Raw genomic sequence first — 122,179 nt, forward strand, 5'->3', positions numbered from 1 at the left:
TCGTAAAATCGCGATAACTTGTGATGTTTATAAGCAAACCCTTATGTCTATATATCAAAATTTTTGTAATTGTCTGCTCTACAACTTTGCAGAACATTGTTACACTCTAAAAATAACCCTGCAAAGTTAGAAAAACACGAAATTTTAAAATGAAAAATTTTGTTCTAAATGAAAAATGACCCTTCTGGGACAATGTAGATTCGAAAAGTACATTAAATTTCCCATAAAATGACATGTTCCAAAATTTTTTACAGTCGAGTAACGGAAAATGGGAGAATTTTTAAAACTTTTTTATTGTTTTTTTCGATGAAAAATACGTTTTTTCGGAATTCTGAGTACGTCATCAAATCGGGCGTCTAATTTTACATAAAAGTCCCTTTGATGCCAAATTTCTATCTCATCACCGTTTCAGGCTGCAAATTATTGAAAAACACCTCTTTTTTCGCATGTTCAAAAATGGAAGGGGTCGTACCGCCCCTCCGTCACGAGATATCAAAAAACGGACCTCGGATTCGTGATCAGGGACAAAAGTTACCCCTTAGGGCAAAGTTTCACGCAAATCGAAGAGGGGTCGGGGCAACTTTTCCCGATTTCGTGTGAGTTGGTAGAGAATTACCCATGTATATAGCTCAAAATAAAAAAAATATTTCCGAACTTGAAACTGGATGTAATTTTCATGAATTACAACTTAGGCATTTTTGTTAAATAACAATATGTTTTTCTGTCTTCAAATATTTTTAATATTGTTTAGGGACCATCCATAAACCACGTGAACACTTTAGGGGGTGTATGGCGATTGTCCACGCTCCATACAAAAAGATTTTTTTTGTATGGACAATTGTCCACGAGGGGGGGGGGTTCGAGATTACCAAAAAAGTGTCCACGTGGTTTATGGATGGTCCCTTACATAATTTTGATTTACTTATTCTAATCGAAATACACAAACTAATTTTTTTGTATCAAATTGTGTTTGTTTTGTAGTAAAAATTCATAGTTTTTCATAAAATGTGGTCGCAATAACATGAAATTCACTGAGCCAAAATATGAAATTTTTTAAACAGCATTTTTCTTCACATTTGAAACCTGGTTTTTTTCAACCAAAATAGTTATGGTGTTCAGAGAAGTCTGTTGAACCAACCATGTAAGTGTTTGGGTGGATTTAGCAAAGTTATTAAGTTAATTTATAGCATTGGCCGTCTTACCCCACATGGGTGGCCGTCTTACCCCGCGTATTTCATATTATACGATTTCAATTATTTTTTTTAAATTGCTGAAAAGTATTGAAAATTGGTTTTTAGACCAACTAATTTATTTCATTTCTATAATAGACTAGTAGAAGAACAATATGTACGTAATTTGAGATCAAAATAATCTGTTGTGTAAATTTTATTAGACTTCTCCCCTAGGGTGGCCGTCTTACCTCCATCTCCCCTATGTTGTTGTATGACCAATCCGTGCTCAAACTCAACCCAATTCAACGAATCATGTCTCTGCGATACGACTTTACGCAATAGGTCTGGCCGCTTTAGCGCTGATGTTACAATGCATTCTAATGAAAAGAAAAACAAGGCGTAATCTAACCTAAGGCATTCTTCAAGATCCCTTCAAAAGATTGGCTGCGCTATGGTTTGATAAGGTTAGATTATAAAGAGATTATTTGACCAAAATGCGTTTAACTTCTTTTTTATGTTATTCTTGCTCTAAAATTTTTAGTATTAAATTTTTTATGTTTCCAGAACTTCAAGTACAACGCATTCATGTATCATAACATTTTCCCCCACTCGGGACACCTCTGTCAACTGCCAGGTCGGGTCCGCCAACTTCTGGACAAACTCTTGGCACAAGCCCGATGCCTGATCCGATACCGTGCGGCAGTGTGGTGGCTTTACTGGGATGCCTTGGGTTGAACCAATCGTCATTTCCGCCGTAGAACAAACAAATCCATTAGGAACCAACGCCGTATTTTTGCATCTTTTTGCGTTTCTGCTCTTCTTGGAATGCTGCACCGACACTGCCATTCCCATTTCTCGTCATACATCACCCGGGGGGAATAAATTGAACTTTTATATCGGGACTTGTACCAAAGAGGTCGACTTCGCTCGAACCAGATAAAGAATGCACCGGCGAGGAGCGAACGTCGTCTGGAGGCCACGATAAAAGGTTTCATGTTGCAGACTGGTAACAAAGGAGGTGGTTGGCAAGGGGGTGGACAAGGACAATTGCCATTGTGCGACTCATATCACAAAGGCTGTGAGAGATATGAAATGGATTTTAACAATTAATTTTATCATAAATTACGTTTCCGGTAACGGCAAACAAGGTTAAGGTCCAGGAAAGGGGTGGGAATAATAGATCGGATTATTTGGAAGAAAGATTTTTGCTCGTCTGTGTTAAGTCTTGGCACAATGACTGCAGAAGGGTGATAAAAGATTATGATATTATATCGAAGCCTCTGTCCTCCATTGTCTAAGCTGGTTGCTAATTTTCCTATGCAGTTACACCCAAAGTTAAAGAACGAGGGGATAGTCCTCACGAAAAAAAACGTGAGGAAAGTGCCATATTGCGAGAGTATAGTCCTCTCGCGTGTTCATTCGTTCATTGGAACAGTTCATCCTATGAGTGGCTTATATGGACAAACGACAAACGCCACTTAGTCACCGAACCATGGTGGCCCATACGGCAAAGGCACGGTTCAATATGCCGAAGGTCTTGGGTTCGAGTCTCGGTACTGGTACTTTTTTTTTTGATAGATGAACTTTTTTGGAAAATGAACCATGAGTAAAGTACTCTCGGTAATTTCGGGATTTATCCTCTCCGTCCGCACACAGTACCATTTACTACCGAATCGTGCTCTTTATCCTCTCGTATGCCGATGTTCAGTTCTGGGTGTACTAATTTTACTGGTAGAGACAGCTGAAACTCAAAATATTACAAATCTGTCGAAAAGGTTCAACATTCTTCTAACAGTTTATAAGACTACTAAGAAAGGCAATTGATTACACCGACCAACACAATTTCGGCACATACTCAATGTGAGGGAAAGCATGAACACAGGGGTCCTCATAGATTTTCATATTTCATATTTTTAATTTCCGATCACTTTTTTCATTTTAAGGAGTTACATACCTATAAATCTGCAAAAACGTCAGAGGTTGTTCTGAGCACACAATTAAACTTTTCTATTATTATTTTTTCAGAGCATTAAAAAATACATTTTTTTATAGACATGAATTAAGTAGATTCCGTTTTTCAAAAACTTTATTTAAAAAAAAACGACAAAAAAAATTTTTGTTTTTGGAGGTGTCTGGAGAGTTTTCACCTCAAATATCAGCCAATTTGGTCCATCCCATATCGAGATATCGTGGTACCCATAAACCAACTCTGTGTTTAGAGAAAAACGCTCACAAAGTCTGACAGTTCGCTTTGCGCATGGCAAAATTTCAAGCCTAAATCGGCTTCTACTAAGCACAAGCATAAGCGCAGTTGCTACTCCGTTATTGACCAGGACCTCCAGAAGTTACATCCACGAGCCGTGGAAGATAAGTGGGAGCTATCTTTCCTCGCTTCGCAACTTCTCAAAGGCCCCTATCATGCTGATCAATACCGGCGCCGGCCACGACCAGTGGTAGGGTCACGGGGAAGTGGATGGGAATGTTAGTCCGATACTTGAGTGATAGAGACCGCCCAATCGACTGCATCTCCGACAAAGTATCACATGAGTTTTGAGGGGGTTAGTAGATGGGTAAGAGGTCAGGATTCACGAGTGGCAGTGATGTGACCATGAGCATTTCGTTTATCGGTTGAAAATTTTAAATCTTAGGCAGGCTGCAGAAAGATAGATAGTTGATTATTTAAAAAAGTTTTTTTTATCGAACGCGTGTCAGCCGAGCAGTAGTGCTATGGGCTGGACTTATCAGTATATTTTTACTGTTTTTACAATTTAGATAACGCGAGCAAATTTCAAAAATAGTAAATAAATTACGCTTTACTCTTCATAAAATCGATAGTTTGATGAGTATATACTAAAACTGCCAGTTGGAATAAATTTTTACGATCATTTACGACGAAAATTATCGCGAAAAAACAGGACTGCGCGTCCCCAGAAGCACTGCGCTTATGATGTCATTATTCAATTATAATAACCAATCACCCCATGCACACAAACATACAGCGCGTCCCCGTGGGCAGCGCACTAATCACAAGAGTAAATCGGCTTCTACTCAGTTTAATCATGAAATATCTTCATGAAACTTTCAGGAGTGATTGTGATTTTCTTCATGTATGTAACCTCTTAATGCAAAAAAAAATGACAACAATATTTTACAATGGATCAACTATGATCCACTTGGAACGAGCTGTCAAGCAAAATCCAAAATCCATTTTTAAACCTTTGTGTTCTTACAAAGGGTCATTCCACTCAGAAAAATAAGTTTTATCGCTGGGAAAAGATAATATCAGCAATTTAAGCTTAATTTTATAACCCTGGCAGTGCGTGGCCGAATGGTTACGATGTCCGCTTTGCAAGCGGATGATCATGGGTTCGATTCCCATCTGCTTCAACCTTCCATCGGATGAGGAAGATAAACGTCGTTCCCGGCCTTGGATGACGCTTTAAGTACAAACAACACATCAAACCAAGCCTGCTTCGGTGGAATCGCTGGCGGCAGTTGGACTCGCAATCCGAAGGTCGTCAGTTCGAACCCTGGGAAGGAAAAAAGTTTGAGTGCTCTCTCCATTCAAACCTTCGGACACCTACGTTCGAACAGAAATTTGCAATAGAGATCACAAAAGACCTGGGGGTCCGTTAAAGTGGATGGTTTGTTTTTGATTGTAAACAAACAGCCTTTTGCTCCCGCGGCTAGTGGCTATTGTTTTAATTCAGTGAATGCGAAGTAAAACTTTACAGCTTTGTATGACCCTACAAAATACGCAGCACGTGGTAATGTCCCTTATTTAGCCATTACTGCTAGTACCAATGGCCAATAATGCTCCATGTGTTCCATTCACCTTAGCTGACGGTATTTGAACTCGATCCTAAAACTTTGAACATATTCATCTTGTGAGTTCAATGTAGAACTGCTTAGATTTAAAATGATTTTTTTTTCAGTTTTATGCATCATTTGAAAAACAAACACAAAGTTATGTGCAATTTTACTTTGTTGAAAAGATATTGCATGCAATAACGTACTCAACATTGCTTACAATGTTGTACTCAAGATTGCGTACAATATTTTGTACTAAAAATGAAAGAATGGCACAAGATGTCACCACTGTTCTGAATTTGCGCAACAAATGAAATATTTTGTGGTGAAATCTAGATTAAATTTTCAAAAGGTTCTATATGCATAGGAAACAGTTGTTCTGAAAATTCACTCTATAAATATTTAATGATCCACACAATAGAGAAACAAATCAAAGTACTAACGATTCATCTCCCTTTAAGTTCATGATAATGATGTTGTATAACGTTATAAATTCGTAGTTTATGGACACTCCCTACAAACGTCATTCATTCACGCGCGCTTTCTCTTTCTTTCTCATCCAAGTGTATCCAAGTGCCGAGCAGTACAGTCGTGTTAAGTCAAACTTGTTTTGATTGAATACCAATAAAACAACGTCAGCTGTGTGCTATCTTGTGACATAGACCGTTTTGGTCAAAAATGAGTTAATGATGACGTTTTGCTATACTTAAAAAACACTACAAGATGCTTTAACCTGATTTTGGAAACTCGCTTCTGACTCCCGGATATCGCAATACACACTTGTGACATAGACCAATTTATCATCAAAATGATTGTGCACGGGTCATACATGTTTTTGGAAAATGTGGAAAATTTTTCTTGTTTTTCACAAATTTATGTACACACATACTTTCTAAAGGCAAGGCAACCTTTTGTTTTTGAAAATATACTGATTAAGTCGGTTAAACCATTGATTTAAGCCTATTTTAGTTTGAATGGGAATTCTGTGCACACTTGTGACAAGTAGTACAATTTTACTTTCGAAACACACTTGTGACACGTGCTTTTCAGATTGTTGTTTACATTATTTACTGTATCTTTTAACTGGTGTAACCAAATTAGTTGAAACTTGGAGCGTTTGTTACGCGATAGTATAAGAACCGATTGCTTCAAAAAGTTTGGCTCTATCATTCATAATTTTGAAATTATTTACCAACAAACTTTAAAAATCGATTTTCTCGAAAAGTACTAAATGGTCGTTGTCACAAGATAGAACAACTGACGACATGATGTCATTCAAAATTGGTGCAATGACTATGAATGATTGTGCTTGATTTAATGTCCATGAAGGTTAAATGAAATGAAAAATAAATCACGTTTAGTAAAATGCGTCAACAATGAACATGTATAAAACCATTTTTGGATTTCTGCATTCTGAATCAAGATTTTCGAGTTTTTTTTTTTGCTGAAAAAATACAGAACAAACCGAAAAATGGCCTATCGGGAATAATGCCATTTACAGCCATAAATAAATAATTAAAAAATTACTTGAAATTCTGAAATAAAAATATTGCCTTTCAAGCTGATAGGGATAAGATCGTTTAGTAACAGATTGATCAAACATTTTTGTCAAAACAACCTTTTTTAGGCATTTTACATAATCTCAATCACTGCCGTAATTTTTCACATTGAATATGAGTGACCGTGGCCGTGATGTTACGGGTTTCGCCTTGTAAGCGGAAGTTGATGGGTTCGATTCCTGTCTGGCTCGGCAAAGTTAGGTCCCTCCAAAGAGTAAAACTACTCACTGGGAACACTGACCGGTAAGAGATGGGTTTACATTAGCGGCGTGCTGGATTTCCAATCCAGAGGTCGTGAGTTCGATTCTCGTACCGGGAAACAAAAATCTATGGTGGCATAACAGTCTTGTTAACATACAACACATGGTAAAATCGTTGTTGTTCGTAATGTGTCATCACATTCAATATTTTATTCATTCAATATGACTTTCGGAAATAAACATAACTCAAAACTGTGTTTAGGCTTCTTTTATTTCGAATGTTTATCTTATCCAACATAAGCACAGCTATTACATATGTTATGTTTATGATCTCCATGAAGTATTACAAGCATTTTGTTTGGTCAGAATATAGACTGATCCTCGCTGTAGTAGCTGATTCTTTTACAAATATATAATTTGATGGTACTTAGATGCTTGATTTTTAAGGTTGATGTTCAGATAGCATAAGAGGTCAATAACTTTGAAAGTCGAAAAGGTTGGAAATTTTGTAGGAGGAAATCTTTGACACCGCTCAATATCTTCATGCAGTTTCTTATACAATGTTGTTTGTGTGTATATGTATGTGTGTGTGTTTGTTTGTGTGTTCCTTTCTCAAATGGAAAATCGGTTCGTGGCTTAAAACACACGCGCAAGTCTTTTCGTGGTGCGTTCATAACGTCACGTTTTCCCTACAGTTCTATAATTGGTGCTCGGTTCGTTATGTTTTCTTATGGCATCGGCATACTCGTATTCTGGTTCTGGTCATTCTATTTGCGGTTTTCACAAATCGTTGCGCTTCCAACCTGGTCAGACCTATTTGTTACTTGTTTTTTGTTGTTTTTTGTTTGTTGCTGACTTTGTTCAACTTTTAGTTAAATTATTTGGTACTCTCTTTCTACCGTGCTATCGTTATTTTGTCAATTTTATGAGGTAGTAGTATCGACCAGATTTATTTTTTCCAGCATGTGCACTAATCCTAATTTTTAAGATCCCTAAATATCTGTTTTTTTTTTTGTTACACGTTTCTTCTCGCAGGTACCCTTAAAATGATATTCGCACGGTTATTTCAAAATCTGTGTAATTCGTTCAGTCCAAGTAAATAGTTTCTCTTCGTGGCTGCTGTTACTCGTTTTCGCTGTTTTCTGTGCTGTTTTTCGTACGGAAATTATTGATTGATGCGAAAAAGTGGGACTTATCTTTAGTTGTGTATGCAATGGATCAAAATACAGAGAAATGCATGACTTAATTAAAATGAGTCCAGCTCGACGAACGAAACGTGTGTTTAAAAGGAATCTGCTCTCTTCTCGCAATCAAATCAAACCAAACAATTTTAGGAACCTTCTAATATCTCTTTTATCAATTATACTCGTCGTTCTCATCTAGCGCCAATAAATTGATTTTGAATTGAACAATCCTACGCTTAAAACTATGCAATCCCTACGCTCTTTCGTTTAGAAAACTACCTTCCTTCAAAGTAAAAACCGAAAAGACACTCACTAACAAAGATAATCACAGATGTTGTTTTAATAAGAACAAACTAAAATAGAAAATGGAAAACTTGAACAAAACTGAATGCTATAAGCTATATATGTAAACGTGTTATGTTTTGGGCTCTGGAAGTAAGCAAATTGTTTCAACAACGTTGACATTGTAAATGCACTGTTAATCCTCGTTTGAATTGACCCCTCCGGGTAGATCCAATTTGTACATCACACGATGGTTGAAACAATTTACCGTCGGCCACCGGAACCAGTATTTCAAAAAAGTGAAAACTTTCCATCGTCGTCTTCGTTCCTGCTTTCCAAATTGAGAAACAATAAAAGAATTATACACCCTTACACTGGTAGCTCTCTGTAATTTACAGAACAAAACACATCATTTTCACTTTTTCGAAGCAAACCGAAGTAAAAAAGTATCTAACCTATTGCATTTTTTGCTTAGAATCATGCGCGAATGGGACAGCGTTGCGTCCAATACATATATGTAACAGAGAGGGGGGCAATATATGAATAATATAGCTGTTTGTAATATGATTAAAAAATATGTCGGCCCTAAAACTTACAACACTCTGACCGTTCTCGGCTCTGCTTAACTCTACCACTCGTTTCAGGATAAAATAACTCCTGCTTATCTCGATTTAATCAAACTTGATAGTAAGATATAGTTTATAATATGAATATATAAGGTACATACGTTATCATCAGCAGTTTCACATTCGTCACCAGATGCGAACGGATGCCGCACTCAACCCTAAGCTTGAGCGAACCACCCGCCCAGCCATCGTTTCCAAACAATTTCATCTCTTTCTTCGAATCAGTTAAACTTGAATAAAATGTTCGAGCCTTTAATCTCAACAAACCTTATGGAGCACTACATGCTGGCGTATCCATTCTACCTCACTTTTCCTTCTTCTGTTGCAGACAAATATCCTGAGCTCGAAGCTGTATCACTCTCGGTTCAACCGCAATCAGATATCACCACGTCGTTCGATTTCCGGGGGGGTCCAGTTTTACCGGTCCCGCCAAATTCACAAGCAGAAAACTAAAGTTTCCACGTATCTCCCTTAACCGTAGTGTTCCATATGGTGGTTCCACCTTATTGTGCCGCGGATGCACCGTACAAAAATGGCGGTCGTTTTTAAATGATTTTTTCTTGTGCACGAGCCATTTCTCAGCTCTCTCGGATGATTAAAAAAGATAGAATTGATTTTTCCTCTCCATCCGTCTCTCTCGCTGCTTAGCATCCTAGGTATTATCTTACAGTCTCATCAATCAAATCGTTCCGCCGGGTGGGGAGGCACCGATCCGCATTAAAACTCCTCCAGCACCTTGTCGATGTTGACGTGCTGGCCGGCCTTGAGGACCTCCAGGATTTTGTTGACAAACTCTGTCGAGTTTCCGGCGATTTTGATCTCTGCAAATATAAAGGGAACGTTTAATTTTGATTTCGAGGATTGAATCGACTTGTTGGTGTACTCACTGGTTGCAGTTTGGACGAGACCGTCCATCCTTTGCGAGCACTCCTCGACGGATTCGGTTGGGACCTGGCTGCACTTGGTCATAATGATCTGCTTCATTTGGTTGATACCGTTGATTAGGCGCTCTGTAGAAAGGTAGAATGCTAAATATCCACAACTCAAACGGGATAAAATAGTCTAAACTTACTGTGTTCCGTCTCCAGGCCGTAAAGCTTAAGTTTGTTAGCCTCGTGCTGGGCCTTCTTCTTGAGCCGGCAGGCCCGCGACGCGAGCTTGTTCTTCTCCTTGCGCGTCTTTGGCCGCGCGTTGAACGGCAGCTCGCTGACCGGCGTCATGTCGTTGATGACGCGCCCCAGCTTGTCCAGCTCCTTGCCGATGTTGTGCAGCTTTTTCGGATTGGGCGTCAGATCGTTGCCGTCGCCCTTGCGCGCTTTGCCACTGTGCTGTAAACGAAGGTTCTTAAGAAAATTATCAAGAGAAAAAGAGGTACACGTTTTTAATTCTGGTATCTGGTGCCAAGAAGGAGCAGCGTACGAGACGGGTGTTAGACTACAAACCTTGATACCGCGCACGGAACAGTTCGGGCTGAAGACCGGATCGGTGACCTCGTTCAGCACGTGCGGATCCTCGGTTTGGGTTTTGATGACCAGCCGCTGACCCTTGGGACCCTTGGCCTGCACGTTGTACTGCCAGAAGTAACGCTTGGCCTTGGAGCTACCGGACAACGGACCGCTTCTGGCGCCATCCTCGATGTCGGAATCGTCTGCAGGAGGAAATAAAAGGAAGTTTAGACTCAACAAAAGGGTCACCCCCCAATCACAAACTCACCATCACCGCTGGAAAAGTCCTCGTAGTGTTCGCTGTCGTCTGAATATCCCTCATCGTGTGAAAAATCCGGAGCTTCCGGGCTAAGAACGCTGCCGGTGCTCAGCGACGAGGTTGATCCTGCCTCGGCCACACTTCCAGTCGACAGCAGATGCGGACGGGGTTCACGGCGCTGCCACATCAGCATATCCATGCCCACGTGAGTCGGAGCCGACGAGGACAGCCGGGACATGGTACCACCGCTCGTGCCGCCAGCACTGCCAGCGCCACCGATTCCCGAGTTGGTGCTGGAACCGGCTTGCGTTTGCAGATGGTGAAGCATACGGCGATTGCTGAATCCACCCGGGCTAAGCGAAGTTCCGTTCATCAGCACCGACGAGTTTCCGGGCACGGATTGACCCAGCATCATGCCGCTCCGATCGGCTCCGGTGTTGCTCATCAACAGCTGCTGCAAGGTGGAATATTTTGGATTGTACTGCACCTGACCCACGTTGCCTGGGTTGTTGTTGGTCACATTCTGGGCCTTTGACTTCTCGGCATTTTCCATCTTGATCAAGCGACTGTTGTTGTTCATGGCATTCATTTGAATTTGCTGATGAAGTCTATTGTGGGTCGGCGGGGTCAACGTTTGTGTGAATCCCAGCGACGGACTGGAGCTGTGACTTCCAGGGGAAAAGGCCGCCGGAGAGCTGACATTATTCGAAGTGTTGTACGGAGAAGTGGAGATTTGGGTGTGATCTTCGTAAATTTCACAGTTTGTTGGAAGCAGCAGATCGTTCGTCAGATGCACATTGCCGGACATGACCATATTGTTGTTTGCATTCGTATTTGATCGTAATATTTGCTGTGGCAGACTAGGCGATAAATGAATTGCACTTCCACTTCCACTATCTCCGCTGAGATTCGGCGAAGGCTGGCTCAAAGTAGGATTCAATAGCAGCAGATCTTCGTGCAGTAAATCAGTTGCAAAGATATCTCCCAGCGTGGCATCACCAATCAGTTCATCCTTATCCAGCTGGTAAATATCGTCTTCATCCATGTGAAACTGACCCTGCTGACCGGTCAAATGCGCCACAGAGGACACCGTCGACGACGGAGACACAATCTGACCAAACGAATCCGTGTTCCAAATTTCAGTACCCCCAAATCCACTCATGTTGATCGTCCCAATCTGAATACCATCACTCACGAATCCACTCTCGGAGATGTTCTGCAGCGTAAAGATCGTGTCCACCGGCGTCGAAGTGTTCAAATTGGTCCCAGCACTAGTCGTGATGAAGCTAATGTCCTGCAACATCTGCGGCGACTGACTCTGCTCAATATCAAACACGTACTCGGACAGATCAACCGGGGCGACCCGCTGGTTACCGCCACTGTTGCGGGACGGAATCGGAACCGAGGCCGTCGTCAGGATCGGATTGCTGCTGAGTGCGTCCATCATGCTGTGCTGGTGATGGTGATGATGGTGCTGGTTGCTGCTCGGCGATGGACTGGGCGACGCGGACGACTCTAGCTTGATCGAGGAGTGGCCTAGGCTGCTGTTGGACTGATCGTAAAACTCCGGAACATTGAAGAAGCCGGTATGACCTTGAGCGTTACCGACACCGCTCATATCCGTGGTTGTGCTGACCAGACTCAAATGGGAATTATAGGTGACTCTGTGGAAAGGAAAGAGGGAAAAATATGTGTAAGGGATGCTGTTTATCAAAAACTGGAACTTCTTTTGTTGTTATTTAAACCAAAATTTAATAAATTCATACACAATTACTAAAACAAACGTTTCTTGGTCCCCCATGGATCTTGGTTGAGAGCCTACTCAAATTAATATAAACTCATTATTAATTCATTTTTTTATGCAAATAGGAAATTGTCAAACGAGGCAAAAAAGTAGTTCTGCAAGTAATTTTTCGATGTAAAATTCAAAGCATTTTTGATTTTGATAATTCGTAAATTGATCGAGAACCGAACGAAAATATGCCTTATTTACAGCTGGCCCATCGAACCTTTGCAAAACTATCCCGAGTGATATATATAATTTTTTAATATGGTTCACTATTTTTTCTTTTCCTGATTTGAAAGGTGTTCTAGAAACCTTCCCAGAAAAAAGGTTTTTTCTGCTAAAACCACCCTCGTTTCATCCTAAGGACAGGCCTAAGTCAAATAAAATGACAACAACCAAGTCCAATGAGCCCAATTGTCTTCTTACAGTTATACAAATTTGCTTTGTTTTTGATTCCGAGTCTCTTTGTATCCAGGTTTTTAAGCGAAGATGGCGTTCGAAATGGTGACCGTCCGAAATGTCAAAATCGCGCAGTGGCACCAACATTAGAAAAAAATGTGGCTGTCATGCCATGGTACACTTTTTTCGTAATGTTGGTATCACCGCGTGATTTTGACATTTCGTGCGTTCATCATTCGAACGCCATTTTCGTTTAAAAACCTGGATACGTTGCATTTTGCGAGAGTATAGAACTCTCGCGCTTACAGCAACAACAAATTGTGTTCATTGAAACAGTTCATCCGATTGAGTAGATTATTTGGATAAATGACCGCCACTTAGCTACCGAATCTTGGTGGCCGATACGGCAAAGGCACGGTTCACTATGCCGAAAGCGGTGGGTACGAGTCTCGGTATCGGCACTTTTTCTGTTTTTGAAAGATGAACTTTTTAGGAAAATGCACCCATGAGTAAAGTACTCTCGGATATTTTGGGTCCTTTCCGTTCATTCATAGTATCATGTTACTACCGAACCGTGCTCTTTATCCTCTCGTGTGCCGATTCCCAGTTCTAGGTGTAAGAATTCATACTCTACTTACACAAATTTAATATTTATTACCGTGACTATTGTAGATGCTGTGAAGTTGATTAAAAGGCGAATAATTTTCAGAATCATTTTAATCCACATAATGTATAATGTAATTTAAGGATCTACAAAGTTTTCCGGAAATCATCACCGTGACAAAATTTCATAAAATAAAGCAAATCTAGATCTTATTAATATTTAATGCCAACCAATATCTCACACCGATCTTGGTTCGTGCCACTCGTGCAGCCCCCTCCAATGCAGAAGGTAAACATTTATCAAAGCTCGTTTTTCTCCTTCTCATTCCACTCTGCTAGATTTCCGTCAAAACAAACCCGCTGGCTTATGTATACAAGCCACATATTTACAAACATTCAACATAGCACATAGCTTCGCTGTATGTACGTCCGATGCCGATTCTGCTTAGATTTCGCTTTGGTATGATGGTTGATGGTGGTATCGGTAATGGCTAGCCAGCCAGCCCGCCTCGAAACCGGCTTCGAGACCCAAACAACGCCAAGTGCGGCTAGAGAGGTAAACAATGTTATAAATAAACACCTCTCTCAGGAAAAAGCCTTGAACTTCACCTCCACTGACTGTGGGGAAGTGGGGAGGTGGTGGGCAGAAAAGCCCTACCAAGTGTTGTATAATCACGGCCTGCTCTGATGGTGTTGAAACACGCGCCTCGTGACGTTCTTCCTGTCCCGAAACCCAACTCAACTCCTGATGGTTTACATCATTGTGCTTTTCATTGTTGAATTTTCACCACCCAAGTAACCGCGAGGCACTAAATAGCGGCATTAAATCAGCATTATATTGGCATTTAATACCAGCAAATAATGCTTCAAAACATTAAATCAGCACTTTTCCCTTGAGAAATATTTCAAGTGGCGCACAGTGATGCCGATTTAATGCCTCACCGAAAGCTCGAACAAAAAAAACTGCTTTATCGACGTCAAGGCTGGGGAAAAAAAAGGACAGCTAGCTGCTCCACACACTTGGTGGTGGGCCTCCTTTGATTTTTTTTCTCCTGTTGCGTGTCATGTATGAGTGTGACACTTTGATGTTATTCTTGCATTTTTCTCGTCGATCTCCAGGATGCGCGCCAGCCAACTGATGTATTCTGAAATGAGTGTTTGTTTTGAAAGTTTTAATCGATGTGGTTGATGCATCGAACATTAAGGAAGACTTTCTTTCTGCTGTTTAGAGTCTCTGGTTCATGAGAAAAACCCGTTGTCATTGCGTTGGACGAAAATTATTGACGAATCACTCAGCAAATTGCGGCCATCCAGTCAAGTACAGTACAATCAATTACGGAAGGCTTGGGGTTAATAGGGACAAGTACTGGCTAACGGCTAACGTAAACTAGTTTTCCGAGGAGTGCTTGGTCCACGGTTGGCAAAATTTCACAATGTGTATCAGACTTCCGGAAAGCAGCTTATTGCTTGTAAGAAAAGTCATTCAATTTACCTGAGAACTTTTGATAATTTCCTTTGTCCTATGGACATATGTTTTGAAAAATTTGGCTTAATTACAGGCTGCAGTTTTCCACACAAAAAAAAACAAAAAAAAGCACTTCAATCGGCGGGAATTGAAAACCCAGTTCACGCAAAATTAAAACTTATGCACACTGGAGGAACTGCGCCTTAGCCCGCTCGCTTATTAGAACGGTATGATGGGAGGAGGATCAAAGTCAATAAGAGCGTGTCTGGCTGAAATGTTTCCCGTATCGATGGGTTACTTTGTTGATAAACATCAAATGCTTTGAAGCACATTTTCAAGGTCGTAAATGGTGATTTAATGCCAGTTGTAATGCTGCAAAGTTTTGGTACTATGAGGCATTCGCAAAGCTTATTTACTACTTCAAAACATTCGAGTGCTGATTTAGTACTAAATTAATACTTCAATTTAGTGCTTGTGGTTACTTGGGCATCCCTACACAGCTCACAGCTTGCTTTATTTACGATCCGTGCACGAGCGTAGGAAGTGATTTTCCTTTGTTTTGACACGATCAGGTTCGTGTCCCAGAGCGGACTTCCTGCCTCTTCCTCGAGCTACATTAGTCAAGATTTCGGGCGGACTGGGTCAATATCAATCTTCATTCAATTAAAAGGAAAAATTAAAAATAGGATAAAACTCATAATACGACAAAGTGGTTCCGCAAACAGCTTAGCCACCCTAATCTAGCGCCACCGTCATTATTTTGTCGCAGTGTTATATTTTTAGCTCAGCTTTTTCCGTTGAAAGTGAAGAAGGATCCGAGCATCGTTGGATGTGGGCAGCTAACGAACGTCTAAAGCAGAGTACACGTACTTGTCATGAAGGAAAGCTAAGAAGAAAGAATGTATTTGGGCGCCACAAATCTTGCACCATAATTTCCATCGTGTTGGATAACAGAGAATGAAGGCTACCTGGTGATTAGCAAAGAAACAGGGTTGTTCCATAAATAGAAAGGAATTTATGATGATTTAATAACATCGTAGCGTAAAACTTTACGATTTCTCTAATTTCTCTAGGCTACGGCCCAGTTATCGAGCGTCCAGTTAAACAACAAAACAAATAAAAAACTGTTTCATTTTAAAACTAACGTAAACTGGGGACAATCGGGATACATGGGGCGAATTGGGACAGCAGTTTTAACCATGTTGGAGCACAATATTTTGATTTTTCTAGTTGGTTTCGGTTAGAACAGACTCAGGCCAACAAAATGTGTACATTCATTTCCAAATTAAAAAGCTTTGAGTGCTCTAAAAACTGCTGTCCCTATTAAGACTGTAGTCCCGGTTCACTCCAGATTACGGTAACAAATTTCACAAAATGCTATCAGAGTGCTTTTGACTTGCACGTTTAAAAGTATTCATAGAATAAACCGTGATTTGAATCAAAACATTATGGTCTTCATTTATTTTAAACGTTTAAAAGTTTACGAAATGTCAAGTTTGCTTTTACGAATGATATCGTTCTCAGTGTTTTCACGAACACTTTTCCAGAGTTTTTTTTTATTGAAAAGGTCCTATAACATGTGAAACACAACAGTTTATAGGACCTTTAAAAAAACTCTAGATTTGTTAGTTCAAATGTTCAGAGGTTTTCACAAGTTTTAGAAAGCCTTTGGATCTTTAAATGGATAAATATTTTTAGTAAGGAATGACTTAAAGAACAATTCTAGAGTGATTTTTTTAAAGGTCCTATTAACATATGAAAGAAAAATAATAATCAAGTTTGAATTGAGAAAACCCCGGAAAACTCTCCCTTTTTAAATCAAACTCACAGTTAAATTGAAATGTCTAATTAACAAAAGCTTTGACCAAATCAAAAAAGGAATTCAATGTTCAAAAATTGATAAAATTCCATACAAATCCGTATTATGCGTGAAATTACTTACAAAAATTCCGGCCTGTTAAAAATCCGCGAAGAGGGTCGAAAATCCGTATGGTAAGGAAAAAATCCGTACAGTTGGTAGCCTTACTTATAACAAATCTTGTTAAATATTAAAAAAACATTTTGTTAGCATTCAAATCAGAATTTTAAAATAACTTTAAAAAAGTTTGGATTTATCTTTAAAACCTGAAAAGGGCAATCAAAAATGTGAAAATTGAGTCTAAAAGTAAGGGCAGGTCTTATTTAAAGTATTTATTTAAATAATGGACCCAAAAAGTTTTAAAAAGTCAAAAGCTTCCTACATCATTTGAAAGATAACGTTTCTTCAAAAGTCTTTATCCATAAAGTATGCCACGCTAAAATCAGTTATCATTGTGTCCTCCTTAGGTAGGCCACTGCACATATTTTTTAAGGTTCGGCCCTGACTGAATTTTTTTTTAAAAATTCAAAATGTACGTGTTTCTGGGAACCCTGAAGTTCATGCGAATTAATTCTGGGCAGAAATTTTGTGGGACGGTGTAATCATATCAAGCATGTTTTGCTCGTTGAAAAAATATTTGGATTTTTTTTGTAAATTTACAATGTAAAGCACCGCAAAAATATATCGTCTATACACAAATATTTTTGAAGCTTATGATTAAAAAACAACTGGACTGGTGTATGATTCATTTTATGACACTTTTTTAATTTTGTGGCTTGTTATTTATTTATTTTATTTTTTTATTGCCCTTCCCATTTTTTTCAACTTCAAAAAAAAAATGTTGCAATATAATTTAATTTTTGTGAACTGTTGTTTCACAATTTTTTTAACTCTTGTTTTATGTTAAGTTCTTTAATTGTAAATGGTTTTAACCAGATCGGTTCAAATTTTATTCTTTAGTTTCAAAAATCCATTTTTTGTATGTACTTATTTTTAGTGACATTGCGATTGCCTACTGTTATAAATGTATAAAAATGTGTTTTCACATATATCCAGATCTCACCTAAATGTATGTAAACTATGTCCGGGTCCATTATCCGACCCATCGTTGCTTTCCAACGAGTCCAAAACATTGAAGATATGGCAACCCGGTCTCGAGATATGTACACTTAAGTGATATTGATGTACTTTTTGGATGCCGGCTCTCACTTAAATGCATGTAAACTATTTCCGGATCCACCATCCGACCCATCGTTGGTTAGGTTATCAAAAGATATTTCAAACGAGTCCAAAACATTGATGATCTGGCAACCCTGTCTCGAGGTATGGCCACTGAAGTGATATTTATGTACTTTTTTATTCCGGATCTAAAAAATAGATAAAATTTTTGTACAATTCCATCATATCAGCCATTGTTGGTAATAAGTGAGGAAGGCTTCAACCACATAGGTGGATTAAGTTAGTTTGTTAATCTATGATTCCTAAATTCACAATTTCAAAAAAGGCTCAAAGTGCCCTATTTTATCAAAATACTGAATAACCTTTAAATAATGTATTCTTAATAGATTAATTCTAAAACAAAGGCTATTTAAATTGTTTTCTGAAAAAAAAAATAAAAAAAAATTCAAGCTCGGCCCGATATTTCGAAAATCAACCTTGATTATTTTTTAATTAGTTTTTGTTCATGATTATTGTCAAAAGTTCCAAGGTTCTCTTCGTTCTTATGAATAAATCACAGATTGTTTACAGGTTTCCCAGCTACAAGCATTTTCATTTGCACAGAAATATTTCAGGAAAAAATGACAGAACATTTTCAGTCTCTAGTTCAATCCTCATCTCTCTTTTAAAATTATCTTTCAATCAAGTTCGATCCAATCAAAGCCCCAATTCACAGTCTCCTACAAACTGTTACCCTTGAAAGAGTTCATTAACACCGATTCTACTAGCCATGTGACGCTAGCATTCCTCTAGTATCTTCGTATGGTTTTGTTTACTATTCTACAAACTAGCTTGGGCTGTGCGGTGCGGGTTGTTCTGAATAGATCAAATTAGTGGCAGAAATTCCTTAGTTGAGTGACTTACATCGAATTATTCAGCACACACCACCAAACCCACCACTAGAACGCACACACACACACTCGCGCCTAATGGGGCTGGTTTTTCCACTTTTCGGCTTCTGTGTGTGTGTGAGTAGTGTTGTGATCTGTTCAGTCTTGTTATTCTTGTTTTGGTTCTGGTTTATGTACTCGCGAGCGCGCGTGTGTTTTGTTGTTGTGCTACAGCACACTTTGTGAGTTCATTCACTTGAGTTTTGCCTCTTTTTATTTTACTTTGCGAACTTTTTCGACTTTTCGTTAGTGGTCACTCTATTTCCGCGTTAGAATGTTGTTGTCTATTTTTGTGAAAACGGATTTGAGCCTCTTCTCTTATGTTTATTACCACACAATTTTTCGCCTTTACGATATTGTTTTTGTTTTTCTTCGAATTTAAATTATTATTGCGTTTGTTCCACTTTTTCCTTCCACAACAATAACAAATTAATCACCGCCGTTTTTTTGCGCTCATTCGAGCATGTGCTCGCCCGAGCTGATAAGATAAGCTGACCGTCGGTTATCAGTGGCGTAAATTAGCACACGCAAGCAGGACCATCGCCATTCACTGCTCGGACGTTTCCTGCCCGACGGCGGCCATTTTTGCTCACTTTTCAAGTTGGCACTTTACCACTTCCTTTGTGCTGAGCTCCTTCCAACGTGTGTGCGCGCGGCGCGACACTACTAATCAAATTTGAATTGAAACTATGCCCAGACTTTCAAAAAAAAAAAACCAACGCGATAACACGTGCCCCCGAAGCTGGCACTCCGGAATCAATAAGCCGAACTTTGGCACTCGTGTCACGAATTAAAACTCAAATCCTTCTTTTGTTGCTTGCCTTTTTCGCGACTTGCCTAATCGAATCAGCTCACCAACATATAAAGAGCGCGACAACAAAATGATGTGGAAACCTTTCAAACTCGTTTGTCCAAGAGCGAAAATACAAAACGCGACTTTTGTTTATCAACGACTGTGCACGACTGACCCGCCAGCACACAATTCAACGGGCCGAACCCGATCGCGAGCGGATCTTCGCTCGCGCACTCACACCTGGCAAAAGGCGACACTATCTCGCGCGATTCTTTTATTCATTCATTCATTTGCTATACGCTGCTGGTGGACAAATGTTCGTGCGCGAGGCGTGAGTTGTGGTGCGATAATTCGGGATTCCGATTCGTGATAGTACACAGATATTTACAAATACCCGCACAAATGTATCAAGTACGCCAGGTTGAAAGTATTTAAACAAAACTATTAAGAAAGCGAGTTTTTTTTTGCCTAGTGCTCTCGATTTCGCTTGAACTAAGCGAAGAGAGGATGTATTATGGAGATATTTGAGGTGGTTTTAGATGTCAACATCATTTAGCTAGAAGTTGGGATTATCAGCGGGATTATATTTTACGTCCCGCCCGTGTGGATCAATCGGACCGCGCACTAGACTTAAAATCCAGAGATCGCCGGTTCGAATCCCGCGGCGGGCGCTCTAAAATTCTTTGGGTATTCGGCGCCGTCGCTCCGTGCCATACTTTCATACACTTAGGAGCCCAGGGCGGCGAAGTCCTTGTAGATTTTAAAAGGAAGACATTAGTGGTTGGTACTAGCAATGGTGGCCGACAGCTATAAAGTCAACTTCGTTTTCGTTATATTTTATGACGTCACATGCCCAAGAATTTGCTTTAACTTTATATCCATTACTTTGTATTAATAACTAAACAAATTTTAACAATTTGTCTCTGTGATTCTTGTCCTAAGCTTGCTGAGATTCCTATGTAGTTACCAAAAGAGAACACAGTGGCATCAATTTGTCAAAATGCACTCTGAAATGCAATTAAGTAAACAAATCAAATTTCAAAAAAATGTTTTTTTATATGAAAACTTATTAGGCCGTTGCAAATATTTTTCAAAGTTTTATCGCCCCCTTCAAGACCGGCCAGATAAATCGGGGGGATTTTTTTTCAAATAACCTGTTTGAGATTGTATTAAATTATTTTGAATTTTTCAGAAAATCCAATGTACAGTACCGCAATAGTAGTTTATGCAACAAGTTGCGAAAACAAGATTTTTTCAGCAGGAGTCGTACATTTATTCAACGAGGTTTACCGAGCTAGATAAATACGACGAGTATTGAAAAAATCAAGTTTTGCAACATTACAACATTTTTTGCTATTCCGAAAAAATCTTTTTGCATGGAATTTTAGGTACAAAAAAACAATAATTTCGTCAATACTTAGATATTTTCAAAACTAATGATTAATGTACTCTTTCCATTCAAATGTTGGAATCAATGCTTGTAATTTTGATTTTTATATTTTTTAGCAACGGCTTTAGCGATATAAATGCAATTATAAAAAATGAGCCAACTTTAGCATTACATGCATCACATTAAAATGTATCTAGAGTTCAGTTGCTTTCTCTTAAGGGGTTACATACATGTAAGAAATCAATTTATTAAATCCACTAAAAAGATCACTCCTGAAAGTTTCATGAAGATATTTCATGATCAAACTGAGTAATAGATGACCGATTCTTCGGCTCCTTTTCAAAAAAAATCCCAAGTTTTTTTCAGCGTTTTGGCTGTAGTGGCATAATTAAAGAAGAAACCCCCCAATGTTATTACATATTTGAAAAGATATTTAATTTCCAACATAGAAATGACATGCATAATGAACAATATTATACCTGTGCTTCTCCTGAAATGAAAATGTAGCGTGACGGGACAACATCGTAAAACTGGAATTTAAAAGGCACACCAAAAAAATCGACACAGTTTTGCCAGATTGATTTTTTAAAACTTTTGCTCTCCTACACATTATCACAAATTGAAAAACGAATCTTTTGCTCCTTGAACTGAAAGATTTGGTTGAGATTTGAGTTTTTGCCAGCCATTTCTTTTCGTGACGGGACAACGAAAGGAGCAGATTTATGGAAAAACTCCTCTCCCATTCAATGACTTGCAGACCTTATTTGGTCAATATTTTTGGCATTTCAGATAAGAAAACGCATTTAAAGCACATTGCAATTATTAGATCATAACTAAAATGAAATTTTTCATATAAAAAATCACATTAAAAATTGAAAAAAATGACATTTTGGTGTAGCTTTGCTAAGAATCGGTCAGATGATTTAATCTCAAAATTTTGCCTTGCTCAAAGCGGGTTGTAAAAATTTGTCATTTTTTACGGGTGCCACGATATCTCGAGATGTAATTGTCTGAAATAAGAGGTGGAGACTCTCAAGACACCCGGCGTAAATGACAAAGCCCGATTTTAAAATTTAGCTTTTTTAAAAAAAATACAAAAATCAAAAACTGATTATTTTTTATTTTAATTTTTTGTTTATTTTTTTGTCATCAAAACTTGATTTGCAAAAAAAAAACACTATTTTTATTTTTATTTTATTTTTTGATATGTTTTAGAGGACATCAAATGCCATTTTTTCAGAAATTTCCAGGTTGTGCAAAAAATCATTGACCGAGTTATGATTTTTTTTAATCAATGCTATTTTTTTCAAAAAATTTAAATATTGATCGCAAAAATTTTTCAACTTCATTTTTCGATGTAAAATCAAATTTGCAATCAAAAAGTACTTCAGTGAAATTTTGTAAAGAGGCACCGTTTTCAAGTTATTGCCATTTTTAGGTAACTTTTTTGAAAATAGTCGCAGTTTTTCATCTTTAAAATTAGTGCACTTGTTTGCCAACTCTTGAAAAAAAAAAATTTTAGAGCTCTATATTATGCTTTTTTTAACTTTGTTGATACGACCCTTAGTTGCTGAGATATTGCCATGCAAAGGTTTAAAAACATGAAAATTGATGTTTTCCAAGTCTCACCCAAACAACACACCATTTTCTAACGTCGATATCTCAGCAACTAATAGTCCGATTCACTATGTTAAAATATGAAAAATTCGTGAAATTTTCCGATCTTTTCGAAAAAAATATTTTTTTAAAATCAAGACTTACATTTCAAAAGGGTCAATTATTCAATATTACGCCCTTTTAAAATATTACTCTTGGTTTAAAAAATTTGAAAATATTTTTTTCATGAGATCGAAAAATTTCACGAATTTCTCATATTTTAACATTGTATCATTAGTTGCTGAGATATCGACATTACAAAACGGTGGGTTGTTTGGGTGAGACTTAGAAAACATAAATTTTCCTGTTTTAAACAGTGTTTTTTTGCAAATCAAGTTTGCCGAAGACAAAAAAAAACCTTCAAAAGATACAGATTTTTGAATTTTATACATCATTTTTCATGGACAGCGGCCAAATTTGTATGGAAAATAATGTACTGCTCATATGAAAACACAAAAATAATTTCATCTTTTTTTTAAATTAACTTATTGAAAATCGGCCTTCGTCATGCACACGGGACCGAATAAACGAGTCTATACGAAGATTTTGAGTCGATTTGGTCAAAGCTGTGTTGAGATATCGTCGCACCCGTTATTTGAAACTGATAACTTCAAATAGCTATGTCTCGGCAACGATCGACCAATTGTCTTCAAAATTATTTTGTTGATGGATGAAAATGTATATTCTAATACCGTGAAATAGATTTAAAAAAAGTTTGACATTTTTTACGGTTCACATGTATGCAAGTTTCCTTTAAATTCAGTTTTAAGTTAATCGGGTCTCAACCGACTAAAAATATAAATCTCACATTCCAATTGAAATGCTGTCAAAACCAAACTTTTGGGAAAGCGGACGAGCTATCCGGTAAAAATAGTTACGAGTCTGAAAAATGAAGTCTGTCATATAAAAATAACCAAAAACCATCAAAACTCCTGTTTTTCAATATTATTATTTTTGAAAACGCTGTATCAGCACAAGGATTGGGCTTCAGATACATGTCATCCAGTTTTTTCCTGATTCTTTTTGTAACATCTTAGGCTATTTCCTCAAAAAAATTAAACGATAAAAAATCGTGACATCACCTTCAAAGTTAACTACTTTACTTGAAAATCCAAAAATCTCATAACGGCGTGTATTTTTTTAAGTGTATTTATTCAGAAAGCTCGTCCAATTTCCTACAAATTTGTCTTTGACCACTTATTGATATGATGCAACGGCATCGAGATACAATAATTTTTAAATTACGAAATACATGAATATAAAAAAAACGTTACTTAATTCACCTTTAGGTGGTTGGTGCCTTCCTCGCATTCATAAGGTGATTACAGTACACAGCCTCAAACAAGTGTATAAGTAACACTTATATTTATCAAAATATCTGACATCCGGCCTCAAAAAAGTGTATTAAAAACACTAAAGTACTTATAACTTTTGATAGGTTTGTCAGATCTTCAATCTGTTGGGCGCGTTGGATAGGTCTTTTGATTTTTCAACAAGATATTTGAGATCCGGCCTCAAAAAAGGGTAAACTTAGCCTACCATTGAAACTGGAACTGATGATTATTCACCAGTTCCTTAATTGAAATGTTAAAATTCTGTACGTTGAAATTTCAATAAAAAAAACCCTGATATGTTTTTGCTGGTTCAATCATGCTTAAAATGAGTAAATCCAAATTAATCAAAATTAAATCAAAAGTACAACGAAGAAAATACAAGTTTCCAATTCTAAAAACTGCTGCTGCTGTGCCTGTTCAGATTATAGTCTAGATTATGGTAATCATCTAACTCTTTGATTAATCGATTTACGAATTTTACAATTGTATTAGAAAATGGATTTTAAGACCATTTTAAAATATCCCGAGAACCAGGGAATCCCTGGAATTTCAAAAATAGTCTTCCCGTTTCCCGGGAAAATTATACTCCCTACGTGCTGGTTTGACGTTGAATTGCTGTAAAGACGTAAGAATCTATTTTTACCAAGCAACCTTAGAGTACAATGTGATTGCATCAAATTCAATAAGTCAAAAAATAATCATATTGCAAAATTGCAACATTGAAACAAACCATTCAACGCGCAATAAGCCGCCATGTCGCAATGTCAGCAGGAGCATAACCTCAATCAAATCAATAGAACAGTTATGGTCCCTCGCGAGCTCATATTTCCAATCAGCACTTTATGCACCGCACGGGGGTCCCAATACAAAACGCGGAGTTTCCAGTTGCCCGATTTTTTTTCACTGCACTCGACAAATTGCACCACACTGAAATTCGAGGCTTCTTGCTTAACGCTGATTTAAAGAAAAGTTAGTTCTATTTTTGCCCCGAACTCCGATTCCCACAGCAAGTTCTGCTCAGACACTTTGGAACCGCGTTGGGTTCGAAAGCGGTTGCGACATTGTCCTGGTTGGCCGTTGAAAGACCGCACCGAAGTTCATGGCCAGTGATTGACAACATTTAGCTGGGTTTGCTCAAATTTGCTTACGCAGTTGAGGCCCAACTTTGTGTGCAATATCGTTCATCGGTAATCAATTATACGCGCATGATAGGCTTCGATAGACATCAATCATAAGCCTTCCGAATGAAAACAGTATTTGCACAGGAAATTGTGTATTTTTCGTGTTAAATGGGGAAATTTCCAGATTAATATTTGTTGAAGATATTTTAAAAAATTGTTAAATTTCATTTATCTTAAACTTTGGCAACTCAAGTTTTACAAACTATATTCGTAACCTTGGTAATTTTTTTGGTGAAATTCGTGTAACACCTGCCAACTCACCCCAATCCTGCTGTTTATCACCGCAATTGACGTCGACAAATGGCACGCGTAGTCACGGTTCTTCTCAAATTTGCAGGGCGCGTGGGCGTCACCGTCAGATTGTTGGTTTGATACGGGGAAAAAGGACGAGCCCAGGGTGGGTTGGTTGAGAGTGGGTTACAACGCCGGTGTTGACGTTGGCTTGGTTCAAGGATGTTTTTCCGACACGTGGAACGGCGTGAAACCCCAAAGGTCTCGACACGAAGCTTTTCCCTTTGTTGACGATTTTCCTCTAGTGTGTGTGTGTGTGCCTTTTGCGTAGGAATTACGCAAAAATGGACTGTGGGCGAACTATTTGTTCGAGAGTCTTGTTTGGATAGTCTATCGGTTGCTCGTTATTCAGCGTGAAAGAGGAAACGATGAAGATAGCAGCTTGCCCTTTTACATGGCGATGTCCTTGTGGCTGCCGGCAGGATCAATTGTGGTGGGCTATTTTTAGTTGCTAGTGGATTTCACTGCATGGAATTTTGTTTTGTTGGAGGCTCTCATTTTGTACGTGATGCGGGTATCTAAAACTTTTGAATGATCATTTTTCATAAAGAAAGCTCAGGGCGTGGTGACATGTATGTTCTTAGAAACCACAAAAAAACACTTTTGATTTTTCATGATTTTTATCGTCTCACTCCCAAATTTGTCCGCTACTGGAAGGTGTTTAATAAATTGATATTAGTTAATTCATAATTTTTATATTTGAACGCATAAATGTCTCATATGCAAAAACAGCCTGGCGGTAGAATCAGCCTGTACGAGGTTTGAATCAACAAAATGTTTGTTGAATATTATCAACGCCGATTTTGCGTTGAAACAAACCTCGATTTTCTCGATTAAACAAAAATCTTTTGTTGTTTTGAAAAAGCTGCTTTGACATTTACGTTGACTCAACAAAAATTAGGATTTTCAAATCAACAAAACGTTTTGTTGATTCAAATATGCCTTATTTTTCTGCGTGTACGAGTTAAATTTTCGCGAAAAACTGGATTTCCTCCTGATTTCTAGAATAAAAAACTGGATGTTTTAGGGCTTTTCTGAAAGTGCACACAATTTTGAACCAAGTTTCAACAATAACTCAAAAGCGATGAAAATGCATATGGGACATTTATGTGATCATGGCAGCACAAAGATTATAGAGATGACAACCCTATCAAATGTTATGAGCACCTCAATGTTAGTTATACACTTTTTCGAAACCGGATTTAAGATATTTTGATTAAATTTATGTTCGGATCTACCTTGCAATTCGGGAATTTAAGATTTATCAAACAGTGAAACAATATGCTATTATTTGGCCATTAAGGCAAAACATTTATTTGAATAAATTTGTCAAAATTTGAATTTATTTTCTTTTAAATTATAGCTCCTTCAAAATATATTATGGAACAAAAACAATAATTTTCTAAAAGAAAAATCATGCCTCCGAATCCAACACAGTCCAGGCTCGATTATTCGAATGCCTCGGAAAAATTTCACTTCGGGTAAACGAATCTTCGGATAATCGAATCACAAAAAAGTCGTTTTCTAATTTTTGTTTGTCGAGCTTAATTATGTCCCATAAACTTCTCTAAAATGATTTAGAATTTTTGAATCCAAGATGGCGGCCAAAATGGCGGTGCGGAAAAATTGAAAAAAAATAATTTTTATTTAGAAGGCAATTAAAAATTCAAATTTGACTAAAATGGGGAACTCGAATTTGATGTTGAAAGTAAATAAAAAAAAATGATTTGTTTTTGGACCTGATTCGATTAACCGAAGTCCTATACAAACCTTCTGGTTATAGAACTTCGGATAATCGAAACTTCGGACAATTGAATCTTCGGATAATCGAGTCTGGACCGTATATTTCAACTTAAAAATTATAATACCATGAAGTTTAAAAATATGTTGTAAATATTATTTTAAGTTAAGGCCAATTGCTTTTTTTTTTTTTTTTTTAAGTACTTATGTATGATTTTAAAAGTCTGAATGATTTAGTATGTACTTTATTAAATCATTGGAAAAAAATCTTTTTTGCAAAGTTTTTGCCTTCTTCACCTTACTGAGGAAAGGCTACAAAATCACTCGAAAAAACGAAATTCTTAATTTGACCTCCTAAACCCACCTTCATGTATACTTATCGACTAATAATCACATTCTGAGCAAATGTCTGTGTGTGTGGTATCAAAAGTTATGCGCATTTAAGTGCACTTTTTAGAGGCCGGATATCATATATTTCGATGAAAACGTTGTCCGGATCTATCTGTCGATGGATAGGTGATCAAAAAACCTTTGCAACGAGTTCAAAAAATTTAAAATCTGACAACCCTATCAAAAGTCATGCGTACTTAAGTGTTATTTATGCACTTTTAAGAGGCCGGATCTCAAATATTTCGATGAAAACGTTGTCCGGAACTTTAATGCAACCTGTCGATGGATAGGTGATTAAAAGACCTTTCCAACGAGTTCAAAAGATTGAAGATCTGACAACCCTATCAAAAGTTATGCGCACTTAAGTGTTATTTTTGAACTTTTTAAAGGCCGGATCTCATATATTTCGATGGAAACGTTGTTCGGATCTATAATGCGACCTGTCGTTGGATAGGTAATCAAAAGACCTTTCCAACGAGTTCCGTAGATTGCAGATCTGACAACCCTATCAAAAGTTATAAGCAAGTGCCTTGAATTATGAAGATCTGACTACCCAATCTGATGTTATGCATTACCCTCTAAATGTGAGGAAGGCAACAACCACCTAAGGGTGGATCAAGTAAAGCTTTTTTTTAATCATGTCGTTTGAAATTTATGTAAAATTTTCAGATATTTTAAAAATACAATATTTTTAGAATTCTACTACAAAAAAGTCACTTTGAATACAGACAATCACTTTTAGGTGGTTACTACATCAACACAACAATTGAGTTCAAGTTGAAAATTATGTGTTCTTGAAAAGCACGGCCATTTTTTACGAATTTTTCTCAACATCCCTACACACGCACAGACATTTGCTTAGAATTTGATTCTGAGTCGAAATGTATACGTAATGTTGGGTCTAGGGCATCAAATTAAGATGTTCAATTTTCGAGTGATTTTATAACCTTTCCTCAGTAAGGTGAGGAAGGCAAAAACGTTTCAAGGTACCGATTTTTTTACATTTGTATGGAGTCGAGAGCAGACCACTGATGAAGTCTGCAAGTAGTAGACGAAATACGTATCTGTCAAGATATTAAAAATATATAGCGGAATTAAAAGGAACAACTCGTCTCTTTGTATTCTCATTTGTATGGAACTTTCTCTGCACTGCTGCCAAAGTGTATAAATTTTTGTTTGGACTAATGATGCAAAAGGATTTTTTCGCGAAAAAGAAAGTAGGGGAAATTCTCGTATGTTTGGCAGGTTAAGCACTCGCTCCTAACTCCATCCAATTTGCTGATTTTCACTATTTAAACAACTAATTTTGCAAAAATTTTGGAAGAAACTTGCTTGCTCACTTCATATTGAGCTATTTATCACTCGAGTTCAGTTGAAAACGCTTTTAATTAGCTTTAATTGAATGTCAAAGTTCTGACCTGCCAACATTAGAGGCACGCTGGAATTAGATGCTGTTTCCCTACTCACATAATTTCAGCCAAAAAAAAAAAAAATTATTCACATAAATTGATAATATTGGAAGAATTGTTCTTTTTGAATTCACAAAACCTTTTTTCAAAGAAAAAAATTACGAGCATTTACATTAATGTTGATAACAGTGTAGTTGTGCAAAATTTTTCTACAAAATAAATACACTGTGAATGCCATTTCCTGCTTTCTAGTAATAATTTATGTTATTCTAAAGAACAAAAACGATTTTAATTTTATTTTGAGTTTGTAAAATCTGTAGAGCATGATGATAAAAAATCCCAATCATTAGTGAAATTAGAGGTATGGATTGGAAACTTTACTTTGTATTCAAAATATTTGAAAGCTTTCTTGAGGAATTTCAACTTTGAACCAAATGTATGCGTTCAAAAAGTATTCTGATACTAACGTTAGCCTAAAAAACATTGTAATTTGATTTATAAACATTCCAGAAATATCCTTCTAGTCTCGGAAGAAAACCAGGAAATTGAAAATCGAAATCTGGTGGCCACCCTATCCGTTTTCAAACTTGGATTATGCTAATAAAGTATATCTCAGTCCCGGGTATTAGCCTAGACCTCACGCTACTATTCCTGGGTCATTTGTCATTGTCTGGCCCAGCCTAAAGATAGAAGCTAGCACCAGATATATCTTTAAACTTTCAATACCTTCAGAGTAATCAGGGATTGTCACGTAAAACTAGTTTCTTAAACGTGTTTTCCACCATAACGTCGTCAATTCCCGAAATCGTAATAACGGGAATCGAATTCCACGAAATTCCACAACAGATTTCGCTGGTGAAAGGTTGCCATTCACTTTCTCGACTTATCGTTTACCACAAGGGGCGCACCTCATCGAACCTCTACAAGTTCTCGGGTGGAAAAAGAAGAAAAAGGAGAAAAAGTTGTTGTTTTTCACTGGCAATCGTTTAGCAAACAACACTCACCCAGCCCCCGCAAATGTCAGAATCGAAACACCTCGATCCTCCTCCCCCTTCCCCAGCTTGTACCATATGGAAAGGGGTTGTTTTGCTGTCTAGCGACTTGAAATGTACGTCGTTCGGCATGTTTTTATTTGCATTGCCTGTAGAATCCCCCGTTCTCAGCAATGACGTCATCCGGGCGCGTGGCAATTTTGTTGTTGTTTTGCCGACTGAGATGTGTGTTATCGTGAGGTGTGTAACGGTAGTGGTAACAGTTGTTTTTGTTATTCTGCGATAGTGGACCACCGACCACTATTTGGAACGGGTTTTTAAACACATACTATAACCTGTCACTAAGCTGCTTCACTGTCAGACAGACACCAATAGTCAAGGACAGCGAATCAGAGAGGTGTGTATGTGGGGGCTGATTTGTGCTGTGCCTCTACAATACAAATGCCTTGGGTGAACGATTTGCATATTTGTGAAGCTGGGGGCTCGTTCAAAGCTTTCCACTTGCTTTTTACCCTGAATTTTAAACATTTCCTTGAGTAGATCATTTATGGAATATTGAAAAAAAAAACTCAGGGAAAATTCATTCATATCAAGTTTTCTTCTATAATAATTTTGATATCACAAAAACAACTAAAACCTTCGAATGACCAACTATAAGTGTCGTTTATTCACGATACTACAGACTAACCTGGCATCGTAGTGTAGTGTACTCAACGGAAAGTGTTGATCTTCCAGAGCCGCTGAGAGTGACTGTTTGCGTATTATGAGCACGTTGCAATTCGCGTCGACGATTTGAATTCCGGTGCTCGTAAACAACGCCCGGACACGTGCACCGTGACTGACTACAGAGGAAGTATGTTTTTTTGCTGTTTCTTCTTAGGCTTAGATTGGAACTTGCGTTACAAGATTACCCTGGCACGTGTAATATGTTTTAAGTGTCAGAGAATTAATGAGAGTCTTTGATATCAGACTGGGATTGGATAAAATGTATGGTTCTGTTTGATATAGTTATTTTTATAATATAATTCAACATTGCAATCTTTGGTCTAATTAGGAGTCCTAAACAATCTATAAAAAATAGATCGATATCCGAAGTTCAATTACACAGACCTACAACAATTGACAAAAATGATGTTTGTCCGTTCTTTTTTTTGCTAAAATTGCTGGTTCACGGCGTGTTTTCTGGGCAACCTTAAGGAGAAAAAATTGTCATCGCTACTATTAAATGTGTCTTATAGGAAATTTTCTCAGCTTTCCAATGCTTCTAAGAGCGAAATATTTCATCGGGAAATTTCTGAGATATCTATATTTTAAGTTTTTTGTTTTAAAATCCCTAATCATTTATTGGTATCTTTTAAATAACAGTCCAGGAAACTTGTCAAATGATGTGTTTCATGTGTCATTTACTCATAAAAATGTGCAAAATAAGACAAGAAACTACTTTGTAGAAGGTTGCAAACCGCTAAACATTTTGAAAATGAAGTTTTTACCGATGTTATGAATATGTGGGATTTATTCAGAAATTAAAATCATTAAACCGCATTAAAATATTATTTTTACAAGAACAACTAGATTATTACATAATTGTTGTGTACAAATAACACCGGTCTGCTCTGATCCAGCTTGGAATTAGTTGATACAACAGATTTTCTTCAGGTTTGAGATTGATGAGGTTTTTCAAAATTTTTATGAATTATAATATCATATTTCCTCAATCAAACATTAACCAGTTGCATGGATACAAAACAGGTTAATGTTTAATACTCGAAATTGAACTGCAAACTACTGTTGCAAGCTTTAGGAGAAATACTTTTCATTTGTATAAAATAATTGTTTTAGTTTTTTTGTATTAAATAATCAAGGAATTAGCAATATTTGAGAAGATTATAAGACTCTCATCTTCAATCTCATCTTTTTAAAAAATGTTTTATTTCCTGATTTTTGCTCAAATAGTTTGGAAAGGAAGTTTCTGTTTGATTTTTTTTTGTTGAAATGATAAATAATATTGTTCGAACAAAAAAAAGTTTGTGACGGTGTTTTCAGCATTCTGAATTGGAAGACTCGAGTTTTATTGCTACTTTCTAAGTGCATTTTCAAAAGTAAACATTATATAAAATTTTATATTTTGAGATGGATTTTCGGCTTGCAGTCGTTGAAAGTAGCTCAAACACTTATTTGTGTACTTTATCCAACATTGCAATCTTACATAAAGTACACAAATAAGTGTTTGAGCTACTTTCAACGACTGCAAGCCGAAAATCCATCTCAAATTAATAAACACAGTCGAAAAAGTCACATTTAAAATTTTATATTTATTTTAAACTCATGAAAATATGACTTTTGAAGCTTGCAACAGTTATATGTAGTACATTTTCGATTTTAAATCATATTTGTATTTATGTTCCTGGTTAATGTTTGTTAAAGAAAATATCAAATTTATTCATTAAAATTCAATAATACCATTCACAATCACAAACCTGCCAAAGTTTCGGTAGAACAAGCTAAATTAGAGCAGACACGTGATATTTGTACACCAAAAATATGTAATAATCTAATAATTCTTGGTAAAAAATATATTTTTACACTGTTTTATCATTAAAATTTTTAAATAAATCCCATATATTCAAAAACTCAGACAAAACATAATTTTCAAAATGTTTAGCGGTTTGCGACCTTCTACAAAGTTGTTTCTTGTCTTATTTTGCACATTTTGATGAGTAAATCACAAATGAAACACATCATTTGATAAGTATTCTGAACAGTTAGTATAAAGTTTCTAATAAATAATATGAAATTTAAAATCAAAAAACTTAAAATAGAGATATCTCAGAAACTTCCCGATGAAACATTTCGCTCTTAGAAGCATTGGAAAGCTGAGAAAATTTCCTATAAGACACATTTGAAAGTAGCGATGACTATTTTTTCCTGAAAAGTTTGTTCTAGAAAACACGCCGTGGGTTAAAATATTCAAAAATAAGCACTTCACGATTGTAGGCGCAAAATCAGGTGCCACGATAAATCAACTAAAATGCTGGGTCCCGTGTACATCATAAAGGCTACAAAGATTTTTTTTAAATTAGAAAATTGAAGCTTTAGATATTGTGGTACCATCAGATTTTAATTTTTAATCGTTGATAGTAGAGGGTGACGAGTGGGAATTCCCAGGAAAAAATTCCCGGGAAATCGATCATTTTTTGACCTCTCGATTCCCGGGAAATTTGGTCGAGACTCCCGGGAAATTTTATTCTTTTAAATATGAAAGCCAAATTATACAAACTAATCAGAAAAACATTTGAAAAAATCGAAATTGTTCAGAACATTGAGTGTTCAATGATCGATATTCAAGTTCGAATAAACCAATGCTTCTATAATCTTCTTACTCAGAAAGTGTAATTTTTAACTTGTCAAAAATTCCAATAACTATAATTGAGTGTAGCCAAAAGTTACTTTAAAGCATACTTAGCAGGTACACCCCATAAATGAAAAACTCATTTTTTTTTAATTTAATTTCTATTTATTATTTCTAAGTGGGATAAGCCTTTTCAAGATGAGTTTTTTTTTCATTTTTTCAATTTCCATAATATCTCATAACAATTCTTACAATTTTGTTTTTTTTTATCTAAGTAACTTAATCTCGCTGTATCAAGGTGATTTCCTTTTTGAATTCAATAGTAGTTTTGGGTTTTGCATAAACCTTTGTAAAGATCAGATCCGCCAATTGTTAACGTTATGGTTTTCCGGATAACTGTTAATGTTTCTTCATTTAATATTTTCCAGGTTAATATTTTTTATTTAATATTTACAGGTGACCCGAGAAGGAAAAACAATTTTAAATTGTTGTTTTGAGTCGTTATTTATCATATTACAAAAATAAAGATACTGGGAAATTATATGTTAGCTAATTTCAAATTTTTAAAAATCTAATAACAAGTCCATGCAACAAGCTATAAAACACGGAACTATAAAACAAGGCTAATTAAATTAACGTGTCAATGAATAAGTTTGAATTAATTGTAACTGAATTGGTTGAAAAGCAACAAATTTATAACATTTCTGTTAAATTATTGGCACTATTGCATGGTTGAAAAAAACTCCCGGGTCCCGGGAATTCCCGGGAAATATCAAAATACAACTCTCGATTCCCGGGAAATTGAAAATCTCGAGAATCGTCACCCTCTAGTTGATAGTTTGCTCAAATAATGAAATAGCTTGATTTTTTTTTCAAATTTGGTAGAGATACCAGTTAACAGTAAAATGACTTCAAACTTAAGAAATTTTTGGTCAATTTTACTTAATTTCTTAAAAATTTTGAAATATTAGATTTTTATTAAATTTTGAATAACATAACTAAATAAGATTCAATTCAGCTTACCATTCAAAAAAATATGTGTGTTACATAACACTACTGCTTCAATAATCTAAAGTAACCCTTCATAAAACAAAAAAAACACGTGGTCTTCACAATTGAATTGAAAAAGACCGCGAGTTCAGCTATTCAATGATAACAATTAACCAGTTCAGCAGAGTTCAACGTCCTTCCTTCCCATCATGCTTTACATCCCTACTTAATCTAAAAAAAGAAAAATAAAAAATCACCCTTTCCATCGAAATTCCCTTATTCAACTTGCTACCTTCCTCCAGGTCACGACAGTATTCAGTAACGCGCTCCCCTAACTCCAAAATAGAACAAAACATTGAAGGAAAAACTCCTATTGGATAAATAGCGAGGGGTGAAATTCCTCTACTTGTAGATTTCCCTTTTTTCGAACCTGTTTGCCCTACCAACCTAGATTTTCATCTTCCCCCTTTGGTTATATTTTATCCCAATTATTAACAGCAACAAGAAAAAGCAAGAATAATTTTGACCCTCCAAGAAGAATCGAACCATTCGCGGACTGAAATCGAGAAATAATCGAGAAAACATGTGTCGGAAATGGTTCGAAAATGGAACCCTCACAAACGAAAAACATTTTGAGAGCAGAAACCTCCACATTGACAAGCCTTAAAACAGGTCTGACGTGTTGCAAAAATAAAAACTCGAACACAACAGAGGGAAACTGAAATTGAAAACTCACACATCGTTCAACTTCGAACATCTCAAACCATTTAATATAACAATATCAAAAAAAAACTGCGACGCCTCTCGGTTGGTGTCTTATCAACAGTTTAATTAAGACACACTTTGAACGTATCAATTGGATTGGCGCCACCATCAGCTCAAATCGCGAGTCTTGCGACGTGTCCAAAGTGTTTCATCGCTGGGATGCGAAACGGCTGATGTGAATCACAAAATAATCGTCTCTCTCCGAAAGGGGGGAAGTCTTTCCCCGCTCGAAACGTCTTGGCGTCTTTCCACCCACACCCACACGACTACCCTCCTTGCCGATTGCAATGTTTTGAGTACAATCAAAACATGCGCCTGCGCTTCTAATCGATTTGTGGGGCGTGAATCTTAGCGTGACTTTTGCATTGTTGGAAATTTAAAATGCAGGTAATGTGTCTGGATAATATAAATTTGAATCGCATCGATTTTTTTTAATCGAGATATTGTAAAATTTTACAATTTTTAATATGGTGTGGCCAAGTCCTGCCAAGTCGGGGGTTCTCATACATACATGCATATGTATTGTAAAATTTCACATTTTTTTCCCTTTGTCGCAATATCGTTTGTTGAAAAAATGAATGATAATTAGCAACACTTAGCTAGAAACCTTAACTTTTCTGAATTCCATTTTTTTTGCATTGCTTTTTATCTCAGTCTTACTGTCTGATTACAAGACCAAAACTGAAGATGTCTGGAGTTTTTTTTTAAATGTCCAATAAAACAAATTTTCAGTTTTTGCTTTTTGGGTGCCAAATATTGAATATTACGACCATTTAAAATGTCAGTCTTCACTTAAAAATTTTCAAAATATTTTTTTCGAAAAGATCGGAAAATTTCACGAATGTTTCATGTATTAACATTGAAAATCGGACCATTAATTGCTGAGATATCGTCATTAGAAAATGGTGGGCTGATTGGGTGAGACTTAGAAAACTTCAATTTTAGTGTTTCTTTTGCCTTCCTCACTGAGGTAAGGCTATAAATCCTGCTCTAAAAATGAACTTTGTATAAAAACGTCGTAGACCCACCTTCATGTATACATATCGACTCAGAATCAAAAATTGAACAAATGTCTGTGTGTATGTGTGTGTGTATGTGTGTGTGTATGGGTGTGTGTATGTGTGTGTGTATGTATGTATGTGACCAACAAACTAGCTCATGTTTCTCGGCACTGGCTGAACCGATTTGACCCAAACCTGTTGCATTCGACTTGGTTTAGGGTCCCATAGATCGAGTTTTATACAGATTGAAGTTTCGATAAGTAGTTCAAAAGTTATGTATAAAAATGTGTTTTCACTTATATCCGGATCTCACTTAAATGTATGCAAACTATGTCCAGGTCCATCATCCGACCCATCGTTGGTTAGGTTATCAAAAGACCTTTCCAACGAGTCCAAAACATTGACGATCTGGCAACCCTGTCTTGAGATATGGCCACTTAAGTGATATTGATGTACTTTTTGGAAGCCGGATCTCACTTAAATGTATGTAAACTATGTCCGGATGCACCATCCGACCCATTGTTGGTTAGGTAATCAAAAGACCTTTCCAACGAGTCCAAAACATTGACGATCTGGCAACCCTGTCTTGAGATATGGCCACTTAAGTGATATTTATGTACTTTTTGGAAGCCGGATCTCACTTAAATGTATGTAAACTATGTCCGGATGCACCATCCGACCCATTGTTGGTTAGGTAATCAAAAGACCTTTCCAACGAGTCCAAAACATTGACGATCTGGCAACCCTGTCTTGAGATATGGCCACTTAAGTGATATTGATGTACTTTTTGGAAGCCGGATCTCACTTAAATGTATGTAAACTATGTCTGAACCCACCATCCAACCCATTGTTGATTAGGTTATCAAAAGACCTTTCCAATGAGTCCAAAACATTGGCGATCTGGCAACCCTGTCTTGAGATATGGCCACTTAAGGAATATTCATGTACTTTTTTATTCTGGATCTAAAAAATAGATGAAATTTGTGTACAGCCATTGCTGGTAATGAGTGAGGAAGGCCCCAACCACATAGGTGGATTAAGTTAGTTTTTCTTTAAGCCGCTGTATCTCAGCAACCAGAGGTCCAATCTTCAATGTCTCTTAGACAATTTTATAGCAAATTTTCTGAACTTTTCAAAAAAAAATTTTTTTTAGAAATGGTCACTTATGGTCACTATTTTTGAAAATTGAAAAACTGCAAATATTTAGCTAAAATCAAACTTTCGGTGGCTATATCTTGAAAACGGAGCCCTTTATCAAAAAATCTGTAAAGTACTTTTCGATTGCAAATTCAAATTTGCATTAAAAAGTAATGTCAAACTTGTTTTTGCATAAAACTTAGATTTTTTCCAAAAATCACTATTTTTTCAAAAATTCATAACTCGGCGGCAGATTTTTTGACCATGTTTCTCTATGGCTCAAAAGTAGCGGATTTTTGTCCCCTAAAACATATAAAAAAAATCTCGAAAATCAAAAAATACATATTTTGGGAAATTGAGTTTTATTAAAAAAAAAGTTGATAAATAAATCTGCAAATTTTTTTTCCGTGTACCTATTTTTTTCTCAAAAGTCCTCAACAATACCTACAATTTTGCCGAAGATATCAAATTGATCAGAAAATTCATTCAAAGTTACAGCTGTTTGAATATTTACATACCATTTTTGTATGGACAGCTGCCAAATTGTATGGAGACTTGTATGGGTGAACCAATGACACAAAATAGCATATTTGGCCATAGGGAAGGCCTCCACAAAGTTTGAGCAAAATCAAAAATACAAATAAAATCCATTTCCGGTTTTGGTAGAGAATTTCTCATTAGCATTTTTTTTTAACTTTTAAAAATATAATAGCATGTTCAACAACAAGTTTGTGCAATTTTTTTAAAAATCACTCAGTGCGAATGAAGATTCGTGAACATTTTAAACTGCAATTTCAAGTCCCAAAAGGCTCAAGAAACGATTTTGTATTTGTAGATTGAGGGAAAAAACCAAAATGAAGTAAAATTTCCTCAAAATAATGAGGTTACTAAAAATTTTCGTTTCATTGGATTAGTATGAATTAGCAGTTAGCATCTGAATTCATTAAAAAGACATTTTTAATGATTCAGATTCCTGATAAGGAGAGAAGAGCAGTTATATGTGGGGCCTGAATATTCAAGCGGGATAGTTGTAGTTGCTGAGAGCTGATATTTTGATATTTTAAACAACCCTGATTATCGTCATAACAATTATCTCGATCGAGAAGTTTTGGAGAAAGTCTGCTTATATTGAATCAAAATTGATACTTTTTTTTAAAGAAATGGTCCTGAAAACTGTCTGATTGTTTCGGATTTTTTTCAAAATGTGATGTGATGTGATGTGATGGCAGAGGAAAATAATTTTGGGAATCTTTAGGATAATAAGTAGTTTTAAGATAATAGTATTTTCATGACCAATTGCACTAAGAAAGGATTTTTATTTTGTCGTATTCGGGTTTCCAGCTTGGATTCTGGGATTATTTCGAAGAACGCTGGAAATCTGTTTAATTTGATTGGGATATTTTTATTGGTACTCAAATATTGGTCAAAGAAATTTGAAGAATATGTACACGAATCCATTGATTTTTGTCGACTATTCTGAAAATAAAATCTTCAAAAAATATGCTTTAGACTTCTTTCATGGTGCCAAAGATCAAACTTGCCAAATTTTATATTTTAATGTTCTCGAAAAATACATCGTGTAAATATGATGGTCAGAACAGGAAAATGCTTTTTCATTTGTTTTCAATTGATTAGGCTTCTATTCAAAAGATGAAGTTGTTTTTGAAAAACCATGGTTTGCCCTCTCGATAGTTCCGGCATTTTTTGGATGGGGACATAAACGTTGAAAAATATTTTCAGCGGCAAAAAATCACAAATAAAAATTCGATTTTATTGTTTTTTTTCATTTTTTCATCAATTTTTGAGACGTTAATGTCAAGCAAATAAAACATTAACACCAAAACTCCCAAGCTCGAGAAATAGGGGGAGTTTCTATATAAATTCTTCCTTTTCTTCGAGCTTGAGAGTATACGTGTCGCTTAGCGTAAAGACTTCCATCATTGCCATGATTTTTCGTTCAAAGATATAAATTTTGCGTAGCTTTCAATACTTTGACAAAATTCCTTCTACAAGTTGTTTAGAATAGTGCCCTACACATGCTGATTCCTTTTGGTAACGATTATCCCATTCCTTCCAAAGTTATGGAAATCGTGATTAATCAATGATTGTCAACTAGGACGTCAATGATTGTACCACAAAATTATATAAATTTTCAAACGCATTTGATTCAGACCAAAAATTCTTTCAGTGGCTTCAAGAAGGCAACAACCGGCACATGCTGATTCCTTTTGGTGAAGAAATTCGTTGAATTGAATTTAATACAGTATATTTTACAGTGATGATCAATTTTCTTCGAAAATGATCAACGGCTTCACCTTAAGGGCGCATCGATCAGAAATTCCGCTATCAAGAGATTGATTTTTTAATATGCATTGCTAATCTAAAAAAAAATCTTTGGTGCCTAAGAAAACAATAAAACTGTTGATGTTAATTCGACGTCGTCGTGCTATCTTGTCGCACCCGCCATTTTGACGTTCCGAGAAAAACGCGTTTTAATGTTTGACCTTGAATATTCAAAAACGAAAGCACGCAATGTAAACAATAACAAACACGTTTTGCTTGGCTCACCATTCTGTGCATTGTCCCAAAGTTTGGTTGAAGCTGGTTGCAGGAGTCCCTAGTTATAATTACAAATTTTTACGGTAGTCTAGCTTGTACGTGCGACAAACGCATCCTGACTTTCCTGGCCTGAAATCCCTTTGGCCTTTTGTCGCACTTACATCAATTTTCATGGAGTGACAAGATAGCACGACAAGATTGAAACTACTTTCATATGTAAAGTGACAAAAATGTACGGAGTTTTTTCGGTTTTTGTTGAATATCTCAGGATTGAAATCGAATTTTGGGGATCTGTGAAGGTCAAAAGGTGAGGCATTGTGAGCTGCACAAAATGGCGTTCTTAACTCAATTTGGCCCAAAATGCACGTACGACAAGTTAGCACGATGGCGACGAATTGAAGCTTCGGATAATCGAGTCTGGACTGTGAATTGTTAATTCTCTTTATTTATTTCAACGTTAAATGCTTGGTTTGAAGTCATTTTTTAATATATGCAACATTGAAGAGAGTTTGTTCCGAATTTGCAGATTTTATGGGTGTGAATTTTCTACTTTTTTTACAATGTCGTCAGAGCTTTTTTTTCATTATATGCAGATTGGACATTCTGCAAAATGTACACAAGAAAGCTCATAATACTTTCCAAATTCCTAAACTCCAAAACACTACCGCCATCTCTGTTGCGCAACAATGATCAATATCACAAAGTTTTGTATGGGAGAGCAGAGCCTGCAATCAATAAATAAAGAACCAAAACATCCCCTCGCTAAACCAACCCTAACCAGCGTCACCCCTCCCAGTTCCCCCCTCCAACTAGCACGACGGCGACGACGACGAGGGGACGCCAAAGTGCGCGAGGGGTTGCTTGTTGGTTAGTGTGTCAGAAGAGCCAAAAGAAGGGTCCGCGCACAAGGGTGGCGGAAAAAGGAAGGAGGGTTCGGGGTATGTTTTGATCGCCTGAGCCAGTGCTCTGCTCACAAACACACACACACACTGATACAGCAGAACAAGTCGAAGCAGTGTTGGTATGTTTACGAGGAGGGCGACCCAAACACAAACAACGCATGTTTTTGTACCACACACAACAGCAAAACACAGAGCAGATGGAAATATATTTTCGTTTGAGAATTTGTATTAAATATTAGTAATTTGCAGAATACATTAGTAACTTTGTGCCACTTACCCTATGGGTAATCTGCCACAAAGCGCAGACTATTTGAGTTGGACTACGACGACGACGATGATGAAAAAATCAGCACGATTATATCATCCTCCCGAGCTTCACGTTCGAACTTGTCCGCGGCCAAGGGAAAACAGATGATTTCCTTTGTTTTTAATATTTTCAAATATGGCTCCCCAAAGTTCACGTTTGCTTGCGACTTCCGTTCGACGAAAAAGGGTTTTTATTTTGATTATTTTCGAGACAATTTTGATCACTTCGTTCACTACTCAACGTTTTGCTCTCTTTTTTAAGTTTTTTTTTTTCAATTTCACAACAATCTGTTTGAAGAAATATTATTCCATTTGTTCAATTTCAACACTTTTCAGCAACAATTGTTTTCAAAAACACTCTTATCGGTTTATAAAACTACAAATTAACACTTGTACTTGGTTTTTAACAACTAAACAATGCTCAACGAGCTAAAATTTCACTTTTTATTCTGCCCTTAACCACGCTATCACTTGCGGAGCACAAACATTACACGGCCATCTTTGAATAGCACAAACTTCGGTATGAAAATGAATGACTCGATGTTTACAATTCTGATATAAAAAGATTCTGCTGCTGGCTTGTACAACAAGCGATCTCACCAACACATGCGCCCTGCCGCTGGATGTGTGAATGAAACCGTACACATTTGTATACAAGCAGGTTTTTATTAGTGCAAATTATTCATACAGCCACCTCAACAAACGCATGCGCGCCGATGTTTTCTGGTGGAGTTTGGGAAAATCAAAATATAAACAATAATAAATGCTGATGTTTACAAAATAAAACTGCTGAATTCAAATTGAAAAGCCAAATTTTCTATTCTATTTTCAATATTGTCAGATATAGGGACGTGGCGTTACATCGTGCTGCCACCTGGTTTTTTTAAGCGCAAGAGTGTAAAAGTGCTGAGTCATCGTCTAAAAATAGACGGCGTCCTATCTCGCCCAGCAAAATGAAGTCGATAAAGTAGTCGGTTTCGATGAGAAAAAGTGGAAAATGTGGTCTAAAAATAGCGACGCCATCCCCCTATATCGAGCAACCACAAATCAAACAAAAGATTCAAAACAAAAGAATTAAAAACAAAAACATTTCAGCACATAAAAAAGTACCTACCACCGATCGATAGAGCATTATCCCCTCGAAAACCATCATAATTCTGTTTCAGGGTTGTTTGGTGTATGCTGGGCTCCTTCGTGGCCACCGCGCGCGTGTTGATAATTATGCTTCGTGCTTTTTGCGCTTCCCTTCTTTGTTCTCCGTTCGTAAGTTCGTTCGCATCATCATGGCGGAGAGCTTTTCGTTGGTGTGCGTGACAACATGCTTTGCATCGTTCGATTCATCGTGGAGTTGAATGAAAAGCTTTGCGAAAAATGCTATAGCTTTACCGTACGATAGCTGTTTATGAACGGAAATATCTTTAGGATATTTCTGTTTTTGCCTTTCTCACCTTACTGAGGAAAGGCTACCCGCATAGTCAACAACCATACAGTCACCATTTGTCGAATGATTTTTCCTAAATGATCTTAATAATACACCAAATAGGGTGCAACCGTACATTTTCCATTCCCCAAACAATCCTACAATTTATTAAATAGGTCGTTAGGTAATGTTACAATACATTTTTACAAGGGATTTTTTTCGTGGATCATAGTCATACCCTACCCCAAACTGTTCAATTCTTATTTTATGTGAACCGTACCACAAATTAATAAAATATGATTTTAAATGGTGAACTGCTTTACCGACACTTACCGACACCATTTGAAAAGGAGGAGCCAAAAATAAACTTTACAAATGTTCTGGGAACTATGGATTCAACGGGAATGGTAAGTATATGATTATTAATGGTGAGCGTTTTTTTTTTGTAATGTCCGGGATTTGTTACCGCTTGATGATGATGTCTCCTGTTGATTCTTCCGTGGTGCTGCCGCCTTATCTAATTGAGCTATCTCAGTTACATAACGTTTGGTGGTTTAAAATGCATTTTATTATGAAATGTGGCCTCAAAATTTATCATAAATATATCGTAACATGTATGGTAGAACCATACAAATAAATTATAGACCAATCACATATGGCGAACAGTTATTGTTCTGATAATGGTCAATCAATTGTTTAAATTATTTGGACTTATAAAAATTATCACGAAAATAAATTAGCTTTACATACAAACTATATGGCAAACAGGTATATCGTTCCATGAATTGTTGAACAATGGTTTGAATTGTTGGGACTTAGGAAAATTTTCGCTTAATTCAGGTATATCGTTCCATGAATTGTTGAACAATGGTTTGAATTGTTGGGACTTAGGAAAATTTTCGCTGAATTCAGGTATATCGTTCCATGAATTGTTAAAGTATTATTTGAATTATTCGGACTTAGGATTTTTTTTTGCTGTAGTTCAATTGGCTCAATCATACAATACCTGTTTCAAATAATCCTAAGCGTTTGGCGAACAGTTATATCGTTCCATGAATTGTTGTACAATTGTTTGGATTATTGGGACTTAAGAGTTTTTCGCTGAGCTTCAAGTTGGAAATACTACGTCGGCTATGGCACCCTTATGTTTTAACAATAGCTGTTCCGAAGAATCCTTACCATAAGGCGAAAAGTTATATTTCTCCATGAATTGTTGAACAATTGTTTGAATCATCGGGACTTAAGAAAATTTTCGCTAAAATTCATTTTTGGCTCAATCATACAAAAACTGTTTGAAATAATACCAAACATATGAGGAATAATTACATCGTACCATTAATTGTTGTGCAATTGTTTCAATTATTAGGACTTAGGAAATTTAGGAAATTTTCCGCTTAGGTTTCTTTGACTAAATCATACCGAGTATCATAACTTTTATCATACCGGCTACAGTACTATTATGTTCTAACAATAGCTGTTTCGAACCATCCTAATCGTATGACGAATAGATACCGTTCATTAAATTGTAGGGAAAAAAATCAACCATTCGAATATGTCAAGATAAGTGTAACAATTCGGGAAATAGTACCATTTTAATTTTGTTATATGGTCGTGACATTATATCAACAATATCACAAATGGTAACCATACCAGAAATAATTTTCTTATGATTTCGACAGTTTCACCTTTGGTATTTGATTATGCGGGTATACAATCACTCGAAAAATGAACTTCTTAATTCGACCTCGTAGACCTACCTTCACGTATACCTATCGACTCAGAATCAAATTCTAAGCAAATGTCTGTGCGTGTGTATGTCTGTAAGTCCGTGCACCGAAAAAAATGCACTCGATTATCTCCGGACTGGCTGAACCGATTTGGGCCGTTCTGGTCTCATTTGATCCGTCTTAGGGTCCCACAAGACCTTTATTAACTATTATGAAGTTTTGTTAAGTATTTCAAAAGTTATGAAAAAAAAAACGATTCTCACTACACTCAACCGGCGGTCGCATGATTTTGATGCATGGCAGCATGAAAGTATATCAGAATCTGCATGAAAACTGTCCTCATGCATTTTTTGCGATATAGGGGTATGACATTTTTGCCCGTTACCGACAATTATCGACATTACCGACGGCAGATTGATTGTATTGCAGAAAAAAAACCTTAACAGAACGAGGATTGAACCATCAACTTCTAGGTTGCTGATCCGACACGCTACCACCGCGCCATGGACGCTTGATGAATGATGAGGGACAGAGCGCGAACATAATGTTCTTTCTAGATTGTTGCTCGGGGACGCGCCAGCATTCTATGTGTTGGTGAGAACTGCAGATCGCTGACGTGTTTACACGCGGGCAAAAATGATCTATGGGCTTGCTGCAAAAAATGTAATAAAATATAACATTTTCTGCAGCAAATTCACTGTTGCAGATTTTGTGATATATTTTTCGTTTGGGTGTAAAGTTTGAAAGATTATAAAAAGGGTGGTTTTTGTAAGAAAACCCGTCTGATCATACATTTTAAGAAAGGTATTTGAAAGACCTATCTAATGAGCCCAAAACATTGAAGATCTGATAACCCTATCAAAAGTTATGAGCACTTTAATGTCATTTGTACACATTTCAGAGGCCGGATCTCAAATATTTTGATGAAAAAGTTGTTCGGATCTATCATGCGACCCATCGTTGGATAGGTAATCAAAAGACCTTTCCAACAAGCCAAAAAGATTGAAGATCTGATTACCCTATCAAAAGTTATGAGCACTTTAGTGTCATTTGTACACATTTTAGAGGCCGGATTATTTTGATGAAAAAGTTGTTCGGATCTATCCGGAGATCTGGCTCCCGGGATTTTGTTGATTTGAAACTCCCGAGAAAAATGAACAGCCCCGTAAGTGTTGTTCTAATTTTACGTCCAATGATTTTTGGGATTCTAGACCCCATACTCCATGTAGATATGTTGTAAGAAGTAAAATTTAGATAAAATTTGTAGGTTTGACATTCTTACTACAGAAACAAATATGTACATAATTGTGAGTAAGGCACCAACCACCATCGGTGGATTAAGTAATGTTTTTTTTTAATGTCCAATAAAAAAATTGTGTAATTTTTAGTTCTATGCTGTTTTTGTAAACTCGTTACTAGAGGTGGGCAAAACCGCTCTTTTATGGGAACCGCTCATTAAAAAGAGCCGCTCTTTTGAACGGCTCTTTCGCTCTTTTTCAAAATTTGGATGAAAAGGTTTTTTTTTTAATAATCGTGTGATTTTATAAGTTATTTAACATTGGACTTTTACAAATCATTTGATAAAGAAAAACTGAAAACGAGAAGATGCCCTTGAAAACCATAGGTCTTGGCGGTCTCTATGTCAAGTTTTCTAATCGAACCTAAACATTCGAGTAATTGAATGGCATCCAAACTTAAATCTCTGATGTTGGAAAAATTGCTGTCAATTTTAATGTTGCATTTATTTCTGCTAGAACTAAACTAACGCTGATATTTAATTTGGAGGAAACATTCTGTGAACTCTTTTCTACATTCTGATTTAATCGATGAAGTCTTTTAATTCTAAAGTTTAATCGTACAAAAGGTTTTTTTTAATCTCTGAACTATTCACTAGGTTATTGGCAATATTTTACAGATTATGCAATTTGAAATGTTCAGGAAGCGGCCATGGCTGACTGGTTACGGTGTTCGCTTTGTAAGCGAATGGTTCTGGGTTCAATTCCCATCTGCTCCCAACGAGAAAGTTATGAACACATAAATTTGAAAAGATGAATATGAACGAAAGATCAAAGTCGCTCGAGGCGGGGTTCGATCCCCCGTTCTTTGGGTTGGTAAAGCATAAATGCTAACCACTAGAACCGACTGAGTATGCTTGGACTGGAATTAGTTACAGAGAGCGAGTTGTGGCGCTATAACCACGGCAAATAGTTTCCAGGGCTATCGTGGAAATATAATTTCCGTTAATACTTCAATGAACAATCAGTTGTAAAGTGAAAAGTTTTGTTTATGTTGTTTGAAACATCATTTACTCATTATTTTGGGCGAAACCCGCGCACTTGGCTGAAAAATACAGAAACGTTGTTTTTCCCCATACGTTTTTGCGATTTTCCCGATTTTCCCCATATAAACTTCAACGATGAAAAGCGACCTCTTAACCTCAACCGATTTTGCTCAAAATTGACGCAGATACTTTTACTTAAGAAATCGAGTCAGAGGTATCCCTGATGTCGATTTTTTATTGTCACACTATTGTACGATGGTGCTATTAGAGCCTTCGGATAAACATGTTTTCGTATAATTCTGACTTCAGTTTATCTAAAAAGGGCTGTATTTCGAGCTTTTTTTTACTTCGAAAAAGTTGTGAAGCGCACTATTTAAAAAAAATAGTAGAAAGCAACAAACTTTTTATTTACGGCTGCAAAGATATTTTGATTCAAAAGATAAAAAATTGATCGTGAATATTTCATAATAGTTAGCCCTACATGTTCACCATTAAAAATATAAAATATCTTTGATGCGTATTGATCAAACTCAATGTATTTAAGAGCGAGTCCACGAACAGGGCATACCCCTTTGTATGGGACGTCGTTTGGACCTTACCAATCGCCCTGAAATTTTCAAGGGATTATTTGTACATATAAAACTAGCATCTGGCCAAAATATGAGCTCTCTAGGTCAACGGTAAGTGGGGCAAATCGGGACACAAAGTTTTAAGGTTCAAAAACGTCAAAAATCTTTAAAAGGCTATAACTTAGGCAAAATTCAATTGAATTTCAAAATTTAAAATGCATCTGAAAGGGCTTAAAAAATGCAACAAAATGCAGGGAGAAGCATCCCAATTGGTTGAATCCAATGGTAGTTATTGGCATTTTAGTAAAAAATAGCATAATTTTCAAACTCAAATAAAAAAGTGTTCCATCCAGATATCAACTCGGTTCGACCTGCAGCTTGTAGGGGACATCTGAGAATACCATCTGAAACTGAGAACGCTTTGGGTAAGGCAGTTTAACATATAAAATAGACACTTTTACTTTTAGTGACATTTTTGGCTGAACATTTTTGCTCGGGGGACCCCTTAGATCCCTTTTTCTAGTAGTAATTTTATCATATTCGTGTTCCTGAGACAATTTCACAATAAAAACATATAAAATATATATATAAAATATATATATAAAATCGAATGACCGAAATCTGAGAGAACTGCCCATGTACAAACAATCCCTGGAAATTTCAGGCAGATTGGTGGGGTCGATGCGAGATGGGTATGCTTTTCTCGTGGACTCGCTCTTAAGTTTCAAAATGTTTTGGGTAAAGTCCACGATCATTATAAACAAAACAAAAATGTCTTTTTTTGCAATTCCGTCGTGAAACTACTTACTTTTCCTGTCATTCTTGAACGACGAAATAGCCTACTTTTCTGTACCAAAAATAACAGATTCGAATAGCAACACTTTTCAAAATAAATGCTGAAAAGTTCTACTTTTCAGCTCTCAAATGGGTGCTGAAAAGTTGAACTTTTCACCACTTGTTTCGAAAAGTTACACTTTTCAACATTTTTTTTATTTAAACGATTTATTGACAAAATACATGAAAATTTGACATAAAATTTCAATTTTAAGTGTGTGTTTTTTGGAATTGCAAAAAATGTTGTTCGTATTTATCCAACTCGGTGAACCTCGTTGGATAAATGTACGATTCGTGCTGAAAAAATCCTCTTTTTGCAACTTGTTGCATAAACTACTATTACGTGCGCTACAAATTTAATATGCAAGGAAATGAACTACGTTTAATTTTTTTTTACATTCCGTAAACTGGGGTCAGTCGGGACACATAGGGCGAATTGGGACAGCAGTTTTAACCATGTTGAAGCACAATATTTTAATTTTATTTTTTTTTTCTGGTTTGTTTCGCTTAGAACAGACCCAGGCCAACAAAATGAGTACATCCATTTCAAAATTTAGAAGCTTTAAGTGCTCTAGAAACTGCTATTCCAATTGTGAATTGATTATTTACCTGTAAAATAAATTTAATTGAATTGAATTGAATAGAAGACAATAGTGATTACATTTCAAACAGTAAAATGTAGAAAACATTAAAAATGGCAAGAAAATCGAAAAAAAAACTAACTAAATTGGAAAAATATAACGATAGTTTGAAGACTGGAAAGACTTTCCAACAAGGGTAAAGATTTTCGGCTCACAGATCAGAAATCACTCACTCATTACCGAACGAATCTTTGCCAACTGAAGCGTGTAACCATTCGTGGGCGAACGAGACTCGCTTGGTTTAGAAGTGACAAACGGTAGGAATACATCAGAGCAGTTATACGTCACGCTCGATTTGTGCTCGCGAGTGACTGAGTCTAGGACGCTTGGCTTACGGTAAATTAATTTTTAAGCCAGGATTTTGTGATATAGGGGAAATTCTCATATGTTTGGCAGGTTAAGCATTCGCTCCTAACTCCATCCAATTTGCTGATTTTCACTATTTCAACAACTAATTTTGCAAAACTCTTGATAGAAACTTGCTTGCTCACTTCTTATTGAGCTATTTATCACACGATTTCAGTTAGAAACGCTTTTAATTAGCTTTAATTGAATGTCAAAGTTCTGACCTGCCAACATTAGAGGCACGCTGGAATTAGATGCTGTTCCCCTAACAGAACTAAAAACTCACCCTTTTAAATGCTTATGTTTATTTTGAAGAAGCGATTGTTTCTGGCCTAAAGATTCAGAGAACATTAAAACACAGATTTTCTTTTAAGAGCTGATTGTAGTTTGCCCTCGCTCAAGGGAATAGCACTGGTCGACGAACATTTGATCTTTTATAAATCACGAATCAATTAAAAGGTAAACTTCCTTATGGTTAATGTGCTCTATAACGCTGGATGGTGTGAAAAGTGCATCATAATTTTTGCCACGATTTCGCTAAAATTTATAAGCTCTGTGGATTAAGGTGGATTTCCTAAGAAAAATACTTCACAACTTTCCGTTCGTTCACAAACATTTCGCATAAGCTGATTCGGCGCAGAGCTCCTAAAGGCCGCAAAGTGCGCAAATATGGTGTGGTTATGGATGTGGGATTGGACTCACTTACATTTTATTAGGCATCTATTGATTGTTTTATGGTACAGCATACTTTCATTGTTGTTGTGTGGTGACTTTTCCCGCTACTAATTGACACGTTTTGGAGACAATTTGAAGATTTTTCTTTGTTCAATGTACGTGTGATGCTTGGCATCGTTTATTTTATTTTTGTTCGATTGCAATTGATGATTTTTTGAGTGCGTGAATAAAACTTGTTTCGTGCCTGTACTACAGTAGGAATAATTACTTAGCAGTATTTTTTTTATAAAATGCTTAAAATATATCTTCAGTGCTCCATTAAAAATATTATCGGACGAAATTTACTGCAAAAATGTGCTTCAATTTGTATGTATTGTGAGAGCTTTAGTTTATTTCAAACGAGTCGTTTAAAAGCTTGATAATATCTATCATAAATTTCTCTTGCATAAACAAACAATGTTTTAACATAACAGTTCAGTTGGTGCTTGCACCAAAACTTATTCATTCTTCAATTCCGGCAGTAAGTCGTACCATGCGCTGACGCCCTGTCCGCAGGTGATTTCCGGATCGTTGAGAATAATTTTTTGCTAAAAGTAAAAAGAGATTTAGACGAGTTTTTTTTAAATTCTATAAAGCAAGCATTACCCTTCCAATGATGGGACTTCCGAAGAATCCCTTCTGCGTGCAAACGGTAACTTCAAGCTCGGAATTGATCAGTTCCGCCGGGGACATAATGTACTCGAAGGTAGCATCAAACACCGGATTGCAGTTGTCCTTGACCACGTTTGTTTTCCGCTTGGAATCGGCAGTTCGTCCCGGCAGCAGATACAGCTTCACGTACGGATCGGGGATGTTGGTGGGGTCCTTCAGCGGAATGTTGGCAATCTTGTGAACAATGACAAGCAACCGCTGGCGTTGAATGCTGTGTGCGATCGTCAGCTGGATGCGTCCCAGGCCAGCGGCACCAGCCGAGGAGGTCGTGCTGGGACTACGACGAAGCAGCTCGGAACCGTTCTCGCTGAGGTTTGGACTTCTCGGTGGAGTGGCCATCATGACGGTGTTCAACGTGGACAGTACGAACGGCTCTTCCTGGATGGACATTTGGTCAATAATAGCGGACGAGGCGGATTTGCGCGATTCTTGCTTTCTCAGCGCGCTTGAGCTCGCCTCCGAGCTGGTCGAATCGGTCACAGTCGTAGGAGCCGCCTTGACCGAACTAGTCCTGGACAGCACACTTTCCCCACTGCCGATTCCAGACTCGGATCCCTTCTCCGAGGCGGCATCGTCCACCGAACCACGACCTCGCTTCAGGATTCGCAGCGACATGGACATGATGATTTTCGTTTCCGGTCCTGATTTCTGCAGCTGGAAGGGCTGCGACACCACCTCCAGGTTCTTCTTCTCCATGAGCGTGCTCAGGATGTACGTGAGGTGGCCAATGTTGGTGCCCGTCTTCTGGTCCAGAATTTTGAGCTGCAGTGTGTCGTTGTCGGGATTTCCCACCAGGAACGTGAAGCCCTGCTCCCACACCGGGGCGTCCGTTCGCATCTGGACGCTGGTCTGTTCGGTTTTCTTGCCAACGCTCAGGATCATGTACGGGTCCGGCTGACTCTGCTGGCGGGCTTGCTGTTGAGTTATTGTGGAAATAAGATCAGGTTTCATTATTCGTTCCAAAATTACGACCCAATTTTATCGCCACAAATAAAACTACTGAAACAAAAGCTTATGTAACCAGTTGCAAGATATTTTCAGCCCAATTCAAGTTTTGAAACGAGTTGAATAAATCAGTTTTCGCAATTCCGGTAAACACCCTTAGAATTGGATTAAAAAATAAAACTATACACAGCAGAAAATCCGATGGTGAATCGCATTCAAAAGCTGCACATCACCATCGTCAAAAAAGACACACATTACACACAGCATGTTTACACATGACACACATTAGCACACAGCCAAATTACACACAGCATGTGAAAAATGTTAAAACAAAAAAAAGTTGGAACGAACGAGACTCAAACCCAACACCAACAGTACGGACTGGTGCTTTAATCCACTCGGCCATCAGACCAATGAAATTTGGAAAGGATAAACGCATATATCGTCGCCATCGTGCTAACTTGTCGTACGTGCATTTTGGGCCAAATTGAGTTAAGAACGCCATTTTTTGCAGCTCACAATGCCTCACCTTTTGACCTTCACAGATCCCCAAAATTCGATTTCAATCCTGAGATATTCAACAAAAACCGAAAAAACTCCGTGCATTTTTGTCACTTTACGTATGAAAGTAGTTTCAATCTTGTCGTGCTATCTTGTCACTCCATGAAAATTGATGCAAGTGCGACAAAAGGCCAAAGGGATTTCAGGCCAGGAAAGTCAGGATGCGTTTGTCGCACGTACAAGCTAGACTACCGTAAACATTTGTAATTATAACTCGGGACTCCTGCAACCAACTTCAACCAAACTTTGGGACAATGCACAGAACTGTGAGCCAAACAAAACGTGTTTGTTATTGTTTACATTGCGTGCTTTCGTTTTTGAATATTCAAGGTCAAACATTAAAACGCGTTTTTCTCGGAACGTCAAAATGGCGGGTGCGACAAGATAGCACGACGACGTCGATATGAGCTTGTCATTTCGGTCAAGTAGGCTTTCCATACTGATGGACTACATGTTTCAAGGTTTAATAATACATAGAATTTAATAAAATTACGCAAAACTTATTTTACACCCAGGCCTTTTACACGCAGCTGCACAGAGAAAAGATTTGCCAAATTCATGAATTCGTTCGTTTTTCAAAAACGTACAATTAAATTTGAACACTTTGTTCGTGGTTCCCATTTTCATGAACGCTTGTTCACGATTTTGAGAACTCCGTGTGGATTACCTTTTTTTTTTGCTGTGTAGTTTATAAACATAGTTTGAAATGAAAACACTTACCGGTAGGTTCTTGGCCGAATCGATGAAAACCGTCAGCAGGGCGGTGCTCATCGACGTGACGCGCAGCAGCTGGGTTTCCTCCAGAGCCGCCTTCAGGTCATTCTTTTCCGCACTCAGCGTGAACCATGTCAGTCGCAAATGAATCAAACCGTGCTTAGCTTGCTCGAGGGTAAGCCACTGAAAAGTTTTATCAAATTTTAATAAAAACCTCTAGCAATGTGGAGAGTATTCAACAACATTACCGTATCGATTTCTCCATTCTTGGTAACGCTGCTGATTTCAACCGTAGCTCTGAGTTTGTTTTCGGATTGAGAAAGAGAATGGAAATATTATTAGCAATAATATTTAAAACTCAAAGGCAGAAAACTTAAAAGTCCGACTATTCTATTGAGATGTAACAAACAGGCATACATAATCTATTTGAAATTGCAACGAAAAAACCACTCAAAAATGGAAAGCGCATTAACACCTAAGTTTAGTATTGACGAAATGCGATTAATTTGAGGAAGGAAAACTCCGGAAAAGTCTATTCAAAACCAAACGATGGGCAAAGTAGAGCAAAATGTCGAAGAACGAAACACAAAGTATATGGCACAAACAAAACGTGAAGAACTAATTCCAAGAAACAGTTCGATAAAGGTCGATAAGTCGCAGTGGAAAATCCGCAAAGTGGCAAAGAAAAGAAAGTGAAGTGAAGTGAGAAAAAATCGAAGAAATTTCAGAAGAAGAAAAAAAAGAGCAAAAGTTAATCATCTTGATTCAAAGTGAATGTGGAAAAGAAGAAGAAGAAAAGAAGATGTGAAAATTAGCTTGTCTTCGAACCTGCCGAGGGGATCGTGATCGCCGGTTCGATCCCAGTCGAATAATTTTATGCCAATCAGGGTTTGATGTGAAACGTCAACACAAGCCTGCTCACACGGAAGGGTGGAGGTGGGTGGTCGTCGTTATTTTTGTTGATTGATTGGTGATGGTGCGTTTCGGTCGGTTGGGTTTAAGGTTGGTTATTTCAGCGGTTATTTTTTTAATATATTTTTTGTAAGTGTCAGTAGAACGCGTAGGAAAAAACACAACGTCACACACCGTTTTGGACATGGGAAAAAATAAAGTTTGGTTAGCGACAGAAATAGGCTGCTGGTTGGTTAATTTTTGTTTTGTTAGGAGGGATATTTTTGCTGGAGACAAACTGAGTGTGAGTGTTATTTTTTTTAGGTTTATTTATCTAGTGTGATGTTTCTGCTGAAAGAGTAGTTGTGTTCCAGGTTGTGATTTATGTACAGTGATCCTGAGTTAGCCAAATAGCGGAAAACTATGTGAAATAAATACAATATTTGTTGCTAAAACTATATGTACAATACAATTATAAAACGTGTTCAGATTAAACTTAATGGCAAAATTGACTTTCTAGTTCTATATGTAGTAGTATGACAAATTATTCCCCTTCATAGATCATCATATAATCTTCTTTAAGTTAAAGTTTCTTAAATTAGCTTTCGTAATTTGCATACCAATTGTACTAGATTTGTAGACAAAGGTAAATAAGCTATACATTGAGCTATCTAATTTTGAAAACACATTCAGCACAGTTCGTTACAAAAGGCTGTACTCGGTTACTTTTCATCTGAATTTCAATGTGAAAAAATTTCAAGAAGTGTTGTAAAAAAGACTTTAAATCAGAACAAATATTTGAAAAATAACTTCATTGATAAATTTGCTGTTAAAATGCTTATGCGCCCTTTTCAACTATTGCTCCAGATTTTGTCTAGCTTAGAGGGTGACGAATTCTATCTTCCAGAAATTTCTTTATTTTGGCCACTCTGAATTCCCGAAAAAATCCTAACAAAAAATCGTTTCGAAGAATTCCTCCAAATTTCCTCAGTCAGTTTTATTTTAAATACAAAAATTCAAAATTAATTATTTTTCATGTATTTTTATGTTTAAATTGATTAAATGTAACATTTTGAAGGTCTTCCCTATGATCAATGATGAAATTTTGCAACATTAGTTCGTCTGCACAAACTTTGATAAAAAAAAATAGATGACCATATAAAAACGGTATGTAGATATTCAAAAATCTGTCTTTTTGAAAGGAATTTTCTTATCAAGACGGTGTCTTCAGCAAAGCTGTTGGTCGTGGTGAGAACAATTTAAAAAAATTAATAAATAGATTGGAAAAGTGCCCTTTTTATATGCAAAATTAAGGCCGTTGCAAATATTTTTTTGAAGTTTATGTCCCTCGAATTTGACCAAAGTCGAGGGAGCAAAAAAAATTAAAAAAAGCTTCAAAATTTAAAAATGGTTTCAACATTTGAATGGAAATAGCGTTTCAAAAAGTCAAATTTTCATGTATTTTGTCAATAAATCGTTTAAATCAAAAGAATGCGCTGCCGGTTCAGCGTTTGCAGCCGTACCTGCGGCCGTTCAGTTTCGTCGGCGTGGATTACTGTGGCCCATTCACGGTTACTGTTGGGAGACGCAGCGAGAAGCGGTGGATTGCCGTGTTTACCTGTTTCAACACCAGGGCGGTTCACCTAGAAGTGGCCCACAGTCTCAACAAGCAGTCCTGTCTCATGGCACTTAGGAGGTTCATGTGCAGGTACGGCGTCCCAAGGGAGATATTTTCCGACAACGGAACAAATTTCCACGGCGCAAACAATGAGGGAGTCCTGATCCGTGCCATCAACAACAACTGTGCGGACGTGGTGACTGACGCTCGACTCAAGTGGAATTTCAACCCTCCATCCGCCCCACACATGGGGGGAGTTTGGGAACGCATGGTCCGGTCTGTTACACCCTTACCAAAAATCATGATTTTTTGAGTTCCAAATCCCACTTTTCATACGATTTTTTGAGTTCAGGTACTACAACCATAAAAATGGTTATATGGGTTGAACTGAAAAAATCGTATGAAAAGTGGGATTTGGAACTCAAAAAGTCATGATTTTTGGTAAGGGTGTAAAGAGTGTCTGAAGGTACTGGATGATGGCAGAAAATTGACGGACGAAGTTCTGCTGACGGTGTTGGCAGAATCTGCAGAAATCATCAACTCGAGACCTTTAACGTATCAGCCGCAAGATGCTTCGTCTCCGGAGGCACTCACGCCGAATCACTTTTTGCGCGTGGGCCCTGCAAATGAAGAATTGGTTCTTGGAGCGGCGAACGAAGGTCAAGCACTGACGGACAGTTACCAACGGTCCCAGATGTTGGCCCAACAGATGTGGAAGCGCTGGATATCCGAGTACGTGCCTTCGCTCAACCGCCGGTCTAAGTGGCACGAGGAACGGGAACCGGTGAAGGCAGGTGACTTGGTGTTCATCGCGGACGAAGAGCAGCGGAAGACGTGGATCCGCGGGATCGTGGATGAGGTGATTAAGGCGAAGGATGGACGAGTTCGACAAGCTGTTGTTCGTGCTCAAGGAAAGTTGTACAAGCGGCCGGTGGCGAAACTGGCGGTGATCGAGGTTGGAGCTAATGGACGGAGTGAACCTCATTCCGAGAAACCTCGGGACTAAGGTCCACGGGCTGGGGAACTGTTGCCGACGCTGTAGAGCTGTGCCAAACAAACAGACAGATCGGCGGCGATGGACGACCCACGACTTGTCAACGAGGAGCGAGACGTCAAACGCCGGAAGTAAAGGGGAGAAAAAAAAAGCTTGATCGATTGGAAAAAGACGTGGTTCACCTGCGGGGAACTGAATTTATTTTTTGCGAGTTTATTTTTGATTAGTTAACGTTGAATTTCTTTTCGTTTGCTGCTGTTAAGTGAGAAAAGCAGGCACGCGAGGTGCGGATCGACGTCTTCAGCCATCTTGGCTTCGGTTGTGATCTTTGTCGTCGCGAATATTTTAGACAATTTAGTGTGGTTTTTCGTGTTTTTTGCGCAGGAAAACTGGTGTATCTTAAGGATTTCGTGAAGGGCTTTTGGGAGATAGTGGAGTTTTCATAAAATTATGGGGTTCTCCGTTTTTTGGAGTGATTTAGTTTTGTTGGGAAAACAACCGATTTTTCAACGCGACCCTAATGTGAAGAGTGTGTGTGAGAGAGAAAGAGATAGAGATGTCGTGGTTGTGTGTGGTGCTTGGAATCGTCTTTGGCCGGAAGATGACCTTGCACGAGCCGAAAGGAGTTGAGTTGGAGTGGGTCGGTAAAGGGCGCCTAATGTTGGGGGGAGCAAGAATGGCTCACAGTTCTGGCGGCGGAGATTTCAATCGGGTGAGTGCGTTCCTTGATGGAATAAAGCGAGACGGCGATACCCTCGTCGTGAGAGGTATCATTTGAGAAACTTCTCTTTCTCCCTGAATTGTGACAGATGTAACGTCTGGCATCTGTCGTCTGACATGGTCTGACAGATTCAAGTCAGTGTTGCTAAAATAACGAGCAAAACTAGAAAGTCCGCAAGCTTACAGACTTATGATTTTTTTGTCTTTTAGACAGAATAATGATACTTTGTAAATCCAGCAGTATCGTGTGAACAGCAGTACCGGGTAGACGGATTTTTGTGGTGCTCTTTTTATGCTCTATTCGCGTTCATGTCGAATTCTGTGGAAGGTGCGAAGCCGCGTGTTTGAATTCTTGTGTCTCTATTGTTTTATTTGTGGTTCCATCTGGAGTGTTAGTTTTCAAATTATTGTTATTTTTTACAGCTTCCTGGAATTATTATAAATTAAATGTCTACATGTACTCACTATATGATTTATTTAAATATTCATATTATTCCTTATTCTATTCCTTTCCTGTAACATACCATCTCCTCATACCATGTATGATTAAATTGCTTAAATTAACGAAACTTTCTAAAACAGCATGGGAAACAACAGGAGCATTTGTATTTTAAATTACTGTTTTTTTTACAGCTTCCTGGAATCATCTAGATTATATCTATTATATTTATCATATTCATTCTATTTACTATATTTATTATATTTATTATTTATTATTATTACAAAACTATATGTTTATTATATAATACAATACAGACTCACATTTACACTTACAAACATCCAAATCATTTAATACATTACGCATTCAACCATTTTCATCGGCCCGATGAAATTCCCCTAACCCTCATTCCGAACTTCCCAAAAATATTCCGTTCACTTTTAAAAGTCGCATGGGTTCCCTGCACTTTTGCCACTAGTGAACAACAAAAACATCCCCTCCCAAATCCCCACGGGACTGTATGGGCACAGCCTTGGAGCACAGTGTGGAAATTTACGTTCTTAGATATTTTTGGATGTACCGGGCAGCATTCAAATTGTCTAAGAATATTGAATTGACCATTGTGGCACCCCCTACAGCGTGGTGCAGACCCGTTATGCTATGCTATGCTATGCTAAATCGTTTAAATCAAAAGAATGTTGAAAAGTGTTACTTTTCAAAACAAGTTCAACTTTTCAGCACCCATTTGAGTGCTGAAAAGTAGAACTTTTCAGCATTTATTTTTAAAAGTGTTGCTATTCGATTCTGTTATTTTTGGTACAGAAAAGTAGGCTATTTCGTCGTTCAAGAATGACAGGAAAAGTGAGTAGTTTCACGACGGAATTGCAAAAAAAAGTTTTTGCGATGCTGTCATTGGAATTCAGTTAAAAATACAAAATATTTTCAATCCGGCCCAAGCATGCAAAATATGATTTTCAATGAAGAAAAATGCATTTTAGATTGTTTTCAGTTGATTTGATTTCTATTTTCATTAAAATTTTGAAATTCTTTGAAAAAAATAAATTTGCCCTCTGATTTTTCGGCCCAATTTTGAAGGCGGGGGTAGCGACATAAACTTTGAAAAATGTGTACAATATCCTTAATTTGAAATTACAAACTAAAGTTTCCAAATCTCTTTTTTCAAATAGCTGAATTCTGTACAATTTTCATTTTTGGACTCTGAAAATCTGATATAGTATTGCAATGAATTTAGAATGAGAAAATATCTTCGCTGTTCCAAAATTAGGCTTGTTTGTAAGGTCTGATTTTAAATTTTGAAAATATTTTTATTCCAAAGATTGTAAGATTACACAATGATTTCATTTTAAACATAGAAAATCAGATAAATAGCTTTTAGAGTTATTGTCAGTAAAAATATTGTGGCCTATTAGAGAACAATCTGAATTTCAATTCAATTATTTTTATGATTTTTAAAGTCCAAAAAGTAAAATTGTTGAAAATGTAAGCCATTTGATTTATTTTTAACAGGTTGACCAACATAGATTTTTTGAGTCAACAATATTACTTGGAATCAACACTAAATCAGTTATATTTTTTTATTTATATATTTATAATTTTATAGAAAAAAATCTTGATTATTTTTTGCCTTCCTCACTGAGGTAAGGCCAAAGTTACCAACTGTACGTAGTTTTTCCTTACCATACGGATTTTCGGACCTCTTCGCGGATTTTTAACAGGCCGGAATTTTTGTAGGGAATTTTACGCATAATACGGATTTGTACGGAATTTCAACAACTTTTTAATCATTGAATTGCTTTTTTGATTTGGTCGAAGCTTTTGTTAACTACACAGAAAAAAGATGTGAATTTACTTGACACGGAAAAAATGAATTACATGTAAACTCAGTTGATGTTAACGTAAGATTCGACGTAAACGGTTGAATCTCACGTAAAATCATGTTTTTACGTTTAATTTGTTGCAAATTTACATCAAATTGCATTTAAATTTAAATGTTTAATGACGTACAAAAGTGTTACATCATAAATGATGTAACATTCGGAAATATATTTTTGTGTGTAGAAATTTTTATTTTTCTGTGAGTTTGATTTAAAAAGGGAGATATTTCCTGGGTTTCCTCAATTCAAACTTGATTATCAATAATTCTAGAGTTTTTGAACTATTGTCTTTCATATGTTGATAGGACTTTAAAAAAAAACTCTAGAATTGTTCTTTTAGAAATTCCTTACTATATATATTTATCCATTTCCAAAGGCTTTCTAAAACTTGAGAAAACATTTGAACATTTGAATTAACAAATCTAGAGTTTTTTTAAAGGTCCTATAAATTGTTGTGTTTCACATGTTATATAGCCTATTCAATAAAAAAAAACTCTGGAAAAGTGTTCGCGAAAACACTAAGAACGATATTATTCGTAAAAGCAAATTTGACATTTTGTAAACTTTAAAACGTTTAAGAAAAAACATTGAAGACTATAATGATTTGATTCAAATCACGGTTTATTTTATGAATACTTTGAAACGTGCAACGTGTGAAATTTGTTAGCTGTAAAAACGACACAGTTTTATGTTTTTAATTCTCTAATTTATTAAATTTAATTTATATAAATAATTCATTGACAGTTTTTGTTTATACCATGCTGTCATATCGGCAAAGTGTACGGATTTTTGCTCAGCAAGAGTTGGTAGCCTTAGGTAAGGCTATATTCCTGCTCTAAAAATGAACTTTTTATTAAAAGCTCGAAGGCCCACCTTCATGTATACATATCTACTCAGAATCGAAAACTGAACAAATGTCTCTGTGTGTGTGTGTGTGTGTGTATGTGTGTGTGTATGTGTGTGTGTATGTGTGTGTGTGTATGTATGTATGTGACCAAAATTCTCACTGAGTTTTCTCAGCACTGGCTGAACCGATTTTGATCGTACCAAATGCATTCGACTTGTTTTAGGGTCCCATACATCGCTATTGAATTGTTTGAAGTTTCGATAAGTAGTTCAAAAGTTATGCATAAAAATATGTTTTCACAAATACCCGGATCTCACTTAAATGTATGTAAACTATGTCCGGATCCATCATCCGACCCATCGTTGGTTAAATAATTGAAAGGCCTTTCCAAAGAGTCTAAAAAATATAGAAGATCTGGCAACCCTGCCTCGTGTTATGACCACATAAGTTATACATTGTGTTCTTTTTTTCTGGATCTAAAAAAATTATAAAACCACTCATATACCAATTTTTGGTAAAAAGTGAGGAAGGCATCAACCACATAGGTGGATTAAGTTAGTTTTTTATAGAAAACTTCGCTTAAAAATAGTTTCGATTGCTGATTTGATTTTGAATTTCTGAAGAAAAAAATTAAAATATTTGTTTTGCAATTCCTTCGTGAAACTACTTACTTTTCCTGTCATTCTTGAACGATGAAAAAGCTTACTTTTCTTTCTTACTTTTCAAAATAAATGCTGAAAAGTTGTAGTTTTCAGCACTGAAATGGATGCTGAAAAGTTGAACTTTTCAGCACTTGTTTCGAAAAGTAATACTTTTCAACAATATTCTGTTTTAAACGGTTAATTGACAAAATACCTGAGCATTTGACTTATAATTCCACTCAAAGGGTGTTTTTCGGAATTGCAAAAAATGTTGTATGACACGTGCTGAAAAAATCTTCTTTTTGCAACTTGTTGCATAAACTACTATAATACTACAGTCCAGACTCGATTATCCGAAGCATCGATTATCCAAAGATCGATTACCCGAAGGTTTGTATGGGACTACGAATAATCGATTCACGAAAAAAAAAATGTCGTTTTTTTTTCTTTGGCCATATTGGCCACCATCTTGTATTAAAAAATGTAAATTATTTTAGCGTATTTTAGGGGTCATACTCAAGCTCGACAATCAAAAATAAGGCAGCGAAATTTTTTTTTTCGTGATTCGATTATCCGAAGTGATATTTTTTCGAGGCCTTCGGACTCGAGTCGGACTGTATTACTATATTTTCGAAAAATAATATCTTCGTCAACAAATTTTCCATATTTCTCTGTGTTCATTCGCGTGTGAACACGACACACTGGCTGCCAGCGGATTGGTAAATCGCTTCACTCAGCGAAACAAATACTCCGTGAATTTCTTTTTCCTGCTCCGTCCGTTAACCCGAGTCACACACGAATATGCTCAGAGTGGAGAGAGCCTAAAAAATACAAAATTAACAACAAAATTGCAAAAAGCAAAATTGATTTTAAACAATTCCCTAAATTATCAAAGTAAAGCCGATCGCAAACTATTTTCAGTCAGCTTCGAGCGACTTAACGAAATCGGTCTCTCTGAACCATCCGCTGTACTACTGGAGTGAGGGGGGAGATCAAAGAGAGAATGTTCAGTAGTGATTGGTATGGAAGTGACAAACGGTAGGAATACATCAGAGCAGTTTTTCGTCGCGATAGAAATGTGTTCGCGAGTGACTGAGTCTTTTTGGAGCTATCAGGACCCTAGTGTAGCATCTAATTGAACATTATGACAATTATGGAAGTCGTCACCTAATCTAACCTAACCATTATTTTCAATCTTAGAATTTTACAGTTGATAGGCCAAGAAAAGGAAGGCTATTACGGAAATCACTTTTAGATTCTTCAGGCACCGGAAAGAACTTCTGGACAACGGGTGTTAAACAAGGGGTTGGAAACTCTTAGAGCTATAATTATTATGTTACCCAGTATATCAAAATATATGTTAGTATACTTATTATTTCCTTTACATATTTCCAGTATACTTACCAATATACTGAGAGTATCTTAATATACTAACCGTTTATTGCTTTTCGGTTAGTATACTAACAAGTATACTGGAATATCGTTAGAATACTCAGTATTCCTAAGTAATATTAGAGTTCCCAGCCCCTTGGTGTTAAAGCTTAACTGTTTTTTTTTATGAAATCCAAATTTCAGTAGAATCATTACCGGGACCGGTGGTGTAGTGGTAAGCGTGGTTGCCTTTCATCACAGTTACAAATTGGGTCCGAAGTTTTAAAAAATCTGAGAGATCTGTTCAGTTCCGGGTTGCGGGCAATAATTGAACTCCTATATGATATTTATACAGTTCCAGGTTAGTTGTGAATTGAAAGCTATCTTATATCAGTTCCATCAAATGTATGCTCATGAAGAACTCCACAACACGTCCCAAACGCCGGTCATTCCAGATGAACGTATGGACTGAGGTGTGTTCCGCGACGCAGATGTTAGCAAACAACGGATCGATCTAAAGCGCGGAACAAATTCGCAGCCAACAAGTTTGTGAAAATGGGAAAAACAAAACAAAAGCGACAACAAAACCCGTTCACCACCTGCCGAGAAAGTCGTCGTTCTGAACGCCTGGAAAGCCCGGATCCCAGTCCCACAGGTTGAGAATGATTTCCTGCCCTAACGTTGCGTTCACCTCTGCCTACAGGAAACCAAAGAATAATCGGTGTCAGTTTACTGCGAAAATGGCGCGGAAGCTTGCTTATTTTTTGGTATTTGATGATGGGTGGTGAAGCGGCGGCGGAAATGGTGATTTGCAGCTCTGCTGGTTTTGAGCTAAAACCTGATTAATTTGTGCCACAGCAGCAAACCAAACATGCACAAAACGCTGCAAACATTATCTAACTGGTCACAACGATAAGCTTAATCCTACCTGCACGAACACAATTGGATTATATGTAAAAAATATAGAACCCTTTGAAGCTTTCTTAAAATACGATAACTAAATTAAACATTGATTAGCCAATTCCCACGTGTTTTAAAAAACTCAAATCATACCAAAATTACAAACACCGGCGTTAAAGACAAACTCATACCTTAACTAAAAGACGTACAGAATACTGTTAAAACAGAAGGGAAAAACTTAATATTACAAATAAAAGTTCGCAAACAATCTCACCTTCCCAGCAACTCATCTTCGCCGGTGTTGTCCTTGTCATTAACTACAATCTGCAAGTGTTGGCCGCTTTCCGCGTGGACAAACGCCTTCGTGGTTTTTGCGAGTGTGTTGGTGTTGTAGTTTCAACAAAATGAAAATAAAGTATGTCGGATTGGAGGATGCATTTTTTTTTGGTTTTTCAGTTGATGAGATGGGCAGATATTGGTTCACATAACAATAAATAAGAAAACATGAAAATCAATAGTACAAGCTATCATATGCGAGCCAGCGCGCGTAATCTATGGATGGGCCAAAAACCTACGAAACGATTAAGTTTTGGCAGTGGCTTGGGCAATGATTACCTTGCTATACACAGCTGTACAATTTGTATGTGTAAAAAAAAACAAATTTATAGTAAACAATAACCAATAAAGCAAGAACGAAAACGCCACACTTCCAAAACTTACGCGTTGTTTTGGTCCGTTTACGGTGCGATACTTAATAAAAGGTTCATAAAACTACGAAATATAAAAAAAATCAACCAAAACATAAATTAAAATTATTATTCATGAAAAACTGTTAAGAGTAGTTTGTGTTTATAAGTCGCAATAAAGTGTAGACCACTCGATGTACTAAACAAAATTGCTTGTAAAACTAGCAAAAAAGATCTGTACAATAATGACAAAGGAAAAGTGATATCAAATTGACACTCTGGAGTGACATAGATAATTAATATTTCCCCAACAAATAGAATCAAATAAACGCCAACTAACACAAAATTGGGAAAAGTTGCCAAGACCTTTAATCGATTTCTATGAAACTCTGCTCTAAGGAGTAATTTTGGTGATGATAATCAACAATCGTGATCTACTTGTTTTTGTAACGGGTGGATACTTAGACTAGCTTGAAACGGTAAGGGAATAAAGAATGGTTTGGATAGGTCTTTCGTTCGAAATTGATTCGAAGGATTGGTGTCAACGCACAGGTGATTGATTGTTTTATAGTAGGATTCCTTCTGAAACCGGTTCCTCTAACGATCCGGATAGTAGGCACCCTGTGGCCATTATAGGCAATGAGCAATTTTATATTTTCAAACAGCTTGCTCATTTAAAAATATTAAGTTTGAGCCGTCGCATGACGTGTTTGGAACAAAACAAGAAAATCGTCGCTATCGTGCTAACTTGTCGCACGTGCATTTTAGGTCAAAATGAGTTATGAACGCCATTTTGTGCAGCTTACAACGGCTCACCTTTTGACCTTCACAGATCCCCAATATTCGATTTTACTCCGCGCATTGCTGTCACTTTTCATATGAAACCACTGGCCAAAGGGATTTCAGGTCAAAACAGGTTTGAAGCACGTACTAGCTAGACTACCTAGGGGAAATCTACCCATTTTAATCCTAATAAGCGGTCGTGTTTGAATGATGCTGGATAATCTAGAGTCTCCCTTGAATTTTACTAAAACCAAGTACACCAACGAGTAGAGCAAGTTTTTGTGAACATTTCTGTTTATTTTCACTTTCACTAAATGTTATTCTATTTCTTTACCAAGCATTTAACAAAAAAAAAATCCCAAGGGTATTCTAATCGAGGCGAATGCATTGGGCCACGCCCATTTTTCTGATATCGGCTTAGTTCTTTTTTCTTCCAACACTCTGTCGAGTGTTGCCATTTGCGCTGACAGTTCAAACGAACACTCACGAAAAGTGGCATTTATAGGAAAGTTTCCTGGCATCGCTGGCTGTGCTGCTGGTGGTGTTGACGGCCAGCCTTTGTTCTTTTGCCTTCGTCTCTCGCTCGGTTTTCTTCAGCCTTCGATTGGAATGCAAAGTGAAAATTGAAACGTCAAACGACTTGGCGCGTTTGTTTTTTTAATGGCGCTTGCTAATTTATTACATTTTTCGGGATTATTCTTCAAGTGAGTGCCTTACTAATGATCAAAAGAACATGTTGCCGGTAGTTGGAAGCAATTTCATATCTTAAGCGCCGTGAAAAAGTAAGCGAAAGTGAAAAGTTAATTTTGGCGATATTCATTAAGCGTTTGAGGGATTCTCGTGTGTGTCACTGTGTGTGCCAACAAAATGATGAGAAGTGGTCTCGCAAAATACAAATTATGATCAAAAGTGCATTAAATGTGATCTTTTTGGCCAGTAAGTGGCATACATTTGAGTGCTTACTCGAGGCGGTGCTGTTGCTGATAAGTTTATAGCCCAAATAGTATTTTTGGAGCTTTAATCGAGCATCAAACTCTCCATATGACGAAGATAGGTGTTTGATTGGAAAGGGTAGATTTCCCCTATAACATTTGTAAATATAACTCGGAACTCCAGCAACCAAATTCAACCAAACTTTGGGGCAAAGCAAAGAATGGTCAACCAAAAAAATATGTTTGTTATTGTTTACATTGCGAGCTCTACTTTTTGTTTATTCAATGTCAAAAATCGCGGTTTTCTTCCATCGAATTTTTATGCTCGAGGTTGCATTTGACTGGTCATTAGTTGGACCACGGACGAACGGACATGACATGAAATGACTTTTACTTCTTCTTGGCGAAAACTTGCGCAAGCGAGATCGCTTATGTCAAAATCTTCGCGCCACGTGGTCCTAAACGTAAGCAAAGCCAGCTAATGATGCAAACTTATGAGCACTTTTTGAAATGGTCGTATGATTTTATATTAAAAATTCCATTTCTATCAATTTTTCGGCAATTTTAGTAACCATGATAAATTACATAGAATCATAAACACAAACAAATGCTTTTAATTAATTATTGCATAAGACATTTTGAGAAATCATGCGTAATCGCGCAATGCTAATTCGACAACTTGAGTGTAGATGGCGCAAGTGATAGTTTGCTTCAGAAATTTGAAAAAAAAATTGTTCCTGGTGTCATGTCCATTCGTCCGTGGTTGTACTTTTAGGGAAAAATATGGATCAAGTGAAAATCTCATCTCAGCTATAAGCAGGTCCCGGAAAATCCATAATCATCATAAACACGTTTGAATTGTTTTAGTTAGGCCGTTGCAAACATTTGTCTACTTTCATGTTACGACACTTCCTTCAAATCAAATGGTGTGGGACCTAATAAGCGTTTCAAGCCCTTGGTATCCAGCTTTTAGGATGATTTCAATCAAGCCCGTCGATATTGTATTAAATTAGGAAAATTAAATTGTTGAAATTGAATAATAAGAAAAACGACAAACAAATCAAAAGAGTAATCCTAAACAAGAAATTAAAGATTTTTTGTTTATGTTTTTTTAAAACTGTCAACAATTCCAACTGGGGGTGTTTCGACAAATGTATCACCAGATTATTTCAATAAACAAAACGGCACAAATCAGGTCCCAAGCATGCCAACAAACCACACTTAACACTTCCCCAACTCCCCCGCCTGACGCCCTGATTCCCCAAAGCTATCTCACTCTAGAGAGCAATCAGGAGCTAATCAAGATTAAAACCCGTTAGAGTGATATATGTCTAGGGTTAAACGACAATAAAAACTCATTTTCAAACGCGCTAGTGTTTGTTAAACGAAGAAAAAAAAACCGAAAACCGCACTATTAGTTGCTTCTAGCACTCACTCCTGGCTGTTTCTGATTGTGTGTATGTATTTGTGAGTGTAAGTGTGAATGTTTTTATTTGTTTTTTTTTTGTGTATGTTTGTGTATTTGTGACACTCTGCGCTGAGCAAGGGAAGTGTTGTTTCGGGAGGGGGGGGGGCCGGAAGCCCCTAACCAGCACCCACACTACTCACCTCGCACCAGTAGTCCCACTTGGGGTTGACGGTGTTGTCGATGGTCTGGGTCCGGAACTGCTGGGCACCGACGGACACGATGGTGTACGGGTCGGACTTGCCCTTGCCGAGCACGCCAATGTCCTTCTTCATGAGGTCCTTCGCCTCGACCACGTGGATGCGGAGCACGCCCTGGCGGATGAAGGGAAGAGAGGAATTCCGCGGAAATTTATTCAATGGGCAGCAGGTCAAATTTGGTTGTTGGGCAATTCTCTAGGAAAACGTAAGTTTGATATCCTTTGGTGAAACTTATTATAATGTAGATTATTTTTACGTTGACTTACACAGGTAACAATGCATGTTTGTCTAATCAATACAATTACAACTTTTTAGATTACTGTGCAAAGATTAAAAAATAATCGACATTCGAATTCCTAGAGACTTGCCATACGTCGCTGCTGGACGATGCAAATCTCGGTGGGATTAAAATGTCACTACAACAGCTTGAACATCACTTACCTCTGGTTCCGGCATTTTCAGCGACAGCGCCGGAACACCGTCGTTCAAAATTATGGGCAGCTTGTTTGGCAGCACCATAATGGCCGCGACCTGTTCCACGATAATTTTGCGCAGAATGTCACTCAGCCCGGGCATGTCGAGCAGATCTACCACGCCGACCAGGTTGAAGTCAATGTTCGGATTGTTCAGGAAGAATATCTGCAGCCCACCCACCAGGGGCATCTGGCTGATCAGCGGCTTCATGATCACCCGAACCGTTCCGTGAATCTGGAAGTCTTTGATTCCACCCCGCAGCCCACTCAACGAAAAGTTGATGTCACAATCACCGGCGTAGAACAAATCTAGATCCATGATGATTTCGTTCCGGGACACGTTCTTGTCGTACACCTTGACGCCACCGATTCTGGGAGGCTGCAAAAAAGTAACAAAATCCAGCTCGGTGGTCATCCCTTTGAAAACTTAAACTCAAAGACTCTTACGATAGTGCCCAGAATCATGCGGTCAAACTTGAACCCGTTCAGCTTGTAGCCGGCCAGGGCCTGTTGAATGTTCGGCTCGATGGACTCCTTGATGAGGTTCTTGGCGAAAAAGTTTGCATTGGGCCACACTTGTTTAAGGATCTACCCGGAGAAGGGGAGGGGTGGAGTTTGGAGAAAGAAAGGATATTAGCTGTGTGAATTTCTAAACGACAAAGTTTGCAGCCATAAAACATACCCTGTTGAGCCACTCGCAACGTTCCACATCGGGGAAGAACACCTGTACGAGAGAAAGTGGCAAGAAAGGATTAATTTACTTTGCGGGATTAAACAGTGGTAAAGTTAGAAATCAAAATCTAAGCTTTAGTCAGACGATGAGAAACCTTAAGGAAACATGATTAAAGTCATGCACAGTAGTCCAGATCGCAAAACAAAGTGGAATTTTTTTTCCGAAAAAATGTGCCGTTAATGAGCCTAGAACCCAGAACTGGGCATCAGTATTCAAGAGGCCAAAAATTTTCTTGAAGACAAAAAAATCACAAAAATATTCCTTCAAAGTTAGAATTTCGAAAACACCCTAATCAAGAAATACAATAATTTTTAATCAAGCCAAAAGTTGCCCCTTTTCAATTGCAACAACTCAGTGGAAGACACTAAAGCTCCAGAACGACATTATTTTTATTTTTCTAGAGAGCCATTTGAGCAAACCTTCAAAAAACAGTTTTTTGAACGAGGTAGTTCAGGGTTAAGTTTCAGAAAAAAGTGTTGTTGTTGGAGCTCTAAAATCACAGATTTTTATATTTTGACAAGTCTATTTGACCAACCATTTTGAAAATGTTAGAGGTGGGCAAAATCGCTCTTTTTTAGGAGCCGCTCATTTTCGTTCGCTCATTAAAAAGAGCCGCTCTTTTGAACGGCTCTTTCGCTTTTTTTTCAAAATATGGATGAAAAAGTTTTTTTTAAGAATCGTGTGATTTTATAAGCTATTTCACATTGGACTTTCATAAATTATTTGATAAAAAAAAATTTAACTGAAAACGAGAAGATGCCCTTGAAAACCATAGGTCTTGGTGGTCTTCATGTCAAGATTTCTACTCGAACCTAAACATTCGAGTAATAGAATAGCATCCAAACTTCAATCAAAGATGCCGGAAAAATTGCTTGTAATTTTAAAATTGTATTAATTTCTACATGAATTGAAATAATGCTAATATTTTATTTGGAGAAAATATTCTGTGAACTTTTTCTTCATTCTGATTGAATCGATTCAGTATTCAGTACATTTTTGGTAAGATTTTAACAAATCATTTACTTTTGGGATTAATTTTTATATGCATTGACATTTTGGAAATTGCATTTCCAATTCTAAAAAACAAAGTTAATACTGATTTCAAAAGACCGGAGATTAAAAAAGAACCGCGGTTCTTTTTTTGTGAGCCACGGTTTGTTCGCTCTTTTCAGTGAACCGGCTCTTTGAGCGGCTCGCTCTTTTTTTGCCCACCACTAGAAAATGTCCAATTTTCAAGGGAAAATCATATGGGACAGCAATTCCATTTGAAAAGAGCCTAACCCGAATAAAAAGTTCTCCGATCGGGCTCAAAACTTTTCTGGGAATTCCTTGCCCAAAATAATTAGACCCATATTTTTTTATTTGGTTATTAGGGTGACCTACGCGGTGTTATGGTGGTTCGAAAAATGGCAATTTTCGTCATTTTTCGCAAAAACCACATTTTTCAAAAAATCATATCTCCGCGTCATTTCATCCGATTTTAGTTGCTTAGACGCAAAAGAAAGGTGATTAGTTTGGCTATTTGAAAAACATAGTAAAAAGTTTCAAAAATCTAGCTAAATATTTGAAAAGGTTGAATGAAAACATAAAATGCTGTTTTGAAGGTCTCGGGACCAAAGAGTCTATGTCTGAAAATATTTTTATCGGATTCCTCGAAAAATTTCACATAACTTATCAAAAAATGGTGAAGTTATGTTTTCGATACTCTGAGATACGATTTTTTGAAAATAAAAACTGGGGTTTTCGACGCGCCACGCGCAAAAATGAGAAAATGACGAAAACGGGAAAAAATCGACTTTTTTTCACTAAAACTGCGATAACTTTAAAATTTCAGCGATGATCTAAACATGTTAGGGTACCAAAATTTTTGTAATTAAAAGACGCAACTTTTGGTACCATAACATCTATAGGTCATCGCTGAAATTTCCGATTTTTTCCCGTTTTCGTCATTTTTCCATTTTTGCGCGTAGCGCGTCGAAAAATCCAGTTTTTATTTTCAAAAAATCGTATCTCAGAGTATCGAAAACATAACTTCACCATTTTTTGATATGTTATGTGAAATTTTCCGAGGAATCCGATAAAAATATTTTCAGACATAGGCTCTTTGGTCCCGAGACCTTCAAAACAGCATTTTATGTTTTCATACGACCTTTTCAAATGTTAAGCTAGATTTTTGAAACTTCTTACTCTTTTTCCTAAATAGCAAAACTAATCACCTTTCTTTTGCGTCTAGGACAGCTTACATCGGATAAAATGGCGCGGAGGTATGACTTTTTGAAAAAAAGTGGTTTTTGCAAAAATCGACGAAAATTGCCATTTTCGAACCACCCTAACACGGCGTAGGTCACCCTAATGGCCAAACAAAAAAATACGGGTCTAATTATTTTGGCCAAGAATCATGCTGTTTTCATGGGATATTGCTGTCATGTTGTTTTTTCATTCATAGAAAATAAAATATAACAAATTAATATATAATAATTTTCATGTTGAGCTACAATTATTAGTTTCCTCAAATGGATTCTTCAGTTTAGTTCAATTTTTATTTGTCAAAAAGCAAATTGCAATAAGCCCATTTTGTGTACAAAACAGTGTATTGTAGTTCCTTTCATCTGTGTGTTACACTCATTCATCTTGGAGGAAATATTGCAATTAAATATGGGCTCAGCAAAAAAACGCAAATTAAGAAATGTTTATTAAAAATGTCCTATTCCTGGCAAAAGCCATCTCGAATAAAGGTCAATCCAATCGTCTCTTCTAAGAATCATCTATTGCTTAACGTGAAGACTTCTATCATTGCCATAATTTTTCGTTCAAAGATATAAATGTTGCATCGCTATCAATATTTTGACAAAATTCCTTCTACAAGTTGTTTAGAATAGTGCCCTACACATGCTGATACTTTTTGGAAACGATTATCCCATTCCTTGAAAAGTTATGGAAATCGTCATTAATCAATGATTGCGAACTAGGACGTCAATGATTGTACCACAAAACTATATAAATTTTGAAGCACAATTGAGTTAGATAAAAAATCCTTCAGTTGCTTCAAGAAGGCAACAACCGGCTCATGCTGATTCATTTTGGTGCATAAATTCGTTATATTGAATTCAATACAGAAAATTTTAGAGTGATGATCAATTTTCTTCGAGAATGATCAACGGAATTGAAAAAGCCACAAAAAAGTGTCCCCGAAAAAGGCACCCATAAATACTTAAAAGCCCATCAGTGCGATGAAGGGTAAAAATTCATTCAATATTCCCTCTCAAGAGACCAAAAAACTAAAGCCCAAAAGGGACGAAGCCACTCATAAAACATAACTGTCATTAGGAGGAGCTAAACAGCGACATTCTTATGCTCGAGAGCTCGTAATTGCGGTCAAACTGAGCTGCTCACTTTGCTCTGTCTCTGTTATGTTGTTTGTGTCTGTGATGATAGCAAGCCAACACCATTTCCACCCAGTGTATGATTGCTCTATCATGCTGCTTCTGCCAACCCTTGAACACTCGGGAAAACTGCTGGGTGGTGTTCTTAGTGCGAATGACTATAAAGCTTTTCTTGAAGAGACCGACTGGAAAACTTCGTTCGTAGGAAAGGAAGGAAAATGCAAATATTTGGTTGGGTCTGAGAGACGAAGTTGTGGTGAAATGACGCCAACGTCTTGTCTTACGGAAATACATGGAAAATGATGACATTTTAGATGTGCAGAAGGTATGTTATGCTAAATATACATTTTGTTATCATCATCTATAAATCATGCGAGAATAGTAAATAGTTTAATTGAATCAGCTGTAAGAAATGATCAAAAATGTGCTGTCTTAAAAATAAGACGCAGCTGAGCTTTTCTCCAAAAAGAATATCCGTTTCGACACCTTTACCTTACTCCCTGTTGTATATAAACAGATTCATTCACTAAGAAAATATTGATTCAGAACCCACCGGAAACACACTCCCCAGGGAGGCTCGAAGAAGAACCATTTAGAGGGTGTACATAATTTGCTTTAACAACAAAAATAACTTTTCCTTCAAATATTTATCTTATTTTTAAAGCGACGAGGTTCCAAATTAATGATAACGTTTTAAAGTATCCGTAGGTGTTTGCGTTTATTTTCACCCAAAATAAAAAAAATATCATGAAAATCTTCCGCTCCGGGTAGCCTTCCCGCTGCGGAATAGCGTCTTTATCTTTATTCGCGGAACGGATAATGGCGAAGCTTCGGGGAGGAAAACAGCCGAGCAGTGCACGTGGGGGTTTTTCCATCACAGCTTTCCTGCTCGGCAGGTATAACACGGTGCTGATTGGACGAAAAGGATAAAATCATTGCAATCTTTGAGCTTGGAAAATTCGTTGTTTTTCAAGGTGAGGCATAATAAATGGTAATGCATTGTGAAAGTTTTAGGTCAGCGGCGATTTTCTCTAAATTACTCAAATTATTCAGCAGCAAATTTGCATAGCTTCAGAAGTGCTAACCCTCTGATGGCCAATGTTTACCTTCTTTTGTTCTACGGAGAACATAACTTTTCCGATGTTTTTTTTTTTATTTACAGTCCAGACTCAATTATCGGAAGCCTCGATTATCCGAAGGTTCGATTATCCGAAGTTCGATTATCTGAATGTTTGTATGGGTGGCAGTGCGTGGCCGAATGGTTACGCTGTCCGCTTTGTAAGCGGATGATTCTGGGTTCGATTCCCATCTGCTCAAACCTTCCATCGGATGAGGAAGTAAAATGTCGGTCCCGGCCTTGGTTGTTAGGCCGTTAAGTCATTCCAGGTGTAGGAGTCGTCTCCATTCCATAAGAACAAACAACACACCAAACCAAGCCTACTCCGGTGGAATCGTTGGCGGCGGTTGGACTCGCAATCCAAAGGTCGTCAGTTCAAACACTGGGGTGGAAGGTTCCTTGGAGTAGAAAGAGGTTTGGGTGCTCTCCCCATTCAAGCCTTCGGACCCCTATTTTCGAGCAGAAACTTACAATAGAGACCACAAAAAACCCGGGGGTCGTTAATGTGGATGGTTTGATTTTTTTGTATGGGACTTCGGATAACCGAATCCCAAACAATGTTTTTTTCGTATTTTTGTATTTTCTTACTTTTAACATGAAATTCAAGTTCGGTGACCCCATTTTAGTAAAATATGAATGGTTGGTTGCGTACTAAATTGAAAAATGCGTTTTATCAATATTTGATCACCGCCATTTTGGCCACCATCTTGGATTTAGAATTGGTCGCTGTCGATCTTCTCGATATCGATATTGCTCCAGCTGTCAATAAATTGTTTTGTTCCTTCAAGAAGCATGCTTTGATTTTTTCGTTCCATAATTCGATAACTACTTCTCTCGACAGTCCCTTCAATATCGACAACAAGAGAGTCCACAGTAGTTACAATCTGCTCGTGCTATCTTGTTTATTCTTAAAAGTGCGACAAATGGATAGAGGGAACCAAGAGGGAACTTAGTTAGAGGACATTTTGACACAGACATATGCCCGTTAATTGCATACATTTTTTATTGTATCTCGGGAATCCAGCCATCAACTTAAACCAAATTTCGGGAAATTAAATTTTGTTTTCTATGCGGAAAAAAGAAAAATCTTAAGATCGTGAATTGTGTTCATACATTTAAGAAACACGAAGAAATATGTTCACGTTTAAAGTGCAAATGCACCATAGGGGAGAGTAGGGATACTTGATCCTCGAGGACACTGGATCCGTAGCCTGTATTCTCGTCAACATGTGGGTAGAACAATTAGCTTTGTTCTAGAAAGTTGTGCGAAATTGACTCAAACTCATAGCGGAAAACAAAGATTTTTTTTTTAATGTTCGGATTGAGTTACACGCATTTAACTAAAAAGTGCTGCAAAAAACCTCCAAGCTAGCCTCATATTTTCAGCAATTCCCCACGAAAACAGCATGATTCGAAAAAAAAGTTCTCCGATCGAGCTCAAAATTTTTCTGGGGGATCCTTGGTCGAAATAATTAGACCCGTATTTTTGGTTTGGCCATTAGGGTGACCTACGCCGTGTTAGGGTGGTTCGAAAAATGGCAATTTTCGTCGATTTTCGCAAAAACCACTTTTTTCAAAAAATCATATCTCCGCACCATTTTATCCGATTTTAGCTGTCCTAGACGCAAAAGAATGATGATTAGTTTGGCTATTTGGGAAAAATAGTAAGAAGTTTCAAAAATCTAGCTTGACATTTGAAAAGGTCGTATGAAAACTTAAAATGCTGTTTTGAAGGTCTTTGGACCAAAGAGCCTATGTCTGAAAATAATTTTATCGGATTCCTCGGAAAATTTCACATAACATTTAAAAAAATGGTGAAGTTATGTTTTCGAAACTCTAAGATACGATTTTTTGAAAATAAAAACTGTGTTTTTCGACGCGCCACGTGCAAAAATGGAAAAATGACGAAAACGGGAAAAAATCGACATTTTTCACTAAAATTGCGATAACTTCAAAATTTCAGCGATGACCTATAGATGTTGTAATAACGACCTAGGGGGCAATTACCACCACTAGTTCATTAATTAAAAATTAAATAAAAACCAGAACTTGAGACTCTTGGAGATGAGAGAGAGATGTAAAGATCTGCATCTGCTCACATTTGACGTGGGGAAGGAGAATTTTACCTACCCTTTCACAATCCTGGTTCGATTCAGCTAATCGCACTGTCCTGGCAAAAAGAATCACAAAAGATCGTCGCTTTGGGTTATGGAAAAAGTCATGTTTATTGCATTTAACTGTCCTAATTTATTGTTTTTCGTCGTTTTAAAACTAACCTAACCATGTGTGTGTGTGTTCGTGTGTTCTAGTGTATCCCGCGGTGGTCGAGTCAAGTCGGAGGATCTTCCTCCGGCCAGGCCTGGCGCAGCAACGGTTTTGGTGTCTTTGGTTTTGTGTCTTTGTCTTTGATAAAAAAAAAACCGGATGGCCTCCGCCATTGCGCTCTACAGAATTCTCGGGTTGGCGCGCTTTGCCAACTTGGAGGTTCACTATTTGTGACACTCCATGCACCACCAACCAAACGACCTCTTTTGACGTTGAGCGCGGTCCTTAGCGTTTAGTTTGGATGGTGAATTGTTGGGACCAACTCCCTGACACATTTCGCCGCTACTGGAATGCTGTTAACATTCAACACGATTTAACAATTTCACTGCACTTTAAATTACAAGACTTTTACAGGTGGGACTAGAATATATGTAACGGATTCTAGTCGGTAGCGGCAAATGAGGACGATTCAAAATGAAGAAGTCCCTTTTATAAAATTTTAAGCTTTTGTTTGCGTATTTCGAACTTGACGCAATAGAGATGTGAGTCGTGCTTGCCGTAGGGATAGCTTGTGTGTTTGTTTTATGTTGTAAAAGTGTAATGGTTAATTACAATATCCTAACTTGTCCCTACGGTTCAGTTTGACAGGCTTATGCGAAGCATTGTGACCAGAGATTGTACTACGTACAAGCGATAGGTTACAATGTTATGGTACCAACAGTTGCGTCTTTCAATTTCCACAATTTTGGTACCCTAACATGTATAGGTCATTACTGAGATTTTAAAGTTATCGCAGTTTTAGTGAAAAAAGTCGATTTTTTCCCCTTTTTGTCATTATCCCATTTTTGCGCGTGGCGCGTCGAAAAACACAGTTTTTATTTTCAAAAAATCGTATCTCAGAGTATCGAAAACATAACTTCACCATTTTTTGATATGTTATGTGAAATCCGATAACATTATTTTCAGACATAGGCTCTTTGGTCCCGAGACCTTCAAAACAGCATCTTATGCTTTCATACAACCTTTTCAAATGTTAAGCTAGATTTTTGAAACGTCTTACTTTTTTTCCTAAATAGCCAAACTAATCACCTTTCTTTTGCGTCTAGGACAGCTAAAATCGGATAAAATGGCGCGGAGATATGATTTTTTGAAAAAAGTGGTTTTTGCGAAAATCGACGTTAATTGCCATTTTTCGAACCACCCTAACACGGCGTAGGTCACCCTAATGGCCAAACAAAAAAATACAGGTCTAATTATTTCGGCCAAGGATCCCCGAGAAAAATTTTGAGCCCGATCGGAGAAATTTTTTTTCGAATCATGCTGTTTTCGTGGGGAATTGCTGTTTTAATATGTAAGGAATACACTGAAAATTTATGCAAAACAATATTTTTTATACATGAATTAGCATAGCATAGCATTGGTGTCTACCCGTAGCTGCTACTTCGTTATTGACCAGGACCCCCAAAAATTGCTCCGTGGACCACAGATGAAAAGTAGGAACCAATCATCACCCCTTCGCAATTTTCAAAGATCCCTATCATGCTGATCAATACCGACGCCGGCCACGACCAGTGGTAAGACACGGGGAAGTGGATGGGAATGTTAGTCCGATACTTGAGTGATGGGACCGCCAAATCGACTGCGTCTCCGACAAAGTATCACATGAGTTTTGAGGGGTTAGTAAGATGGGTATGAGGTCAGGATTCACTGTGGTAGGTGATGCGACCATGAGCAATTTGTTTATCGGTTGAAATTTTAAAAATCTTAGGCAGCCGGCTGCGGAAAGATACCTATCTAGGGATTTAAATATTGTATTAATTCGACCGCGATTCTCCAGAAATTCTCCGTCGGCGTGCCTTCCGATCAACGGTGATGTAGGAAGGGCTTCATTCATTAAAATTATTTTATATCATAAGCCTTAAAACATATCCGTCGACATGCCTTCCGATCATCGATGATATGGAAAGGACTTAATCCAGCAATACGACTTGCTTGTCTCAAAAAACACAAATCGAATCGTTTCTATCTAAACCATATAGGTTTAGATAGAGAACAAAAATAAAATTCATCGGCCAACGAACGCGCGAACAAAAAATAAATGAAAAAGAAGAAGAAGAAATCCAATCCAGTGTACACAAATAGCGACACAAAAGAGACGGAAAATAACACAAAAAACAGGACTGCGCGTCCCACAAGCACCGCACTGCTGATGCCATTGTTAAATTATAATGACCAATCACCCCATGCACTCGAACAGCGACACAAAAGAGACGGAAAATAACACGAAAAAAAACAGGACTGAGCCTGACACCAAAAGAACAAACTTTTTCTTGGAACAAACTCACCGGGATTCTGCGAAGAAGGCATCACTGAATTAGTTCCGCCACCGACCACCGTCAAACATAATGGCGTGGTGGCTGAAACACCGGCACAAAGCGTCGATGAACTGTCACCTTTCGTCGCACCGTCAGCTCTTCTCTCTCACATCTCACTCCAGTTTTCAAGCCCGCTGTAATCCAAGATGCACGAACTCACACAGACCCAAGTAGAGAGCATAAAAAACACTCCTTCCCTTCTCTTTAGCTACACCAACACACACCGCTCGCAACATAACAAAGGCTCAAAATTCTGCAATTTATGTTTTCTTCCTTAGCTCTCCCTCTCCCTCTCTCTCTCTCTCAATTATGTTTTGCTCACACACAACTCTTCTGAGAAACATTTCCATTTTTCTCTTTTGTGGCCACTGGTAAACCTGCTTGTGGAGTTTTTATGCTCCGCTCTCGCAAAAATTATATCTCTCTCTCCTCTCTTCAGAAATTTTCATCAGCCGAGGTACTGCTTCTCGTACCGCCATCTTGGAAATGGCAAATCAAATTTCACAATTTTGCAATAATTCATCAGAAACTCTAGAAAATTTTCACTTCCATTATGTTATTCCGACTTCCAAGCCACTCCGAACTTCGCTGTCTGCTGCCGTTCGTCGAACATCCAGTAAATAGCCCCGAAAACCCCTTTCGAAAAACAAACTTGCACTGCAGAAAACGAACACATCACAACGTTCTGATACACCAAAACACTTCAAAATAATTGAATTTCACGATCATCTCAACGACACAACAACACTAATCGTCCCATAAACTAACTTGACCAAAAAATTCCGAAAAATCACATCAAAAAACGAAAATATTCACGACGCCAAGATCGTGTCCCGAAAATGCGTGCTCTCTCGGTCGATGCAAAACTCGCTCAACAATATTTTTTATACATGAATTGTTTAATAACTTAAAACTTCAAAACCCTCGCGCATTTGATGGTAAAAATATTGATATACTATTTTTACAACCAATTGTTTAAAAAAGTGCAATTAGGGAGACTTGATCCCTTCATTTGTACAGTCACTGGAATCAAACTCAAGCTTCTAGAGGGTGACGAGTGGGAATTCCAGGGAAAATTTTCCCGGGAAATCGATGATTTTTGGACCACTCGATTCCCACGATATTTGGTCGAGACTCCCGGGAAATTTAAAATTTATAAATATCGAAGCAAAATATTATAAACTAATCAGAAAATTATTTTTTTTAATTGTTTAGAACATAGGATGTTCAAAATCGAATAAACCAATGCTTCTCTTATCATTTTATTCAGAAAGTGTAAAATTTAATTCCAGTTTTCTTTTAAATTCTAAGTCCCTAAGTTTATTTCGCTGTATTAAGGTAATTTTTTTAATGTCATTTTGTGTTTCACGTCAACCTAAATATTCAATTATATTTTGGAGAAAAAAACTCTGACAATCTTTGTAAAGTTGAGGACCACCAATTGTGATAACAAATTTAAATTGTTGTTTGGAGTCGTTATTTATCATATTGCAAACATCCCGATACTGAGAAATTATATATTAGCTATTTTTTACTTCACAAAAATCTAATAAGAAGTTCATGCAACAAGTTTGTGAAACTTTTGAAAAATCACTTAGTGCGAATTAAAATTCGTAAACACTTTAAACTATAATGTTGAGTCCCATAAAGCTCAAGAAATGATCTTGTATTTGCTGACTCAGAAAAAAATGTAAAGGTAGGTAAATATAGTTCAAAATGATGCAACTGAAATTAACGTTTCACAGAAAAAGTATAAATTAATTGTAACTAAATTCGTTGAAAAGAAAGAATTATTGCTTTTCCATTCAAATTATTGCCACTAATGATATAAAAAAAACTCCCGGGTCCCGGGAATTCCCGGGATATGGCCAAATTCAACTCTCGATTCCCGGGAAATTGAAAATCTCGAGAATCGTCACCCTCTAAGCTTAACTAATTGGTTTAGAAATTCGTACATGGTTTCCTTTGGTATAGTTTTAGAGGACTTACTGCAGTTTGAATTTGTTTTCCAAAATTTTTCAACACTCAAATTACCAGCTTTTGTAAACATGCTCAACTTTGGTTTTAAGATGAATATTTTAAGTTTTTAAATATTTTAACACAAACGTTCAGGCTTTATTTGAAATTGCTATAACTTATAGAAAATTAACAGTTAACATGTTGCTTAACACATTTTGAAAGGGGGATCGAGTTACCACTAACATTTTGAAAATGCCAGTTTAAAATATATTTTTTAAACGCTTGGCATAACTCGAAGATAAAAAAATCCTTATCAGTCAAACATAGATGAATTTTTCAGCTTTCAATTCATGCAATAAGTTTATAGTTTTGTGAGAAATTAAGAGAGTTAAGAATGTGTTAAGAGTAAATTTCATTAAACCAGAATCGCTATGAGCCCTTGGACTATTTTAAAGCCAAGCCCAAGTCAGGTCAGGTCCTTCGCTTTCAATTTACGACATCCCCCCCAAGGATTTCGATTCCTTGCCTCAACCTTTGAACAAAGCTCACAACTTTAGGACGGCGTCGTAATTTTGCATTGGTCCATAAAATCGTGCCCATGGCTTTGGGACGTTGCCGACGTCGAACTTCATGTGTGGGAGATTGATATCGCAAACCCAGGGCAAATCAAGCGTCACAAAAAACGGCAGCACAGAATGAATAAATAAATCCAGTCACATAATAAAAACAAGCAAACTTTACTCACCCAAGCCGGCAGATCGCCGAGCCGTGCCAGAATAACATCCTTATCGTTGGCGAGGGCGGACGCCTTGGCCACGTTCCGGCGGGTTTCATTTTTGGTGCGCCACTGGTCGCGTGCCACGGACAGAATGACCGGCGTAATGAGCCACGCCACCGACCAGCCCATGTAGCCGACAAAGTAGATAATTCCGACGGTGACCACCTTCTTGGCGAACGAGTACACCAGGGACGCCGTACTGTCGCCCGCCGCGCTGGCCACACTCGATGTCCCGGCGGCAGCGGCGGCCGTCGCCGGATCTTGCTCCTTGCTGGCGCCAGTCATGTCCCCACCGTCCAGCTCCTCAACGGCGGATGTTGGTCCAGCTTCGGTCAACAGGCTATCAGTCTCCCCGCCGTAGTTGAGGCTACCTTCGGGAGTAAGGGACGGCTCACCGGGTCCACCACCACCACCGTTGGTCAAATCACTGCCGGAAGAGAGAGAGAAATAGAAAAAAAACCCAAATGACTAAATGCTTCACCATGGTAATTAAATTAGCACGCGACAACGACTTGGGAAGGGTTGTTATTCCCAAAAGTTGGCCAACGATAACGCACCACTTGAACTCTGAGTGAGTGATCTAATCTGTTCGCTACCAGCGATGGAGCGAGAATGAAGTCGAAACGTGGCGCTACTCGGGGCCTGTAAGGAGCAGAATCTAGCCCAGGAGAGAATGGGGTGAAAACGTGGACTTCAAGAAATCAATTACATAAAAATGAAAGGATAACATTGGCACATTGGAAAGTGTAGGTATCAGTTTAACCCCCTTAAAACAAGTTTTTTATTTACTATTTGTTGCTATTTTGGATTTAGGTTAACTATTATTGTTATTTCTTAATTTTCGAAAAATGTACAAAGAAATCCGATGCAAATACATGCTGAAAATGTGTTTAAAATAGCTTTCAGCTATTGGACTCGATTATCCAAAGTCCTCGGAAAATTTTCACTACGGATAATCATCACGAAATAGTAGTTTATGCAACAAGTTGCAAAAAGAGGATTTTTTCAGCACGAGTCGTACATTTATCCAACGAGGTTCACCGAGTTGGATAAATACGACGAGTGCTGAAAAAATCAAGTTTTGCAACGAGTTCCATACAATATTTTTTGCAATTCCGAAAAACACCAATTGAGTGAAATTTAAATCAAATTTTCATATATTTTTCCAATAAATCGTTTAAATAAAAAAAATGTTGAAAAGTTTTACTTTTCGAAACAAGTGCTGAAAAGTTCAACTTTTCAGCACTCATTTCAGTGCTGAAAAGTAGAACTTTTCAGCATTTATTTTGAAAAGTGTTGCTATTCGATTCTGTTATTTCTGGTACAGAAAAGAAGGCTATTTCGTCGATCAAGAATGACAGGAAAAGTTGACAGTTTCACAGCGGAATTGCAAAAAAATGTTTTTTGCTATTCCGTCGTGAAACTACTTAGGGGAACTATACCCTTTCTCAGCCTATTTCTATTATCGGCCTATCAGCACTTTGATCATGAATTACAGCTTATATAAAGTGTTTTTGACTGTTCCAAAGTAATAAATAGCTCAAATAAAAGTGAGCAAGCAACTCTCGATTGTTGAAACATCTGAAAATGTTAATTTAATAGCAGAAACGGCAAAAGTGATGAGAATTGGTCGAACGGCTTAGTGTGATTAAAATGGGTATATTTCCCCTACTTTTCCTGTCCTTCTTGAACGACGAAATAACCTACTTTTCTGTACCAAAAATAACAGAATCGAATAGAAACACTTTTCAAAATAAATGCTGAAAAGTTCTACTTTTACGCACTGAAATGGGTGCTGAAAAGTTGAACTTTTCAGCACTTGTTTCGAAAAGTAACACTTTTCAACATTGTTTTGATTTAAACGAACTATTGACAAATACATGAAAATTTGACTTAAAATTTCACTCAATGGGTGTTTTTTGGAATTGCAAAAAATGTTGTATGGAACTCGTTGCAAAACTTGATTTTTTCAGCACTCGTCGTATTTATCCAACTCGGTGAACCTCGTTGGATTAATGTACGACTCGTGCTGAAAAAATCCTCTTTTTGCAACTTGTTTCATAAACTACTATTTTATGTCTTGTTTTGTCGTTGAGCTCTAAAATAATCCCAAAGGTGCTCTAAAGTGATTTGTAAATTTTCAATCCAAGATGGCGGGGAAGAAATATAAAGAAATGCAGTTAGTTATGAAACAGACAATCATCTACGCAAATTTAACCAAAATGTGTCGCAGTGGGTCTCGTGGCGCAGGGGTAGCGGCTTCGGCTGCCGATCCCGATGATGCTATGAGACGCGGGTTCGATTCCCGCCTTATCCACTGAGCTTCTATCGGATGGTGAAGTAAAACGTCGGTCCCGGTTTCTCCTGTCTCGTCAGAGGCGCTGGAGCAGAAATCCCACGTTAGAGGAAGGCCATGCCCCGGGGGGCGTAGTGCCAATAGTTTCGTTTCGTGTCGCAGTAGGATGGTCCAAATCCGAATTTCTACAGAGCTACCACCTGAAATCAAAGATTGGTCCATCACCAGGCTAAATTCTAAATTTGAGTTCATTCTGACTACGGGAACCCCTCTCTCTAATCGCTTGAAGTTTGTTTGGTAAAAATCGTCAAAATGTATGGAGAAAAGAAACTGTTTTAGTTTTTACCTGTGGAAGGCACAATAACTATCCAATTCTTACCAATTCTCGAAAGTAAGATCTGAAAACACCATATATTTTAAGATTTTTCGCTAACAGGTTAGGCCGTTGCAAATATTTTTCAAAGTTTATGTCGCCCCCCTTGAAAATTGGTCCGAAAAATCAGGGGGCAAAAAAATATTTTTTCAAAAAAATATCAAAATTTTAATGGTAATAGAAATCTAATCAACTGAGAACAATCTTAAATGCCTTTTTCTGCATTGATAATCATATTTGACATGTTTGGACTCGTTTAAAAATATTTTGAACTTTTATGAAATTACAATGTACAGCACCGCAAAAACATTTTTTTCCGCAAAAAAAAATTTTCGTTAGTATTTAGAAATTTTTCTTTTTTTTTAGAACAGTTCTTTTCCGTGTTAGAGTGGTCCGAAAAATTGCACTTTTCACCAATTTTTGCAAAAACAACATTTTTCAAAAAAAAAATGTAACTCCGCGCCATCTAATCCGTCTTGGAAAGTTCAAAAAGACGCGTCTACGCTTAGGATCGATCCAAATATTTTCAAAGTTTTTGTCCCTCGGCCCTGGCCAAGCTCGAAGAGGGACCAACAAATTTTAAAAATATATGGAATTTGAAATAGCGAGCCAGAAATTCAATTCAAAAGCACGAAAATGCATAATACAGGAATACAGTCGGTTTGTACTCAGCTGGTTTCAAAAGATCTCAGTTGTAACAAAAAAAATGTTTTGCTCTAAACATTATTTTGCGGTGCATGGAAAATTCCGTGAATCTCGTGATTTTTTTCGAGCATGAGCATGAGCATGAGCATGGTTGACTGCCAATGAACTGCTACTCCGTTATTGACAGATCAGCTGAAGTTAAACAATGAATCCAAAATGATCAGTGGGAGCCAACCATCCGTTTACTGTTTAACCTCTGAAGATCCCTTCTTTATAAGTCAATACCGGTGCCCTCCCAAGAAGCCTGCAGTTCAACGAAAGGGAGGAATGTTAGTCCGATAGTTGAAGTTGCAGACTCATCAAGCAAATAGTTTTTCGCTATATAATTGTTGATACCGCTTGAGACCGTTGAATCCACAGCATCTCCTTCAAGCATCACGTGATAACATTTTTTTGGGTTAGAAGGATAAGGTATTGGCTTTTCGATGCCTCCCGAGAGACGCTATGGGGAGGACTTCATAACAGACCCGTCGGCGAGCCTTCCGAGCAACGATGCTATGGGAAGGTCTTTCTTTCACTCACGCACATTTATTTTGCTCCCTAGGGGTTGGTCAGAGTCAAAGTTTTAACTATTCGTCAATATATTGACGTTGTTTTTGATATTTCGTCAATATATTAACGAAAAATGTTTCGACCTGCATTTGGACACCTTGGTTTGACAGATGACAGATGGATCAATCAACATTTTGACGACCGAAGTTTTTTGTCGTTTCCGCTTAGTCTCTGCTAATAATCCGAAAATTCATGAAAAATAGAAATACTTAGTCGAAAATTCGGTCAAAGCCGGCCATTATAAGAGAGAGCTCTTACCCTCGCTCTTACCTGAACGAAGAATCTGCTCTTTTGAACGAGTAAAACGGAGTTAGAACGGGAGAAAGTTTCAGAGCAGCAAGCAAAAGAAGCAGCTCCGGTGCAGCTTGCGGCAAAATTTAACGGGTTTCTCGGTTCGCAGGATTTTTCCAGATTTCTGACTATGAATATGGCCGTAATTTCTCCTCTCGCGTGAAAAAAAGGAGGTAAAACATTCAATTAAACCTGTTAATGAATTGAATCCCCAATCCGAACCTCCGAATCGCCCTGAATCGATTATTTTGGCGTTTCTCAGACGCATAACGTGGTCGAACTTGGCATTCCGGAAAAAACGCGCAGCTTACGGTCTGAATGCACCGGCTCAGCGGATCGTAGAACGTTTCCTTTTCGCATGGACTTCAGTACCGTCCGCACGGAGCCACGCAAGATAACGTTCAGACAGGAGGGAGGTCTTAGCAGGAACAGACGGTCATGTCTCCCGGCCGGTGCACAGGATTGGCAAGGTTAAAATTCGAATTAGCCTTAAAATTTCTTTCTTCAGAAACTTCGCTATAATTTTATTAAATGTTTACTTCCTAATATTATTTCTGGAACTCCTGCCGACTCTACCAGTTGCCCACGTCCCAAATGGCATTGACTTAATTGCGACGCAGGTTCTTGCTCAGCAGGTAGTACGCATGCCCCTACACGTCAGTTCCGAACAGTGGAACCAAACCCGTAGTTGCCTCCAGCGGGTTCTGGTCCGGGCAGGCCATAACCAAAGCGATGTCGTCTTCTTGTAGCTCCAAACTCTTGACGGCCACGGCGGCGGCCTCCATCTATTTCTTGAGTCAATGTAAGTCCCGCTCGAAAGCCTCCTTCAGCTCGGCCAACGGAGCCAACCGGTCCAGCAAGAAGTTCTTGCGGAAGATCGAATGGTTGATGTGGCCACCGCCTTGAAATTTGATGGCACCGTCCAGTTGATAATTTTTGTGACAGAGTGTGTGTGTGTTTACGTTTATGTTGACATTTTAATTTGACAGCGTTTTTTTTTTGGATCAAGGTTGCAAAATACAAGGTAAGGTCACGTTAAACTATTGACGAAATATAAATATGTTAACAAACTATTGTTAACCTATTGACCGAGATGTCCGACCCCTAGTTTGCTCCACTATTAACTCAACGATCCAAATTGTCAGTGCGTCTTTCGTTCATTATAAAGAAATGGCTTTTTCACCGCAAAAAAAATAAATCCTTATTCGAAAAATTTAAACACAATCCACCCGACGCTGTGCCTTCCGATCAACGATGATATAGGAAGGGCTTTGAAAATCACAAAAGAAATCACTTTTCACTCCGAATATTTTTTACGACCACGCGCTCCCTTTGCCAATTATGCACTGATGAAGCTACATTTTCAGAGGGCAATCTTCTTTTCGCAGCACACAATACACGACAAAAATGCGAAACAAAAGGCACACACAAAAAAAAATTACTTTTCTCTCCGAATATTTTTACGACCACGCGCTCCCTTTGCCAATTATGCACTCCGTGAATCTCGTGATTTTTTTATATATAAACTCAAACATTTTAAACACAGGGGATAGCATTTTAAATTGTTTGCGGCTGATTGCACTTAAAATGTCACTGAAATATTGAGAGTTTTAGAAAAAAAAATCCCTCATTTTTTCAGACCGGTTTTCGCAACAGCCTAAGAATATTACAGCATTTATCGTTGTGGTCCCTTAAAATATGAATGTGACATAATGCACAGTGGTCCCGATAATGGATTTTCCATATAATGGTGCGGTTTCTAGCAGCAAAAGTTTCCCCTTCCCATTAACAACAACTGATCTGAAGATAGCAAGGCTCCTGATGACTGCACCATTTTCAGAAAATCAATTTTCAATATATTTTGCAATCTGGACGACTGTGTAATGGTGGTTCAAATATTTTTTAATTTTAATTGCATGAAATACTACATTTCAAAATACGTTATGATTTCTTTTATCTTAACAATATTTTTTGTTCTTTAAAAAAAATTAAAAATATAACATTCTTCTCTTCAGTATGATACAGTACAATTTTCTACATTTAAATTTCCTCTTCAAATTGTTAGTTCATTAAACCCGATTTGACCCCCTCTCACTCCTAGGATGATTATAAAAACAAACCTCATTTTCTCTCCGTGGAGAAATTTCCCGCTCCCAGTCGCACTGGCTCTCTGCTCTGATTTTTCTCAGCCCAGCTGCAGCAACCGAAGCTGCTCACCACACCACGATTTATTCGCCGTGGTCGTCGTCGTTCAAAGCTGCTTCAATACGGCTTGAAATGTTTACCAACAAATTATTGATAACACTTGAATCACCAATGTCAACCGACACACACACACTTGTCCAAACACGTCGGTTTAATCACACCGTAATCAATGATAAGCAATACGCCACCTGACTCGAGGCGATTTAAGCCAAATTAAGTTAAAAAGAGAGAGAGAGAAGAATCGCACGACTTAAAACCTCAACCAACCTCCGTCAGTGGTCAGACGGGAATGTTTGCAATTTTCCTGAAAATTTACATTCATCGAGCAACAATGTTCACTGCAGCTGGTGGTGGTGGTGTGATTTCAGGGGAAAAACAACGATTTGCGATGATTCTTGGTCTGGTTTCTGTTTGAACACACGCGCTCGCGACTGTGTAAATCGAGTGTGTGTGTGTGCGTGTGTGATGAGTGAGTGTGAATGTTCTAAAAATAGAAGATGAGAAAATGAACTGAATTTCAAATGAAAATAAAAACATAAGCAACTAAGACAAATTGCACGAAGGAATGGAAGCTGGTAGCGAGTTCAGTAAAGGTGTCGGTGGTGCAAAAACAGATGTCAAAGATTTACAACAGCGCGTAAAATTTGAAGGGGTTAATATTTGTGATGATTTTCGACTGATGAGCAGAACATACTGAAATTTTTTCTGATACACTGGGGGAAGTTGACTAAAAAGAAGTCAGCCAATCTTCCGAGATTTTTGTTAAGAATGTTTAAAAAAATACGAACTTATTTCACTCTTGTGATTCAATAGCAATAGATTCATGTTCAATTAGGGATATTACTGAATTTACAGCACTAAAATGGTTGCTTTTTTATTTGATCTATAGATATAACACGAAGCTAACGACTTAACCTCTAGGTTAGACCGGGGCCAACATTTACTTCCCCGTCCCACGGATGGCGTGATCAGACAAATTTCGTCTTGAAAAATGCCACCGGGACCATCTGGAATCAAACCCAGGCCGACTGGGTGAAAGGCAACCACGCAAAAACAATATTAATGTTATTTCAAATGTATAGCAAGAATCTCATGTAGGGGAGAGTGGGGAGACTTGATCCCCTTTTTTTGTATCGCACATAACTCTGTCAATTTCTCACAAAACTATGAACTTTTTGCATGAATTGAAAGCTTAAACATTCAACTATGTTTGGCTGATAAGGGTATTTCATCAGATAAACTCTTCGAATTATGCCAAGCGTTTTAAAAAAAATATTTTAAGCCGGCATTTTTAAAATGTTGGGGGTAATTTGATCCCCCTTTCAACATTTTTTAAGAAATCTTAAGCAAAATGTTTCTTATCCATCCAAACTGTTAATTTTCTATAAGTTATAGCAATTTCACATTAAACCTGTACGTTTATGTTCAAAATATAACAAGTTTAGCATGCAAAATATTTAAAAACTAAAAATTTTCTTGTTTAGACAAAAATTGAGCATGTTTACAAAAGCTGGTAATTTTTGTTTACAAAACTTTTGAAAAACGGTTCAAACTGCAGTTAGTTATGTATAAATATACTAAAGGAAACTATGTACGAAAACCCAGCCCAATTAATTAATCTTGAGGCTGATTCCAGTGACTGTAAAAATGCAGGGATCAAGTCTCCCTAAACGCACTTTTTAAAAAAATTGATTTTAAAAATAGTATGACGATAAATTTGACGTCAAATGCGTAAAGGTTTTGGAGTTGATATGTTTATCAAACAATTCATGTATAAAAAATATTGTTTTGAATATTTTTTGAGTGTTTTCTATACTTATCAAAACAAAGAAAAAAGATCTCTTGGAAGTTTTTTGCAGCACTTTTTAGAAATATGTGTGTACTGACGAGATACAGGCTTGGTATCAAGTGTCCCCGGGGATCAAGTCTCCCCACTCTCCCCTATATATTTTCAAAACGCGTTTACAATAGGGTGTGAGTGGAATGAACTTCTTTAATTTTTGACTATTTCATGTATAAAATTCTAAAAGTTTTTCAAAAGGGCGTTTTTTTCGGAAATTTTTCTTATAATATTCAAGCAAAACAATGCTAAAAGACCAACATTGAGATGACAATAAACAATGCAATCAATCAAGTAAGAAGCCATTGTTATTTTATAATCAACTATCGGACCGTGTGAACTCTTCCAGGCAAAACAAAAGTCAAAGCCAAACAATTTTGTTTTAGATTGGGGATATGAAAAGGAGACTATCGAATCATACTCATGAATAAGCTGTCGATACCCAGTTAACGAATTCACCTTTCGCCTTATGCCATTTCGTCGTGGCTGTGCTTTGTTGTCTCGAGTTGGTTTCGATAAAAACGCATTTTAGTGATTGACCTTAAATAAACAAAAACATATAAATAACAAACAAATAACATTTTTAGAACATGTATACACGGTTTCTTACTGATTTAAATTTATTAATAATGTCCATGTTTATCAAAGTTATAAGAAATTTAAGTTTCAATTTTAAAATCTAATATTTGAAATCATCTTTTGATGTTTTGTAAAGGTCGTCCTTAACTTAACCTAACTTTGATATACATGCGTCAACAAACCACTTCTACGGCGATTTATCGATCCACGTCCATGAACGTTTTAGATCCAATAAACTCCTTATTAACCAGTTCAAGAATCCATCCAATCAGTAGCGCACCCTTTGTCGTCCTGGATGTCTCATTGGCATACCATTACACCCAATTTCGTTAACCTTCCTCACTTTCCTCGACAGCGAGATGAAAGACCATTCCAGTTTAGCCAACCAGCGGCTAAACGTTTGTTTAAACAGAAAAGCACTCGCCATGGTTGAACAACCCCCAAAAGCAAGCATCGGCCGGATTTTGCACAGTTTTTCGCCGGAATGTCTAAAATTGAATTTAATAGCGTCCCACTTTGAAATCCTACCCATAGTCGTGTACTTCGAGGACCCGCTGAAGGACCATTTCAACATTCCTCCTCCTCTGTGTGGAGCTCCTTTTATGTCAACTCAACACCAAAAAAGGCTCCCAGTTATTAAATATTCATTTCAGGTGAACGGCGAGAAAGCAAAACCGTTTTATGTGAATGGATTTGGACAGCCACTCCGCCGTGTCGTCCGTAACAGTTTCGCGGGTGGTTAAACTGAAAAGTCATTTCCGGTTAGAATGACCTGCACAGACTGCCTGTAGTGCTTTTTTACAATTTATTGAAAATACCCCCCATGTGATAAATTCAGTTCCCAATTATCGCCGCAGTGGCTGCAATGGAATCATTTTTTTTGGCATTTACATCGAGTGAAATCATCACTGCGAACGGAATTGAAGGCAGTTTAGCAATCATTGTTATGGCAAAGATTCAACCAGTGATATTCCGTACGCGACTGCGGCGCCAGATTGTCACGGCGTTTGGAATCGATTTTTTCCCCTTGGCTCGGAAAGGATATGAAAGACAGTAAGAAAAACATTGTATGTTTGCTTACGCAATGCCATTCAAAGTTACTTGATAAATGATTTATCGGAATCATACATATGATAAATTTACGCAAAATACATAAGTTATTCAATGTCATGACGGGAAATTACCGATGTAACGTCATGATTCGAAATCCGGACACTTAGTAGCATATCATTTTTGTTATAGCTGGCAAAAAATCATGTAATAAGTTGGAAATGTAGAAACATCATCAGGATGTAGTATAAACAGTCAGTTTCAAGCAAATGCATGCAAACTATGTCTTTTCTAACCATTTTCCATCAAAATTTTAAAATTAAAGTGACTTGTTGTGCTTCGAATCCCGGACACTGGTAAAAGCTGATTTGAAATCCGGACACTTTTGCTTCGAATTCCGGACACTCGATTTTACTTATGAATCGCACAAATTTGGACTGAAATATTAGTAAATGGCATTCTTCAGGTCTCAAATTAGCTGTTAACATCAAAACAATCGATAGTTTATATACAAATTTGCTAGAATTTAAGGAAATCGAAACCATAAATTTCTGCTTTGCCTTACCGGTGCTTCGAACGCCTATGAAATATTTCAAGTGAAATGTTTCGCATTTTTGGTAAAGTTATAATTTTATTGTATTTAATTGTTTTTGCATTAACTATAGCGTTCAAACAAACTTTAAATGAAAGTTGATGTTGGAGTTCATCAAATAACACAGTTTTGGCATTCATAATGCGAACTTATATCCAAGTAATTGATCGATCGTTGTGATTTCCTCCTTCAACTCCCGGCTTGCACCTTGAAATTTGGTTCCGTTGTCCGAGTGTATTTCAACCGGAGAACCTCGCCGTGACACAAATCGCCGCACCGCCATCTTACACGACTCTGTAGATAGAGAGTGTACTACTTCCAAATGGACTGCCCTCACCGTTAGGCAGGTAAAGAGTGCAACCCATCGTTTAACGCGGCTTCTGCCGACTCGGACCGAGATAGGGCCGAAATAGTCGAGTCCGACGTAGGAAAACGGTCGAGCCCCAGCCGCTAGTCGTGAATCTGGTAGGGGTGCCATTCGGGGGGTCGTTGGTGTCGCTTTGTTGATCTTGCAGGCCTGGCAGTTCTTCGCGACTTGGTGGACGACTGTGTAAAGGTTTGATATATGGTATCTTTGGCGAACTTCGTTGTGAACTGTCCTGTGGTTCGCGTGTAGGTACCGGCGGTGGTACCAATCGACTATTAGCTTGGTGAGGTGATGATTTCGGGGGAGAATAACCGGAAACTTGAAGTCGTAGGTGACATGTGGAACGGCTCCGATGCGGCTGTCAACCCGCATTACCTCGTCTTCGTCCAGAAAAGGTGTCAGCTTGTAGACAGGACTCGTTTTGTCGATGGTCTTCTTGGATCCTGCTTCGCCCTGCTTCAAGATGGTCAGCTCATCCGGATACGCTGTTTCCTGCACATTGCGCCACAGGCTGTTTTCCGCCTTCCGAAGCTCCTCACCTTTAGACAGCCTTTTAGACGGGGTTGGTTTTGTCTCGTACGCTTGCAGTTTTCTACGAACCGTAGAACGTAAGCCGCGGTCCTTTGTAGCAGCTCCCATCTAGAGAAGTGGTTGATCTCGAAGATGTCCTCGATGTGGTGTTCTTTATGCGCCATGCAGGGCCGCAGTTCTTCGTCCGTTTCCAACAGTTCCGATCTCAGCTGCTCTGGCCATTCCGTCTCGGGTTGATACAGGAAGTCTGGTCCACGGAACCACCGCGACTTGACGTCCGTACTAGGTCCTTTGCCCCACTTGGTTGCTTCGTCAGCCGGGTTGAGTAGCGTGGGAATGTATCTCCATTCGATGGCATTGGTTTTGCTGAGAATTTCGCCCACTCTGAAGGCCACGAACTGTCTGTACCGCCGGTGTTCCGACTGGATCCAGGCTAGAGTTGTTTTAGAGTCTGTCCAGAAAACTCGCCGACAGATCGGAAAGGAGTGGTACGCCATGACCGCCTTGGCCAGCCGTGCTCCAAGTAGAGCTCCCATTAGCTCGAGGCGTGGTACCGAGAGCGCTTTTAGTGGTGCAACTTTTGCTTTGGCCATAGCCAGCGTAACGTAGACCTTTCCGTTGATTACAGCTCGGAAGTAGGCTGTACAGGCGTAAGCATCTTCGCTCGCGTCTGTAAACACGTGCAGTTCCACCGAACCTATCTCTGCAGCCGAAAATCCAGGAAAGTACGCCCTGTGGAGCTTTATTTCGCTGACTCTTTTGAAAAGCTTCGTCCACCTGAGCCATCGTATACGAATAGCTTCGATGACTTCGTCATCCCACTTTGTGTTGTTGCGCCATGTATCCTGGATGATCATCCGACCTTGGATGGTGATGTGGGACAGTATTCCCTGGGAGTCGAAGAGGCTCATTACACAACGTAAGATGTTCCGCTTTGTGGGAGGGATGCCGTCAAGCTGCAATTGCGTCGCGAAGGCTAGGATGTCCTCCTCTGGCAGCCACAGTAGTCCTAGAACCCGTTCGGCTTCGCTCTCCGCGTCGATGTTGATGGCCTTCGTTTGCGTCTGCTTCGGCTCCCCGACCCGTTCCAGAAGTGCACGGGAGTTCGAGTGCCAGTTTCTGATCTCAAACCCTCCACGGGCGTGCACTTCCTTCACCTCAAGTGCTACCTTGATAGCCTTGGCCTCCGAGTCGAAGCTGTCGAGGTAGTCATCGACGTAGTGTTTATTTACGATAGCTTCTGCTGCTTCCGGGTACTCCGCTGCGTGTTCCATGGCGTTCCGATTTTTGATGTATTGGGCTTGACAAGGCGAGCAGGTAGCACCAAAACTTCCCACATCCATCGCAAACACCTTCACAGGTTCTGAGGGGTGATCACGATAAAGAAACCGTTGACTCGGTACGTCATCTTTGCGGATTTTAAACTGGTGGAACATTTCCTTAAGGTCCCCACAGACAGCTATCGGCCGCTCCCGGAAGCCGCAGATTACTGACGCCAGAGGTTTGAGCAGGTCGGGTCCTTTAAGGAGGTTTGAGTTCAACGAAACGCCTCCTACCTTGGCCGCGGCATCCCATATGAGTCTGACCTTCCTGGCTTCTTTGGGTTCCTCACGGCACCCAGTGGTAGATACCAAACCTTGCGTGGATCTGTTGCCTCCATTTCCTGTGGTGTCACCTCGTGGATATAGCCCTTATCCAGGTACTCATTAATTTGCCGCTGCACGCTGGCTTGCAGTTCTGGGTCTTTTATCATCCTGCGTTCGAAGCACTCCAGGCGGCGCATCGCCATAGGGAAGCTGTTGGGAAGTTCTACGTGGTCGTGTTGCCACAGCAGTCCGGTTTCGAATCTGTTTGATACGCGTTTTGTCGTTTCCTCAAGGATATGGCGGGCGCGCTTATCTTCTTCAGATTCCGGCGCCTTTTCAGCGGAAACGCCGATGCTTTCGACCGCAAAATGCCGCTTGACGAGATCGTGGAGTTCCTGGTCAGATTTTCCATCCTTCTGGCATTCACACACGTGCATAGCAAAGTTTGATGTTTCTTGGCTGTTGGCAGAGTAGCCGTAGATCGTCCATCCCAGCCTTGTTTTGCTTGCTAACGGTTCGCCGAGTTGTCCCTCACGCAGGTTCAGTGTCGCTATTAGCCCGGCGTTGTTCGAGCCAATCAGAATCCCCGGTGTGGCTGCCTCATAGCTGTTGACCGGCAGTCCTCGTAGGTACGTGTACCGTCGTACTAATTCCGAATAGCGCAGCGTCTGCTTCGGCAGGTTTAGACTGGCCACAGTCCTCGTATCATTCAGGGCGTAAAGTTCGCTTTTGCCTTCCCCAGAGATTTGGAGCTGAACTCGGTGGGACTTCGGTTCCTCTCTTGTCACATTGCTAGTCCAGGAGAGGCACAAAGGGATTTGCTCGCCATCATCGATGCCGAGACGTTCAGCGATGGTCTGGTCAACCAGGGTCAGGTCTGATCCGTCGTCTAGGAATGCAAAGGTGTCTACCGACTTTCCGTTCCAGAATAGCGTGACGGGAAGAATCCGGAATAGTGTAGACTTCCTAGTCGCATGGTGAGCGTTGAGCCCGTCTCCAGCACGTTCAGTCACTCCGCTTGGGGTTTGTTCTTTCTTAGTTGGTGTTTGAGGCTTTGCTACTGCTCGGTGTAGGAGTTCATGATGCCGTTCTGGGCAGCCGTCCACACCGCACCGAGTTCTAAGCTTACAGGGGCGGCGACCGTGTCTGCCTAAGCATGTCCAGCAAAGGTGGTTCTCCCGTACAAGCTGCCAACGTGATTCGGGCTCCCACTCCTTAAAGGTATCGCAATTCTTCACTTTGTGGTTATTTCGGTTGCACGCGAGACACTGGATCTCCGCGACGTCCTTTGTAGAATCTTTGCTGAGTTGTTCTTCTCTGGTCGGCTCAGTGTAGGTTGGTGCACCACTGGTTGGGGTGTCGTTCGTTGAGTGGGCGTGTAGGTTACCGCGTTCAGTTCGCCCGGGCCGAGGCAGTTTGGCGTCTATGACGACTGTAACTTCGGAGGCCGCTCCTACTATCATCGTCATGTATGCAGCAAATGTGCTGAGATCGACCGTCTGGAACTGTTTCTTGAATAACGCCCAGTTCAGACGTTGTTGGGCAGGTAGCTTGTCCACCAGTTCCCGCAGAAGTACTGGGTTGCAGAGATGGGTTACTTGACCTGCCGCTTGCATATGGTCGCACAAATTCTGGACTGCCAGGCCGTAGGTAATTAAGGTTTCCAGTTTCTCAGGCTTTGGGGACGGCGTTTCGCGCACCTTATCCAGCAGGGTTTGAATGATTAGCTCGGGCCTTCCGTACAGCATGTACAGGGTAGAAAGCACCTGTGGAACCAGATGCGGGTTAAGTAAGCGGCCCTGTACTTGTTCTAGTGCTCTGCCCTGCACCGCCCGCTGCAGCCGTGCCATGTTCTCCACGTTAGAATATCCGCAGGCGTTGGTAGAATTCGTGTAAGCCGAGAAGAACATTGGCCAGTCTTCTGGATTTCCGTAGAACGTTGGGAGGTCTCGTGGCATGACTTGTCTGGCGAGTAGCTGTTGCTGTGTTGGGCACGACGGAAACGGAGGTATAGGATTCGGCCAAGGATCTTGCTGCGACTGCCCTTGCGGCGGCTGTCCTTGACGAGACCAGTCTTGCGGCGGCTGCCCTTGCGGCGGCTGTCCTGACGAGACCAGTCTTGCGGCGGCTGCCCTTGCGGCTGCTGTCCCTGCCGATACCAGTCTTGCGGCGGCTGCCCTTGTGGCGGCTGTCCTTGACGAGACCAGTCTTGCGGCGGCTGCCCTTGCGGCTGCTGTCCCTGCCGATACCAGTCTTGCGGCGGCTGCCCTTGCGGCGGCTGTCCTTGACGAGACAGGTCTTGCGGCGGCTGCCCTTGCGACTGCTGCCCTTGACGAGACCAGTCTTGCGGCGGCTGCCCTTGCGGCTGCTGTCCCTGCTGAGACCAGTCTTGCGGCGGCTGTCCTTGCGACTGCTGTCCCTGCCAGGACCAGTCTTGCTGCTGCTGCCCTTTCGTCGGCTGTCCTTGTCGAACCCAGTCTTGCGGCTGCTGTCCCTGACGAGACCAGTCTTGCTGCGGCCGCCCTTGCGACGGCTGTTCCTGTTGAGACCAGCCTTGTTGCGGCCGGCCTGCATTCTTATTCGGCGCTATAGATGGCGGTGCGGTTGTTCCAGCTCTGTATCCTTCCACACCAGAGTTGTTTGTATAGCCTGTCGAAGGGACCGGTGGGCGGTTCAGCACTGTGAACGTGCCCGCTGCGTGTTGTGAGGTCGGAGGGCAAGTTGAGTTAATCGGGGTGGAGCTTTGTCCGAAGAATCGCGCGTCGTTTGAAGACCGGCCCGGTGTTCCGAATGGGATGTTTTTTATCTCTTCCATCATTTTTTGGAGCCAGTCCGCTGAAGAGTTAGTGCCCGGATCGACTGCGTGTTGTCCTGACCCGCGCGCTACTGCTTGTCGGCTTCCGCTCAGTATCCCCTCGGCGACCTCACGGCTCATCTTCTCCAGCTCCTCTCTCTTGCGGCCCAGTTCCGATTGTTGTCTTTCCACTTCGCGCAAGATAGACTCTCTTTGCTCCGCGATCCACTGTAAGTCTGCTTTTGCTTGCTCGGTGAGCAGTGACCCCGTAGAACCGGCGGTAGTCGAGGTCGACATGGTTGAGGCGATCGTGGTTGACTCGCTCACGGGTATGTCCGCGTTGGCCAAACAGGTAGTGCATCTCCAACCTTCGTGGAAGATTTTTTCTTCGATTCCTAAGCAAGCTGCGTGATACGAGCAGCTGCAGCCGGGGCAATTCTTCATATTCTCCAGCAGTCCGTATTGTTTACAGTTCCGGCACTCTCGGTATACATTTCCAGGTATAGTTGCCATCCTATTTTACGAGACTGCACGTAGATCTTTGAGATTGTTGGGATGAGTACAAACTCCTTGAAGCAGCGGTTTGTTTGACGCAGCTCAAAGCTGGAAAATTCATATTTATTAGATCCATTTTAGTATAGCTTTAGTTAGTCACTCACATCTAGTTTTCGTGCAGGTCGATGGCATGAACCGAGATGTGCCCTGGCGTTGATTCAACGGTCCCAGTCTAATGGTGCTTGGGCGGACCGGTCGGGAGCAAATGTGTGGAAATCTATACTAGTAAATTCAAATTTAGTATGTAAGAATACTAGGCATAACCTCAACGAGTACTTGAAAAAATAATAGTTTACCCTATCGTGTGTGCGGTTCTTCTTTCCGCGTTCTCGATAAGCTCGATAATCAAGCAGGCCTAAGCTATCAGCTATGCTGGTCTGGGTGGTTTCTAATTGCTGCAAAAGTAACTAAATTAGACAAAAAACATCCCCAAAAGAGTAACCACATGTACCAGGTGTCGCTTCGTGTTCTACTTTAAGTGGTCTTGCTTCTTGTTGACGTTCGCGAGCCGATTCGATCGTCGATGGCTCGGCTTGTCAGCTCCAGGGCTGAAGATGTAGCTGCCTTTTGACGAGGGGCTACCGTTCTGCGTTTTATCGTCAGTGCTGCCCATGCCGTTTACAATGTCCATGTTTATCAAAGTTATAAGAAATTTAAGTTTCAATTTTAAAATCTAATATTTGAAATCATCTTTTGATGTTTTGTAAAGGTCGTCCTTAACTTAACCTAACTTTGATATACATGCGTCAACAAACCACTTCTACGGCGATTTATCGATCCACGTCCATGAACGTTTTAGATCCAATAAACTCCTTATTAACCAGTTCAAGAATCCATCCAATCAGTAGCGCACCCTTTGTCGTCCTGGATGTCTCATTGGCATACCATTACACCCAATTTCGTTAACCTTCCTCACTTTCCTCGACAGCGAGATGAAAGACCATTCCAGTTTAGCCAACCAGCGGCTAAACGTTTGTTTAAACAGAAAAGCACTCGCCATGGTTGAACAACCCCCAAAAGCAAGCATCGGCCGGATTTTGCACAGTTTTTCGCCGGAATGTCTAAAATTGAATTTAATAGCGTCCCACTTTGAAATCCTACCCATAGTCGTGTACTTCGAGGACCCGCTGAAGGACCATTTCAACATTCCTCCTCCTCTGTGTGGAGCTCCTTTTATGTCAACTCAACACCAAAAAGGCTCCCAGTTATTAAATATTCATTTCAGGTGAACGGCGAGAAAGCAAAACCGTTTTATGTGAATGGATTTGGACAGCCACTCCGCCGTGTCGTCCGTAACAGTTTCGCGGGTGGTTAAACTGAAAAGTCATTTCCGGTTAGAATGACCTGCACAGACTGCCTGTAGTGCTTTTTTACAATTTATTGAAAATACCCCCCATGTGATAAATTCAGTTCCCAATTATCGCCGCAGTGGCTGCAATGGAATCATTTTTTTTGGCATTTACATCGAGTGAAATCATCACTGCGAACGGAATTGAAGGCAGTTTAGCAATCATTGTTATGGCAAAGATTCAACCAGTGATATTCCGTACGCGACTGCGGCGCCAGATTGTCACGGCGTTTGGAATCGATTTTTTCCCCTTGGCTCGGAAAGGATATGAAAGACAGTAAGAAAAACATTGTATGTTTGCTTACGCAATGCCATTCAAAGTTACTTGATAAATGATTTATCGGAATCATACATATGATAAATTTACGCAAAATACATAAGTTATTCAATGTCATGACGGGAAATTACCGATGTAACGTCATGATTCGAAATCCGACACTTAGTAGCATATCATTTTTGTTATAGCTGGCAAAAAATCATGTAATAAGTTGGAAATGTAGAAACATCATCAGGATGTAGTATAAACAGTCAGTTTCAAGCAAATGCATGCAAACTATGTCTTTTCTAACCATTTTCCATCAAAATTTTAAAATTAAAGTGACTTGTTGTGCTTCGAATCCCGGACACTGGTAAAAGCTGATTTGAAATCCGGACACTTTTGCTTCGAATTCCGGACACTCGATTTTACTTATGAATCGCACAAATTTGGACTGAAATATTAGTAAATGGCATTCTTCAGGTCTCAAATTAGCTGTTAACATCAAAACAATCGATAGTTTATATACAAATTTGCTAGAATTTAAGGAAATCGAAACCATAAATTTCTGCTTTGCCTTACCGGTGCTTCGAACGCCTATGAAATATTTCAAGTGAAATGTTTCGCATTTTTGGTAAAGTTATAATTTTATTGTATTTAATTGTTTTTGCATTAACTATAGCGTTCAAACAAACTTTAAATGAAAGTTGATGTTGGAGTTCATCAAATAACACAGTTTTGGCATTCATAATGCGAACTTATATCCAAGTAATTGATAAAACAAGATGAAGTGTCCGGGTTTCGAAGCGTCCGGGAATTCGAATCATGATGTTACTGCGTAGTAGATACATGGGACATAAATGTCCTATAAGCAAAAATAGCAAGCTGAGAAAAACTCAAAGCAACTTTGTCCCACACATGAGGATACGTATTAATCATCATCTTGGTGGTTAACTTTACGCAGTTGGCCTGGCCGTTTAGAAAAGAAGGATGTTGGAAGTAATCACCCCGACAATCTCCAGCGTGCTTCCGGAAGGTTGGCTGATTAGATTAGATTAGAAACAGGAATTCATTCTGATTTCTAAAACAAAGTACTGGATGTTTTGGGCTTTTTTGAAAGGGCACACGATTTTATACAATTATGCAAACAGGTGCAATACTGTCTACAAGATAATTTTCAGCAAAGTTTGACTATTTTTACTACAGTCCAGACTCAATTATCCGATGCCTCTATTATGCGAAGTTCGATTATCCGAAGGTTTGTATGGTACTTCAGATAATCGAGTCAACAAAAAAAATCGTATTTTTTTATTTTCTTATTTTAAACATCAAAATTTAGTTCTGCGACTCAATTTTAGTGAGTCTATAAATAAAAAAATGCATTTTTTAACATTTCATCAACGCCATTTTGGCCGCTATCTTGAATTTAAAAATTCTAAATCACTTTGGTGCAGTCATACTTAATCTCAACAATCGAAAATAGGACATCGAAAAAAAGTTTTTTTCTGTAATTCGATTATCCGAAGTGAAATTTCGCCAAGGCTTTCGGATAAACGAGTTTGGACTGTATCAGATTGGTGCAAATTTGACAATTTTGGGATAAGAAGCAACAACTTCCTTTATTGCTGTGCACCCTTAACCATATATTATACACCAGTACAGTACATTTGCAATGATTATTTGTAAAAAATATTAGTATACTCCAAAGATGCCTGAAATTGTTGGAACTTCAACTGTTTAATTTTTCATGAAATTTTTAGTGTGTAGCCTATTAAAAACAATTCGGCTTTTTTAATAGGCTTTTTCGATTGCTCAAAAAATCCCATTTTTAATTCGGCTTTTTTAATAGGCTTCAATGTTTAGATTTTAGATAATCGAAATCCTGTCTATTGAGAAATTACACAAGTTGGTCATAAATCATTTGGCAGTGTTGCCAGTTTATCAAGTTTTTGATATGAAATTTAATTTAAAATTTTGAAAAACGTTGACAAAAGCAGACGTGCATCCGCTCTAACTCCTTTTTTAGAAGAACTTGTTTGGCATTTGGCGTAGATGATTCCCAGCATGTTGTGCCAGTGTTTAGAGTACACTAAGTACGCTAATCTTTAATCCTCCCGAAGACCCTGAGATACTATAATATAAACCATGTGAGATATAGGGTAAGAACCGGTAAGTGCACTCAAAGAGCTTTTAAGCACGGCTACGTCACGACTGTCATCCACATACAAGGCGAGTGAAGTCAAAATCGAACCAAAAAAAATATTTTCGACGGAAATTGAGTGAGTATTTTAATAGCGCAATTCTGGAGTTTTTTTTTAAAGGTCCAATAAACCAAATTTCCAGTTTTTGCTTTTTGGGTATTTTTGAAACCGCCTTGAGGCAGGGGTATTAAAAAACACCCAAAAAGCAAAAACTGGTTTATTGGACCTTTTAAAAAACTCCAGAATTTATTTTAAACCAATGGTCAGGAAGAATCAAACGATAGTAAAAAAAATAATTTTTAAGACGTTCTTCTTGAGAGCTTATGCGAGCAGTCTCATGAAAATGTACCTGAAGTCGGTTTTTCGAATAAACCAATGTTTTCTACACATTATTCATGCTAAAAACAAGACGTTTTTAATTGGTAACGAGCATAACATTACTTTAAACATAAGTGCCAATCAGAACAAGCTGAGTACCGTTTAGAAGAGGTCTTAGTGCCGATGCATGTGTTGACAAAGTCTAAATAGTAAATTAAAAAAAGATGCAAAAACATATTTCTTGCAGCACGAATCGTACCTTCATCCAACGAAAGTTACCGAGTTGACTACATATACGACAAGTGTAAATAAACAAATTTTGCAACGAGCTGATGACAACATTTTTTGTGATTCCGAAAAACGCTTTTTGAAAAGATTTTGTATCAAACATCCATGTGTTAAGTAAATTCACCTTTAAAATGAAAAAAAATATTGAAAATGTTATTTTCGATATAAGTGCTGTAAAGTTTATTTAAATAAAAAATAACAGTAAATAGTTTCACGATGGAATTTCAAAAACATTATATTGACTTTATTTTAAGATGATATGACATGACATGATTTCGTTTGTCATAGAAAAAATACACCAAATTTATTCCAAACCAAAAAAAAATATCAAAAAGTAATCGTTGTCCAAAGTCTTATGGAATTGCTCAGTAACATAATTACAAGAAACAAAATCTTAGCTATATTAGCTATTTCGAAGGTTATTTTTGCAATTATTTTCCTTCTCTGTCTAATTCGTTCTCCTTAGTACCAGTAAACTCTCTCCCCATTTTGAACAATTCAACTGTTGAAAGGAAGTCCATATCTCAGCTCAGGATAACAACTGCACCAATGTAATTGTTCAAGCAACCTAATAAAATGAAATGAAATGAAAACAATCTTAGCTAAAAAAAATAAGCTGAACTATTGCATATTTGAAAAGAAGATATCTCTCGATCGTTTACAGACGATGGTGATGGAGATTGTTTAAAATCAATAATTTATAGTTACCTCTAAGAGAGGATCGTACCTTAACCTCTTGGCCACACAAAATTTGGAGTTAGTGAGTTAACAGAGACTTTAACAGCCAATTACATTTTGAGTACTGTAAACTGGGGTCAATCGGGACACATGGGGCGAATTGGGACAGCAGTTTTAACCGTGTTGGAGCACAATATTTTGATTTTTCTGGTTGGTTTAGGTTAGAACAGCGATTCTCAACCTTCTTCTAGGCCGGTATCCCCTGCCATGTAAATCAAGTAGGCCCGGTACCCCCGTTGAGAATCGCTGGGTTAGAACAGACTCATGCCAACAAAATGTGTACATCCATTTCCAAATTTAAAAGCTTTAAGTGTTCTCAAAACTGCTGTCCCTATTCAGACTGTAGTCCCGATTCACCCCAGATTACGGTATCGTAAAACGGGGTGACTTTGATAGCCGGGGTAACTTTGATAGGTTTGCGATTTTTCCGCAAAATGAAGAGTACATTTAAAATACGTAAGGAATGGTTCAGAAACATACTGACCATGGTAGAGAAGTATTCAAAGTACCTCAAGAAGAACTTTTCATAAATTTTTGAAAGGTTTATAATGTTAGTTAACTATAGTTAAGAAAATATTGATGGAAGTAATTATTTTAAACTTCTCAAAGTGTCATGATTTTTAATCGGAAAACGGAATGCATTTTCGGATTCTTTGGACAATTTTCCACTAGAAAAAGGTTAAATAAGTTTGAAAAAAATAATATGTGTTTTTGAAACACAGTTAAAAAAATACTCAAAATTTATAGGCATTTTCAGTTGAGCAAATTTCATGTAAAATGTGAAAATTTGTGATTCGTGCTTCGAATGCAAATGCAATATAAATCGATAATTTTATAAACAAAACTAGTTTTAACATATTTCAGGCAAAATTCCGACTTTTTAACAATTTTACCTAAAATGTATATGTATTTTTTTAAAAAAGCTTATAAACTTAGTTAACTTAACAAAAACATTGATTTTTTTCTAACAAACTATATCAGCTACTTTAGTGATGGTACATTTAACGTACAAATAAAGTTTGAACATCTTAAATATGATTTAACAAGAAAAACTATGACTATCAAAGTCACCCCGGAATTAAAACTAAGAATGTTTAACGTTACTATTTTTCTAACAACTATTAAAAAAACTTTTTTTTTCCAAAATAGTGCATGGACTTTGTGTGGCCTACCCCAGTACATGTTTTAAAAATAATAATCTTGAGAAAAACCTTACCTTTTGGAAAATATTCTAAAAACAAATTGAAATCCTATCAAAGTCACCCCGGTTTACGGTAGTAGAAGATATATCGTCAAACATAAATGATACATATTCACTTCATATCTTTATCTATTTTGTTTTAGAAACAAACACTTTATCACTTTAGTGACAAATGTATCTGACTAACATTTTATAACTTTGCTTTACTCATCAGCAAAACAAACCGACAAAAAAACTGATTCTGAATCATCAACAATCATCGGTAGCTAACCGGCAACACAAAATTTTTCGACAAATAGTTGTTTCTGGTCGACCTTCACCAAAGGCTAAATACGCAGCTCATTCGCCGCTGGCTAGCCGACTCTGACTCCGTGTATTTCCACTATCGAAAGGCCCTCAGAATCGTGAGCATGAACCACTGAACCACACCAGAGAGTGAACATCGCGCGAGAATGCCAACAAGTCAAGCCAAACAGCAAACCAGCTGTTCCCCTCTGCCAGAACTGAACGAAAACAACAACGATGGGAAGAACGTCGGAATTGCAGTTCTCGACGATGGTCGACGGAGAATGAGGTAAGCGCCCTATGACATCATCGATACAGTGGCACTTGCACTGAGGCAAAACTAAAACAGGTCCGGGTGCGGTACGTGTGTAAAGGACACGTGTGTATCGATCGGTAACACTTGAATCGATTAGTTGAACTAGTTCAAAAGTACTTGTATGAGTTTGAACCCCAAATCGTTGAGCTAATTCGTTTTGCACCACCGAAGAATCACAGCTTTGACACACTTTACAGAGCTTAAAGCGAACCGGAAAACTTGTACACCAACCAACCAACCAACTAGCGAGAGAGTTTTAGCGACTGTTTAGTTCGTCGACGTCGTCGGCACTGCCGGCAAGAAGTCACACTCTTAACTGCGAACTGCGAACCGATGCTGAATATAAATTCTGATATTATGGATACACTCGGCCAGACTACAGACAGACGAGTGACTTGACTCTCGTGTACCGGCAGAGGGATGGATGGTCTCTCGCGGCGCTCGACCAAGACACTGACATCTCCGTGACGCACTCTAGCGAGAACCCAGTGGTGTTCAATTTGATCAGTTTTGCATATTTCTTTTTTTTTGTGAATTTCTCCATTGAAAACTAAAAGCCACATATGTTCTCATAAAAAAATACCCAAATATTCAATAATGCCTTTAAAGCGATTCTTCTCGATTTTTTTAAACTTTGTTTGTTCACTTTGACGTATATCCAAAGCAGACGGCTGAGAGTAAAAAGGTATCATATTTATCTGAGTCTATAACGAGTCTGAATCCGTCCGAGAATAAAGCTTTTGCAAGCATCCAACCTAAACTGTGACGTCGTGGTGGCGAGTAAAATTTTTCAAGAATGTATTAACGACAATTTTTGTGTCTTTTTACTTCTGAACTGCAAAATAAATCCGTTCTCTCAGCCCATGTTCTTTTTCCTCTCAGATGGTTTCTGAGCTGCTTTGGGTGAAGCAAAGAGTTCAAATCTCAAAGTCATAATCGATTTTTTAATAAAAAGTACCATTTTAGGCTTGTAGTAACTTTCAGTTTATAACTTTCGGAAATGTTCATATCTTCCAGTTTTGGAAAAAAAAACTTTATGAAGGCCATCTCTGATAAAAATATATTTTGAAAACCTGAGAACACTTCCTACAACTTTCACTCAAAGACTTTGGAAATCGAACTGTTAGTTTCTGAGAAAAAGCCTCAATGAAAATTGATCTGAAATCTGAGTGTCACCGAATTAACCTGTCATTTTCAACTTAAAATGAATTTTTTATCTATTCAATAGAAAAAGTATCTGAATTTTAAAATTTGGTCTTAAATATGAAAAGAGGAACATTGTCTATTTGTAGACCTTTTCACAAGAAATGGGTAATTCTTCGCCAACTCACACGAAATCGGGAAAAGTTGCCCCGACCCCTTTTCGATTTGCGTGAAACTTTGTCCTAAGAGGTAACTTTTTTCCCTGATCACGAATCCGAGGTCCATTTTTTGATATCTCGTGACGGAGGGGCGGTACGACTTCTTTTGTTTTTGAGCATGCGAAAAAGGAGGTGGTTTTCAATAATTTGCAGCCTGAAACGGTGATGAGATAGAAATTTGGTGTCATTTTAAGGGACATTTAATGTACTTTTCGAATCTACATTGAACCAGAAGGGTGATTTTTTCATTTAGAACAAAATTTTTCACTTTAAAATTTTGTGTTTTTTTTCTAAAACTTTGCAGGGTTACTTTTTAGAGCGTAATAATGTTCTACAAAGTTGTAGAGCAGAGAGTTGTAGAATCCCTTATCTATAAGGGATTTGCTTTAAACATCACGAGTTATCGCGATTTTACGAAAAAAAAGTTTTGAAAATGTTGCTCGTCGTTGATCATGGCCGCTCATCGTCACCCGCGACGGACACGGACGACGAAGCAAAGAGAAACACAAAAAGTATTTTTTTCAAAACTTTTTTGGAAGATCGCAATAACTCGTGATGTTTTGAAGCAACCCCCTTATGTATATATATCAAAATATTTTATCTTTTTTTAATGAAAATTTTGTTCTAAATGAAAAAAATACCCTTCTGGGACAATGTAGATTCAAAAAGTACATTAAATTTCCCTTAAAATGACATGATCCAAAAAATTTTACAGTCAAGTAACGGAAAATGTAAGAATTTTTAAAACTTTTTTTGTGTTTTTTTCGATGAAATATGAAAATTGGAATTCTGAGTACGCCATCAAATCGGGCGTCTAATTTTACATAAAAGTTTCTTTGACACCAAATTTCTATCACATCACCGTTTCAGGCTGCAAATTATTGAAAAACACCTCTTTTTTCGCATGTTCAAAAATGGAAGGGGTCGTACCGCCCCTCCGTCACGAGATATCAAAAACGGACCTCGGATTCGTGATCAGGGACAAAAGTTACCCCTTAGGATAAAGTTTTACGCAAATCGAAGAGGGGTCGGGGCAACTTGTCCCGATTTCGTATGAGTTGGCAGAGAATTACCCAATGAAAAATTGGGTCTGTCTTTTCATCATGCAGTATTTTTACAAAAATGAAAAACGGTCAAATTTTCTAAATTTATAGCCAAAATGTGACTAAAACTCCAAAACGGTGCAAAAAAACAGTAAAGTACTTTTCAATTGCAAATTTGATTTAGCTTTTCAAATATATTTTTGATCACATTTTTGATTTTTATCAAACATTTTTTTTTTAATCATATCTCTGGAATTAGATTTTGCAAAATTAATAAATATGTATTTATAAGCCGGGAACCGTGGTGTAGGGGTAAGCGTGGTTGCCTCTCACCCAGTCGGCTTAGGTTCGATCCCAGACGGTCCCGGTGGCTTTTTTCGAGACGAGATTTGTCTGACCACGCCTACCGTCGGACGGGGAAGTAAATGTTGGCCCCGGTCTAACCTAGAGGGTTAGGTCGTTAGCTCAATCCAGGTGTAGGAGTCGTCTCCCTGGGTCCTGCCTCGGTGGAGTCGCTGGTAGGCAGTTGAACTAACAATCCAAAGGTCGTCAGTTCGAATCCAGGGGTCGATGGAAGCTAAGGTGTAAAAAGAGGTTTTCAATTGCCTCAACAATCAAGCTCTAGTTTCGAGAAGGAATCTCGCAATCGAGAACGCCAAGACAATGCTGTAGAGCGAATAATTTGATTTGATTTGATTTGTATTTTGAGAATCCAATTTTCTGTAAAAAAAAATTTACTTTATCTACCTTGAGGTGGTTGGTGTCTCTCTCGCATTAATATACTTATGATAGGGTTTTCAGATTTCCAACCGTTTGTACTCTGTGGAAAGGTCTTTTGATTAATCATCCAACGATGGGTCGCATGATAGATCCGAACAACGTATTCTTCAAAATATTTGAGATCCGGCCTCCAAAAAGTGTTTAAACAACAAATGAGAGCTAATTAGAGACCCTAAATAGGGAGACTTGTCTAAGCTTCCTAAATCGATCTGGCAACGTATGTTTTGAGCTTGGCAACACTGATAAGTTTTGCTGGGCGTAAAGGCAAATGCTCGTTTGGATACGTCAAACTTGCGTCTGTTTGGGTACGTCAAATTCACTTCGTCCAGTCTCTAGAGCTAATCACTTTGGTAAGGTTATCAGATCTTCAATATTTTAGGCTCATTTGAGAGGGTTTTCAGTTATCTAACTAACGACGGGACGTCCAAAAAGTGAATAAATAATATTTGATTTTTTGATAGGGTTGTCAGATCGTCGATGTTTTAGGCTCATTGGAAAGGTCTTTCAAATACCTTTCTAAAAATATATAACAAGACAAGTTTTGCCTTCCTCACTTCACTGAGGAAAGGCTATAAAATGACTCGAAAAATGAAATTTCTTAATTTGACCTCCTAGACCAATTTTCACGTCCCATAAGTCGCTATTAAAAATTATAAAGTTCGGTTGAGCACAAAAAAGTTATGTTAAAAACGATTTCAACAATGGTTTGATTGATTGATAACCATGAAACACTTCGGACACTTAGTTTCGAGTAGGAATCTCGCAATCGAGAACGCCAAGGCAATGCTGTAGAGCGAATAATTTGATTTGATTTTGATTTGTTATACATTTTTAGAAAGGCATTTAAAAGAAACGAGTTACAAACATTGATTTTGTAATTTTCTATAGTAATTAAAAAATAATCTTGATACAATAGTCCCATGTTAGAATTTGGTGACCACTGCGCCACCACTACCAATTTACAGCGCGCAGGGAGCCAGACATTGTCAGACACTCAAAGTGATGTCGTTGGATCTCTTGACTAGCTGGGCTGGAGTCGATGTTCCGTTTGTTTGGCTTGTGTAATCGGAATCAAAAAGTAATACCGTAAACCGGGGTGACTTTGATAGGATTTCAATTTGTTTCTAGAATATTTTCCAACAGGTACGGTTTTTCTCAAGATTATTATTTTTAAAACATGTACTGGGGTAGACTACACAAAGTCCATGCACTATTTCGGAAAATAGTTTTTTCAATAATGTTTAGAAAAATAGTTACGTTAAAAATTCTTAGTTTTAATTCCGGGGTGACTTTGATAGTCATAGTTTTTTCTTGATAAAATCATATTTAAGATGTTCAAACTTTATTTGTACGCTAAATGTACCATCACTAAAGTAGCTGATATAGTTTTTAAGAAAAAATCAATGTTTATATTAAGTTAACTAAGTGTATAAGCTTTTTAGCAAAATACATAAAAATTTAAGGTTAAATTGTTAACAAGTTGGAATTTTGCCTAAAATTTGTTAAAACTAGTTTTGTTTATAAAATTATCGATTTACATTGCATTCTATACTGAATTCAAAGCACGAATCACAAGTTTTCACATTTTACATGAAATTTGTTCAACTGAAATTGCCTATAAATTTGGAGTTTTTTTTATATTGGGGTAATTCTCCGCCAACTCACACAGCAGTTGCCCCGACCCCTCTTCGATTTGCGTGAAACTTTGTCCTAAGGGGTAACTTTTGTCCCTGATCACGAATCCGAGGTCCGTTTTTTGATATCTCGTGACGGAGGGGCGGTACGACCCCTTCCATTTTTGAACATGTGAAAAAAGAGGTGTTTTTCAATAATTTGCAGCCTGAAACGGTGATGAGATAGAAATTTGGTGTCAAAGGGACTTTTGTGTAAAATTAGACGCCCGATTTGATGGCGTACTCAGAATTCCGAATAAACGTATTTTTCATCGAAAAAAACACTAAAAAAGTTTTAAAAATTCTCCCATTTTCCGTTACTCGACTGTAAAAAATTTTGGAACATGTCATTTTATGGGAAATTTAATGTACTTTTCGAATCTACATTGTCCCAGAAGGGTCATTTTTTCATTTAGAACAAAATTTTTCATTTTAAAATTTCGTGTTTTTTCTAACTTTGCAGGGTTATTTTTTAGAGTGTAACAATGTTCCACAAAGTTGTAGAGCAGACAATTGCAAAAATTTTGATATATAGACATAAGGGGTTTGCTTATAACCATCACGAGTTATCGCGATTTTACGAAAAAAAGTTTTGAAAAAGTTGGTCGTCATCGATCATGGCCATTCATGGTCACCCGCGACAGACACGGACGACGAAACAAAGAGAAACGCAAAAATTAACTAATTAATTAAATTAAATTAATTAATTAATTAATTAGTTAATTAAATTAACTAATTAATTAACTAATTAAGTGTTTTTTTCGATGAAAAATACGTTTTTTCGGAATTCTGAGTACGCCATCAAATCGGGCGTCTAATTTTACATAAAAGTCCCTTTGACACCAAATTTCTATCTCATCACCGTTTCAGGCTGCAAATTGTTGAAAAACACCTCTTTTTTCGCATGTTCAAAAATGGAAGGGGTCGTACCGCCCCTCCGTCACGAGATATCAAAAAACGGACCTCGGATTCGTGATCAGGGACAAAAGTTACCCCTTAGGACAAAGTTTCACGCAAATCGAAGAGGGGTCGGGGCAACTTTTCCCGATTTCGTGTGAGTTGGTAGAGAATTACCCATTGTGTTTTAAAAACATATTATTTATTATTTACAAACTTGTTTAACCTTCTCTGCCGTTCTACGCATAATTGTCCCATGTCATTTTTGGAAGATTCTGACTTTTTATCATTTTTAAGTTTAATTTTACGTATACTTTCAGAAAAACACATAAAATCCAGTACTTTGTACAGAAAATCATTAAAACAACACCAAGTCTGTTTGTCCCATCGTTGTACTTCTACGCATAATTGTCCCACCAAGTATTTTTTATCGCAAAATCATGAGTTTTACGAAGCATTTTATCTTCTTTACATGTTCACCTACAAGAGGATTATAATTAAGGGTGATACAATGTTAACCGGGGTGATTAGGGACATATACGGCGAGTAGGGACCCACGGGACAATTATGCGTAGAAACACAGAAATCGATCGAAAAATTTCAATTGCGTTTTTCTCAATTGCACTTTTTTGAACATGGGAGAATTATGCGTAGAACGGCAGTTCTCCTAGTGGAAAATTGTCAAAAGAATCCGAAAATGCATTCCGTTTTCCGATTAAAAATCATGTTCATTGAGAAAATCATAACACTTTGAGAAGTTTAAAATAATGACTTTCATCAACATTTTCTTAACTATAGTTAACTAACTTTTTAAACTTGTCAAAATTTTATGAAAAGTTCTGTATGTTCTGTACTCTTCATTTTGTGGAAAAATCGCAAAGCTATCAAAGTCACCCCGGCTATCAAAGTCACCCCGTTTTACGGTACCATACTGCTCGAGAAACTTTTCCCTAAGTTTACCAAAACACATCAAATGTCGTCCGAAAAATTCAACGTTCTCCACGTGCCAGCCAATTCGATGAGCAGAGCAAACTCAGTTGCGTGTTTGGTCAGGTGGAACAAATGGCCTCTAATTGGAGACGGGACGGGGAGTCACATCAAAGGTGAAACTAGGCACTATCGGCGCTGAGGCAGGAAACGTTCTTGAAGTTTGTCGCCGGACGAAATTTTGATGCGCAAAAAGAAGTGGAGTTCTTTTTTTTCCCCTCTTGAAAATGGTTGCTCCAATTTAAGCTCGATATTTGGCACCATGGCTGCGATGGTAATGGTTGTGCTGCAATGCAACTCATGAATAAATCACACGTTGTGCATTTAAGTTTGAGCTCGAGTGGGGAGCAGCCGAAAGGGGTTTATCATATGAAAATGGCTCGCAGCACTCTGCAGGAAGTAATTGGTCTGAGAAAGGAGCAAAATGTTAAAAGCTCTGTTCTAGATTTAAGAAGCACTTTTTATAGGATAGCTTACTTAGTAGAACGCAAATATGGTGAATTTTGATTGAATGAGATTTAAAAATCGATTAGACTTTTTCACCTATAGATTAATCGATAAGTTATAAGAGTATATATTAAAGTAAATCTATCTATGTTTCAGAGGGAAACACCCTTGAAGAGTATCGGGGCCGGCATTTACAAAGTGGGTTCAGTTCTATTTGGTTTACTAATATTAACAAATCAATCAAGAAAAGGAAATTGAAAAAATACGACTTTTTGGATCGAATTATCCGAAGTTCCCTTGAAGACTTTCGGATAATCGAATCTTCGGCTAATCGAGGCATCAGATATTCGACCTGAACTAAATAAAAAAAACATCTCATTATCATCTCCATATCCACCTGTTCCACTCTTTCGATCACCTTTGACTGACTCGTAATCACCTGCTTTGGACGTAATAACTCAACGACGGATCACCCGCCAAACACGCCCTGTCACTGTTCCGTCACAGAAACAGCCATGCCAAGGTCCTGTCGCTCCTGGCCAGGGAGACCCCTGATGACGACTCTAGAAGACTCATTACTCATGCTGGATTTTGGACGACTCGGTGACACGGTCAAGGACTAACGAGTCGTTTCCACAAACTAAACCACTCCCCCACAAAGTGTTCTTCTGGGCTTCGAAGCTGGAAGCTAATTTCCTCTGGCCGGGTCACACAGTTTGTCCTCTGGCTGGTGGCGCTCGACAGGTGGAGCTGGGGTAGATTCTACTAATCGACCCGGTGAAACACACTGTGCGATGATAGATGCACTAGATTTGCTGCCGCCGGTATAGCACCACTCGCTCCCTGTAGCTCATGCGGTCGAATGGTTTTAACAGGATTAATTAATTATCGTGCCGAACGTGCCAGGATCGTTGGATCTGGGTTGGTAGAGTTGGTAGATTGCTAGCAGCAGTGGAATGAGGACAACCACATCAATGCCGTCGGTATTTGGAAGCCATTCATTTGGTTATTGGTTGCCGATTTCAATCGGGCAATCTTCTGTTGGGTAGAGAAGTCATCAATGAGACACGTTTATTTTTTTAACTTTTAATGATTTATGTATTCTTTTCATTGGCATTAGCATTTTACCACAGACATTTCGTCTGTGGTTTTACAATGAACTTTTTGTTGCATTTTCTTTCTTTTAAAGTTTTCTATCATTGACCAAAAATGACATCCACCGGACCTCCACAACCTGAGTTGTTCAACTGACTCATCATAGAAAATCAATGCCTTTTCTAGCAAAACATCATATTACAGTCCAGACTCGATTATCCGAAGGCGTCAGGAAAAATTTGCTTCGGATAATCGAATCACGAAATTTTTTTTCGTTGTCTTATTTTTAATTGTTGAACTTACGTACACCCAAAACTAGGCAGCAAGGTCCGAGAGAACAATGGCCTCGAGTCGAGAGAATAGTGGTTCCATTCACGGACACAGAGAACACAGCTTGAGATGAGCGAAAGAACTATTCTCTCGAGGTTCATTTGCAAAAAAAGTTCATCCGTCAAACAAAAAACCAAAAGTGTCGACTACGGGAATCGAACCAGAGACCTTCGACATACTAACCCTAAGACTTAACTGCCTCGGCCACCACAGCTTGATGACTAAGGAGTGGTCAGATGGCGATATATGACACTTGTTGGAGATTTATTGTTTCATTCATCGAATGAACACATTTGTTATGATGGTGTGAGTTGGTAGCATTATTCTTTCGATTTTGGCACTGAGCTCTCAATAAATTTTGAGGGAACGATTCTCACGACTCTAAATTTTGGGTGTATGACTCCTAAACTACGCTAAAGTGATTTAGATTTTTATGATCCAAGATGGCGGCCAAAAAGGGCGGTGATAAAATTAAAAAAAAATACATTTTGTAATTTAATAGGCAATCAACTATTCCATTTTTACTAAAATTGGGTCACAGAACTCGAATTTGATATAATATGATGTAATTTGATGAAGGTAGTTTTCCAACTAAAAAAAATATAAATTTACAAAAGTCATGCAATTTTATAAAATCCCTACATTTATACAAAAAAAAAACCTAAAATCTTTGGATAAGTGAAGTTAAAACTCAAAAAATGTGCTAAAAATTAGTTTGAATTAATGTTTTGGAAGATTTCCAAAGATTTTGAATAGTTTAATCAAGAGAAATCAATGTGTCTCAGTGCCAAAGACCTTAAAAGAGAGGGATACACTGATGCAGCTCTGGATTTTTGGTATATTCCTAAATTTGGTAATATTCTATGAAAGGGGTAGGCGCTATAAGAATCCAAGAAACTTGATTGGAATCTAAGAACCTAAGAACAGACAATGCAATATTGAATGCAAAGTTGTATTTAAGAACTTACTCGGTGCTTAGTATTGGGACTTATTGTTTTTTTACCCAAATTTGTTTTAATCACCTTTAATTGTTGCCCGTAATTTGATCTTACTCGGTTGCATACTCGTTAGGCGAATATTGAACTTTCAACACGACCATAATTCACCACAAAAAGCTTGGTGAACCGAATTGGAAAGCTTTCAAGATGAATCTAAGAACGTCACTTACCACGGTGAATCCAGGCTTCACACTCATCTTACTAACCCCCTCAAATCTCACGTGATACTTTGTCGAAGACGCAACCGATTTAGCGGTCTTCATAACTCAAGTATCGGACTAAAACTCCTATCCAATTCCCCGTTATCTTACCACTGGTCGTGGCCGGCGCTGTGATTGACTAGCATGATAGGGACACTTCAAAGAAGCGAAGTGGTGATGATTGGTTCCTACTCTTCATCTGTGGTCCACGGAGCAATTATTGGAGGTGGTGGTGGTAATTAGTGTATTTCCGGCAGCTTTAACCTTTCGGTCATTCGCTGCCCACAATTATTGGAGGTCCTGGTTAATAACAGAGTAGCAACTACGGGTAGACACCAATGCTAAATTTCGTAATATTCTATGAAAGGACATTGTAGGCCAACTCATGTCGTTATAAATGACGAAGGAAATTTGAAGACGTATTAGTATTGGCCTGCGATTAAAAATGAAATGCTAAGCTATATATTTTTCAAGGTGATTTTCCATTAACACTGGAACGAACAACGCCTATCCAACTTACACGAAAACCCAAGCCTCCCAGTTGTAAAAAGTTTGAACGGTAACTTCAACTCGCTGGTTCTTGAGTATAATTCAATCAATCGGGTCATTTTTTTTAGTAAATTGTAAGGATGTCCAACATGATCCTAGAACTTTGCAGAACTCGATCTGATCAAATCTGTATTTTTGGCAATGAAAAACATCGTTCCAACTTTTTGTAACGCGTTTGCCTCCACAAAATTTTGGGTGAATTTACACGCGCGGTGAATTTTTACACGCGCAAATTTTTTGTTAGGTTTCACGTCTTTTCCAATATGTGGTCCAAAAAATCAAATCAAATTGTAATTAGCCTAAAAGTGGCGCATATGAGCTATTCTCTGAGATTTCGGTCGTTCGTTTTTTAGTAATTTTTTAATCCAGCTGAAACTTTTTCGGTGACTTCAGTATGCCCAAAGAAGCCATTTTGCATCATTAGTTTGTCCATATAATTTTCCATACAAATTTGGCAGCTGTCCATTCAAAAATGATAAAGTTGATAAAGTGCACCGTTTTCAAGTTAAAGCCATTTTAAGGTGTTACATACATGTACAGCCGGGACCGTGGTGTAGGGGTAAGCGTGATTGCCTCTCACCCAGTCGGCCTGGGTTCGATCCCAGAAGGTCCCGGTGGCAAATTTTGAGACGAGATTTGTCTGATCACGCCTTCCGTCGGATGGGGAAGTAAATGTTGGTCCCGGTCTAACCTAGAGGTGTTAGGTCGTTAGCTCAGTCCAGGTGTAGGAGTCGTCTCCTGGGTCCTGCCTCGGTGGATTCGCTGGTAGGCAGTTGGACTCACAATCCAAAGGTCGTCAGTTAGAATCCCGGGGTGGATGGAAGCTAAGGTGTAAAAAGAGGTTTGCAATTGCCTCAACAATCAAGCCTTCGGACACCTAGTTTCGAGTAGGAATCTCGCAATCGAGAACGCCAAGGCAAAGCTGTAGAGCGAATAATTTGATTTTGATTTGATACATGTATATCGGCAAAAAAGTCGGAGGTTAGTATGAGCACACACTTCAACTTTTTTTAATTCTTTTTTCAGGGCATTAAAATATACATTTTCACCTACTAACAAATAAAATTTGAAGACATTTGGTTGCACCATTGCCGAGATATAGCAATTTCAAGTTAGCAATTTCAAAAAACGAGTGCCACGATATCTCAACACTATCTTGACCAAATTGGCAAAAAAATTTGGTAAAAACTCGTTAAACCGATTCCGTGTGCACGAAGCCCGATTTTCAAAAAGTTTATTTTAAAAAAAGATAAAAATATATTTCTGTTTTTCATGAAATAAACCAAAAGTTTTTGATTTTTGTATTTTTCTTAAAAGCAAATTTTAAAAATTGGGCTTCGTCATGCACACGGGATACATCTTGAGAGTCTTCACCTCAAATTTCAGCCAATTTGGTCCTTCCCATCTCGAGATATCGTGGCACCCGTAATCAACTCGGGGTTTAGAGAAAAACGCCAACAAAGTTTGACAGCCCGCTTTGCGCATGGCAAAATTTTGAGCTTAAATCGTCTCTCACTTAATTTAAACATGAAATATCTTCATGAAACTTTCAGGAGTGATGAATAATCATCCTTTGAGTGAATTTAACAAATATTCTGTAATATAAAATTTTGTGATTTTCTACATGTATGTAACCCCTTAAGGTGACTTTTTTTAAATAGTCGCTGTTTTTTTTCAAATCGGTGCCCATGTTTGCCCACTTTTGAAAAAAAAGTACTTTTAAAAGCTGAGAAAACAACATATTCAATTTTTTTTTAATCAAGACTAACATTTCAAAAGGGCGTAATATTGAATGTTGAATAATATTGAACCGCCAACCGTAAAAGTATAGTCTTAGATACATATCTCTCGAAGACTTTATGGTGCTAAATTGCTTTTAACAAAAGTAACAAAGCGTTCAAGAGAGACGTTTCGAAATACTCGGTAAAAATCATACCTTTTGCCAACACTGCCAAGTCAAGCGGAAATTTTCAAAAACTGTTATGTATTTGAGGAATTGTGGTTCAACTAAACTAAATAATGTCTTTTGAAAATTTGTTCACATCAATTTTATGTAAGGTTTTTCAAAATATAAGAACAATCAGTATTTTTTGAATTTCCTGGTTCCTTTGGAAATGTTGGCAGAAAATATGAGTTTCACTGATTATTTCAATACACTACTTTTGAAAACTCCTTATGTTTTTTGACGCACTTAAGCTAATCAGCACCAAACTTTCTTGGGAAGAGTTGTTCGGGACATCCAAGGCAACACTTCCACGATGTTAGTTTCATAAGATAATAAAACATGATTTTTGTAAAGTCAAAAATGTAAAAATGCAATTTTCCCCATAGTAGTTTCCATACAAATTTCAATCGCTTTTCGAGAGATCATTATTACCTACATCAAATCATTGCTTACACCCAAACCCCGATGGTTTGACACCAACTTTTGTTAAACGAACGGGGTCACTTTTTAGTTTGACACCCTTTTTACACGAAGTTTACACACACTACCAAACTATTTGTTTGTTTTGATAGTGTGCTTGAGTTTGACTTTGTTAAACTAACGGGGTACAAACTAACAAAGTGTCAAAAGAAAAAGTCACCAACCACCGAGGATTGAGTGTAGTTTGAACAAATCATTACTTAGAGACAGTTGAAACACTTTTAGACAGCTTCAATTGAGTCATTCATCCATATGATAATATGTATGTCGAAATATTGTATTAACTCCTAACAGTTCCAACTTTTATGTTTGAAAATTGGTTAGATGTTCTCCTCAAAGCATTGCGAAGAACTAAAATTGTCTTTATCCACTTTATTTGATCCAGTTGTCATCAAATTCGTCACTCGTTATCAATTGGCTGAGCTTTCAATCAATTTTCCGTTTTCGGTACAATAACATGTATGTAACACATGCTTTACCATGCCGCGATAAGATCCTCCTTCAATGATTCAATTACCTTGTTTACGATGAGTGATTTCGGTTTGCGCGATAAGCTCCTCCAAAGGGTTTGAACAATTTACATCCACTCGCAGGTAAATTTACACTTCACTGAGAGATTTTCATTGTAGAATCACAACTCTCGGCGTTTGCTCTCACTCACTTAATTAAGTTTACTGTTGAACGAAGCAGCAGCAGCAGTAGCTCGGTTAGCTGAATTTTTAATCCACTGAATTAAAACCTTCTCCCGGGAAATTCTCTGTATAAAATATAAATTCTTCCACTGATTTAAAATTCCATCATAAAGCATCCACTCCCGCGAAATACACGTGGGTTCGATTCCCGTCCTTGCCCTTCACAATTTAAGCCCACGTGAAAAAAAAAACACGTTTCGAGGACCACAACAAACCACTATTACACTAGGCTTTTGTGCAAATGATAGACAGTAAGGAACAAAAAGCGCTAAATATGCTAATCAGTTACATAGCCCAACTAGCCCGATGCTATGTACTAACTAAAGCACACTAGTGTTCTTAAAAGAAAAAGCTCCAACCAATCGACCGCGGAAACACGTCCGACTCCGTCCACATCACACTCACGAGTGAAGAACCACATCGTCGAAGCCGAGAGGGTTTTGCGACGTCGAGCCCCCACGAACGAACGAACGAAGGTTCGACCCCCCGACGCAGCATAAACATTGTCAACCCCCCCGGTCGGAATTGGTGGTGGAGTTCATGATCTGATTGTTGGCTGCGGAGATCGAAGAGATTTCGTGCTCTCAGCTGGCGATTGAGCTGTTCGGGGAGAGAATTCTCCCTCGGTTATTTTGTTGCTGCTCCAACACACGGGCTGACCGTGACCCATTTCCGGAACCGACCAAACGCCCGCGGGGTGGAAGTCAGCAGCGAAGAAGTTCTCAAGTTGGTTCTTGAGAACGTGGGGTGGTTTTGATAACAAAAAACAGTCAACAATTTAGAATTCTCTAAAATATATTTACCAACTTTTATTATAACACAAGCATTTCTGCATTATTTCGGCCAAATTTCCAGGTTTTTTACACGAGGTAGAGTCAGTTTAGGCGAGTTTTCGAAGTCGCCATTAAAAAAAAACGTTTCTTAATCCACCCTTAGGTGGTTGGCGCCTTCCTCTCAATTAAACAATCTAAAATAGACACAAAATGGCGGTGTTTTTCAATGTTTTATTAATTTGACTCATTATTCATACCACTAGATTGAGTAGTCAGATCTTCATATTGCAGGGCAACTTATGATAGGGTAGTCAGATCTTCAATTCAATTCATGCTTGATCTGAGATCTGGCCTCCAAAAAATGCGTAAATAACACTAAAGGGCTTATAACTAGGGTTAGTGAATTTTCACAATTTCGCGGACAGCGTAAAAGTCGTGAAATTTGAAGATTTCCGCGAAATTCCGTGAAATTTATCAATTATCTCAAATCCATTAACTAAAATAACAACATAGCAAATATTTCATAAAGACCTCAGCGATAAAAGTCGTCTTTCCATTTTCTTCCGTTAAATGATATAACGTAAGAGCAAAAAAAATAGATTGAAAAATTTAATTCCATCAGAGAAGTGTCGTGATCGGGGAGTTTCTTTTATAATAAAAACACAGATATTTTGCAATTAATAAACAACACGTCTTATTCCACAGAAATTAACCACAAAACTGATTTGACAATCTTCATTCTCTCTTCCAGGGATGCCAGATGAAATTTTGAGTTATCTGCAAATTTGTTTTTCAAATATCTGCAAAAATCTGCAAACTTAAATACACGTACAACTAGGTATATGGTCGTATCCTACAATTCTGTTTAACTAAATTATGATGTTTAACTTAAACAACGTTTAGTGTATGTTTTATGTCCTTAAATCTGTGTGAAAACAAATTATTTAGCTACAATTATTGATCCTTGCACTGTAACTTGGATTTGGCCCGCACTTTTCTCTCGCACTTTTGACAACAAAATTTACAAAAACTAGGCAACTAGCAGTTGTTTATTTACATTTCCAGTCGCAGTTTCCACCAAACTGGACATTCGCACTTTAAAATTGCAATTGACAGGTGAGCAACATCGGCTCGCTATGATCATTTTTTGAGAAAATTAAAATTTCTCAAGGCAGCATGACAAGCCGGAATAGTGCGATCGATAGCAATTATTTAGTGCGAAGACCAAGTTAGTGAGAATTGCGCAATATTTGCAATAAATTCAATTAATTTGAAAAAAAAACGTAATAAAATGTAGATTCCCTTTTCGATAAAACGACAGGAACTATACAAACAATATTTTTAAAATTAAAACATTTTTATCAAGATATCTTTTGTATTTTACTTCTCAATGTGTTTTTCTATTTCAAGGATAGGCTAATATAAAAATACTTTTCAGAGGTTTTTCCAATGTGTTTCGAAAACAAAAATTGTACAAAAAATTAACTGCCATTTAAAATTATTATAAATAAATAATAAAGGCACGGTTCTCAGTTTTGTGATACTTTTGAATAACTTAACAAAAAGTTAAAATAAAATTAGCGATAGTCTTATTTCGTGCAGTATTGTATCGAAGGAAATTATTGTTTCAACGGTTTAAGCAGATTTCACGTAATTATAAATATTTTTTTGAATCTCTAAAGTCCATGTAGCATATTTTCAGATAAGTCTAATTTTTTTAATAGCTATTTTAATGGCACTGCACCACTTTACATGAAATGTTTACTATTTGTATGGTCATGTCAGTTATTAACATAAACTTCAAAATTATTTTATTTATTATGAGTGGAAAGGAGTTTTTGTTGCAACTCGCAGTTAAAATCTTGGTTAAAATACATATGCGATAATTTTTTAAATTGATACGAAAATTATTATTTATTTCAAATATTTATAAGTCGCTGAATTATAATTCATTCATACAAAAATTATTGTTCGCTATTCACGATAAAAAAGAAGATAAATGGGAATGGAAATGCTAACTCAAACAATTCAATCGATTTTTTTTGTGATTCATAAAGATCCAGTTCAAAAATATCACAGAAACTTAAAAAAAATGGTTTATAATTTTAAAACTAATTTTAATAACTACGTTCAATCTCTCTTGCTCATGGTTACTTCAGTGCACCAAAATTTTGAACTCAAATATACTGACTCAACTTTTCACGGTGCTTCAAGTTGCAGTTGTTCATGTAGAATGTATGCTAACATCTCTCCAAATTTAATCAAATTTGGTTTAGCACAGGCAAAGTTACAGTGCGAAATGTAAACAAAAATGGATCAATTTCAGGGGAATAAATAATACCTGTTTCCGAAAGCCCGTAAAAATGACTAAACGCAACATTTTATGAAACAAAAAATTTTTGCAATCATTTGAACCTTGGACAAGAACCCATGTGAATAACATTGTGAGTTTAGACCGATTTTGAGTGTTTTTTCAACCTTTTCCGTTAGGTGCACCAGAGCATCACCTGGGCATATAAGCAACTAAATATTCAGGAGCATTTTTTCAAAATTACAAAAAAAAAACATTTCAATCAAAACAAAAGTTTCTAAACGTTATGACTTTTCAAAAACAAGACAAAACATTGTTATTAGACCGATGGTTTTATTATCTTCCATAATTTTGATGAAAATGGGTGTTTGTGAGTTTTGAATGAGCCAATCAAAAGAAATCTGAAAGTGCAGAGATTTTAGAATTTGTATTTCATATCGTAAACTGGGGTGACTTTGATAGGTTTTTCAAATGCCCGTCAAATTAATATTTAAAATTTTTGAGAATTTTGAGTATGTAAACATTAAGGGATAGCTTATTATCGAACATATGTGCAAAAATATGACTGTAACATTGGATGTATCAAAATTAGTGGCCAAATTAATTTCTATCAATGTCACCCCGGGCTATCAAAGTCACCCCAGTTTACGGTACTTCAGAAATATGGTCTTACAGAAAAGAATAAGTAGTTTTAAACAATTTTCGATGCATTTTTAAACAACTGCAACAATAGATTTGAAGAAAATCAGTTTTTGTGATTTAGAAAAAAGTTGCTCATCATGGGTTACGGTAAAGTATTTCCTGCATTATTGTACCAAAATTTTACCATTATTTTGTTTTCGATAAGCAAACAGCTCTTAGAGGGTTAACGAAATAAATCAATGTTTTACATTTTTAATTTTCTTGTAAAGCCGTTGCAAATATTTTTCAAAGTTCAAAATTTGTAAAAAAAATCATGGGACAAAAAAAATAGTTTTAAAAAACTTCAAAATTTCAATGAAAATAGAAATTAAATCAACTGAATACAAACTAAAATGCATTGATAATCATATTTAGTATTAAACTTCAAAAAATATTTGCAACGGCCTGATTAAAAAATAATATAATGAAACAATTAAAAAAAGATAATATTGTCGATGGTAAAATATTCCAACAGTTCATCACTAACAAATTTTTTGAATGGTTTTGTGGTCAGAAAAATCACCAGGCTAGCTCAAATCTGGCCCTCGAAATATCTCGAGCCAGGAAACCGGAATCTAGGTTTTAAGGCATCGTGTTTGGTGTTAAATTACTGAGCAAACGAACCCAAAAGAACTAAAATTGGTTTAGTTTGAGCCAAGATTTGGAAATTATTGAATATTAAACACTCAAGTGATATTTAAATGGTTAACAAATCTGTGATGTAAACATTTAAAACTGTAAAATACGGTCCACACCAAAATCTCCTAAGCCTTCGCAATTTGCTTATTATGGAAAATCAAATCACGTTAAAAATAATTTAAGTCGTTGAGCTCAGTTATGCCCCTAAATCATCCGAAGTGATCTGGAAAAATGTAACGTGTGTAAGAATGTTTATAAATATGTACCCTTTAGGTATTTCAAACATTATGTTCAGAAACATAAAAAAACTTTAAACCTAACTCTAAATTTTGTAAAGTAACTCATGCTAAAAATTGTGGAACAACAAGTTAGTAAAAAGATGAATTCTGAAAAATCTTAAAAAAAGATGATAAAATGATTTTTTTGAAAATATTGTGTTTGTTTATTTGTTTATCACAAGTAAATCTGTAGAGCTTCATAAAAGTAAAACTTGGATCAGTTGAGTTTCGGCTGTATGGGTTATCATAAATAAAATGATTTTTTTGTTAACATGTAAAAGTTAACACTTTATTGTCGTTTTTCTCCTCGATAAACTCGATAAACAAAAAAAATGCTGTCGTTTTGATACAAACAGTGATAAATCCAACCTCTAATCTTCTTGCTAAATCGATTAATCTTTTGTTTGATATTTTTGCTCAATCTTTCCCTAAACGGTCCCATAAATTTAAATGCATGGAGAGACGATTGTTGCATATTGAAATAAATAAAAATATGTTAGATATTAAACTTCATATAAATATTGCCAATGTGTTTTTTATTTAAAAGTTTCATGTTTTTATTTTTGTATATTTTAATCAAAACTGAATTGGAAAGCACTTAAATTACAATCAATGTTTTAATTTTACGTATGCCTCTAGCCTATAGTCCTATAGTTCCATTTTTTATGAGTTTAATTCATCCTCCAATACCTACAATTTATTTTGTATGTATTTTTTCCAGCATATTCTTTATTTTATTTTTTTGTTAACAGTTGAACTTTATTACAAAAAAATCTTCCAGATTTGATATTTTTGTGTACCATTAATAGACCATTAATTTAAAAAAATTGATGGTGAAATGGTATTGAAATATGTAGAAAAAGGAGGATTTTATGTTATATAACAATTGAATTATTTTACTTCTATAGCGATTCTGTTATTTCA

General features: G+C 37.8%; 3 protein-coding genes and 1 pseudogene across 17 annotated transcripts; all 4 read right to left on the reverse strand.

Annotated features, from left to right (window-relative positions):
* Window positions 1–6,994: 6,994 nt before the first annotated feature.
* On the reverse strand, window positions 6,995–41,479 carry LOC6032750 (protein CREBRF homolog). 5 transcript variants are annotated; one of them, XM_038259813.1, is made up of 6 exons: window positions 40,913–41,479; window positions 10,547–12,201; window positions 10,276–10,481; window positions 9,906–10,161; window positions 9,721–9,843; window positions 6,995–9,654 (listed from the first exon to the last, which is right to left on the reverse strand). In XM_038259813.1, exons 2-6 carry the CDS (start codon window positions 12,153–12,155, stop codon window positions 9,551–9,553), a joined length of 2,298 nt encoding a protein of 765 aa, XP_038115741.1. In that variant the 5' UTR covers window positions 12,156–12,201; window positions 40,913–41,479; the 3' UTR covers window positions 6,995–9,550. The 5 variants fall into 5 exon arrangements, with proteins under 5 accessions (XP_038115741.1, XP_038115736.1, XP_038115737.1 ...); XM_038259808.1 differs by having other exon boundaries at window positions 9,906–10,176; XM_038259809.1 differs by lacking the exon at window positions 40,913–41,479 and adding an exon at window positions 18,731–19,727 and having other exon boundaries at window positions 9,906–10,176.
* Window positions 41,480–49,043: 7,564 nt separating this feature from the next.
* LOC6032752 (extended synaptotagmin-2) lies at window positions 49,044–116,996 on the reverse strand. 11 transcript variants are annotated; one of them, XM_038265844.1, is made up of 13 exons: window positions 116,933–116,996; window positions 116,399–116,638; window positions 79,797–80,256; window positions 67,902–67,943; window positions 67,667–67,807; window positions 67,188–67,598; window positions 66,690–66,860; window positions 63,401–63,451; window positions 62,380–62,477; window positions 52,613–52,661; window positions 52,371–52,547; window positions 50,079–51,059; window positions 49,044–50,020 (listed from the first exon to the last, which is right to left on the reverse strand). In XM_038265844.1, exons 3-13 carry the CDS (start codon window positions 80,112–80,114, stop codon window positions 49,931–49,933), a joined length of 2,529 nt encoding a protein of 842 aa, XP_038121772.1. In that variant the 5' UTR covers window positions 80,115–80,256; window positions 116,399–116,638; window positions 116,933–116,996; the 3' UTR covers window positions 49,044–49,930. The 11 variants fall into 11 exon arrangements, with proteins under 11 accessions (XP_038121772.1, XP_038121768.1, XP_038121767.1 ...); XM_038265840.1 differs by lacking the exons at window positions 116,399–116,638; window positions 116,933–116,996 and adding exons at window positions 86,167–86,317; window positions 103,332–103,468; XM_038265839.1 differs by lacking the exons at window positions 116,399–116,638; window positions 116,933–116,996 and adding exons at window positions 86,167–86,317; window positions 103,328–103,417.
* On the reverse strand, window positions 83,936–85,144 carry LOC6044822 (annotated as a pseudogene).
* LOC119768998 lies at window positions 90,681–92,646 on the reverse strand. Its single transcript, XM_038260869.1, has 3 exons — window positions 91,280–92,646; window positions 90,933–91,229; window positions 90,681–90,858 (listed from the first exon to the last, which is right to left on the reverse strand). Exons 1-3 carry the CDS (start codon window positions 92,644–92,646, stop codon window positions 90,681–90,683), a joined length of 1,842 nt encoding a protein of 613 aa, XP_038116797.1.
* Window positions 116,997–122,179: the final 5,183 nt, after the last annotated feature.

Source organism: Culex quinquefasciatus, chromosome 3 (assembly GCF_015732765.1).
Source record: "Culex quinquefasciatus strain JHB chromosome 3, VPISU_Cqui_1.0_pri_paternal, whole genome shotgun sequence".
NCBI lineage: Eukaryota > Metazoa > Arthropoda > Insecta > Diptera > Culicidae > Culex > Culex quinquefasciatus.

Bases quoted from the DNA above. Each gene is read 5' to 3' on its own strand.
- LOC6032750 (XM_038259808.1), bottom strand. From the start codon at position 12,155: ATGAGCGGTGTCGGTAACGCTCAAGGTCATACCGGCTTCTTCAATGTT. The intron at 10,482-10,546 runs GTGAGTTTGTGA...TTCCTCCTGCAG, and splicing joins GGACTTTTCCAGCGGTGATG to ACGATTCCGACATCGAGGAT. The intron at 10,177-10,275 runs GTTTGTAGTCTA...AATTTTCTTAAG, and splicing joins GTTCCGTGCGCGGTATCAAG to AACCTTCGTTTACAGCACAG.
- LOC6032752 (XM_038265840.1), bottom strand. The intron at 52,662-62,379 runs GTGGTGAACGGG...AAACAAACTCAG, and splicing joins AACGACGACTTTCTCGGCAG to AGCTACGGTTGAAATCAGCA. The intron at 51,060-52,370 runs GTAAGTGTTTTC...ATAACTCAACAG, and splicing joins ATTCGGCCAAGAACCTACCG to CAAGCCCGCCAGCAGAGTCA.
- LOC119768998 (XM_038260869.1), bottom strand. From the start codon at position 92,646: ATGTTCCACCAGTTTAAAATCCGCAAAGATGACGTACCGAGTCAACGG. The intron at 91,230-91,279 runs GTTCGTAGAAAA...CCCGTCTAAAAG, and splicing joins ACCGCGGCTTACGTTCTACG to GCTGTCTAAAGGTGAGGAGC. The intron at 90,859-90,932 runs GTACCTACACGC...ACCTTTACACAG, and splicing joins GTCGATTGGTACCACCGCCG to TCGTCCACCAAGTCGCGAAG.